Below are 144,179 nucleotides of genomic sequence, written 5' to 3'. Positions count from 1 at the left end.
GTCGTAGGCACTGCGGTGGCCTCGCGGAGGCAACGGTCTCTTTTCTTTGGCGGGAGCGACTCTAGTTCTTCCCGTGGGGCCTTCCCCTTCTCGGCGGCTGAAAACCTCCTCACCGTTCCCATGGATGCTTCGGCAAGATGGCGGGACGAAGAAGAAGAAGGAGCGAGCAGTAAGAAGATGAAGATGGGCTGGGGGCTCCGCCCCCTTCCCCATTTATAGCCAGAGGAAGACTAGTCAGCGGCCTCTCACGTTCCAAGCAATGATGGAGCGCTGCATGCACCAGGCAGTTGCCAAATTGGGCAGTTGCCGAGGCAACATGGGGAAGCGGACACGCTCGCATCCTGTCAAGCGCCACGTGTTAGCCTGGCTCGCAGGCGATTGGGGCCTGTGGCCCTTCACCCTTGCCCATTGGCTTCGAGCCAAGCCCGAGCGTGCCTTGGACCCGGGGGCTACTGTCAGCATTCTGGGAAGCAGGGTACCCAGACATGCCTACCTATGGCCCACGGGGTGGCTAGCTCGACAGCCTGGAATGACCCACCTTCAAGACCACCAAGACAAGACCCTCGCGAGGGGCCAAGCCTCGCGAGGCGGACGACACCAAGACCTCCCGAAGGAGCGGCCTCCCCAGGCTGTCTCCCAAGGAGCGGAGATTTCTATGCAGGTACCCAGCCTCGTGAGGCTATCATGATGCAAGCCATGATGACCAAGGCAGGCGGGCGCCAGCGGGCGCAGAGGAGGCAGTTTCCTCTTTGGTGCTAAGGAGGCAAGGACAGCGTGGGTTCTCGAGGACTCTGGCAAAGGTTTCCATTCCGGTGCAACGAGACCAAGACCGCCAGCACGGCAGGATGGATGTCATTGCCGAGCCCACCGTTGCGTCATGACCAGAAGCTTTGCAGTCGAAGACCACCTTTTGTTAGGATAAGATGTACTACTTGTCCCCTTTCAAATTGGCCACCATGGGATCCCTTCCCGCCTACGTTTTGGGAGAAGAGGACTGAGGCCATTATAAATATAGGTTAGCCACCACCGTAGAGGGGGTCGACTCATTCCTCACCCCTGGACCTCGCGAGGTTGTTCATCCCTTGTACTAGTTCATCCTTAGCCCCTCGTCAGGCCAATCCACCACAGAGCAGGAGTAGGGTCTTACACCGCAAGGTGGCCCTAACCTGGGTAAACTGCCGTGTTCGTCTTCTTCCTTGCTCATGAGAATCGGGCTAGGCTCTGGGGCGACGAGCTGGAACGCTGGATAGGTTGAGTTCTTCGCACACGCCCCAGATTTTGAACCTTTCTTGGGTCTGCGGAGCCCTGAATCTGACTTTTGGGGTGCCTGGTAGGGGCGTGTCGAAGTCCTTTTTCCATCGTTCGTTTCCCCTCCGTTTCGCCGCTACCATGGCCGACGCTCGCCGTGTCTGCGCCGAGCGCCGGGCCGCTCGTGTCGCCCAGACGGCACACGTGGGAAATGGCCCTCCTCGCCGCTCCACCTCCCCCGTGGCTAATGCCGCCACTGACCCCCCTGCTCGCGAGCAGCAGGATTCATCACTGCCACCTTCCGTGCGGCGTGATGGCTGCACCGTGACTCCATCACCCACTCCGGCCACGGCATTGTCCTCCCATGCTCGCCGTGGGCTGGCGAACGCGCAGGCTGCGCTGCTCATGGCGCGTAAGCTCCTGCGTTACCACCCCGCCAACGCCCTCTATGACGACTGGCTCGGCCGCATCGCTGAGCTCAACGCCGCAGGCGAGGCTCCTGCGCTGTCCCACTCGCTGCCTCCCCCACCATCCCTGGCGGGTGACGTGGCTCACGGCGTGCCTCCTCCTCCTCGGCGCAAGCTGACCCGGAGCCCAGGCGTGACACGCCCCCGCGCAACCCACTGCACGGGGCGCCAGCAAGAGATGAAGCAAGCTGCCAGGTGGTGCAGAGGTCACAGGCCGATGCGCGCGTGCTCCCAGCGCCTCAGCGCCAGCACCAAGACCTTGCGTCGTCAGAGCCCGTGGCGTGTGGGTGCCGGGACCGAGCTCCCGCAGTGCGCGCCGTGCCTGTGAGCGCGGTGGCCTGCAATGCCTTCACCCCGGAGCTGCGCCGTGTCGTGTGGCCCGGCAAGTTCAAGCCAGATCTGCCTCCATGCTATGATGGCACCCCGACCATGCAGAGTTCCTCTAACTTTACGCGCTGAGCATCGAAGCGGCGAGTGGTGCTGAGAAGGTTATGGCTAACTGGTTCTCCATGGCCCTCAAGGATGGCGCGCGCTCCTGGTTCCTGAACCTCCTAGAGGGGTCGATCTCCTCCCAGGACGAGCTTCGCGAGTGCTTCATCGCCAACTTCTAGGGCACTCGCGACCACACTCCTGCAGTAATCGACCTGCGGCGCATGAAGCAGCAGCTAGGTGAAAGTTTACACAAATACATCCAGCGCTTTATGAGTGTTCGCCTCAAGATCCCAAAGACGTCAGACGAGCCCATCATCTCGGCGTCCACGAATGGTGTCCCGGACATCAAGATGAAGGACGAGCTCGCCATCCACGAGGACCTATGTTCGGCCCTGGAGATGTTCAACCTGGTGGAGAAATGCGCAAGGGCTGAAGAAGGCCGCCTCTCCCTCCTTGACCTCCCGGAGCCCGATCCTTAAGACAAGAAGACCAAGGCCAAAGAAGCAAAGCATAAGGGCCCCACCATGTAGGCTGCAGAACCCGAGATGAAGCATGGCCATGACCACGATGAGCCTCCCAGGGGCAACCGCCCATTCTGTGTCTTCCACAACGTCCACAGCCACAATACCAACGACTGCCAGGAGCTCATGGCAATTCGGGACGGGCGCCTTGGCCGCCGCCCCGAGCGCAGTGACCGCGGCTACGGCCGTGGAGGAGGCGACGGTTGATAGAAGCGAAGGTGTACAGATGTTTCGATGAGATGGTGACTATCATTTTCTATGGGAGTCGACCTCGACGATCCGACTACGAACGTGCGAGACGTACCGCCTTAGCAATCGCTAAACCAACATTTGAGGGGTTATTGACCACACCGGAGCATGATCAACCTGACCACGAGGGTCCGTTTCCTATGAGCAAACAAAGAACAAGCAAGAAATTGAGATTGCAATCTGGATATTGCAAATATAAGAGGAAAGCTTTATTAATGAAGGTGGGGTTCTGTGCTGCCTTTGTCTGGTCGTTGAACACAAACAAAGTACGCGAAGTTGCAGCTATGGCGAACTTTTAATCTAAACAAAACCCAAAGTCTAAATGACACCCTAAGGGCTGTATATATGGAGGAAGAGGGGGGAATTTCGTGACCCTTGGAAGAGGGGTCCGGAACCAACCCTATCTCTTGTTTCCCCACACATACGGACTCTAAAACAACCTATCCTTATGTATTTCAAAATTACATGGGCCAGGCCCAAAAATAAGGTGGTGCAGCACCTATAATAGCATCTGGATGAAATTTATGAAGTGGCATCTTGTATATTTCGTCCAAGGCTTCATGCACTCATTATGGTGGCTTCAAAGTCCTGAAATCATCACTTGTAACTTCGATCTTGTTCCCATTGCGCATGCCATCATCTCCATGCTTGATCTTCCTGCAATGTTCATCCCTCTTGTCCAAGCTAGGCCCTTCATTTGTAAGCAAGACAAATGTATCCAATTTAAGCAGCATCATATTCTCATGAACATTAGAATCATTACCAAGAAATGAAAGTACCTGATAATTTAATTGGCGTGCGCGAGCTCTAGTAATTGGTCCAGTATGTATAGCAGTAGGGGCTGTGGGTGTAACAATGGTATTGATGTCCTCATCATCCTCCCCTTCTTGAAATGAAGTCGTCCTCGACGGAAGCTCATCTTCCTCACCCAAATAAGGCTTCAAATTTGCAATGTCAAAAGTGGGACAAACCCCAAAATCTGCAGGCAGCTCAAGTTTATATGCATTATCATTTATTTTCTCTAACACCTTAAAAGGACCATCAGCACATGGCATTAGCTTTGATTTGCGCAAATCCGGAAATCTATCCTTACGCAAATGTAACCAAACAAGATCTCCAGGTGCAAACACAACACGTTTTCTACCATTATCTCCAGCAAGTTTATATTTAGCATTCATACGCTAAATGTTCCCCTTAGTTATCTCATGCATTTTTAAGATCAATTCAGCATGTTGTTTAGCATCAAAATTGACCTTCTCTGAAGATGGAAGAGGCAACAAATCAATGGGTGCACGAGGAAGGAAACCATACACAATCTCAAAAGGGCACATCTTAGTAGTAGAATGCAATTAACGATTATAAGCAAATTCAATATGAGGCAAGCATTCTTCCCACATTTTCTTATTATTCTTCAAAACAGCCCTAAGCATAGTAGACAATCTTCTATTGACTACTTCAGTTTGTCCATCAGTTTGGGGTTGACAAGTAGTGCTAAAAAGTAGTTTAGTGCCCAACTTAGCCCATAAACATCTCCAAAAGTGGCTAAGAAATTTAGTATCACGATCTGAAACAATAGTATTGGACACCATGCAAGCCAATAATTTCACGACAGAACAAATCAGCAACATTAACAACATCATAGCTTTTATGACATGGTATAAAGTGTACCATTTTCGAGAATCTTTCCACGAGAACAAATAGGTTATCCCTCCCGTTCTTTGTTTGAGGTAAACCTAAAAAAAAGTCCATAGATATATCCTCCCAAGGAACACTAGGTACAGGCAAAGTCATATATAAACCATGAGGATTGAGTCGTGACTTAGCTTTTTGACATGTAGTGCCGCGAGCAACAGAACGCTCAACATCCCGTCTCATCTTTGGCCAAAAGAAATGTGTAGCAAGTATATCCTCCGTCTTCTTCACGCAAAAGTGTCCCATTAGTCCTCCTCCATGCGCCTCCTGCAACAACAAAAGAAGAACGGAGCTAGCTGGAATGCATAGCTTGTTAGCACGAAACACAAATCCATCACTAACGATGAACATGTTCCATGTTCGTCCTTCTTTACAATTCTACATTACATCTCTAAAATCAGCATCATGCACATATTGATCTTTGATGGTCTCCAAACCAAATATTTTAAAGTCAAGTTGTGAAAGCATAGTATAACGACGAGACAATGCATCAACAATAACATTTTCTTTACCCTTCTTGTGTTTAATGACATAAGGGAAAATCTCAATGAATTCAACCCATTTAGCATGTCTACGGTTCGGTTTTGCTTGACTTTTAATGTGTTTCGAAGATTCATGATCAGAATGTATAACAAATTCTTTAGGCCATGAATAGTGTTGCCATGTTTCTAAGGTCCGAACAAGAGCATATAATTATTTATCATAAGTAGAATAGTTCAGACTAGGCCCACTCAATTTTTCAAAAAAGTATGCAACAGGTTTGCCATCTTGTAATAACACACCTCGTAATCCAATTCCACTAGCATCACATTCAAGCTCAAAAGTCTTATTAAAATTAGCAAGTTGGAGTAAAGAAGCATGTGTCAACTTATCTTTCAACACCGTAAAACTTCAAAGTAAACTACCACAAATCGTCCAATGAAAGCACGTAAAACTTCGTTCGTTAGTATCATGAAAGTACTAGGTGCATTAGTTAACCCAAAAGGCATGACTAACCACTCATATAATCCAAACTTAGTTTTAAATGTTGTTTTCCATTCATCTCCCAATTTCATATGAATTTGATGGTATCCACTAGGTAAATCCACTTTGGAGAATATTGTAGAGCCACTCAACTCATCAAGCATACATCTAGCCTAGGAATAGGATGACGATAACGAATAGTAATATTATTAATGCCTCTACAATCAACACACATACGCAATGTACCATCCTTTTTCGGCACTAGTATGATAGGAATAGCACAAGGACTAAGAGATTCGCGTATATAACCTTGGTCAAGCAGCTCCTGTACTTCACGCATAATCTCCTTCGTCTCCTCTGGATTGGTACGGAATGGTGCACGGTTGGGTAGCGATGCACCGGGAATTAAGTCAATTTGATGCTCAATCCCTCGAATAGGTGGTAATCCCGGTGGCACGTCTTGTGGAAAGACGTCAGCGAACTCCTGCAAAATGTTAGTGACAATAGGAGGCAAAGAGGAAGGCATGTCCTCGAATGAAAATAATGCCTCTTTGCACACAAAAGCATAGCAAACAGATTTGCTGAAATCTAGCTCATCAATATCAGCTTTTGTGGCAAGTAAACATGCACTTTTCAATTTAATTTCAGAAGCAACACTCGATGGTTTATTATTAGGTTTCATTTGTTGCTCAAATTCTTTTGCCACAATCTGATTTTCACTCTTATTTTTTCTCCTGTTTTGCTTTATTAGCTCTATTAATATCATCTTTCAAAATGGAATTAGGAGTCATGGGAAGCAAAGTAATATGTTTATCCTGATGAACAAGAGTATACTGATTGTTTCTACCATGGTGTACAGAATTTTTATCAAATTTCCATGGTCTACCAAGTAATAAGGAACATGCTTGCATGGGTACCACATCACAATCAACATAATCAGCATATGTAGAGATACTAAAATGCACACGAATAGTTCGTGGTACCTTAACCTTGCCGCTGTTGTTGAACCATTGGATGTAGTATGGATGTGGATGTGGTCTTGTGGTGAGAGATAGCTTCTCCACCATCTCCTTGCTAGCCAAATTATTGCAGCTCCCTCCATCTATGATGACGCGAACAGAACATTCCTTCACAACACCCTTTGTATGGAACAAATTGTGCATCTGATTTTGTTCAGCTTGCGTGACCTACACACTCAAAGCACGTTGAGCAACTAAACTTTCATACATGTCAGCGTCGTCAGCAGCCATGAATTGCGTCTCATGATCAGAATCATCTCCACCGTGTTCTTCACTTGTAATAAGAGCCAAAGTCTCCTCATCATAGTCACTAGCGGACTCATACCCACCATCTTCAGTAGTAATCATCACACGCTTAGATGGGCATTCTCTCGAATAATGACCTCCATCGTTGCAACGACGACAAATAATATCATGTGTTTGCCCTGTTGATGCCATGGATAAAGAAGAGCTCTGTGCAGGCCCAGAAGGTGTGCTCTTGGCAGATAGTGGTGGTTGTGCCTGCTTTCTTGTATCACGGTTAGAGTTGGCGGATGAAGTAGGCGGTACGGTAGTAGGACGTGTGGAAGTAGAGGATGTACGTGGTGTCCATGATGAAGATCGACCTGCAGAAAAATTAGTTCACGCCAATGCCTGTCGATCCTGCACTTCACGTTCAGCTTTGCAAGCAAGATGGAATAAACGAGTGATATTATTATACTCCTTATACTCTAGAATGGTTTGAATATCTCTATTTAATCCATCCATAAAAGGTGCAAGCATAACTTTATTATCCTCAACAATACCAATCATGCCAGTTTGTAATTCCTGATAATATTCTTCTACAGAATTTTTTCCTTGTCTTAAGCGCTACAATTTTTGAAGTAATTCACGTTGATAATATGGTGGAACCCAACGAGTACGCATAGCAGTTTTCAAAGCAGCCCAAGTAGCTGGAATAGGATATAATCTACAATGTTCAGACCACCATACACATGCAAAACTAGTGAAAGCACAAACAGCAGCAGCCCATCTCTCCTGCGGATATTGTAAACATGTAAAATGTTGTTCAGTTTCTAACTCCCAAGTAAGACATATATCAGGAACATACCTACCCTCAAATGGTGGAATATTCAATTTTAGTTTAGGAATATGGTCATGATCTCGTACCTGACGTGGTGGTGCAAGCCTACCATTGCGATTATTTGCATGTGGACGACCTGGTGGTGGTGCTGGTGGTTGCACGTAGTTCTGATTTTGATCAAACGCATCCTCATAATCGCCCATGTAATCGTCCTCCTCCGCAGCAGCAGGATCCACAGAAACATCAACAACAGTAGCAGCGACACTAGAAGTTTGGCCATGCTCAAGAGGAACACGTCTCGCTCGGCGGAGGGCTGTTTCGCGACGTGGAGGTGGTTGTTGTTGTTGTTGTTCCAATGGTGCAGGAGAGGCCACTGATGGTTGTGGTAGACGCGCGAGTACAACAAACTTGGCGTCCAACTTGGTGTCAATTCTCTTCTCAATGTCATCAATCCTCTGCAATGCCTTTCCAAAGCTGGCCATCACGTCTTCCACCTATTGACCTAACATTTGCTGAAATTTATCATGAACTCTTTCTTCGTCATGTTCTCCCAATCAATCTCGTCGGCTTGTGATCCTGCCATGGTTAGCAGCAATAGAAACACACAAGAATATGATCCTACAGACTACTAGAAAGTGGCAGTGGTGGAGTGTCACAAATCCATCAAGCAAATCTCAATGTCTTACCAGTTCTTACCCAGCAGCAGGTGGTGATCGGCAACCGTTGTAGTTCTTACCCAGGGAGAGTCAAACGCATGACGTAGATGTATGTGGAGCTAGGATGGCTTATAATATCGTAGCAAAAAGATCAGCAATAATCAATTCAGAGATGCAAAGTTGAATAAACGCTCAACGACGGTACGGTGCTTGTCCTAGGCTAGATCATACTAGAGACGCGAGCCTAGAGCACTAACAAAATCACGGCGCGACACTTAAACAAGGGAAAAGCACACTCTGGAAAAAATTGCGCTCTTTTTTTTGCGCTCCTTTTTTTTGCAAAAAATCACTATAATGGCGAGTGTCTCAAAACTCTTCGCAAGTCAAAATAACAGGATGGGCACGAAATTTTTTGACTAATTTTTTCGGAAATCGGGGCAGCGACGACGAAAAAGTGCGACAGAAAATCATGATGGCGAGTGTCTCAAAATGCTCCTTGGGACCTAAAAACAGGATAGGGAAAAAATATTTTCGGTCGCCGAAATTTTGGCCTAAAAACTGCCCGGGGGTCTCCAAACTCTTTTTGTTCGAAACCTACTCAGGCAAGGAAACATGAATTGGAAAATAGATGGATCTTGAAAACAAACCTAATATGAAAAGAACTCGGATTGGTGGTAGGATATAGCAGCGGTGGTGGTATATGGTAGTGGTGGTGGTATATGGATACGGAGCGGTGGTGGTATATGGATACGGATCGGTGGTGGTATATGGTAGTGGTGGTGGTATATGGATACGGATCGGTGGTGGTATATGGATTCAGAGCGATGGCGGATAAGCGGTGATGGTAGATGGCAGGGGCGATGATGATGGTACAGCGGCGGCATGACAACTTATGACCAGAACTCGAAACTCTAAAAGACTAGACGTTAAGACCAGCAACTTGACAGGACGATGCAGCCGCAAATTCAACAAAGCAAAATACTGAAAAGACTATGCAAAGGCTCAGACTGGTTCGGATATGATGAGCCAACCCTAATTTTTTAGTGTGGCTTTTTCATGGACTGTAGGTATGAAGAACAAACTCAATCTAAACTACGGAAAACTGTAAAATCTCACCGAGCAACCTGGAAATCTGATACCACTTGATAGAAGCGAAGGTGTCCCGATGTTTCGATGAGATGGTAACTATCGTTTTCTGTGGGAGTCGACCTTGATGATCCGACTACGAACATGCGAGACGTCGCGCCTTAGCAATCGCTAAACCAACTTCCGAGTGGTTATTGACCACACCGGAGCACGATCAACCTGACCACGAGGGTCTGTTTCCTGCGAGCAAACGAAGAACAAGCAAGAAACTGAGATTACAATCTGGATATTGCGAATATAAGAGGAAAGCTTTATTAATGAAGATGGGTTTCTGTGACGCCTTTGTCTGGTCGTTGAACACAAACGAAGTACGCGAAGTTGTAGCTATAGTGAACTTTTAATCTAAACAAAACCCAAAGTCTAAACAACGCCCTAAGGGCTGTATATATGGAGGAAGAGGGGGGAATTTCGTGACCCTTGGAAGAGGGGTCCGAAACCAACCCTATCTCTTGTTTCCCCACACATACAGACTCTAAAACAACATATACTTATGTATTTCGAAATTACATGGGCCTGGCCCAAAAATAAGGTGATGCAGCACCTATAATAGCCTCTGGACGAAATTTATGAAGTGGCATCTTGTATATTTCGTCCAAGGCTTCATGCACTCATTATCGTGGCTTCAAAGTCCTGAAATCATCACTTGTAACTCTGTTCTTGTTCCTATTGCGCGTGCCATCATCTCCATGCTTGATCTTTCTCCAATGTTCATTACTCTTGTCCCAGCTAGGCCCTCCATTTGTAAGCAAGACAAATGTATCCAATTTAGGCAGCATCATATTCTCATGAACATTAGAATCATTACCAAGAAACGAAAGTACCTGATAATTTAATTGGCGTGCGCGAGCTCTAGTAATTGGTCTAGTATGTATAGCAGCAGGGGATGTGGGTGTGACAACGGTATTGATGTCCTCATCAACTGTGGAGGCCGCTGGGACAACCGCGACCCCTGTCAGGACTGGCTCGACGAGCCCCGCGAGGACTGCTGGCAAGGCCAGCCTCATGATGGCCCATGGCGGGACCAGCCTCCCGAGGACCACCCTCAAGGAAACACCGGCCTCCCTCCACTGCCGCCGCCAAGGAGAAATGACGATAACCCGCAAGACGATGGGGCTGGGGGCTTCCAAGAGCCTCACACGATCGCCTGCATCCTGGGTGGTGCTCAGGCTCCTGCCTCCCAGCACATCTTCAAGCAGTTCGCTCGTGAGGTGAACGCGGCCCTCCCCAAGCTTGATGCCTCGTGTCCCCTCAAGTGGTCCAAGAACGCTATTACCTTTGACTCCATGGGCCAGCTCAAGTGCTCAGCCGCCGCTGGCGCGCTCCCGATGCTCTGCACGCCAACCATCAGTAACGTCCTCGTTACCAAAACCTTCATCGACGGTGGCGCGGGGATCAATGTTCTCTCCATCGAGACGTTTGAGACGCTCCAGGTGCCCTATGACTAGCTCATCCCCACCAATCCCTTCTCATGAGTGACCGATGGCTCCACCATTCCCCTGGGGCAGGTGCGCCTCCGAGTCACCTTCGGCAAGCGTGACAACTACCACACCGAGCTCATCGACTTCGACATCGCCCACATTCGCCTCCCGTACAATGCCATAATCGGGTACCCGGCCCTCACCAAGTTCATGGCAGGAACTCACCATGGTTACAATATCCTCAAGATGCCAGGATGCGGCGGCATCATCATGGTCGCTTGTGAAGAAAATGATGTGGTGTGCTTGAGGGAGTCCTGGACTAAGGGGTCCTCGAGCGTCCGGCCTGTTATCCATGGGCCGGACTGATGGGCTATGAAGACATGAAGGCCGAAGACTGTACCCGTGTCCGGATTGGACTCTCCTTGGCATGGAAGGCATGGCGATCATCTATGAATATTCCTTCTTATGTAACCGACTCTATGTAACCCTAGATCCCCCCCCCCCCGGTGTCTATATAAACCGGAGGGTATAGTCCGGATAGGGGATATTCATTACCATAGTCATACAGGCTAGACTTCTAGGGTTTAGCCATTACGATCTCGTGGTAGCTCAACTCTTGTAATACTCATATTCATAAAGATCAATCAAGCAGGAAGTAGGGTATTACCTCCATAGAGAGGGCACGAACCTGGGTAAACATCAGTCCCCCGTCTCCTGTTACCATTGATCCTAGACGCACAGTTCGGGACCCCCTACCCGAGATCCGCCGGTTTTGACACCGACATTGGTGCTTTCATTGAGAGTTCCACTGTGTCGTCGACGAAAGGTTCGATGGCCCCTTCAATCGTCGATAGTAACGCCGTCCAAGGAGAAACCTTCCTCCCCGGACAGATCTTTGTGTTCGGCGACTTCGTACTGCGGGCCAACTCGCTTGGCCATCTATAAAAAAAATATTTGGACTATGGACCTGAATCTGTTCCAAATTTCATTCAAATGAAATTTGAATTATTTGGACTATAGACCTGAATATTTTTGAAGAAATTGGGTGTAGGTACTAAGGTCTTGCTGTGGAAATTTTGGTGAGGTCGGAAGGGTTAGAGAAAATGGAGTTCCTAGACTTTTAGCTTTAGACAAAAAACAAAAGTATTTAGCTATAAATAAAAAACAGTAGCTATGGCATTTAGCTATAAACAAAAAACAGAATTGTTTTTCTTTTCAAAAACTTGGTTAAACTAATTGTTGCTATGTAAACAAAAAACAAGATTGTTGTTATATGATATATGTCATTGATGTTCATTTGCATATTCCATTATTGTTGATTATACCTTTTCTTTTAAGTGGCCATGTTATATGCAAATTCCTCAATAGTGTTCGCTCATGTTATATCGTTTCATTGAAGTGGTTCGATTGTGCCCAAGTGGGTTTGTTGTTTCCAGGGAATGAAGCCGAGTGGCCTATGTTTTGCCGGAATGTTGATTCATTTCCGTTCTGGCAAATTTCAGGTTCTCGATTTGTCCACTTTTTAGCAAAAGTCATGCCAAAATTTTCCGTGAATTTCAGCATGACTTGTGCCACAAACTAGGACATATCGAGTGCCCGGGATTTGCTGCACCGGGAAGGAGTCAACGCTCCTGCAAAGCATAGGGCTTTTTATGTCATTATTCATTTTATTAGGTCTAGAATTAATTGACTAGATTTAATCGTAGGAAACATGGCTAGCAACGATGAAGGACAGGGTTCTGGTGACTGTGACAACGTCTACCTGGTGGCAGAAGAATTTTTTAGGGAAACCGACGATCAAGAGTTGATGTTGCTGGGTCCACCTATCACATCGGAGATTGAGACCGACATCGAGACCGGCGCTAAGACTGAGGTCGGCGCTGAGACTGAGACCGGCGCTGAGACTAGCGGAGCCAGTATAGAACCGAAAGCAAAGAGGCAACGGCTTCCTAACAAGCTCAGGACTACTAGACTGGTGGTCACAGAGGTGGACGACGGCAATTTTGAGCCAAACGTGCCTGAGGAAGCGCGCGCGTGCTACGACAATCAAATAGGCTGCATCATACGGACAACCGCCACCATCAACGATGAGAAACTAAAGAAGATAGATAGTATGAGGCCCTCCCTCCTAAAGAAGCTGCACCAGATATTCTTGTTCCTGGGCCGGAATGAAAAGGATTATAAAGATCCAGATAAGGACCCGGCAATGAAGAAGATAAACAAACACGCCATGACCATGTTTAGCGACGCGTTGGCCGCCTGGAAATCAAGGGTGAAATATTGGATCGTCAACAAAAAGGAACCCTACTCCGAGATTGTAAAGGATAATTCGACAATCACGGCAGAGCACTTCCAAATATTCAAGGCGGCTTGCGAGGCCGAAGCTGCCAAAAAAAGTCGAAGTACATGAAGGGGCTTCAACAGAGGAACATTGGGTGCCACCACCTCGGAAGTCGTGGTTACGGCGGGAAGAGGTCCATATGGGCCAAGGAGGACGCGGAAGCCGCGAGTCTGGGCATCCCAGACCCCTTGGCGGAGTTCACCGTCCCACAGGAGCATGACATCCTCAGGGCCTGGCACCATTGGGACCCAGTGAAGAAGGTTTTCGAGACGAACGCGGTCACGACGGAGTTCATGAGACTGCTGGTAATTTTAGTTTCTGATCAATTCGACTGCACGTTAGTCATATTTGTAAATGATCCTTGTGCCTTTTGTAGAGAGAGCAGCACAGGATTGCGGCCGAAAGCGACTCGCTGTCTGAGGCGTTGGCGAGGCCCAAGTGAGACACTCCATTCAACCGGGCGTTGAACATTTTGAAAGGACTCCCGGTGGAGACTCGACCGTCGTATGGGCGCGTGCACGGTGTCGGAGACGGCGCCACGTGGAAGAAGTACTACTGTGAGACCACGGAGGAGAGAAAGGAAAGACGGAGGTTAACTGAAGAAAACATTGACAAGAAGGTTGAGATTGCGGTTGAGAAGAAATCATCTGAGACAGTCACAACAGCGGTAGCTGCCGCAAAACAGGTGCTTGTAGATATGTCTACTACCTTGGTTTCGACCGTTTTCAATTGGAGCAGGCAAAATCCAGAAAAAATACAGTGGACTTTCCCCTTGCTGACTTCTTCAGGAGCAGCTCGACTAGCATTGCACCAGCACCTGCAGCTGCACCTGCTCCCGCACCGGCTCCCGCACCGGCTCCTGGAGTCTAGTTAGGGAAGATCACTCTAATTAGGGCATTTTGGGTACGATGAACTTTGTTATTTATGCTTATGATATGTTGCTTCTATTTTTGCCAAGTCTGTCTCTTTCTGTTGCTCAACTATATATGTTGCATATCATCGACTCATGTGACGATGCAGGTGTATAGATCATCGATGGCGAAGAAGTTCTACGCCAGGAGTATACGACGAGTGGCCGGAATGTCAGGCCTAGGTGTACCGGTTTCCGGTTCTGAGCGACAGCCAGTAGTTAGTTTAGGTTCACCCTAATGCGAGAGAGGGATACGAACTCATGTACTGCATAGTTTCTCTCTCACTCAAAGTGATAGATCTTCTCGTGTATATCATTGTTTAGATGGATGACGATGTAGTTGCAAGTAATCGAGACTTGTATCGCTATTTTCGAGATGATGACGAGAGACCACTTTGTGTTGGATGATGATTATGATGATGACATGATTTGATGAGACTATTTGTATGTATATGCTATGATTACATCTGTATGTGTATGATATGCTAAAGATTATTGTATAAAGCCTATTCAAATACAAAACAAATATGCAGAAAAAAAACAAAAACTAATAAAACTAGCAGTAGCGAGGGGAACAAAGTTAGCAGTAGCGCTCCCTTACCAGTAGCGCTTCCTGCTAAAAAGCGCTGCAGATATTAGCAGCAACGCTCTGCACTAAAGCGCGCTACTGCTAGCCATGTATAGCAGTAGCGTGGGACGACAGGCGCTACTGCTACACGTTAGCTGTAGCGCCTTATCAGTAGTGCGTCGTCCCGTGCTACTGATAGCCAAAATACCCGCGTTACTGCTAGGGTTTTCCCTAGTAGTGACTTAAGGACAGTATATATGGAGAGTAGGGGGAATTTCGTGGCCCCTTGTAGGAGGGATCCGAAACCAACCCTAACTTTGTTTCCCCACACATACAGACTCTGAAAACAGCCTATACTTAAGTATTTCGAAATTACAAGGGCCTGGCCCAAAAATAAGGTGGCACTGCACCTAAAATAAGGTATGGACGAAAGTTATGAAGGGCCATCTTGTATATTCATCCATGTCCTTGTAGGTCATGACGGAGGCTTCAAAGTTCTTAAATATGCACTAGAAACGCCATTCTGGATCCCTTCACACGCGCCTTCGTCTCCAGGCTTGATCCTGCTCCAGTGTTCATCCCTCTTGTTCATGCTAGGCCCTTCAATAGTAATCAACACAAATGTATCCAATTTAGGCAGCATCATATTCTCATGAACACTAGAATTGTCACCAAGAAACGGAAGTACCTGGTAATTCAATTGGCGTGCGCGAGCTCTAGTAAATGGTCCAATATATATAGCAGCAGGGCTGTTGGTGTAACAATGGTTTGATGTCCTCATCAGGGAGGTGGAGGCTGCCGGTTGGGGTGGAGCTAAAAACAAGGGAGGTGGTCGGATCGGCTGGGCGGCGGCGGCGTGTGAGCGGATGGATGGATGGGACAACCTAGGTCTAGGGTTAGACTGCTTAAATAGGTAGGGGAGCTAGGTGTTGGTTTATTTGGTCCCTTCGGTCATAATCGGACGGGCCGAGATAAATAGGTTAGGTAGTTCAAATAAGAAACGAAAGATGTTTTAGGGATGTCCAGAGATGATCCGAACCAATCGGTAACGACATAGCGGTTAGTGTTCGGGGCAGTTTCGGACGCGCGCGATGGGGTCTGACCAAAGGCCACGGAGACAAGTGAGTTTGATGGGCTCGGAGAAGAGAGAAGACAGCGGTTCGGTTGATATGAGAGGAGATCAACAGAGACAACGAAGAAGTGGCAACTACGAGCGGATGCAAGTTTTGAAAAGAATGACGACACAAAGTGTCGATGCAATGAAAATGATGCGATAATGAATGCAACAAAACAAATAAAACACACGACGACGACGAAAAACAAGAAAGGCGTTTGGAGTGTCGTCTTGGGCTGTTACATTTATGTCCTGACGAGATGTATAGCCACTAGCCCTCAAGGTATGTCTCAGTCTAAAACCCGAGATGCACCTGAAGGAAAAATAAAACCGGTGATCTAGTAGCCCCTGAGACTCAAGTCGATTCACGAAATCGGCCCGAGGATCAATTCTTTGCTTGGCAGTATACTTCAGGAACAAAAACACGGTGTATGTAGTCCTCGAGACTCAGGTTGGGTGCGGCCGACCAACCTAAGGATCTTAATCTCCTTGGAATCTATTTTTCACTTTGAATTTTCTGCATTGAGTAGGCAATGCAGTAGCCCCCGAGTCTTAATTTGGGCACGGGTGGTCGAATTAAGGATCGATGTCCGCTTGACAGAAAATTATGTTGTGTTTAACATAGACTTCTCGGAAAGAGAATAAATATCTCTTAAAGGAGATAGAGCTAGTGAAAGCCGAGCTATCCAAGGTCGGCCCCAAGGGGCTTAATAGATACAAAATCAATCCCAATAGGGAATTATGAGAGTGTTATGTTAGCTGCTCGGTCGTCTCACCGAGATTGTGCCCTTGACTCTTTAAAAGATGGGCTGCAGTAAATCGACTTGTACTCGCAATTTATGTGTAATGATTCTATGTATCCAAGTACTTTGCATCATTAATGCTCGGATCCGCATTGTATGAAACTTTGTTGACCGACCATCGGCTTCAACCTCCTTGGACAGTAGTCGGCACTAGTACGCGTCGGTGCTATACAAACAGTTTTTAACCCCTTTCCGTGACGACATTTGGAAGCGTCACCAAGTGAGTGTGGGCGATAGGGGGTCCTTCCCACGCGACCCAGAAATCGTCGGGGATAGCCCTCCCGGGACACCAAATGAGCTCGTGTGCGATCGGGCGAGGCATCGAAACCCAATCATTTCTGTAGGTATGTACATCCCACACGGTGAATCCCAGAAAAACATTTCCGTAGGTATGTACATCCCACATGGTGAATCCGAGAAAAACATTTCCGTAGGTATGTATATCATACACAGTCAATCCAAGGAATACGTTTCCATTATTATGTACATCCCACATAGTCAATCCAGGGAAAACTTTTCCATTCGTATGTATATCACACACAGTCAATCCAAGGAATACGTTTCCGTTCTTATGTACATCCCACACAGTCAATCCAGGGAAAACGTTTCCGTTTGTATGTACATCCCACATAGTTTTATGTGTAGGCTCGTATGTGAAAGGTGTAACTATCACACACGCTCTGCCTTGGTTAACTGTTTGCTTTTATCAACCACATCACACATGATTTGATGAAGAAAACTGTGTGGCATTGGGCTATACATCACAAGCGCTTTTACTGCTAGAACCGTTTGCAAAGTTCCATGACACATTTAGCAGGTTTATTAGTTTACAATTAATAATTCCAGTATTACGCAAATTCACATTTCATATCGAACAGCTGTTTGCCAATTTCATATCAGGCACATAAATATATTATAACATCACAGTACGATAGCTACATGAAAACAGCATAGTACAACATATAGCTAGTTCAACTTCATAGGAACAATATTAGAACAATATATTCATTTCCCTAATCGAGATCATCCAGGCTCGTCTTATCCACATCTGCTTTTAGTTCAGTAAGAACCTGTTTTGCACGGGCCAAATGGGAAAGTGCCTCCTCCTTCGCCAACACCATCTTAGCAAAGTCTGATTTTAAAAAAAAATCTGAGCTCATTCTCCACCTTTCACTTTTTATCCCGCATCTTCAAATATTCTTCACCGTTGACAACAGTTTCTCTAAGCCTACGTCTGTTCTCTTCCTCATACATGCTCTAGAGCTTCGCTAGGCACATCTTCAAAGACTGTGACCACTCTTGATCAACCCACTCCAAGTAAGAACACTTTGGTTCATCCTATAATATTTAAAACTAGATTATTAACAATTGTAGGGGAAATGGGTTTATAGAAACATAGAAAATCTACAATACTTATTTTGAAAAATGGAAGAAACATGTTAATTATGACATATCTTCTCAAAAAGATCAATGTGCAAATGAATTAATTGCTACTGAGACAACAACCAAATTCTGGAACATCGGAAGCTATAATTAACTACAACAACGCTACAAGTTCTTACTCATGTACAATAAATAACAAATTGAACATTTTATGAGGAAGGTAAATATAACTGCAATAGCATAGCGACAGTGTTTGGATGACAGCAAATTGATACTAACAAGTGTGTACATGCACAAATTTAGTAACATAGAACTAATAGCACTAAGGCCGTCCACTATGTATGCCAAAACTGGGGCAAAGACAACTGTTGCTACATCTCACACCTGTGCCCTACACTGGCGAGCCGATGCAGCGGAAAAAAATCAGGGACCCGAACTTCGGAGCACGTAGTTGCTCCAATGCCCAGGTCCTTCGTGCCATAGAGATTTAGTATTTTACTGCTTGGCTGCTCGGATGTGTGGACCAAAGTTGGCTGCACAAACTGCTAAAGCGGTGCCAAATAATTTTCTAATGGCACCACTGATGAGATGGCAACAATTTAAGATACTAGGTACAAACTGTGACACTGTCTTAGGATGCATTTGGTTGAAGGTGTCGTATGAATGGGTTGGGACCGTGACAGTGTCTGAATCACATCTAACGAATGATTTGTAACAACGGAAGAGGGTCTAACCTTCTCTGCACATGCCAGAAACTTCCTCCCACTGTCCACAGATTCAAACACAACTAGCTTCACGTAAGGAGATTGATGGTGACAACGAGCAGATAGATCTTCAGCCACCCCGCTCCATTTGTTGCCACTGATGGTCCTAAGGAGCTACAAGAGGAAGAAATGACTCAAATCAACCGCCGGCTAAAAATCCTTCATTCCAATTCATAGCCCGAGAGATAGAAGAGAGGCATACCCGGGTGGTGAAGGAGTCGTCGCTGGAGGAGGAACCGCTGGAGAGGTCTTTGAAGAAGACCATGGCGACCCCGGCGGTAGGATGTGAGACGGCGAGAGCGAGGAAGTGGCTATAGCTTAGGAAGGAAGGAAGGAGGAAACAGGGGAAATGTGACTTGTGGTCGGGGAGAAAAGGGGGTGGGGAAGGGTGGAGGGGGCGGGGGCGGGGGTAGATATTTTGGCGGTAGGCCAAAATTTTGGAAATGTGGAGGGAAACTTTGCGCGCGGTGCTGCCGGACCATTCACTTTGAGCGATTGTGTGCATCGCAAACAAATCTTCTGCTTTACGCGCATGGGATGAGTTTGATAATTCAAATTTTGGTGGAAATTTCCCCGTGTACGTCATTGCATAATTTAACATCGCTTGCTAATTTGGGCACACAAAAGAGCATACAGCAGACAGACCACACTTACTGAATTGAGCAATTTTAGTAATTAGACAGAGCCAGTTGACCTAAACATTGCTCTAACAAAATACCAGCATTAAAAACAAAGCCTAAGTACGCATAATTTTAAGAAATCCGTCGCAGCGCCGGCCTATGCATCGCCGGTGTGAGATGAGATGTCGATGACTTGTCCTGGCGACATGCCGCCGTTGGTGGACTCCGCGTCCCCCTTGCTGAAGTCGAGCACGTCCTCGTCCTCGGCGCCGCCCTGAAGGTTCTAGAACTCGTAGCAGTGGCTGCGCCAGAGCTCGCGTAGGTACTCCACCACCGATTCCTCGACGGGTAGACTCTTCTCTACCTCGACCTCAGCCATGCGCAACTCCTCCTCCCGGCGCTCGTCGATCTCCGCCGCCTCCTGCATCTCCAGCTCCCGCTCAGCGACCTCATGAGGAAGCAGGTACTCCATGGCCACCGCCGCCTTTTCGGACATGGGTTGCATGCTGGAGTTCGAGGTGGCCTGGAATATCTTGGCGTGTGCATCCTCGATCTTTGCATGGATGGCCTCAACCCAGGCCAGGGCGACATCGGCGGCAGGGACGGCAGCTCGAGCGCTCTCGGCGTTTGCAGCCGCTGTCGTAGCAGCAGCTGTAGCTGCAGCCGTCTCGGCTGCTGTAGCTGTCCTGTCGGCTGCCGCAGACGCCCTCTCGGCGGAAGCGGCCGTGCTCAATGTGGATGCGGCGGCACTCTCGACGTAGGCGACCATGCTCTCGGCGCAGGCGGCGGCACTCGGGGGGCGCGGCCATCGTACGGGCCTTCACGAAGCGTTTCCACGGCGTCATCTTTGCAAGAAGGGGGTGCGGGAATGGGGATCGGGATTCATTGATTCGGGGGTTGCCGGCACTGGAGCAAACGAGCCGGCGAAGCTTAAGGAGGGAGACTTAAATAGACCCAGATATTTTCATCGCAAACGGTTCCTAAAAAACAACTGTGTGTGATGTTGTAGATATTTTTTATTAGCTTTGAAAGATGAATTTGGAGTACAGTGGCAACGGATGGTATTTTAAATGTACGACAAATTTTGTAGTACTAATACAACTGTCATGTCAAATTTTGGAAAATTTCAGGGGTCATTTGACCTTTTAAGACATTTAAGTGATTTTCTAGCCATTTAATGACCGTAATTGAAATTTGAACTACATGTACATGCAACAGCTAACCATAACGGATTGAAAACTCATATTTTGTGTACTTGTGTGCAATTTAATTCCATGTGCAGTAAATTGGAAGGAATTTTCAAACATATTGGTCTAACGGCTATGACACAATTAAGCATGGAGTGACATGGCATTTTAATTTCAAAAAATTAAAAAAATATCAGAAACACATGAAATCTTGGTTGATGTAATGTCATGCCACCAAGATGATGTGGTAAATTTTTTGGCATGTTTGACGAAAGTTTGGACACACACCCCTCACAAACCGGAGCAACTCACTAGAAGGCTCGTGGTTCCGAGAGGGAGCAATGCACGTTTGATGACGAACGGGAGATAGCTTCCTCTTACGGCCTTCAATTTGTTTCTACGTTTAACGTGCGCTACTACAACTGTAATGAGATATTTTGGAAAATTCTAGGGGTCATTTGACCTTTTAAAGACATTTAAGTGATTTTCTAGCCATTTAATGACCGTAATTCAAATTTGAACTACATCTACATGTAACGGCTAACCATAACGGTCTGAAAAATCATATTTGTGTACTTGTCTGCGAGTTAATTCCATGTGCAGTAAATTAGAAGGAATTTTCAAACATATTTGTCTCACGACATGGACATATGCATTTGTATGCATGGAGTGACATGGCATTTTAATTCCAAAAAAATAAAAAAAATTAGAAACACATGAAACCTTGGTTGATGTAATGTCATGCCACCAAGATAATGTGGTAAAAAATTGGCATGTTTGACAAAAGTTTGGACACACACCCCTCACAAACCGGAGCAACTCACTAGAAGGCTCGTGGTTCCGAGAGGGAACAATGCATGTTTGATGACGAATGGGAGATAGCTTCCTCTTACGACCTTCATTTTTTTCTACGTTTAACGTGCACTACTACAACTGTAATGTTAAATTTTGGAAAATCCTAGGGGTCATTTGACCTTTTAAAGACATTTAAGTGATTTTCTAGCCATTTAATGACCGTAATTCAAATTTGAACTACATCTACATGCAACGGCTAACCATAAACGGTTTGAAAAATCATATTTGTGTACTTGTGTGCGAGTTAATTCCATGTGCAGTAAATTAGAAGGAATTTTCAAACATATTTGTATCACGACATGGACACATGCATATGTATGCATGGAGTGACATGGCATTTTAATTCCAAAAAATTAAAAAATATCAGAAACACATGAAACCTTGCTTGATGTAATGTCATGCCACCAAGATGATGTGGTAAATAAATTGGCATGTTTGACGAAAGTTTGGACACACACCCCTCACAAACCGGAGCGACTCACTAGAAGGCTCGTGGTTCTGAGAGAGAACAATGCATGTTTGACGACGAACGGGAGATAGCTTCCTCTTACGGCCTTTAATTTTTTCTACGTTTAACGTGCACTACTACAACTATAATGTGAACTTTTGGAAAATTCAAGGGGTCATTTGACCTTTTAAAGACATTTAAGTGATTTTCTAGCCATTTGATGACCGTAATTCAAATTTGAACTACATCTACATGCAACGCCTAACCATAATGGTTTCAAAAATCATATTTGTTTACTTGTGTGCGAGTTAATTCCATGTGCAGTAAATTAGAAGGAATTTGCAAACATGTTTGTCTCAAGACATGGACACATATACATGGCATTTTAATTCCAAAAATTAAAAAAAATCAGAAACACATGAAATCTTGCTTGATGTAATGTCATGCCACCAAGATGATGTGGTAAAAAAATTGGCATGTTTGACGAAAGTTTGGATACACCCCTCACAAACCGGAGCAACTCACTAGAAGGCTCGTAGTTCCGAAAGGGAACAATGCATGTTTGATGACGAACAGGAGATAGCTTCCTCTTATGGCCTTCAATTTTTTCTACGTCTAACGTGCACTACTACAACTATAATGTGAAATTTTGGAAAATTCTAGGGGTCATTTGACCTTTTATAGACATTTAAGTGATTTTCTAGCCACTTAATGACCGTAATTCAAATTTGAACTACATCTACATGCAACGCCTAACCATAACGGTTTGAAAAATCATATTTGTGTTCTTGTGTGCGAGTTAAGTCTATGTGCAGTAAATTAGAAGGAATTTTCAAACATATTGTTCGCACGACATGGACACATGCATACGTATGCATGGAGTTCCATGGCATTTTAATTCCAAAAAATTAAAAATGATCAGAAAAACATGAAACCTTGCTTGATGTAATGTCATGCCAGCAAGATGATGTGGTAAAAAATTGGCATGTGTGACGAAAGTTTGGACACACACCCCTCACAAACCGGAGCAACTCGCTAGAAGGCTCGTGGTTCCGAGAGGGAACAATGCATGTTTGATGACAAACAGGAGATAGCTTCCTCTTATGGACTTCAACATTTATTCTACGTTTAACGTGCACTACTAAAACTGTAATGCAAAAAATTGGAAAATTCTAGCGGTCATTTGACCTTTTAAAGACAATTAATTGATTTTCTAGCCATTTAATGACCGTAATTCAAATTTGAACTACATCTACATGCAACGCCAAACCATAACGGTTTAAAAAATCATATTTGTGTACTTGTGTGCGAGTTAATTCCATGTGTAGTAAATTAGAAGGAATTTTCAAACATATTGGTCTCACGGCATGGGCACATGCATGGAGTGTCATGGCATTTTAATTCCAAAAAATTAAAAAATGATCAGAAAAACATGAAACCTTGCTTGATTTAATGTCATGCCACCAAGATGATGTGGTAAAAAAATTGGCCTGTTTGATGAAAGTTTGGACACACACCGCTCACAAACCAGAGCAACTCACTAGAAGGTTCGTGGTTCCGAGAGGGAACAATGCATGTTTGATGACGAACGGGAGATAGCTTCCTCTTACGGCCTTCAAATTTTTTTTCTATGTTTAACGTGCACTAATACAACTGTCATGTGAAAATTTGGAAAATTTCAGGGGTCATTTGACCTTTTAAAGACATTTAAGTGATTTTCTAGACATTTAATGACCGTAATTCAAATTTGAACTACATCTACAGGCAACGCCTAACCATAACGGTTCGAAAGATCCTATTTTTGTGTACTTGTGTGCGAGTTAAAAAATCGTCGGACGATGTAAATATCTCGTGTTCAAAAAAGAAAATGTAAAGATCTGGCAAAACAACCGCCCCCCACACGATTGACACTCTATCTCGCGGCTCAAGGTTTGGTAGGTGAGTGGCGGGGATCATTAATCAGACACGGTTCTGTATTGGAAACCGTCAGCTATTATGTTCACACACGGATTTTGCTACGGGAATCGTGTGTAATTCAAACTACAGTACTCGTAAATTCCGGCGACCGGCGTGTGTACTGTCCCGGTCGATCAAGATTCCGGCCGCCAATAAATACTACCTTGCTCACGTCGTCCCGCCTGCATTCTCATCTACATCCTCCCTCGCTCGCCCTCTCTCTCTCTCTCAAATCTCTGACATGGCACCGCCGGTCTGCCCACGCGCCAATGAGGAGTCGCCGCCCCCCGAGGACGCTCACTCGAATAGCAGGGACGAGGACCCCTACGCGCCGCCGAACGAGGTTGCGCCGGACCCCCAACTTTGGATTGGTTTTGGGGCCAGTACAATCTTTGTCTATGGAAATCGCTGCAGCCGGCTAAGAAAGCCAGGCAAGTGGCGTTCAAGAAGGAGATGGCGGAGGAGGAAGCTAGGTACTAGGCGGCCTGTGAAGCCCGTGATGCCGCCTAGAAAAAGGAGGCGGCAGAGCTTTGGGGGTGAGGGAGTCCTGGACTAATGGGTCCTCGGGCGTCCGGCCTGTTATCCATGGGCCGGACTGGTGGGCTGTGAAGACATGAAGGCCGAAGACTGTACCCGTGTCCGGATTGGAATCTACTAGCATGGAAGGCAAGCTTGGCGACCGACTATGAAGATTCCTTCTTATGTAACCGACTCTATGTAAACCCTAGATCCCCCGGTGTCTATATAAACCGGAGGGGTTAGTCCGGAAAGGACATATACATTACCATAGTCATATAGGCTAGACTTCTAGGGTTTAGCCATTGCAATCTCGTGGTAGATCAACTCTTGTAATACTCATATTCATCAAGATCAATCAAGCAGGAAGTAGGGTATTACCTCCATAGAGAGGGGCCGAACCTGGGTAAACATCGTGTCCCCGTCTCATGTTACCATCGATCCTAGACGCACAGTTCAGGACCCCCTACCCGAGATCCGCCGGTTTTGACACCGACAGGGGGCGGGCGTGTCGTCGTGCCGAGGAGGTGTACGAAGATGGGTACTTCGCGAGGAAGATCATAGGCACTGGGCGCCTCGTCGCTGCGTGGAGGTGGGCCGATAAGCTCCAGCGTGCCACCGACGAGGAGCTCCGGTAGGCACCCAACGAAATGGCAAGATCGTTCGCGCGCGTCCACCAGCAAGAGGCAGATCGGTACGTCAAGCGTTGCGAGGCGGAGGAGGCGGAGTACTGCCTCCGCACTAGGAAGACGCCGCGCACCAGGGAGCTGCTGGCGAGGGGCTGCCGGAATACTGGCCCAGGAGGGATTATTAGTTTTACTATTGTTCGTTTTCAATTTTATGCATTTTACCTAGTAGTTAAGTATCATCATGTATATGTGATGATATTATATATATATATATTCTGTGATGAACTAATGAATAATTAATATTATATATATATTATGAATTTCATTTTCTATCTGTTTTTGTATACTAATTTGAATCTAGCTGTTATCATCCATATATACAGAATGGAAAGCATATATACACACATTGAAACAGAACATATAAGAATGGAAAACAGAGTACACACATTGAAACAGAGGAATAACAGAGCAATACTATGATTGCTGTGAATACATAGCTATCCACGTCGAAACGACTCAACAAAATAAAACGCGTCCATGAGACCCTGACCAGCAGCCCTGGCCTACGGTAGCTCTTGGCTTTGCCTGAACTCATGCAGGCGTTCGTCCAAGCGGTCGACACGCTCGCGGTATATCTAGAGCGCGATCTCGAGCTCCAAGTTGGCTATTTCATCGGAGATCACCAGCTCGAGGTGCGACGGCCATGTTCCTCTACTGCGCCCAGGTGGACACCTGGGCCAAGGAGGTGGTCGAGCCTACGGACCAACGCGTTGGCATCCAGCAGGCCGCGGACAAGGCAAACGGCGCCACCCATGCGAACGGTGCAGCGGGCGTCCGGTGCAAGTACGGCACGGCTGGCCTCTGGTGCAAGTACGGCGTTGAGGGCCTCTGCCCACTCCTGGCAAGGAATGGGGGTACTCACGGGACGTGTACCAAGCTGTGACGCCGTGTCGACAATAGGCAAGCGTCGATGGATCCGTTCTTGCTGTGCAGCACGCCGCGCCTCTCGCTCTACGGCGCTCCAACGGTCTCGCCGTGCGGCGAGCCGCAGCCTATCGGCGCGGACGCGCCTAGCTTGCTCTGCGGCGCACCATCGATCATGTTGTGCGGCGAGCTGCAGCCTGTCGGCGCTGACATGCCTATCTTGATCCGCGGCGCTCAAGCGCCATGTGCCAAAGGTCTGCTCAACCCTGGCGATGAAGCGCATCACGGCGTCGTCCATCGCGTTGCCGGGAAGCACCTCGGCCTCGACGGGCCGTGGCGCCTGCTCGTTTTTCTCGTCGACGAGGTTGATGGCAGAAGCGGTGCTTTGGTGGGTTGGCATGCTTGGAAAAGGTGGATGTGCTACAGGCTGCGCTTGTCGCCTCCGTGCGTCGCGTGCCATCTAGGTTTATGCGCAATATCGCTGGGTGGCGTGAAACAGGTGAGGAAATGGCGGGAAACGGTGGCATGTCCATAAAACATCATCAATTAATGGAAACTTAGCATAGAAGGAACATCGAGCTAGCACAAGAAGTAGATGATGATCAGATGAACACGGACCACACTAGGGAACCCGTCGGTGATGAATTCATCAATCACAAATGGTTGAATACTAGCAAGCGTTTGCCCACAACACACACGGCTTATTCCATCACAAACAGGTCGGATGGATCAACTGTATGCCACGTATCGCACATTGTCAAAAAGTAATGCGGTAGACCTTCTTTAACATGTGTTAAAAAATAAAAAAATAAAAAACAAGGACCTCGAGGTTAAATTAGCTCATGGGATGGGTCGTATCAGTCATTTAATTTGACAAATACAACCCATCTTATCAGTTAATTTAACATCAACACAACTTCCCATCCAGTCACCCATCTGATGGCTGCTCCAGCCTGAGCACACTTAACTTGAGAGCTCTCTTACATGAGCTACTGGTGGAACAGCTAGTCCTTGCTGATATAGGATGCCTCTTCGCATCCTTATGGCGTATCCGGATGACCGCTCGTCCCCCAATGGCCAATAGATGTTGTGTAGACAGAGCATATCACATACGTCTTATTAGAAGCAATCGTCTGTGTTATTATCGGTCTTCGCACACATTTCTAATTACAAACCTGTTTGCCGCGTATCACACACATCTTGTTATATTGAACCATTTCTGTTCTCTTGTCTCGACGCAAACAGTTCATCCGAGTGAACTGCATGTCGTATATAACACACACCTTGATCTGGCTGACCATTTCTTTTGTATTGCCTATTCACAAACAGTTCATCCGAGTGAACCGTATGCTGTATATCGCACACACCTTCATCTGGCTGCCCATTTCTTTTGTTCCTCCTCATCGCAAACAGTTAATTGAACTGAACCGTATGACCTGCATCGCACACGCAACTAAAATCTGAACCGTGTTTGATGCATCCTCCATCGCAAACGTTTTACACATTATTTGACGGTTTTTTACACCACTGTTTGCAATTATTGCATCGCACACAGTTTCGTCGAAGGTCTCTGATCGTAGTGTCGCGTTAGCAGCATCCTGCAGTAGTGCGGGGAGTGTTTCTCCTACTTTATAAAGCCTTTATGAGGGCAAAGATTTTTGGCAAACAAGGCAATACGGCCATACAGTTTTATAAACAAAGGTACACTTAGCACTAGTGGAGAAAGTGCTAGCCACAACATTCGTTGGTGGCGCGCCATTTTGAAAGAATGCCAGCACTAATTTTTTTAAATAGTAGTGGTGTCGAGCTATTTCGTACGACATAGGTATGCAGTTATTGCTGGCGTATGAATAATAGGGAACGCCACCTGTAAGTAGGTCCCAACGTTCTGCCATGTCCCAAGTTAGAGCTGGCCTGGCAAAAGTTCACTACGCCGGTACTAATAAGAATACCTATGGCGTGTCTTGGTAAGTGACGCCAGCAGTAGGTTTTGCGGGCCCATCAAATTTTTAGCCAACATAACATCGGCGTGGGCATTTCCTCAACACCAGGGATATAAAGTTTCTAATGGTGTTCCATAGTATGTCAACGCCAGTAATTACGTCGCAGCGCTATTCCCGTTTCACATATAGATATTTTCCTCTTCTTCCTCCCTCTTTCCTCTTCCTCCTCTCTCTCTCTTCTCTTATTCTTGAGAAAAAGACCAATTCTCTTGATTTCTTAAGTAGGTAGCTCATTAGCTAGTTCTAAGCTAGTTCACACACTCTCACTCACTAATTAAGATAGCTACTTCTCTCCCACTCAAACACACACACCTTGCATTAAAATTTTCACCACACCCCATTAATGGCGCCTCCAACGGTCGCCGCACCCCCACCCCCTCTCCCGCACGTTTGATGAGGTAAAAAGACCAAATTTCTCGTTAATTTATGTGCATATATCCGAGGAATTCGCATATGGATGGATATGTGATGGATGTGTACGTGTGTGTCATTAGTTGCTACCTAGAAGTTGCAGAATGCTCGTGAGTTATTGTTGTGCCGTGCGATATCGATGTTTCATTTTGCACGAATGTCTACAACTAGAGTTGCCAATGTTTGGGTGAAACGTTGATTCATTTCTGTTTCATCAAATTTCTGGCACTCATATGTCCCTTTTTTTAGCAAAGGTCATGCCTGAATTTTGTATGCCATCATTGCTAATATATATAATTATTTTAGTACTTTTACCTTTGCGGCGCTAGTTGATCGCCGCCTATCGAAGATTCAATATGGATCGGAATGTGAAGGGCTTTCTCAATTTCGTGGTGGCAAATATGATACAAAAGGGTGAACTGCAGGTATTATGTCCATGCTCGACATGCGAAAATGGAGTTTTGCACAACCCGTTCGATGGCAGTGTGCTGGCGCACTTGCTCCGTCGCGGTTTCGTCGAAGGTTATACACGGTGGAAAAAGCATGGTGAGGAAGACATTAGCAATGATGATGAAGGAGGAAACAATGATGCAGAAAACTTTGGTGATGAAGAAGAGCCGCCAGAACGAGGAAACAATGAACATGCGCATGGAGGAGGAAATGATGAAATGCCACCCAAACAAGAAGAGGATCATGAGACTGTCACACAGGATACATTCTTAACAAAGCCCGTCCAGATGGAAGCATCGTTGAGAGGGTTGTTAAACGACGTCGTACTGCATGATTCATTTGTGTACTTTTTTTTTCTATGTGTACCGTGTACATACGCGTACCTAAAATTAACCGTACCATATTTATGTTCATCGAACCACGAGAAGAATTTGTGTTGTTGTAAATATCTGTATTATGCATGTCGTCTCTCAAAATGCCATCCACAAATATGTGGCCGCCCCTATTTTAAAAACCTAGTGCTGGTGTTGGCAACGTCACCTGTGCCAGCACTAACAATGAACAGCTAGCTAGGCTTAATTACCCCTAAGAGTGAAAATGACCTCGTTTTCACTTTCTGCCCCCATCTCGCACCGCCGCCCTCACCCCCGCTCTGCCCTCCGTCGTCGCCCCCGCCTTGCCACCCGCCGCTGTTCCCCCCACCCCGCCCTGCCCTTCGCCCTCGCCCCCGCCTTGCCCTCCATCCTGCCACCGGCCGCCCGGCCCTCCCCCCGACCCCGCCTTGCCCCCCACTGTGCCAACGTTGTCCCGCCGCCGCCACCCCGTCCCCCCCACCGCCCCGTCGTTCCGCTGCACAACTCATATTGTCCGGCCTCCTCCGCCGGTGTCCCTAGCTCTCGGTTCGGACGGTATAAGACCTCCCGATCTACCAATTTATTTTCATGTAGATTTGTTCTAGCGTTCATATTATTGTGATGAAATGCACACATTATGTGTACCTGTGAATTGATGAAATGTATTACATGTGTGCAAATGTGTTTAATGTATATTTATATATATGTGATAATTGTGAATTCATCGACTTTTTCTGTGTGTGCTTATTTTACATATATGTGATATTACACGTTGCTCTCGGGAAGTGTCTAACGCCATGTTTCATTTTTGCAGGGAATGTCTACAGAGTTGCCATTGTTCTGGAGAAACGTAGATTTAGTTCCGTTTCGTCAAATTTCTGGCACTCAATATATATGTCTGGTTTTTAGCAAAGCTCATGCCGATTTTTTATGCTAATTTCAATTATATGAACGCAACACAAAATGGAAGAGTGCCCCTACTATTGCCACACTAGGGGAATGTGCGACGATCCTCACCTTGACAACAATAATGGCTTCTCCCTCACGCTTCAAGACAACAATAATGGCTTCTCCCTCATGGTATGATTTTGATCGCTTTCATATACACATTCTTCTTTCAACATATAATATGTATGTGTTACTATATATATTTCTTACTATGTTACCACCAAGTTCAAGAACAGAAGCTCCTTAGATGTGTTGTGCCTCACATGATGGATAACTACCATGACGAGATGCACGACTCGAAATTAATTAATGGAGCCAACTACTGAGAGACTATGAGTTCAAGATTGGAGCTCGGTGTGGATCTTTGTCCTACACCATGGACATGCAAGGGTTTCCTATTGTTCAAAATTTCCCTAAAGGAAAGGAGTACCGTGTTTGTAGTAACGATGGTTGAATGAACAAGATGTAATATCCACGCATGGTTCAGTTTAGTGTATTAGTGATCATGATCGATATACAGAACTACCTATATAGTGTGTGGTTAATATATGTACGCATGTGAATAAACGATGTGTGTGTATATATTAATGCAAATATCTTGTCAAAATCAATGTGGCACAAAGACGTGTTTATATAAATTCGTAATAAATGACGCTGCCATGGCAGCGATTTTCTGCTACCCTGGCAGCATTTTTTACAGCTTTCAAAAACCTAGTATTGGCGTCGTATAATGCGCGATGCCAGAGAAGATTTATCTAATTGCTGTCATTGCACTGTGTCACACGCCATAGCTATTTCTGATAATGTCGTCATGTGGGTAAATCCAATGCCATTAGTATACAGTTATATAAAGAAAACTTTCTCGTTTCACTTTGTCTCGCTTTCTCTAGAATCTCTAGAAAAAAGAATAGCTCTATCCTTTATTTAATATTTAATAATAAAATAATAAGAGACTATTAAATAAAAATGAGAATACTACTAAATTAGAACCTAATTAAGATAGTAGGACTAATCTATGCAGTATAATTAATGAGAAGTAATACTATAAAATAAAAATAGTATTGACGTAGGCTCCAGCGCCACCACTATTTTTAACACTGGCGCCATATTGGTAGCGTGGGGCTCCTACGCCAGCAATGTTGTTTTTGACACGCCATAGCTAGGCTTTTCTGCACTAGTAGAGAAACATCTTCTGGGAAAAATAGTTCCTTTATAAGTTCCTTTTCCCAGGCTATCATCTTGATCATGATCATGAAACCTAAACTCCAATCAATGTGGGAGGAAAATATTGAGGATTTAGTTCGGGGAAAGTTCCCGAACTCTGTGGTCTTTAGTGAACCTAAATTTTCACTTCCGTCATTGCTGACCAACTATATTCTTAAGATGGCTAGCTTTCGGCTTCACCCAGTCTGAGGTACTAACCCGGATGACCCGGAAGTAACAATCACAGAGGTGCTCCCTTTATCCCCTAGCCGAACTATCGGGAGCGTAGGGGTAAGAACAAGAGCTAGGCAACCCAGTTTGGCCAAAATCTTAAGTCAAATTTGATGCATATTTATGGCTTTATAACGATGATTATGGAAGGCAGCGCCTGTATACTAAATACAAACGCTGATGATATATGTTTATTTTGACACTGTTGCGACTGTTTATCATTTGAAAGTGGCCCATCGTCGGCTTCTGCCCCTTTGTAGATGCTACGCATGGTGTTTCCGCAGTAACAAGACAACCCTTAGCCGACGTCCCGGTGCCCGGAGGCGGTGGCGTTAGCGGAAATGAGGCAATCAGATATACGGGCTTTATAACTTTCACTTAGTCATAGGAGCTTAAATTTGGGAGGCCAGTTACTAGCCCCCGGTTAGTCTTCGGCGTCAGCCGAGGCCATTAACACTTCAGCCAATTTTATGAAAGGCCCATCGTTTAAGACCGGGTAACCTCTATCGATCTATAGTTTGACACAGTCATCGGATCGCTAACCAGTTTACACCCATTATGAAAGTCAATTTTCGGCTTTCTCCAGTGAGGCGCTTAACCATTCGAGCTGGAAGCATGATACGTCTCCAACGTATCTATAATTTTTGATTGTTCCATGCTATTATATTATCCTTCTAGGATGTTTTATATGCATTTATATGCTATTTTATATGATTTTGGGGACTAACCTATTAACCTAGAGCCCAGTGCCAGTTTCTGTTTTTTCCTTGTTTTTGAGTATCGCAGAAAAGGAAAATCAAACGGAGTCCAATTGACCTGAAACTTGACGGAGCTTATTTTTGGACCAGAAGAAGGCCATGGAGTAAAAGAGTTTGGCTAGAAGAGTCTCGGGCTACTCACGAGGGTGGGGGCGCGCCCACCCCCCCTGGGCGCGCCTCCCTGCCTCGTGGACAGCCCGGAGACCCCCCTGACTTGTTCCCGACGCCAAAACCTCTTATATATACAGAAACCCCCAGAACATAACCTAGATCGGGAGTTCCGCCGCCGCAAGCCTCTGTAGCCACCAAAAACCAATCGGGACCCTGTTCCGGCACCCTGCCGGAGGGGAGATCCCTCACCGGTGGCCATCTTCATCATCCCGGCGCTCTCCATAATGAGGAGGGAGTAGTTCACCCTCGGGGCTGAGGGTATGTACCAGTAGCTATGTGTTTGATCTCTCTCTCTCTCGTGTTCTTGATTTGGCACGATCTTGATGTATCGCGAGCTTTGCTGTTATAGTTGGATCTTATGATGTTTCTCCCCCTCTACTCTTGTAATGGATTGAGTTTTTCCTTTGAAGTTATCTTATCGGATTGAGTCTTTAAGGATTTGAGAACACTTGATGTATGTCTTGCATGTGCTTATCTGTGGTGACAATGGGATATTCACGTGATCTACTTGATGTATGTTTTGGTGATCAACTTGCGGGTTCCGTGACCTCGTGAACTTATGCATAGGGGTTAGCACACGTTTTCGTCTTGACTCTCCGGTAGAAACTTTGGGGCACTCTTTGAAGTACTTTGTGTTGGTTTGAATAGATGAATCTGAGATTGTGTGATGCATATCGTATAATCATACCCATGGATACTTGAGGTGACATTGGAGTATCTAGGTGACATTAGGGTTTTGGTTGATTTGTATCTTAAGGTGTTATTCTAGTACGAACTCTATGATAGATCAAACGGAAAGAATAGCTTCGTGTTATTTTACTACGGACTCTTGAATAGATCGATCAGAAAGAATAACTTTGAGGTGGTTTCGTACCCTACAATAATCTCTTCGTTTGTTCTCCGCTATTAGTGACTTTGGAGTGACTCTTTGTTGCATGTTGAGGGATAGTTATATGATCCAATTATGTTATTATTGTTGAGAGAACTTGCACTAGTGAAAGTATGAACCCTAGGCCTTGTTTCAACGCATTGCAATACCGTTTGTGCTCACTTTTATCATTAGTTACCTTGCTGTTTTTATATTTCCAGATTACAAAAACCTATATCTACCATCCATATTGCACTTGCATTACCATCTCTTCGCTGAACTAGTGCACCTATACAATTTACCATTGTATTGGGTGTGTTGGGGGCACGAGAGACTCTTTGTTATTTGGTTTCAGGGTTGTTTGAGAGAGACCATCTTCATCCTACGCCTCCCACGGATTGATAAACCTTAGGTCATCCACTTGAGGGAAATTTGCTACTGTCCTACAAACCTCTGCACTTGGAGGCCCAACAACGTCTACAAGAAGAAGGTTGTGTAGTAGACATCAAGCTCTTTTCTGGCGCCATTGTCGGGGAGGTGAGTGCTTGAAGGTATATCTTTAGATCTTGCAATCGAATCTTTTTGTTTCTTGTTTTATCACTAGTTTAGTCTATAAAAGAAAACTACAAAAAAATGAAATTAAGGGTGCCTCATATGCTTCATCTTTTTAATGTCTTTCGTGAAAATGATGGGAAGGAAAATTGTGCTCAAGTACTAGAAGAAGAATTACATAGAATGCTTGGCATAAAATATGTGAATGATGAGCATGATTGCAATGTTGTTAGTATGAATTCTTTGAATATCCATGATGCTAATGATATGCAAAGCCACAAGCTTGGGGATGCTATGTTTGATGAAGATGATATGTTTAGTCCCCCAAGTTTTGATGAGCAAATTTATTATGATGAAAGCATGCCTCCTATTTATGATGATCATTGTGATGACACGTATGCTATAAAGAATAAAGATAACCATGAAACTTGTCATCATGATTTTAATTTTCAATTGGATTATGCTTCACATGATAGTTATTTTGTTGAGTTTGCTCCCACTACTATTGATGAGAATAGATTGGCTTATGTGGAGAGTAATAGAAATTCTATGCAGGTAGATCATGAAAAGAATGCTTTATGTGATGGTTATATTGTTGAATTCGTTCATGATGTTACTAAAAATTATTATGAGAGAGGATCATATGCTTCTACATATTGCAATAATATCATGTTTCCTCTCTATGTGTTGAAAATCTTGAAGCTATGCTTGTTTTTCCTTCCTATGCTAGATGATTCTTGCTCCAATAAGTTGTTTGTTCACAAAATCCCTATGCATAGGAAGTGGGTTAGACTTAAATGTGCTAGTCATATTCTTCATGATGCTCCTGCTATGTTTCAACTCTTATCTTTTATGTGAGCATCATTGAAATCATCATGCCTAGCTAGGGGCGTTAAACGTTAGCGATTGTTGGGAGGCAACCCAATTTTATTTTTGTTCCTTGCTTTTTGTTCCTGTTTAGTAATAAATAAATTATCCAGCCTATGGTTAGATGTGGTTTTATATTTTAATTAGTGCTTGTGCCAAGTAAGACCGATAGGATCTTCTTGGACGATAATTATTTGATCTTGCTGAAAAAGACAGAAACTTTTTGCTCACGAAAACAATTGTTAAAAATCACCCGAAAGTAATAAAATACTGATTCCAATTGCAGTAGATCAATAATCAAATTATCTAGGTAGTCCTATTTTGGCTGATTTTTTTTGAGTTCTAGAAGTTTGCGTTTGATACAGATTACTACAGACTGTTCTATTTTTGACAGATTCTGTTTTCTATGTGTTGTTTGCTTATTTTGAGTAGTATCGTAGGGTATGAACCATAGAGAAGTTGGAATACAGTAGATATTGCACCAATATGAATTTAGAATGAGTTCACAACAGTACCTAAGTGGTGATTTATTTTCTTATACTAACGGAGCTTACGAGTTTTCTGTTAAGTCTTGTGTTGTGAAGTTTTCAAGTTTTGGGTAAAGATTCGATGGACTATGGAATAAGGAGTGGCAAGAGCCTAAGCTTGGGGATGCCCAAGGCACCCGAAGGTAATATTCAAGGACAACCAAGAGCCTAAGCTTGGGGATGCCCCGGATGGCATCCCCTCTTTCGTCTTCGTTCATCGGTAACTTTACTTGGAGCTATATTTTTATTCATCACATGATATGTGTTTTGCTTGGAGCGTCATTTATTTTCTTTTGTTTTGCTTGCTGTTTGAATAAAATATCAAGATCTGAAATTCTTAAATGTTAGAGAGTCTTCACATAGTTACAGAATTATTCAACTACTCATTGATCTTCACTTATATCTTTCGGAGTAGTTTGTCATTTGCTCTAGCGCTTCACTTATATCTTTTTAGAGCACGGCGGTGGTTTTATTTTGAAGAAATAGATGAACTCTCATGCTTCACTTATATTATTTTGAGAGTCTTAAACAGCATGGTAATTTGCTTAAGTTATGAATTTAGTCCTAATATGATGGGCATCCAAGAGGGATATAATAAAAACTTTCATATAAAGTGCATTGAATACTATGAGAAGTTTGATTCCTTATGATTGTTTTGAGATATGAAGATGGTGATATTAGAGTCATGTTAGTTAAGTAGTTGTGAATTTGAGAGATACTTGTGTTAAAGTTTGTGATTCCCGTAGCATGCACGTATGGTGAACCGTTATGTGATGAAGTCGGAGCATGATTTATTTATTGATTGTCTTCCTTATGAGTGGTGGTCGGGGACGAGCGATGGTATTTTCCTACCAATCTATCCCCCTAGGAGCATGCGCGTAGTACTTCGTTTCGATAACTAATAAATTTTTGCAATAAGTATGTGAGTTCTTTATGACTAATGTTGAGTCCATGGATTATACGCACTCTCACCCTTCCACCATTGCTAGCCTCTCTAATACCGCACACCTTTCGCCGGTATCATACACCCACCATATACCTTCCTCAAAACAGCCACCATACCTACCTATTATGGCATTTCCATAGCCATTCCGAGATATATTGCCATGCAACTTTCCACCGCTCCGTTTATTATGACACGCTTCATCATTGTCATATTGCTTTGCATGATCATGTAGTTGACATCGTATTTGTGGCAAAGCCACCATTCATAATTCTTTCATACATGTCACTCTTGATTCATTGCATATCACGGTACACCGCCGGAGGCATTCACATAGAGTCATATTTTGTTCTAAGTATTGAGTTGTAAGTAAATAAAAGTGTGATGATCATCATTATTAGAGCATTGTCCCATGTGAGGAAAGGATGATGGAGACTATGATTCCCCCACAAGTCCGGATGAGACTCCGGACGAAAAATAAAATAAATGAAAGAGGCCAAAGAAGCCCAAATTAAAAAAATAGAAAAAAAAGGCCATAAAAAAGGAGAAGGCCCAAAAAACAAAAAAATGAGAGAAAAAGAGAGAAGGGGCAATGCTACTATCCTTTTACCACACTTGTGCTTCAAAGTAGTACCACGATCTTCATGATAGAGAGTCTCCTATGTTGTCACTTTCATATGCTAGTGGGAATATTACATTATAGAACTTGGCTTGTATATTCCAATGATGGGCTTCCTCAAAATGTCCTAGGTCTTCGTGAGCAAGCGAGTTGGATGCACACCCACTTAGTTTCTTTTTGAGCTTTCATACACTTATAGCTTCTAGTGCATCCGTTGCATGGCAATCCCTACTCACTCACATTGATATCTACTGATGGGCATATCCACAGCCCGTTGATACGCCTAGTTGATGTGAGACTATCTTCTCCTTTTTGTCTTCTCCACAACCACCATTCTATTCCACCTATAGTGCTATGTCCATGGCTCACGCTCATGTATTGCGTGAAGATTGAAAAAGTTTAAGAACATCAAAAGTATGAAACAATTGCTTGGCTTGTCATCGGGGTTGTGCATGATTTAAATATTTTGTGTGATGAAGACAGAGCATAGCCAGACTATATGATTTTGTAGGGATAGCTTGCTTTGGCCATGTTATTTTGAAAAGACATGATTGCTTTGTTAGTATGCTTGAAGTATTATTGTTTTCATGTCAATATTAAACTTTTGTCTTGAATCTTATGGATCTGAATATTCTTGCACAATAGAGAAGACTACATTTATAAATATGTTAGGTAGCATTCCACATCAAAAATTCTGTTTTTATCATTTACCTACTCGAGGACGAGCAGGAATTAAGCTTGGGGATACTTGATACGTCTCCAACGTATCTATAATTTTTGATTGTTCCATGCTATTATATTATCCTTCTAGGATGTTTTATATGCATTTATATGTAATTTTATATGATTTTTAGGACTAACCTATTAATCTAGAGCCCAGTGCCAGTTTCTGTTTTTTCCTTGTTTTTGAGTATCGCAGAAAAGGAAAACCAAACGGAGTCCAATTGACCTGAAATTTGACGGAGCTTATTTTTGGACCAGAAGAAGGCCATGGAGTAAAAGAGTTGGCCCAGAAGAGTCCCGGGCTGCTCACGAGGGTGGGGGGCGCGCCCACCCCCTGGGCACGCCTCCCTGCCTCGTGGACAGCCCGGAGACCCCCTGACTTGTTCCCGCCGCCAAAACCTCTTATATATACAGAAACACCCAAAACATAACCTAGATCGGGAGTTCCGCCGCCGCAAGCCTCTGTAGCCACCAAAAACCAATCGGGACCCTGTTCCGGCACCCTGTCAGAGGGGGGTTCCCTCAGCTGTGGCCATCTTCATCATCCCGGCGCTCTCCATAACGAGGAGGGAGTAGTTCACCCTCGGGGCTGAGGGTATGTTTGTGCTCACTTTTATCACCCTAGGCCTTGTTTCAACGCATTGCAATACCGTTTGTGCTCACTTTTATCACTAGTTACCTTACTGTTTTTATATTTTCATATTACAAAAACCTATATCTACCATCCATATTGCACTTGCATTACCATCTCTTCGCCGAAACTAGTGCACCTATAAAATTTACCATTATATTGGGTGTATTGGGGACACAAGAGACTCTTTGTTATTTGGTTTCAGGGTTGTTTGAGAGAGACCATCTTCATCCTACGCCTCCCACGGATTGATAAACCTTAGGTCATCCACTTGAGGAAAATTTGCTACTGTCCTACAAACCTCTGCACTTGGAGGCCCAACAACGTCTACAAGAAGGTTACGTAGTAGATATCAAAGCACAATCGCAGTGGTTCTCCCTTTCCACACCTAGCAAAACAAAGAGCAACGTAGGAGACAAGCACAGGAGCCGGGCAACCCAACTATTGACCGAAGACACAATTCGAAACTGATGCATAAGCAATGTCCGAGAACGCTTTGCCGAGGACTCCATGGGTTACCTTGGTTTTTGGTGGGTTCGGCTCTATCACAGTGATCAGTTGTAGGTACAGTGGGGTTTTAACGCCCCATTCTGTGAGTGTCGTGTTCTCCAAAAGGACTAGGCGACAGCAACTATATTCGGCTAAAGCTAGGTAACACGATATTGGGTGATGAAAGCAGAAAATAAAACCTAAACTAACAAGGTTATTCCTGAAGATCACCGACTAAGAGAATGCGAACAAGCAAAAGAGAACAAGATTGTCTTCACTATATTTTTGGTGTTTTCCGTTTTACTTGAGAAATAAAAATGGTAACACAAGCAGACTTCAAATATAATATAAAAGCTAGGAAGTAAGAAAAGGTCTAGTGCAAGATTGTAAGACAGGAATAGAAATGGTTCATATCACTATCATGTATATCACAAGAAATTGAGACAACATAAAAGAAACCATATACTGGAACCTATCACAGGGACAAAGAATCAAACATGTTCATACATCTGACTTCACAATGAACAATTACAACACAAGATTCGCAACTAGTAAGTAACCTGAATGTAACAGACAAATAATGAATGGGTGATTCACATATATTGAAATAGTGTAAAACAGAGTACAATCTATCAAGTCTCCACTCTAATTGTTCACAGAAATTACACACACACACGCACGCACACGCACACACTCACTCACACACAAAGAGGGGGAGAGACAAAGAACAGCAACAGTTTGGAATTCAGAGAAGAAGTAGGGGCATCAGGGAGAGAGGAGCAGCAGCAGGTTCGTGGGAGAGGGAGCAGCAGCAGTTCGGTTCAGAGAGAAGCAGCAGCAAGAGGTGGAGGAGAGAAGGAGCAGCAGCAAGGGTTCAGGAAGAGCAACAACAAGATTAGGAGAAGAGGAGCAGCAGGAACGTGGAGTTAGGGAAGAGCAGCAGGGTCATGAGGGCTTAGAGAAGAGCTGCAGCAGAGGGAGGTTGAGGGCGAGCAGCAGTAGGTTGAAGAAGGAGAAGTAGCAAGCAGCGGAGGGAAGGAGAAGTAGTAGCAGAGATTGAGAGAGCAAGCAGCAGCAGGGGCGTGGGAAGAAGAAGCAGCCGCAGGTTGGCGATGGGGAAGAAGAGAGCAGCAGAGGTAAGGGGAGTCGCGCGGTGGCGCGCCGCCACGTCGGCCTGGCCGCGGCGGCGGCCGAGGTGGAGAAGGAGGCGGGAGAGAGAGAGATGTCCAGGCCCGAAGAGATCGAAGGGAGCCGCTAGGGATTTTGTTCCCCATCTAATCTGCCACTTTTGCACATTAGCCCTCTTCCTCTTCTTCTTTCTTCACAAGAAGATCCTCCCACTTCTTTAGCTTGCCCCTGGTAACTTCTTTTCTTCTCGCTCGGGTCCATCGCTTGATCATTTGTAGTAGAAGGATTTTGTGCCTTGTCGCACTTTTCTGCAAAATAAACACAATGACTAGTAAATGATTCATTATATGATTTTCATGCAAATATTCAACTAAACTTAGCAAGAATAGATGGGCATAACTCAACGAATGGTATAATTCAATGCCAAAATTATGTATATGAAATGTGCTTATCAAGTTCCCCCACACTTAAATCTTTACTTGTCCTCAAGTAAAGGAATATGACAAGAGCTAGATAGTGAATAGTGAGCTGACTAGAGAATGTCCAAGTGAAGTAGATCTCTAAACAGTGCATGCTTCAGACTTGGTTAGTGAAAATTAATGGTTAGGAGTGCTACAAAGCAATAGGACACTAGTAAACTCAATCAATTTAAACTTTTACAATGATAAAAGAAGATTAACAAGTTCAAATGCTGATTGTGCCAAAAGGTTCCTAAAGAGAGCATGATCCCAAGAGACACCTATTACTAGGAACATAACATTATGGTAGAACCACTTATTAAAATTGAAACTCGCTTGATAATATATTATCGATCTCACCAAAGGAACATACCACCGATCCCGAGAACATGGTATACACCTGCCTCGACCAATTGTTAGGTTTTTTTTAATTGTCTCCCCAAAGGAACATACCACCGATCCAGAGAACATGGTATACACCTGTTTCGACAATTACATTTTTATTATTAATTCATTACTGTCCAAGCTACCAGATTTCACATGCCACCGATCCAGGGAACATGACATGCTACTATAGGTAGACTAGACTTATATTCATTATTACATATTGAACAAAGGAATTACAATGGCATGAAACATAAGGAAGGAAACAAGAATCATCACTCATCCATGTCTGGTTCACATGCTACCGATCCAGAGAACATAGCATGCTAATCCATAGTGGTTAAGTGATTGCTCTGAATGGGAACACACTTGGCACAAATTCAGCATCTAACACTTGATGATCTAGGTGTATCAAAGTAAATGCAGAAAATGATGGAGCTTTCTAGTGTACTAGGGATTTGAGCACTCAAAACTAATAACTTTCACTAATTTCAGCAAAGCAAGCACTATGTAGATCACTAGTCTACAAGGCATTCACAATTCAGTTCACATATTCACATCAAGCACCATATGTCAAAGGTAAAATTTAGTGGGACATCATTTAAGAAATGGCTTAAGCAACTCAAATATCAAATGATTTCAGCATTATCAATGGATGATATATTCAGATTGGGGTCATGAAACAGCTCACCGGGCTTATATGATGTAGGTCTCGCACAATCACTCTTTGAACTGCAGCTCTTCTCCTTTTGCTTCCACTTGCAAGCTCCAGCTTCTCTCTTCTTCGTGTGTCCATTGCTTCCCCCCTTCACCATGCTCTGAATCCACCGGGGTCCCAAGGAATGTCACCTCGAACCTGGTCAGCATATATTGAATGGTGCACATGCAAAAACCTGAAAAAGAACTCACCAAAGAGACAATACAAGTGACAGGGTCGATGCCCTCTAAATCACCAATCGAATACCCAATTACATAAGCATAGCTATAAAGCACATGTTTAGGATGGTATAAATCAGTAAGCTCCATGCTAGCATAAGGATGATGTGAATCATTAACCTCCAGACTAGCATGAGAATGAGATGTTTCATTAAGCATAGGTCTAGCATGAGGAAAATAAGTGTCATCATCATAAATGAGAGAAATGCCAATAACATGGTATGTATGATCATGTCCAAGCAAACAGTTTTTCAAGTCTAGCTTAAGTGATTGCATCATGTAAAACAAGGTAGAATCTGATGGATAAGTCTATGTACTAAGGTCTTTGTGGGGCTGCAGCACATGGTCCTTGTGGCAGTTAGGATAGAATCCCTGGCCATCAAGGACTGGCAGTTAGGATAGCATCTTAGACTAGCATCTTAGACTGGCATCTTAGCAGCATCTTAGACTAGCATCTTAGACTGGCATCTTAGCAGCATCTTAGACTAGCATCTTAGCATATGCTTGGCTGGCTAGCAGCCTATAAGTATGTATCCCCAACCCCTCAGGTTGGCATGGCATTGTGTGAGAAATAAACCAACGAAAATTGTCCCAACTCTCCTAGTGTCATCCACAACTATGAAATGCTCAGACTGAAAGGTCTAACAAGTGGTATCAGAGCCAGGTTATCTTGTACCCTGAGCATTTCCTGCTTACCTCCCTCACCGGGAGCTGAGCAACCCAAGTCGGTAGCAGCAGTTGCTCCGTCTGCCTCTGGTTACCTCCCTCCCTCTGGACTGTCGAGCAGCGGCTCGGCAACAACAGCCTCTTCTTCACGCAACAGCCCCCCTGCAGCGAGCCATGTCTGCAGGTCGCTCTCAGCACACGGCTACCTCGAGCATGCGGCGCCAGCAGGAGGCCGAGCGCGCCGTGGCAGAGGAGCGTGAGCGAGCGGCTGTAGCAGCAGCTGCTGCGGCGGCAAGGGTGTCGAGGCTGGCTGCAGAGGAGCTGGCAGCAGCCAGAGCGGAGGTAGAAGCAGCCAGGGCGGAGGTAGAAGCAGCAGCAGCAGCAGCAGAAGCAGCCCGTGAGGCTACGGCGGATGCCAAGCCACTCCGCGGCGGCCCCGGCAGCTCCAGCAGCTCCGCGCCTGCGGATGACGGCGCCGACGCAGATCGCGCCAAAGTGGCGCAGGAGCGGACAGCGCAGTGGGCAGCCGAGCACGCCCGCGCTCCAGGTGGAGGCGCGCACCGCGACGGCGGCTGCAACGACCAGGACCGCGGCCTCCACGAGGTCCGGACTGTGGTCAGGGATGTTGGTCCCAGTGTTGGGTGGCCTACCCTCACTAAAACCAACTACGTCGAGTGGGCCGGGATCATGAAGGTCAGGCTCCAGGTGCGGCGCATGTGGGAGGCAGTCCAGGACAGCAACGTCGACCACCTAGAGGATCGACGGGCGCTGGACGCCCTCATCGCCACAGTCCCGCCCGAGATGCAGTTCTCGCTTTCCAACAAGCGGACTGCCAAGGAGGCTTGGGACGCCATCGCCGCAGCACGCATCGGCAGTGACCGTGCTCGCAAGTCCACTCTGCAGGCACTTCGTAAGGAGTGGGAGAGCCTGGCTTTCAAGCCAGGTGAGGACGTTGATGACTTTGCTCTCCGTCTCAACACTCTGCTGCACAAGATGGTGAAGTTTGGCGATGCCACCTACACCGAGGAGAGAGCTGTCGAGAAGCTTTTTCGGTGCATTCCCGAGAAGTACAAGCAGATGGCTCGCTCGATCGAGTCGTCGCTGGACCTCTCCACGATGACGATCGAGGAGGCGATAGGCCGTCTCAAGGTCGTCGACACCGATGAACCACAGCCTCCCTCGGGGCCCATCACCACCGGCGGGAAGCTGCTCCTAACTCGGGAGCAGTGGGATCCCAGCCTTGGTGACAGGAAGAAGGGGGAGCCTTCTTCCACGACGGGCGGCCGCAAGCGTGGCAAGCAGCATAAGACGCGAAGAGCCCCCCCCCCCCCCGCAGGGCACAAGGACGTGCCGAAGGTGACGCCCGCGGAGGCGCCAAGGACGGCGCCGCTGGCAAGCCCAAGCCGGCACAAGACAACAGTTGCCACAACTATGGCCGGTTTGGCCATTGGGCCAATGTGTCGGCAACCACGACAAGGCCAGGCTCACGTCGCACAGGCGAAGGAGGAAGAGACGGCTCTGTTCATGGCGCATGCAAGCATTGAGCTATCCTCAGCGACACCAGTCGCAAAAGCTCTCGTCCACCTCGACGAGCCAAAAGCGCACGCTCTTCTCGGCGATGGCTCCGGGAAGGACAAGACTACGGGGTGGTGCCTCGACACCGGCGCCACCCACCACATGACCGGTCGAAGGGAATTCTTCGCCGAGCTCGACTCCGATGCGCGAGGCTCCGTCAAGTTTGGGGATGCCTCCGCTGTGGAAATTAAGGGCGTCGGCTCCGTCATCTTCACCACCAAGGCGGGAGAGCACCGGCTGCTCACCGGTGTCTACTACATCCCCGCGCTAAGGAACTCCATCATCAGCTTGGGACAGCTGGATGAGAACGGCTCACGCGTGCTGATTGAGCATGGGGTCCTACGCATCTGGGATCGCCAGGGTCGCCTTCTCGCCAAGGTACCCAGAGGTGGAAATCGAGTTTACGTCCTTGATGTGCAGGTGGCACAACCGGTCTGTCTCGCTGTCCGTCGGGACGACGAGGCGTGGCAATGGCATGAGCGCTTTGGGCACCTTCATTTTGAGGCCCTGAAGCGTCTAAGTGCCAAGGAGATGGTGCGAGGCCTGCCATGCCTCGACCATGTGGAGCAGTTCTGCGACATCTGCGTGATGACGAAGCAAAGACGACTCCCCTTTCCCCAACAGGCGAGTTTTCGGGCCAAGGAGAGGCTGGAGCTCGTGCACGGAGACCTGTGCGGCCCGGTGACGCCAGCCACACCAGGAGGTCGACGCTACTTCCTGCTGCCCGTCGACGATCTCTCCCGTTACATGTGGGTGATGATCCTCGGCAGTAAGGGAGAGGCGGCGGACGCCATCAGGCGCGCGCAGGTTGGTGTGGAGGCGGAGAGCGGCCGCAAATTGCGCGTGTTGCGCACTGACAACGGCGGCGAATTCACGGCGGCTGAATTCGCGTCGTACTGCGCCGATGAGGGCATCCAGCGCCACTACTCCGCGCCGTACAGCCCGCAGCAAAACGGCGTCGTCGAGCGGCGCAACCAGACGGTTGTGGGGATGGCTCGAGCTCTCCTCAAGTAGAGAGGGATGCCGGCTGTCTTCTGGGGAGAGGCGGTGCTAACAGCCGTCTACATCCTAAACCGCTCGCCTACCAAGGCACTCGACGGCAGGACACCGTACGAGGCCTGGCATGGGCGGAAGCCGGCGGTCTCCCACTTGCGGGTCTTTGGCTGCCTTGCGTTCGCCAAGGAGCTCGGTCACATCGGCAAGCTCGACGACAGGAGCACTCCGGGAGTCTTCATCGGCTACGCGGAGGGCTCAAAGGCCTACCGCATCCTCAACCCAAAGACACAGCGTGTGCGCACGGCGCGAGACGTCGTGTTCAACGAAGGGCGAGGGTGGCAATGGGACAAGGCGGTGGACGACGGCTCGACGCCGACATACGACGACTTCATTGTCGAGTACGTCCACTTCAAAGAAGCCGGGGGAGCAACCAGCTCCTCGTCGCCGGGCACGCCTACCCCGGCCCCCAAAACCACATCGACTCCGGTGCCTGCTACGCCGACGGCACCACAACCGGCGACGCCGCACACTCCAGCCCCGGCAGTCACCACCCCGGGCTCATCGACATCGACACCAGCAAGAGCACGAGCGGGATCCTCTTCTTCCTCGGCAAGTATCTCGTGAGCTGGCAATCAGTCAAGCAGCAGGTGGTGGCCCTGTCCAGCTGTGAGGCTGAGTACATAGCGGCCTCCACCGCCTGCACTCAGGCACTCTGGCTCGCTCGACTGCTTGGTGATCTTGTTCAAGACACCAGAACGGTGCAGCTCCTGGTGGACAGCAAGTCCGCCCTGGCCCTGGCAAAGAACCCCGTTTTCCACGAACGGGGCAAGCACATCCGACTGAGGTACCACTTCATTCGCAGCTGTGTGGAAGAAGGGAGCATCGAGGCGAGCTACATCAACACCACGGACCAGCTCGCAGACCTGCTCACCAAGCCTCTTGGGAGGATCAAGTTCCTCGCACTCTGCTCCAGGATCGGGATGATTCAACCCTCCCACAAAACGACGTACAAGACTTAGGGGGAGGATGATGGATAAGTCTATGTACTAAGGTCTTTGTGGGGCTGCAGCACATGGTCCTTTGGCTGCAGCACATGGTCCTTGTGGCAGTTAGGATAGAATCCCTGGCCATCAAGGACTGGCAGTTAGGATAGCATCTTAGACTAGCATCTTAGACTGGCATCTTAGCAGCATCTTAGACTAGCATCTTAGCATATGCTTGGCTGGCTAGCAGCCTATAAGTATGTATCCCCAACCCCTCAGGTTGGAATGGCATTGTGTGAGAAATAAACCAACGAAAATTGTCCCAACTCTCCTAGTGTCATCCACAACTATGAAATGCTCAGACTGAAAGGTCTAACAGAATCAAACAAAACATAATGAGACATGTCATTAAGAGGATTGGATGAACCTGACACATCACACTCTTGTATGACAATAGGCAAATGAATCTCAGGTTCTTCATCTACAGCAGCTTCTTCTACTTCTTCGGAAGAGATAGACATTGGATCTTCAACTTGTTCATTTGTGTATTCGAGCTCTGGATCATCTTGTGCCTTGGCTTCGAGAATTTCTTCTTGGATCTGAAGTATCTCTTCCTCTGGACTCTCGCTATCTTGCTCAGCTGAATGTGAAGGTGTTGGAACCTCACATGTATCAAGGGATATCCCAGAAATTCTCAGCTCTAGCTGTGAAGAGATAGTGCTGCCAGCGTTGATGTTCTTCTCAATCTTCCTTACTTCTTCCACTAGCTCATTCCCACTCTTGATCTTCTTCATTTCATCTAGTATCACCGGCCTAATAGGATCATCCTCGGCACTCCAAGTGAACTCGAGACTCAAAAGTGCGAGCTTTTTCTATGTCATCGAACTCATCTTGAGTAGGCACTTGTGTTGAAGGTGTTGGTTGACCAAATGGAGGACCATTTAACTCCATTGGCAACATCTCCTGGTGTTGAGGTATATGAGTAGGAGGTGAATAAAATTGTGGTGGTACATAGTTGTGGCTCTCCTCATTGTACTTAATTCCCTGCATATGATTACTAGAAGCAAACGATGAGATCTCAAGGTTGTTGCTCCTATATGACATACTCTGGTTTTCAGCCACCCATATGAGTAATTGTTTTGGCATGAGCCATGCTGTTGAGCAAAGTTCATACCAAAACAATCTGGAGGGTGAGACTAACCACTCTGACATTCAGTGGGCGAATGGCCCTGAAATCCACAAATATGGCAGGTAGGAGCAACATAAGGATGGCCTCTAGAATAAGGATCATAAGAGCTAGGCCTATCCTCAAAAACTACTTCTCGCTGCCGAGCTAAATCATCTAATCGATGGGAAATCTTACTTATCAGTTCTTGAATACTTTCCGTGCTGTTTGGAGTGTTGCTCGCATAAGCATGATGATCTCAGTAGAATGCCATTTCCAAGAAGACAATTCAACCTACAAAATGAACAAGAAAAGAAAGAGAAGATAACTAGAACAGTGGTTAGGGGTAAGAGATATATCACAAATATATGGCACCAGATAGAAACAGAAGCAAAACCTAGTCTATAGCCTAACACGGTCGCACGACGCTAGTCCCCGGCAACGACGCCAAAATGATCAGTTGTAGGTACAATGGGGTTTTAACGCCCCATTCTGTGAGTGTCGTGTTCTCCACAGGGACTAGGCGACAGCAACTATATTCGGCTAAAGCTAGGTAACACGATATTGGGTGATGAAAGCGGAAAATAAAACCTAAACTAACAAGGTTATTCCTGAAGATCGCCGACTAAGAGAATGCGAACAAGCAAAAGAGAACAAGATTGTCTTCACTATATTTTAGGTGTTTTCTGTTTTACTTGAGAAATAAAAATGCTAACACAAGCAGACTTCAAATATAATATAAAAGCTAGAAAGTAAGAAAAGGTCTAATGCAAGATTGTAAGACAGGAACAGAAATGGTTCATATCACTATCATGTATATCACAAGAAATTGAGACAACATAAAAGAAACGCATATACTGGAACCTATCACAGGGACAAAGAATCAAACATGTTCATACATCTGACTTCACAATGAACAATTACAACACAAGATTCGCAACTAGTAACCTGAATGTAACAGACAAATAACGAACGGGCGATTCACATATATTGAAATAGTGTAAAACAGAGTACAATCTATCAAGTCTCCACTCTAATTGTTCACAGAAATTACACACACATACACACACACACGCACGCACACGCACACACTCACTCACACACAGAGAGGGGGAGAGACAAAGAACAACAACAGTTTGGAATTCAGAGAAGAAGTAGGGGCATCAGGGAGAGAGGAGCAGCAGCAGGTTCGTGGGAGAGGGAGCAGCAGCAGTTCGGTTCAGAGAGAAGCAGCAGCAAGAGGTGGAGGAGAGAAGGAGCAGCAGCAGGGGTTCAGGAAGAGCAACAACAAGATTAGGAGAAGAGGAGCAGCAAGAACGTGGAGTTAGTGAAGAGCAGCAGGGGCATGAGGGCTTAGAGAAGAGCTGCAGCAGAGGGAGGTTGAGGGCGAGCAGCAGCAGGTTGAAGAAGAAGGAGAAGCAGCAAGCAGCGGAGGGAAGGAGAAGTAGTAGCAGAGATTGAGAGAGCAAGCAGCAGCAGGGGCGTGGGAAGAAGAAGCAGCCGCAGGTTGGCGATGGGGAAGAAGAGCTGCAGCAGAGGTAAGGGGAGTCGCGCGGTGGCGCGCCGCCACGCCGGCCTGGCCGCGGCGGCGGCCGAGGTGGAGAAGGAGGCGGGGGAGAGAGAGAGATGTCCAGGCCCGAAGAGATCGAAGGGAGCCGCTAGGGATTTTGTTCCCCATCTGATCTGCCACTTTTGCACATTAGCCCTCTTCCTCTTCTTCTTTCTTCACAAGAAGATCCTCCCACTTCTTTAGCTTGCCCCTGGTAACTTCTTTCTTCTCGCTCGGGTCCATCACTTGATCATTTGTAGTAGAAGGATTTCGTGCCTTGTCGCACTTTTCTGCAAAATAAACACAATGACTAGTAAATGATTCATTATATGATTTTCATGCAAATATTCAACTAAACTTAGCAAGAATAGATGGACATAACTCAACGAATGGTATAATTCAATGCCAAAATTATATATATGAAATGTGCTTATCACGCAGCCCCCCGTTGATATTGCTAATGCTTCAAAAGGAGTCCGGCGTTGTCCTGCGAGACTTATGCTGGAGACACACAAATAGGTTAAAAGTGCCATAAGCTGAGAGAACCAAAAAACTCACAAAAAACTACGTCTAAATTAAATCAAGTATTTTTGTGCCAATACGAAATTGGTATTCAAGATAAATTTGTACTTCTGTCGTGCTTTAACATGACACATCTGATCTCTATACTTCAAGTAGGTCAACCTTCAGTTTCAACCTCCCCATCCCGAAGGCGGAGTGCCTCTCCCAGGCCAAACTAAACTCGAGCGGCTTTAGAGAGACCAGGCCATCTGGCTATTGACCGTACATTTGAGTCGAAAAAGGAGTGGTAGAAAAAGACTTTGCAACGACTAAGATGAAATACATTGATTATAAAATGGCTCGTATAAATTTAAGAGCCCCGATTAACTTGGGTAAAGAAATTTGTTTTTAACAAAAAACTTTTTGTTTTACACAAATATAATGCTTGGTCGAACCGAAAAGAAATTGAAAATTGAAAAAGTTGAGCATGAAAATAACTTTGCTGGTTAATGTGCTCGGTGTTGATGACGTAGTCCGAGCTTGTGTCGGGAGGAGGACCCCCCTTGAACTTTGACAGATCCGACATGGTCATCGACTTAATCGAGGTCCCAGCCCAAGCCCGTCCCGAGGTCCCAGCCCAAGCCCGTCCCGAGGTCACCAAGAAAGGAGGTCGGCACTCCGAAGTAGCGACACAACACGACCAATGTGGCGACGTGAAGCCCCCGGTCCAACCGAGGTGACGGAGTAGGTCGGCAAGGTGATGCCGAAGTCCAGGGCCGAGTCGGTTGATGAGGTGATTGCGAAGCCCTCGGTCCAGCCGAGGTAACGAAGCAAGTTGTTGAGCCGAGGTTGGAGTCCCCACGTCAGCCGAAGTGTCAAACTAGGTCGGCGAGGTGGATGTCGGTTTGAAGAGGTGACGGTGTGGCGATGCCAGCATAGGGCGGCTCGCTGAGGTGACAACATAATTTGGTCGACGGAGGTGAGGCGATGACGTCGGCACGTCGAGGTGACCCGAGAAGAAATTGATTACCTGCAAACATGATACGATGCAAGTAAGAAACAATAATAAGTAAAAGAAAAAATGCATGATTAATATATGTGAAGCGAGTAATTTAGTTGAGCGTCGAGGTCGGCTCGATGGTATGACGGCGTTGTGGCGCGGCGATGTCGACAAAAGTCGGCCGCTCTAGGTGACGGCGAGAGGCTAGCCAGACCGACACCCCACGCAAGTGTCGGTAAAACATCTCTGCAAAAATAATGCAGTGCAAAACAACAACAAAATATTCTATGTATAATAAATTTATGTGCTAAATGAATAGCTAGGAGAAACAAAATCTGTTTGATGACAAAGACTGTAGTAGACCGAAGCGAATAAAAGGAAAACAGTCTGTACGAAACTAGTATCAACCAATACCAAGAATACATTGGTCTTGACCTTTACGTGGAGTAGTAATACTTTAAATTACTAGAATCCACTTACCAAATCTACGGTACCGTGCTGTAAAACTAGTAGTCAATTAGGTTCGTAGTACACTATGTCTATGCACTTTTCAGTAAAAAGTAATATTAGTAATAATAAATTCTTTGCATAATTAAAATACATAAAGTAATATTAGTAGTATACTATGTGTCGGTTATAAAGCAAGGTTCATGTCTTCAGAAAATGATGTTGTTTCAAATTTTGTCATGTTTTTTCTAAAATGGACAGAATATTAAAATATTGTTCGTAATTTCGAAAATTGTTCACGTTTCCTAGAATAATTGGCAATCCATATTTTTTAAAAGTCCAAAAAATGTTTTAAATCCGACGTTGCACTATGTTCTTAAATATTCGCGCTGGCCATTGGTTTGAAGTAGGCGTTAGGGGCACATGGTCGGGTCTTTAAGGTCATGTATTGAAACGTTCAACACGTCGTTTTTTTAATTATTACGCATGCCTTGCAAACACAGGTTATTTCGGTGCCTGTCAATGAGCCGGCCCAGATGCGAACTGTTGTGTGTCGCACACGCTATTTGCCACAACTAGCATCATATAGTAGCTCCCGTGCAGCTGCCCTAAGAAAAGAAAAAAATATACGTCTAGATTTTGTTCCGTCCATTCCACACATAGTTTCCCAATTTTTTCGGTTATCCTTCGGGTGGGCTAAACTGGACCTACCACGTATTTTTTTTTCTGTCGGACGGACGAGCAGCATTATGATAGGAACAGTCCCATCTTGAAGTTTTATACTAAATCACAACCGTTTTTATATGTCTCTAAGTTGTCAGAAAATAAGGAGGTTGTGTGCAAATAAGGAAGTTGTCTCAGGAATTATGAGTAGAACATGGACTCCACAAATTATTGCCGGAGATAACTTGCACATGCCAATAAAAGACAATATGTTGTTGGCTATAATGAAAAAATTATGGGCACGTGCTAATAAAAGAGAATATGCTGATTTTGCTCTAATTAATATAGTTGAGAGAATAAACCCTGACAATAAAGGGACATTCATGCCTGGTTATGCATTGATTATGACAATGAAACATAATTTATGCGCTGCAATTAGTAATCCATCCGGTTACATCGTGATAGGAGAAAGTGGTCGAAGCAACCGTGCCTCGAAAGTTGCCGCGCAGCAACCAAATAAGGACGCAACCACAACTCTGAGACGGAGATGGACCCAGAGGGAAAAAAGGTACCAGTTGGGTGGTCGCCGCCATGCCGGCAAACCCCAACACTATCAAGATATCGCGGGCCAAACATGGCACATGAGAAGACCGCAACTCCTCCCTCTATCGCCTACCGCCGTGGAGACTGTTTTTTATGAATACACCAATTATCTCTCCCGCTGCTTCTTGCAAAAAAAATTATCTTCCAGTTGCAACGCATATGCATATGTGCTAGTAAATTATTAAAAAGATGTGGCCTGGACGCTGAGGTCGTTTTAATGGCACGACGACGCGTTGTGTTTGACCATGTGACATAGTTCAAATTCGGTTGACAGGCCGGGCTGCGGGCGCTGTGTCCTCGGGAGTACGGATGAAGCCGGCTAGCGAAAAGTAGTGGCAGCGGGCCGAGGGGTACTCTGACCATAGAAAAAAATCTACACCGAAAAATAATGTAGACCAGAAGGAAAAATATTTTGTGTGAAAATTAATATATATAATATAGGTAACTTAGAACAATAGGACCTGATGCTCCTGTTCGGACGACAAGGCATAGAAATCCAAGGTGAAAAGCCTGAATATGGGCCTGGTACCGCCTGGATGTGCAGCTCAGCGTGCATGCACAAGGGACCAGCGCGCCTGGCCTTCTCTGACTGTACGTACGCGTGTTCCTCGTCCGATTCCATCATTCGATCTCGCCTTGAACTTTGACTGTTTCTTGTCTGCCGCCGCTTTATGCATGCGCCGTTACCCAGCGTTCTTCCGTCTAATCTATCCAGTGTTGCACGTGCCTCTTGCCAATGTGAACGGACTCCATAAGAAATTTTGTCAAGCCCAAGCTAGCTAGACCATCACGTGAGCACAACAATGATCAAGGAAAGAATACTTAAGTAGTAATCTGGATGGAGATTAGTATATAGTCAAAAGGGCGATGTTCATCTATTAGGTATCGAGAAGCGTGCTAAAGTTGGCATAAGTACGAAAGTGCTATTATGCGCTCGAGCTCAGCTGCGCTCGGTATCCATACCGTTTCTATGCTTCGAGATCCCCAACAGACCACGTGAAAGTTCAGGCTTAATGAGGGCCGGCCACCTAATCATGGGCCCACTAGAACGCACGACACGAGCCATAATTGCAACGTCGTCAATGAGAGGTGGGACGGCTCAAACGTCTGCTAATGTCACGGGCCGTAAGGACGCATATTCTGGACTAACGTCGCATGGGCCATCCGGTAAATGCTGCTATGAAAATTAAATTTCCACATTAGAGTACTCCCCCAACGAACTTGACAACAGGCACATGTGCATCAAAATTTCGTTACTGTTAACAAGGCAAACACACGATCTGCTTGCAATCACAATGACTGCGTACATTTCAAAGCAAAACAAAAAAAATCAATTCATTCCAAGACATCCACATCACATACCAGGTCATCGGCATGAAAACTACTCCCTCCATTCCACAATGTAGTCTACAAAAATTTCTCCTTGTCACAGATTTTAATCGTCAGTACCTGTAGCCTACAACTCTTCAGCCTCCTAGTTGCATGCACAGTTCACCAGCCCTAGTGCAGTTGTTCCTCCTGTGCTCCTCCACCCTGCAATTCTTGCATCTTGCTGTTTGTGCGGCTGCTTCAAATGTCTCCTCTATCCGGGCAGGTGGTCCACTTTGTGCCCCTGTTTCTAACAGATAGTGCAAAATCTGGACCTCTTACTCAAATCTTCGTATGGCGTCTTCCGCCTGTTGGTTGTCGGTCATCCAATCTACTTCCTTTTAGCTGGGGGAAATAACCCTGCCATCTGAATTGTTGATTCTTTGCAGTTCTTCTAGAGCCGCTTAATTTGGACATCCTTGGTATATAAAATCTGACCTTCTTGCACAACCTCGTAATTCTGTTGCTGATATTGTTTTGGCTCTAATTAACATGAATCACCCACAAGTTTCGATCCCTAACATATTTACTTTCTTGTGGCGTTTATGGAAAGCAAGAAACGATACTCTGTTTTGCAGGAAAACCTCGTATCTGCATCAGGTTCATCAGGCTGCGCTTGCCATTGCATCAACTCAAATTATGCAGGACACCCAACAACACAATCCAGGAAGCCAACCTGCTCCTCCTGATGAGTCTTCTACCATGTTCCCTCAATGCCATGAAAATGTCCAGCAAGGCTGTACACTCAAGTCTGATCTAGCAATTGCAGGTACCAAGATTTTTCCTGAAGCTTCTTGGAAGAAAAAGAACATACCAGGTCAGGGGGATTCGATGGCGACTGGACAGATTCGATGACTCTGATGCCTCGCCTCTCGTCACTGAAGCTCTTGCACTTCAGTTTGCTGCAAAGGTTGCTTGTTGGCTTCAACTTCAGCGGATTACTTTCCTTACAGACAATCTTTCTTTGGCCAAGGTGGTTGCATCCAGAGATATCAACAGCCCCATCATTACTTGGAGATGCAGACAACCTATTAGCGAGTTCTTTCAAGACACTTCACAATTCCATTTTGCTGTTTACCACATCTCTAGGAATACTAATGGAATTGCTCACAACTGTGCTCATCAGGTACTCAACTCAAGAGTAGAACCTGTTTTCAATTGTACTCATTCTGCTCATACCAATGGCTCTTGCCCTGTTTTGCTCTCATTTCTCAATTTCCAGATACAGGGATATGTAATACATGTTGTACATTGCCTATGAGTTGAATCGAAATTTGGCGCTTCCTGGCGCCTTCCTTGTGTTAAAAAAAAGCACTGCTTTTGTTGTTACCACTGATTGCGTCTTCATCTGTGTTCATCCCATGCATTCCTGCAGAACATGCCATTTTAGAAGGAAAGTATTTCAAGTACCTGAAAGGCTGAAAGTGTTGAAAAGAGATATGATGGCAATTCTCCCTGAAGATTTTATCCCCATAGAGACATCATCTATTCCTCCCAAAAGCACAACTGTGCAATATGAGCTTTATGACTCTTGGGAAGATGAAATACTTTGGAGGAGACGAAATCAATAAGATGTCGAGAATGACCTCATGATGTGAATTTTTATTTCACCAATTCATAAGAATATTTATTTCACCACGATATGCATATTGCATATTGCATACTGTATATTGCATATTGCATACTGTATATTGCATATTTGATTCCTTTTTACAACATACAGCTAAGTGTCAAACAGAACCTTAAACTATCCAACCTTGTTTTAAAGTATTACTTTAGTCCACCTTTCCCTCTTCCGCCTTAATAGGTACTTTTCACTTTCTTTTGCTTCTGAATTGCAGAACAAAGTCGCTAGTACCCAGCGACATAAAGCAGCATGTCGTGGAATTGCTGCTTTGTCGACCGAAGTCATATGATAGCTCTGAGAGTCTCTTTCGTAAATGGATAAAATACTTATGGAACACCCTGATGGTTGTATGTTATGGAAACAATAACTATTTCAATGCCAAGGGGAATTCTCCAGATTCAAAGCATCTGATGTAGGGAAGTCTTACAAATACGCAGTACATGCTATATCTGCAGCTTGTGCCCAGCTATATCCCCCTCCCTCTTTTTGCATGAACTTATTGTAGCCATTATGATATCTTGTTCTGAATTTATCCACGGGGTACTCAAAATGCTGATCTGAACCAACAACTATAATTCAGCTTGAACTTGGTTTTATATTTGTAAATCTTTGCCGGATTGAAATAGTGGCAGTGCCAGAACTGGAGAAGATGGGGGCTCCTTAATGGTCTACATGGTTAGAAAGGATGAGGAGAGTCAACAAGATATGGTTATGAAGGAAAATCCTAAAGAACCTGAAGGTGTAAGCTGGAGCAGTTGGTTTGATTCCTTTGTAGAAAAGGCTAAAACGAACGAAGTGTCTAACAAATAATAGAACCATCAGTTGCTGATGGAATTGATCAAGAAGACTCTGATGCTGAAGTCGCACCTTCACAGGAGTCAGGATGATGTTGAATCTTGCTTAAAAAAGCTTGGCATTGGTCTATAGGACGAGTATAATAACAAAGTTAAAGATGCAAAAACATGGAATAGATGGTCCACGATGGAACTGTTTGAGGGACAATGAGCAATGTATGCCTCTTCATGAAAAGTCTGGTACTTCCCTTTCCCCCTTTTGTTGGTCGATAGACAATTGACTTTGTAGGTTTGTTTAGTTAACTCAACGCCTCACATTGGATGCTTTTTACACTAGGACCAAGTCATTCCGATGATGCTTCATCTGGAGAAGAGATTTGAGACTGTAAATTAGTTTATGTTCTATCTATCTCGAGAAGAGGCTCACTTTTCTTTGATATGCCTATCCATCGATTTCTATGTTGACAAAATTTCTAGAAGGTAAATTCTCTTAGTTCTATCCAGGCTGTGGCCATCCTCTTAATGTGAAAATAACTGAAGAGTATATTTATATTTCCTTATGAATTGTTTCTCAATCCTTAAATATAATATCTATCAAAAAAGATTGGATTGTATTATGAGGTACATGTTTGACACAATTGATGTTAAACCCCTAAAATATGTCGCCCGCAAAAATAAAAAATAAAATAAATAAAGTATGTATGGCCCCATTTCAATCCACGGGCAGTTAACTAGTACAAAGTGTAGAAATCATACACTTCGCCAGTGAGTCAAAACTCGTTCCTAGCGCTGGAACGACCACATTATTACCCGGATTATCTGCAAAAGGCCGGATCGTTTTCTCCAATGCCGACGTGCGGTTCGGACACGCGTTCTTCCTGGAGCAGCAGCACCAACTCGCACCCTGCACACCAACAACAGCCAGAGAAAATCCATATTTTGCATCAGGAGGGTACTCGACCATGTCTGTAACAGCCACAAATTTCTGAAAATCTTATTGGAAGTGCCGTATGAGATACAGGTAAATCGTAACTGCATGTATTAAGTATTAACATATGCTTAGTTATAGAAAGTGTTCCCTCCTGTATGTTTTCATCACTATGAACGCCCTGTTTAATAGCTCCTACGCATTGTTTTCAGACGCAGCACCCACAAAAATCCCCATGCGTGCTCCAGGGTTGTTTTGCAAATGCTAAGTTGGCGTTCCATCATACAGGACGGCCCTTGCAATCATGCTCAGACACCCCCCACAAACCTATATCCCCTGTTCCCTCTGTTAATGCAACCAAACTATCTTAAATCGACACCAAATTTAACAGGCGGCGGTTTGAAATCCAAAGAATCCTACACTGTCACCACCAAGCATACACACTAAAGCAGGCAGCACAATCTTGCAGATCAACTAACCGAATAGCAACCTGTAGATCTGTACAGCACCACCACTGAACAAAATGGGTTCAGATTCACACCTTTTTCCGCTAGCCCGGGGCCTGCGGGTTCACCGTTCAAGCCGACAGTCCAGACGCTGGTGGAGGATCCGCTCCCTCCGCCGCCATCCTCCCCTGCTGAGCGCAGATCTGGCCATCCACGCTCCCTGCTTCCACCATCGATTGCCGCTACTCCACCAGCTGCACTGGCACCGGGTATCTCAGTGGCTCCAGGGGGATTTCGCTGTCGTTAACCTCCTATAGCACTGTCGTCATGACGACGCACAAACCAAAAAGAGGATTAGTCGCTACAAGAATCCAATCAACGATTCGCACAAACACCCTCAAGCATCTTATAAACGGCCCCTCACCTGCGTATGGGCTGCATCAGGAATTCCATGGCCGCCACGAGGGCAGCTTACTCGGACTGGATCGTAGAAGTGGGTGTAGTGGATGGACGACGGCAGCTTCCTCCGCTGCTAGCTCTGTTCTTGGGGTGAGTGGATGGACTCGGCAGCTCCCACCGCTCGCTGTAGCAATTAACATCTACTGTACGTGGGCTGGACGGAAAAGGTACTTTCCCGAACCACGGAACAGGACGTCGGGCAGCTTCCAGGTCCACGGCTCAACTCCAGGAGCGTTACGGCGGCCGTCCGTCCTCCGTTACATGGCCCACCGCCCAGGTTCATTGTCACGCGTAACCATTCGCTTACTCGGATAACCTCCCGACCGCACTGGCCCGCAATATTGAATGCATCGTCTCGGATGAACGTAAACGTAGCGACCAGATAACGCGCTCACCTGCGCTCGAGCGCAGAAACTCCGCTTCCGCATTAGTACTTCCCTTGCAGTATTCCACGGATGCTTCGCTTGGCAAACGAATCGTCCCTACCGAAGTAGCAGACCAAAGATCTTTGGCGATCACCAACGGCCACGTACGGAACACTGCATAATTTTTCTTAAAGCCGATCTAGCTGGATTGCCCTTTTCTTTTTAATAATCTTCGCATTGATCCACGCAGCGAGGCTGCTGTTTGCACGTGCAACTTTCCAGGACCTTCACGGCTTGTGGGCCGCTTGGATCCAAGGTATCGTTGGATACGGCCGCCGCTGCTAAAAAAATTCCGGATCCCGGTCTGACTGCGAACAACGTAGCACAACAAGATAGCGGGGACTTTACAAAAGAGAAAATTTACACGAAATAGACCTGACTGAAAAAATAGCACCTGATCATCCCATCGATCTGTGACGATCACCCAGCAGTCTCTCAATGAAAGCACCAATGTCGGTTCTAATATCCAGCATATCTCGTAGTAGGGGTCCTAAGCTAGGCGTCTTTGAGCGATGGTAACATGGACACAAGATTTTACCCAGGTTCGGGCTCTCTCGAAGAGATAATGCCCTATGTCCTGCTTTTGATTGTATTCATATGGGTGTAATACAGAGTATATGTATCTAGCATGAGATTGTTCTAATGAATATCAGATCATCTATTGACTAGTCTGGCCTCGGTTTATATAATGTACCGGAGGCCTATAGGGTTTAGAAGAGTCCTCGGCTTGCGCGCCAAGTCTTATGGAATCTTCCTTATATGCGGCATGGGCTGCCCGAAGTGGGCCATGAGAGAACCGCCATGGGGGTCCTCGGCCCGATCCACCTGGTCGGGAGACGACGTGGTGAGTACCCCCTAGTCCAGGACACTGTCAGCAACATTGACTCCTTAGGGATGAGGAGGCCACCGCGCGTCGCTGGGCTCGTCTTCAAATTGATGTGAAGGCCGCCACGTGCCTCGGAGAGCCACGAGCACCACATGGTGGTACGGAGCGTGACGACGAACCCTCACCGACCTGCTCGCGATGGGCATCCACCAGCACCTAGAAATCATGCCCCTCCCAATACTCGCACCGACAATCAACGCAGTAGCGTGTCCATGTGTATGGGGCATCGAACTACTAGATTCGGCCTGCCTGATCATGGGCGAGGAATTGCTGCAAAAACTGGCTTGGGGCGTATACCGACTCCTTCGTCGCACGCGGCGTCAGACGCACCCGAAACACGATGATGCTCGCATCATGGCAAAAAAGCTGATGGCAGGGACCAGCGCCACTGGAATGTGCCCAACGCTCAGATGCCAGCTCGACTGTAAGCGCGTGTCTGGAAGTGCCATGATGCCGAAATGGGTGAGGTCCTCCGCCTCCCGGACGGTAAGGTTGTGCGGCGTCTCTCTTAATGCGGTTGCACGGCATCGCCAGCTGCTTCCGACCCGCCGCCATAGCACCACATTGCTTTGGATATGGAGGTGGAGGGCTAGGGTTTTGGACGTGAACGCGACAATGACGATGACTATGGAGGTGGAAGGACCGAGGGGGAGGATGGGGAGGTGGGTGGGCACCTCAGATATATGAGGAGGGGAAGGTGGGTGGGTGTCAATGGCCAGCGTTACGCCGCCATTGATGGGCGCCTCAGGAGCCGGCAAGACGCGTATGGCAGGCTCCAAGCCCCTGCGCATGAGGAAGGTGGGTAGGCGGTCCTCTTAATTAATGTTGACCGACCGGTGTAGGACGTGCGGCTGACTAGCGGGTCCGGGCTATTGACCTGACTGGCGATGCTAACTATACGACTCGTACGTAACATGTACATATTCAAGTGGCCGTGTGTTAATTTTTTTGCACCAATCATCATGCCCTTAATTACAAAGGGGTACGAAATTGTTGATGTGTTTAGGGGGTATACCGAAGCAAATGTGAGTTTCCTTTATTTGTTGATGAGGGGATAGAAGGGAGGGTAAGAAGACAATGATGTGGCTAGCTATTTATTATGTGCTATTAAAATCTATGCTCAACGTGTAAATGAGGTACTTTTGAAGGATGGGGGTAGTGAGACTTGTCAGGATCCTAGGTCCGACTGAGTTCGGGAACCTTCCGTCCCTTCAGTGACGGTGAGCATCTCGCCGACCGTGCCAGCTTGATTCCGGTGAATCCGGCCACATCACTCACCACAAGTCCACAACCTTGCTCTCTTCCCACTCCCCTTGCATCTGCATCCCCTTCCCGTAAACTTTATCTGCATATTGTTGTATTAAATTCAGTTCTAAGACCGATCCAAACCCAAAATCCTCTTCAGATTAGCGTGCTCACACCTGTCCCTCGGTCCTTTCCTTCATGTAGTGTTCTCCTTAGATTCACTTCCTTCCATTGCTCATTCCCACCCCTCAAAGCCTTTGCGTTACTAGGGGACATGATTGTAATCCATCGTACTCCCTTAGCTTGCCCTTGGCGGTGCTTGGTGGCGGTGGCAGGTGGTGTTCTGGAGGCAGTGATATGTGGTGCTTTGGAGGTGGCGGCAGGGAGACGCTGGTGTTAGGTGAAGAAGATGGGAGACCCAGAGGACAGATTCCAGACGTTGCGGCCATTAGAGGCGGAGAAGTTAGGCATCCAATTGGGGGCCGGAGCAGCAGCTCAAGCATATCCGAAAAGCTGCAGGTTATAGGGAAGCTTTTCTCGGAACGTCCAGCAAAAGTGGACATCCTAGCAGAGACACTGGGAACCTTTTGGTGCCCATTCTCGGGGGTTAAATGTAAGAGCTTGGGCATGAACAGATTCTTATTCATCTTCCTGGATGTAGTGATGAAGAAGAAGGCGCACATAGGGGGGGGCAAGAGTTTTAGGAAGGAGTTGCTCGTGATTGAAGATGGTAACACCCCCATGTATTATGCTACGATGATCCTTCATGATTATGCTAAGTCACCTTGCTGTGTAGTGCTTGATCATATTGGATTCATATCTCATTTCAAATTCCACCACTGAAATCAATTCAAATTTCAAGTGAAATTTTAAGTGGCACAAAAATTGCTGCAAAATAGTTCACCATTCAGCAAATATTCCATAACAATTATTTGTTAAGGAAAACAACATCAATTATTCGCATAATTGGCATCTAGCAATTAAAACAATGCCAAATCAGCATATTTAAATGCTATTACAATTATAAAAATTTCAAACAAATCCAGATCCCTCCCAATCTTTTTGTGGCAGTGCCAAATAATGTAATATATTTATATGGAAGTTTCACATTTTACAAAAAACATTTGCTATCGAAAGCAAAACAGAAATAAAAAAAGAAAACAACTACACCGTGCACTTCGGCCTGTTGGAGTAGTATAAGGCCCGACCCATCTAAGGCCTTCTCCTTCCTGGCCAAGGCGTGTCGTTCAGCCACGCGCCCTGTCCGCTCCTGTCGCCATGCCGACCATCCGATGGAACTCCTCGATGCATAAGTACCTCCCCGTCGCGGTGTATTGAAATATATTGCCCGCCTCCCTCTATCAGTTCGGACTTTTGGATGAGTTGGCTGGAGCATGAATTCAATATGGTATCCGAGCCAAGAGGTCTTGAGTTCAAGACCCTGCCAGTGCAGTATTAAATAAAAAACGATTCTGCGGCCTACATAGATCCCACGTCCAAGGACTAAAATAGTGTAGACGTGAGGAGGAGTGTTGAAATATATTGCCCGACTTTTGGATGAGTTGACTCTTGTTCACACTCTATTTTGATTTAGAGCTCGCCCGAACTCGTGGTTGCCATGGCCGTCGTCGTAGCCGCAGCCACCGTGCGCCTCGCCACCTGAGAAATATGTCCAGGAGGACCGCTACCTTTGCCTTCATCCATCCCGGGCATCAAATCAAGCGGGGCCGCCTCGTAGGCTCGCCATCGAGCTCATTTCCGTCACGTACATCACCGTCGTTCGTCATCGATTGCCGCAGCTCCGTTCCGTCCCCGGCCTACTTGAGCTCGCCTTCAGCACTGCAGTGAGCTCCTCCTCCATTCCCCCCTGCTTGCCCCCTCGATTCGTTGCCATAGCCTTCGTCCCGGAGCTCGCCCGAGATCGCGTGTACGCGTACGTGCGTGCGTGTGTACTGCTGCTGCTCCCGATGTTGCTGCTTAGCGCTGCTGCTCGCCGCGCTAATACTGCTAGGTGGTGCTGCTCGCTGCTGCTGTTTGCCTGTGATGCTCTAGCCGCTGCCGCTGCGTACTACCCCTGCAGGCCATGGCCATGGTCATGAGCATGGCCGTGTGTGGTGTGTGGTGTGCGGTGTGTGCTTTGTGCGTATGTGTGTGTATGGGGCCGGCCCTATTTAGTTTAGATTAGGTTAATTTAATTAATTAGTTAGTCTAATGTGCTATTGACATGTGGACCCTACTCATAATTAAAATGCTAAATTAAATTAAAAATAGCTAAGCCAATGAAATGCGGGACCCACCGCATTTTTCACTGTTGACATAGTCAACAGCTGACTGGGCAGTTGACTTTGACTCTGGTCCCACCTGTCAGTCAAACAGCCACATTAGTTGTGTACACACCCTAAGTACACTTAGCATTTAGTCATTTATTTTCGAAATAACAATATTCCAGAAATTCCAGAAATTGTTTAAAACTTTGAAAATTCATATAAACTAAACCGCAGCTCAGATGAAAAAAATTATATATGAAAACAATTCAAAAAAACAAGACAAATCCGAATATGCCATCCACATTGACGGTGTCCTGGATAAGGGGGTGCTAACCAGTCGACCCATTCTCCTCAGGTCGGGTCGGCAAGCCGCCATTCGTGATCAAGATGGACTCCAAAAACCGCACGTAGGAGGGGTGTTCAAGATTGCCTCCCCCGAAGACTTGACGTATACTCCAGGATCTTTGCCACCGCTAGCTCATAGCTACCGACCTTGTAACCCTAGATACCCTCCCTGGCGTGTATATAAGCCATAGGGTTTAGACCATAGAAGGGACATCAACACAAATCATTGACCTAGCCCTAGAGTTAGACCACACATTACGATATCGAGGTAGATCAACTCTGTACTTGATGCATCTTCATCAATATAAACAAGAGCAGGACGTAGGATTTTACCTCCATCGAGAGGGCCCGAACCTGGGTAAACATCGTCTCCTTCGTTCCTGTTACCCTTGATCCGAGATCCACAGCTCGGGACCCCCTACCCTAAGGTCTGCCAGTTTTGACACCGACACTAGTGCTTTCATTGGGAGTTCCACTATGCGATCAATGAAGAGATCGATGGGATCACCGATAAACGACCTCGAACTAGAAGGGCTCGCTCGCGCGCCCAAAGCTTCGATCACCAACACACCTCCACGTGAAGCCAAGGTGGAACATGACCCTTCTCTGGTCCCTACCGGGAACTCCCTCGAGCACAAGGGGCTGAAATACTTCCTAGAAAGTGAGTCAGACGGTCGCCTGCCGGAGACGACCGATGAGTCCGACCATCGGGCTAGTTCGGCCCACCCGACGACCACGAATCCAACACCGGACGAGGAGTACAGGGCCTCGAACCCACGATCTTTTGAGATCATAACTCGTCCGCTAATTTCCCACGCAGAGTATCACCCCGATAATTCTTGTCCACCCGACATCTGGGATCTGGCCTACGTGCAACAACTCCCCGATGAATCGATCAGGGAGTACTGGACTAGATTCCTGTTTGTCAAGGACAAGATATCGGATTATCTGGACCCCGACATAATCGCTGCTTTCCCACTGCGGATGGAAGCACAAGGGCATCTTGAATACCCTTGCTCGTCGATGCGCTCAAACACTCCTAGAATTATCTGAGCTAGTATCTCGGTTCTGCGCCATTGAAGACGCCTGGCTCACCGAGGAAAATACAGAATCAATATGTGAGGATTACCAGGGACATCCAGGACCAGTACCTCGGCATTGGTCTCGAAAATAGAACACTCCGGGTGATCGACCTCTAAAGAAGAAGAAATCTTCCAGTCACCCCGGGACCACCTTGGACAGCTTTCTAGACAAGCCATGTCCGATCCATGCTATCCTAATTAACTCTTGCCCAACCCACAGTCTTCGCGGCTGTTGGGTGTTGAGACAAGTAGCAAAAGGGGGGCCCGACGTCTTGAGAGGGGCCTCCTGCCATGCCAAATAAACTTCAGACGAGGATGGGGTCTTGATGATATACGAGACCTTTGTATCCAACAACCAACACAAACGGGCCCTACGAGAAATTAATTCCGTTCCGCAGGTGCCGGTTCGAGGTGCGTGGATAGACACACCGATCACCTTCGATCATAATGACCAGCTCAATTCAACCCCAATCAGGTGCCTCGCCGCTCTGGTCATCAACCCAATTGTAGGCAGCTGTCGGCTTGAGAAGGTCCTTACGGACGGAGGCAACAGCCTAAATTTAATATACGCAGACACTCTGGATAGGATGCATATTGATAAATCGCGCATAAAATAGAGTTGCACTACCTTTAAAGGTATATTCCCTGGGCAAGAAGCACGCTGGAGCAGAAAAATAACCATGGACGTGGTCTTTGGAACACAAGATAATTACCGTTCCAAGGAGATCACCTTCCATATTGCGCCTTTCAAGAGCGGATACCACGCCCTCCTCGGGCGGGACGCCTTCTATAAATTCAAGGCGGTACCCCATTACGGCTGCATGAAGCTTAAGATGCCTGGCCCAAAAGGGATCATCACCATCTCGAGCGACCCCGACAAAGAACTTAAAGCCGAAAATAAGACAGCATCGCTCGCCCTCGAGACCCTGTCCGAAGTCTTCGCGGAACCACGCTACGCGCTGAAGTCGACGAGGACGACATCATCCTTGACAAGTGACCTGTCACAGCCCTAGAAATTGCTTGTAATTAGTGGCATTGCATCCATGCATCGTGTCTAAATTCTGAAAGTTGAACTGAGGAAATTTGAAAGCCTCAAAAATTTAATTAAAAGAAGGGTAAAGAACCATGGAAATCTTATTCAGTGTCTCTAAAATGTTCCATTAAATGTTTTGAGAATTTTGGCAAGAATTATATTTCAAACAAAAATTTAGGAACATTGTTAAGGAATTATTTTGGGACATTGGATTTAAATCAATAACATATTTGAGTTGGATTTATTTCTGTTATATAAGTAATAAACTTCAAATATTTTTGTAAGTTTGCATGTGACCTTGAACTAGTTTCCTGAGCTCAGATAAAAATTTATAGAAAGTTTAAAAATGATTTGGTTTATAAATCAAATCAAAACAAAATGAAATAAATAGAAAAGAGAAACATAAATAAAACAAAGCAGAGAAACCTACTTGGCACTTTTGGCCCAGCACTGTGCAGCCCAGTCCAACGCCGCGCCAGTCATCTTCAACCTTTTGCCAGAAGGCACGAGGACGTGTGTCCCGCGTGCGCCGGCCACCTCCTTCTTACCTTATCATCACTAGAGGCATCCGACGACGCCACGCGACCCCCCAGAGCCGTCCGGCTCTCCATCTCTCTCCCTCGAGCTCTCCCCCTCGTCCGGCTCTCTCTTCCTCCTCTTCCCCGAGACGCCCAAGAGCTCACCGCCCATCGCCGCCGCCCCCACCGGCCACCCCACGCCCCGCCGACGTGCCCAGAAGCTCCGCCACTTCGTCCTCGACCCCCTCACCGAGGCATGCCCCATCGGAAAGCCCCCGAATGTCCTCACCGAGCTCGTCTTCAACCTCCTGATGATGAGATCGCCTCCACTGCCGCGCTCGCTTCGGATCTCCTCCGACCTCACCGTCTGCACTGCTACAATCTTCGTGAGCCACTCACCCAAACCCCATCTTCTACGCCGGAGACCGAATGGCGCCGCCGCCCGAGCTTCTCGCTGCCATGGCCACAGTCGCCACAACTCCCAACCGAGCACACCCACGTGCTCACCGCATCGCGCAAGTGTTGTAGGAGCCAAGCACGCCACCCCATGGCCACTGCAGCCCCGTTCCCAAGTGCGCCTGGACTCCGGCCGCCGCCGAGGTCGACGCCGCGCTCAACACCGGCCGCCTCAGCCCCCCACCTGCACAGGGAGATGCGGAGTACTCCCACCAACACGTACAACCCCTCCGCCGTCCTTTTGGTCGCCGGAGGGCAAAACCCGAGCCCTTCGCCGTGCCTGCTATCGCCGGCCACGAGCCGCCGGCGTGTTAGGCCCGGTTGACCAGGGGTTTGACCTCCCAGGGTCAATGATAGGTCGGGCCAGCCCCTGTTAAAAATAAGTTTAGTTTAAACCTAAACTTAATTAGGCACTGAGAGACCGACACGCGGGACCCACTAGTCAGTTTGACCTGGGCCGCCCCGTTGACTTGCTGATGTTAGCATGATGTCATGCTGACACAGTAAAATCATTTGCTGGATTTTGTTTAATTCTAAATAACCAGAAAAATCCAGAAAATGATTTAAACTTCAATAATTCATAGGAAGTCAACCGTAACTCCAAATGAAATAATTTACATATGAAAATTTATCAAGAAAATCCAAAAAATATGTTTATGGAATTTTCATGCATGTTTAAGAAACCTAAACCTATTGTTTAGGACAAAACTTGATAATGCCATTTTACCTTTCCGTTTTGGAGTTGGAAATGCTTTATATGCATGTTTTCCACTTCAATTTAGTTGTTGCTCAATGCATTAGATCAATTTAGTACTTTAACATGACATACCATGCATATGGATGTGCATATTTGCCATGAATTCAATGTTGTTCCTCTGTTTGCCTGTGTTTGTTCCCTCTCAGTGGACGTAGTTCCGACGATGAGTTTGATGACACTGATGAAGACACAATGCTATCTTCAGAAGTGCCAGGCAAGCAAACCCCTTTGAGCATTCTGATACAATCCCACTCTCTCGCTCCTACTCTCATTTACTGCATTAGGACAACAATGATTCAACTGTTACATGCTGCGGTAGTTGAACCACTTTCCTCTGCATGACCTGTCTTTGCCACAGTAAATAGTTGAAACCCACTAGCATGAGTAGGAGTTTTTGAGCCATGATGTGCCCACTCATTCATGCTTGCTTGTTATGCCTGCTATGCTTAGAGTCGTGTCAGGTCTGATTCATCTGGGATGGATTGGAATGGTGATGAACATGTCCTACTGTTTAGAGCTAAGTGCGTGAACATGATTTGGTAAAGGTGGTGAAGAGAGACCGTATTGGAGAACATGGTGGATTGTCTCGTTATACGGCTCACAGGAATTGAGTTCCGTGCTTATCAGAGCCTACCTTGCGGTTACACGGACATTTTTGGGTCAAGTGTGCGGGCAGGTGCGCATGGCGCGTGTGTCCGGGTGACACACGACATGGCGCAGTGTTCGGACCGGACGTAGATACATGATCCAAGAGGGAACGTTGCTGATGGGATGGGGACGGGTTCCTTTGAGTCATGGTTATAATATGATTTATTCGAATAGCCGCGTCCGCGGATATGGACTACTTGGAACGCTTACATTGTTCATAGGCAAGTTAAATGGATACTCTAAAATGTGCAAGATAAGCGAGACTGCTATGGATGGCCTTCTCGTAGGGAGACGGGAGCAGATCCATAGTGGTGTATTGATTTGGTGAATATGTGGACTCGTGTGCGCCACCTCAAAGGAAGTACTCGTAGTACAGGATAGCCACCGAGTCAAAGCTGGCTTGCTGCAGTTAAACTCCACCACCCCTTTGTTGATACTGATGCATATGTAGTTAGTTCTGATGTAAGTCTTGCGGAGTACATTTATACTCACATTTTCTTAATTTATGTTTTTTGCAGAGAGACTTCAGTCTCATTAGTAGTTCTACATGGACTTCGACGAGTAGCTTGTTACCTCAGCTATGATCTTTTACCCTTGGGAGGTTCTTATAGATAGACATGCTTTCTAGCCTTCTTTCTTTTTAGATGTCCGTACTCAGACGTGTTTATGCTTCCGCCTGTGCTTGTTGCTTGTATGACTTGAATGCTGGGTCATGAGACCCATGTTTGTAATATCTGGCTCCTCGGAGCCTATTGAATAAATACTTTGAGTCGTAGAGTTTTGTTGTGATGCCATGTTGTATTTACACATATCGAGCATATTGGGTGTATGTTTTTGAAATGCTTGGTATGTGTGGAGCCGACACCTAGTTGTTTATTCTTGGTAGCCTTCCTTATGGGGAAATGTCTCTAGTGCTTCCACTGAGCCATGGTAGTTCACTGCTGCTCCGGAACACTTAGGTTGGCCGGCATGTATCCTTCTTTGTTCCTGTGTCTGTCCCTTCGGGGAAATGTCACGCATTGTTCCTTGAAGTCCTTGTAGCTTGCTACGACTTGGGTTCATATGTTGATGACCGACACGTTCATTGTTGGGTTATGTATGCCTGTCCCTATAAGTTTGTGCCACCTTGGGTTTACTACTAGTCATGTCGGCCCGGGTTCTCTGTCATATGGATGCTAGCGACACAATCATATACGTGAGCCAAAAGGCACAAATGGTCCCGGCCAAGGTAAGGCTGCAGCCGTGGGAATACCGTGCGTGAGGCCGCAAAGTGATATGATTTGTTACCATGTAGATCGTTGTGACATAGGATCAGGGTCCCGACATGACCGAAATCTTCTTCATTTAAACTAGTCGACGAAATAGTCAAATTTCAGGTGCACCCAATGAACCCCGCCAAAACGTGTCTGTAGGAGGAAACCTGGATCCAGAAATCACCGAGGCCTTGCGCTCCTTCCTCAAGGAAAATTGGGACATATTCGCCTCGCATCCTTCCGACATGCCAGGGTTACCCCGCAGGCTCGCCGAGCACAGCTTTAACATACTAAAGGGCTAAGCCTGTCAAACAGACACTTCAATGTTTTTCTGAGCCCAAACGTCAAGCGATGGGCGAAGAGCTGGCTAAACTATTGGAGATCGGGTTCATCCAAGATATAAAACATCCCGACTAACTGGCCAACTTGGTCATGGTGCCGAAGAAGGATAGGTCCTGGTGACTATGAGTCGACTTGAAAGACCTCAATAAAGCATGCCCCAATGACTCCTTCCCCTACCCCATATTGACCAGATTGTAGACGCCACGGCAGGCCATGATGTGTTATGCTTCCTGGACGCCAATTTGGGCTACCAGAAAAAAAAGATGCAGGAATCTAACCAAGCGGCCACCGCCTTCATTACACCCTACAGGCCATTCTGCTTCAACATGACGCCCTTCGGACTAAAGAACACCGGTGCCACCTACCAACGCATGATTCAAACATGCTTGGAGAAACATATTGGAAAAACCGCCGAGGCCTATGTCGACGACATGGTTGTCAAAACCAAACGTGTCGAACAGTTGGTGGAAAACCTCCAGGATATGTTTGCCAGCTTACGGGAATATCAAATAAAACTTAATCCAGAGAAATGTGTCTTCGGAGTCCCAGCTGGCAAACTCCTCGGCTTCATCAGGTCTAGCCGAGGAATCTGATGTCTGCTAGAACTACGTCGGTATTTCCCCAAAGAGGAAGGGATGATGCAGCACAGCAACGGTAGGTATTTCCCTCAGTGATGAGACCAAGGTTATCGAACCAGTAGGAGAACCAAGCAACACTACGTAAACAACACCTGCACACGAATAACAAATACTCGCAACCCGACTTGTTAAATGGGTTGTCAATCCCTTTCGGGTAACGACGCCAGAAATTGACAAAAGGACGGGATAAAGTTGTAAGAGATTGAATAAATAGATCGCAAATAAGATAAAGTGCAACAAGGTATTTTTGCATTTTTGGTTTAATAGATCTGAAAATAAAAACAAATAAAAATAGATCGCGAAGGCAAATAAAATAAAGAAGAGACCCGGGGGCCGTAGATTTCACTAGTGGCTTCTCTTGAGAAAAATAGCAAACGATGGGTAAACGAATTACTGTTGGGCAATTGATAGAACTTCAAATAATCATGACGATATCCAGGCAATGATCATTATATAGGCATCACGTCCAAGATTAGTAGACTGACTCCTGCCTGCATCTACTACTATTACTCCACACATCGACCACTATCCAGCATCCATCTAGTGTATTAAGTTCATGGAGAAATGGAGTAATCCAATAAGAACGATGACATGATGTAGACAAGATCTATTTATGTAGAAATAGACCCCATCTTGTTATCCTTAATAGCAACGATACATACGTGTCGGTTCCCCTTCTGTCACTGGGATCAAGCAGCGTAAGATCGAACCCATTACAAAGCACCTCTTCTCCATTGCAAGATAAATAGATCAAGTTGGCCAAACAAAACCCAAATATCGGAGAAGAAATACGAGGCTATAAGCAATCATGCATATAAGAGATCAAACAAGACTCAAATAAATTTCATGGATAAGAACATAGGTCTGATCATAAACTCAAAGTTCATCGGATCGCAACAAACACACCGCAAAAAGAGTTACATCATATGGATCTCCAAGAGACCATTGTATTGAGAATCAAAAGAGAGAGAGGAAGCCATCTAGCCACTAACTACGGACCTGTAGGTCTACAAAGAACTACTCACGCATCATCGAAGAGGCACCAATGGGCATGATGAACCCCTCCATGATGGTGTCTAGATTGGATCTGGTGGTTCTGGAACTTGCGGCGGCTGGAATTGATTTTCGTCGACTCCCCTATGGTTTCTGGAATATTGGGGCATTTATAGAGCAAAGAGGCGGTGCGGGAGGCCACCGAGGTGGGCACAACCCACTAGGGCGCCCCTGGGCCTCCAGGCGCGCCCTGGTGTCTTGTGCTTACCTCGGGATCCCTCTTCGGTACTTCTTTGGCCCACTGGATGTCTTCTGGTCCAAAAAAATCCACAAAAAGTTTTGCTGCATTTGGACTCCGTTTGGTATTGATTTCCTGCAATGTAAAAAACATGCAGAAAACAACAGCTGGCAATGGGCACTATGTCAATAGGTTAGTACCAAAAAATGATATAAAATGACTATAAAATGATTGTAAAACATCCAAGAATGATAATATAACAGCATGGAACAATAAAAAAATTATAGATACGTTGGAGACATATCAGAATCGAAGCCATCCCGGCCAAAATTCAAGCCCTGGACCGTTGGAGGTCTCTAGTGAGCTCAAACATGTACAAAAATTAGCTGGCTGTGTGGCGGCCTTGAGTCGCTTCATATCACGACTCAGCGAGAAGGCCCTACCCTTGCACAAGCTATTAAAGCAAACAAAACATTTAAATGGACTGAAGAGGCAACAACGGCCCTGGAAGACATTAAAGCTCTCCTCGCCACAAATCCAATCCTGGCAGCACCAGGAATATGTGAACCGATGATACTATACATCTCGGCCACAAATCAGGTAGTTAGCGCAGTTCTCATGGTCGAGCAAGACATGGAGGGCCATAAAGTCTAGGTTCAGCGACCCGTCTACTATGCCTCTGAAGTCTTAACACCGTGAAAATCATGGTATCCTCACTATCAAAAGATAGCCTATCCTGTCTTCATGGCATCCCGGAAACTTCGGCACTACTTTCAGGAGTGTTCCGTAATCGTGGCATCTGAGGTCACGTTAAGTGACATAATTAATAACAGGGATGCAACAAGGCATATAGCCAAGGGGGCCATAGGGCTCCTACCTTTCGAAATCATTTACAAACCACGTCGGGCCATTAAATCCCAGGTGCTGGCCAACTTTCTGGCCGAATAGACAGAGGCCGAGCTCCCCCAGGAGTAGAACATTTACTCGCATTGAACCATGTATCTTGATGGTTCTAACATGCTCGTTGGCCTAGGGGCCAGTGTCGTGCTCACATCACCCACAGGGGGACAACACCCGATATGTGATACAAATCATGTACACCGACTCCAACAATGCGGCAGAATACGAAGCCCTATTACACGGTCTCCGGATAGTAGTCTCCATGGATGTTAAACGCATGGAGGTCCAGGTGATTCCAACCTCTCCATCTCACAAGTCAACGGTGATTTTGATGCCAAAGACCCAAAGATGACCGCTTACCGGAACGCCATAATACACTACAAAAAATACACTTCCGTGATGATACATGTTCGTCACAGTAGCTCATGTTTTTTGTCATGCATGTACATCCATGACGATTTTATGACAGAATCAAGATAGTCACACATGTGCTGTCATAGTAAAAAACATGCAGAAAACAACAGCTGGCAATGGGCACTATGTCAATAGGTTAGTACCAAAAAATGATATAAAATGACTATAAAATGATTGTCAAACATCCAAGAATGATAATATAACAGCATGGAACAATAAAAAAATTATAGATACGTTGGAGACATATCAGAATCGAAGCCATCCCGGCCAAAATTCAAGCCCTGGACCGTTGGAGGTCTCTAGTGAGCTCAAACATGTACAAAAATTAGCGGGCTGTGTGGCGGCCTTGAGTCGCTTCATATCACGACTTAAGGAGAAGGCCCTACCCTTGCACAAGCTATTAAAGCAAACAAAACATTTAAATGGACTGAAGAGGCAACAACGGCCCTGGAAGACATTAAAGCTCTCCTCGCCACAAATCCAATCCTGGCAGCACCAGGAATATGTGAACCGATGATACTATACATCTCGGCCACAAATCAGGTAGTTAGCGCAGTTCTCATGGTCGAGCGAGACATGGAGGGCCACAAAGTCCAGGTTCAGCGACCCGTCTACTATGCCTCTGAAGTCTTAACACCGTGAAAATCATGGTATCCTCACTATCAAAAGATAGCCTATCCTGTCTTCATGGCATCCCGGAAACTTCGGCACTACTTTCAGGAGTGTTCCGTAATCGTGGCATCTGAGGTCACGTTAAGTGACATAATTAATAACAGGGATGCAACAGGGCATATAGCCAAGGGGGCCATAGGGCTCCTACCTTTCGAAATCATTTACAAACCATGTCGGGCCATTAAATCCCAGGTTCTGGCCAACTTTCTGGCCGAATAGACGGAGGCCGAGCTCCCCCAGGAGTAGAACATTTACTCGCATTGAACCATGTATCTTGATGGTTCTAACATGCTCGTTGGCCTAGGGGCCAGTGTCGTGCTCACATCACCCACAGGGGGACAACACCCGATATGTGATACAAATCATGTACACCGACTCCAACAATGCGGCAGAATACGAAGCCCTATTACACGGTCTCCGGATAGTAGTCTCCATGGATGTTAAACGCATGGAGGTCCAGGTGATTCCAACCTCTCCATCTCACAAGTCAACGGTGATTTTGATGCCAAAGACCCAAAGATGACCGCTTACCGGAACGCCATAATACACTACAAAAAATACACTTCCGTGATGATACATGTTCGTCACAGTAGCTCATGTTTTTTGTCATGCATGTACATCCATGCCGATTTTATGACAGAATCAAGATAGTCACACATGTGCTGTCATAGAAGTGTTCCATGACATTACCAAAATTATCATCTCGGAAGTGTCTACTTCCATGATGATAAATCACGCGTGATAGAAGTACTTTTGTCAAGGGTAACTAACACGTGGCATCCACTGTAACGGGTCGCCGTTAAGCTATCGGGTTTCGGTTTGGATCCGATAACCCATTAACAGTCCAGACCAATTGGGGTTTTCCACTTGTAAAATTCTCAATGGCCAGGGAAACCACGTGTCAGCTCACTGTTGGGACAGATGTCATCCACTCATTGGACCGGAGGCGCCTATGATACGTCGACATGTGGCACGGCCCAACAGAGGCCCATTCCGGTGAAAAGGTTGGCCCGTTTGGCTTGGTCAAAAGGTAGCGGGCCGGCCCACGGAAAGCCTATTAACGGCCTGTTCGCATATAGCCCATTTACAGCCCGCTAACTCACGGCCCATTATGGCCTATCCGAATTAGGCGCAGTAACGTCATCTGGGCCATCCAATATGATTCCAGCTCGTTGTAACTTCCTGCCCATGACGTCTTTCGACCCATACGAGGCCCTTTGTAACTCTAGGCCCATTAAAGGCCCAAGGTGAAATTAGCCCATAATGAACAGTGTATCGCTTTATACCCATTAACAGCCCATTATTTTGTTGGCTGTCTCCAGCCTGTGTTACCTTTTGGCCTTCTAAGGGCCCATTTATTCTTGGGCTCATTTCCGGAATTTGGTTAATTACGGTCGGTTACTGGCCTGTTCCGCTTGTGGGCCAAATTTAGCCTGTGGTTACAGTCGGCCTGTTTGTGGCCCGTTAACCTGTTGGGTTGTTTTCATAGCGTCATCAAATACGGCTTATTAACGGCCCGTTATGGTCGGGCCATAAACAGACGATTTCCACTCTAGCCCGTTTACGGCCCATTTGCGGACCGTTATTGGTCCACGAATGTTACGACCCATGTTTAGCCAAACAATTATTCGGCTTGTAGAAGGCCCATTGATTACACGACCCGTAGAAGGCCCATGGATCCTACGGCCCATAGGAGGCCCATGGTCACTACATCAGGTAGCTGGACCATGGTTACAACGGTGCGTGTGTTGCCATGGTTATTGTGGCCTAGTTATAAAAATAGGTTATTGTGCCCACTAGAAAAACATGAAAAAAGAACTGCAGTGACTACAAGCAAACAACTAAACAAGACAATAAGGAAATAAATAAGCAAGCAACTAACGCTAGGCTATTACGGCTATTACACATATTACATCCACTAGGCATCAAAGTTCGCCACCAGTACGAATATAGGGAACAAAGCAGCATATTACATACACTGGTCGTCTAAATTGGCCACCAGTGCAAATAAACAGGGCAACAAAACAAGTCCATAACCGAAACAACTTCAGAAGAGCTCAAGAAACATTATCCTGGGTATCCACCATGATGGCAATAAGCTTACCAAGCTTATTAGCTTTCTCCTGTTTGGCACTAAAATCCTCTAACGCTTGCTATTGCACCAGAAAGTATGCATCTGAATTCTCCAGGGACTGCCGCAGTCCTTCGGCTTCTTATCGCATCACAGCTGATCGATGTCTTTCAGCTTGTAGTTGAGAATCGAGAAACTGAACTAATTTAAACAGTGAGTTCGAATGGCTTGCGCCAGCGATAGTGGCCAGTAACTCGAACACTACACCAAGACAGGACTTTGGGGTTGTCTCACTATCTTCAAGATAGTTTTCCTTAGCTGTTTTATCAGCTTTGTTGGAGACCAACAAGGATGTCTCACTATCCTAAACCTTATCTGCATTACTTCCTTTAAAATTGCTTAATAAGGCATTCTTCCCCAATATCCTGTCAGTATTCTAAAAGAAGAAACAAGCAGACACATAACAGGTTTAGCATGTAGTATATGAAACTCATTTCCGTGAACCAATTCATTAGTAAGGTCGACAGGATTAAACTACCAAGTCTTCTGTTTCCATGTAGTACATAATAAAAGCATCAAACAAACATATATCTATGTCCTATGGTCACTGCATTGTCTTGCCAAATCAAAATAGAGACACTGTTCAAATCATATCAGTTCAAGATAAAGCAGCATTGAAAGAATACAAAGCTTGGGAAACTAAACGGCAAAACAAGATTTCAGATGGGTACCATGGGTCTACATGTACAACAACACTATTGGCTCCGTTGTGATGCTAGTAATGTGCATGATATGAGAAGTCAAATGTATACACAATTGAAATTGAAATCAACAGAGCTATTTATAAGAGCAAACCTATTAAAGAAACATGCTTAAACATACCTATTGTGCCATTGGATTTTCGATTGGATCCTTCAATTTGAAATTAAGTTTGTATGAGTAAATACAGTAATACAAGAGCAAAGCAGTATGCACGATAGCAATGGAATCTTAAATGAGAACATTTGCTCTTCAGGTTTAAGTACTTGTTCTACACAAACAGAGTACAGTAAGACGTAGGCATATAGTACTTAAAAATAAAAAATGTGCTCATAGACCTTACCACATTCTTGGTTCGGGACCAGTACAAGACAAGGCGCTCCCAGTCACTGTCCCGTAAATGGGTGTTAGGAGAACGTAAGGGAATTTGATGAGTTTCTTTGCCAGTGAAGTACATTTTCTTCAGGTAATTCCGATACTGCCACCAAGCATTCTTGAAGATAGCAGAGGTATTAGCACAGGTTACCTCATCCTGGGTTTCCAAATCGGTCCTTCTCTATAGAGGAAAATGGGAAAATTTGCTGTATTATAACCATCATGGAGGTAGAATGTGTGGGACAAGGCAAAGTAATTTCCATGAATAACATTACTTGCACATAACTCTTGGACGAACACCTGCAACTGGCATTTTCCTTCATCTTTAGTATAATATTTCCATGATGGGAAGATACACACATAGGATTTAACAACATCAAATGCGATAGATGCTAAACTATGAATGGTTGGTTGTGCTTCCTCCACAGGAATAGGTGTACTAACTAGTGGAGTTGGGGTTCATCGTGGTAGTACTGGCGCTTTAGGCACTGGAGCTGCCTTACTAACTGCTCTTGTTTGGGAGCTCTATGGTGGAGATGGTGCTATGTCAACGGGAACTGGGTTACTATCTGTTGGGGTTGGGGTTAGATTGGGTGAACCTGGTTCTCTGTCTATCGCAGTAGGGGTACAATCTGCGAGAGTCTGGGTTATGTGTGGTAGGGCTGGTTCTCGTGCATGTACAACCGGGGTGCTATCTCCACCAAGAGGTAGCACTGTATTATTTGAAGACCGTGTTTTAACTCTGCTAGATACTGCCATCACCCGCTCCAATTCAAATGGTGATAAACAGGAAACATAGTTGAATGTACAGACCTTGTATGAGAGACAGATACAATAAATAGTGTGGAAAAAAGAGGGCATGAAATAGTTGACATGTATATTATTTAACTAAAAAGGATAGCATGACATAATTTCACATATATGATGTCTATCTAAACTGGATAGCATAGCATGACATAATTCAAAGATATGATGACTAACTAAACAGGATGGCATGAGATAATTATATGATATCTTTAGTAAACATGTTCGCATGAGATAACTCACATACATGTTATCTAAGTAATCAGGATCGCGTGATTTAATTCACATATTTGATTTATATACTAAGCAGAGGGCATTCACATATATGATGTCTAAACTAAGAACATGGTGTTGAATATTGTGTATATGATGTCTAAACTATGCAATGCAAGACACCATATGCATGTATGAGCAGTATAACCGTGCCAATTTAGAGCATACACCTCGTGGGGGAATAGGACTAGTCATCTATCTTTGAATCCATCTCTGAGGATCTATCGGGACCCAGCAAGAGATCTGCTTCGACAGGTAGCACTGTCTGCTCTGAAGACCTTGTTTTCACTCCAGATTGTTTCCATCACCCACTCAAACGGCTGATTCACAGGAAGAGTAGTTTAATGTACAAACATTGTCGACAAAATGGAAATGTAATGAAGAAAGGATTGGCAAGATATCATTCAAATATATGATGCCTGGTTAAATAGGATGGCATTGCATATTTCACATATATTATGGCTGGCTAAAAGAGATGAGACTGCATAATTCTCATATATGATATAGAAACAAAACAGTTGGCATTACAGAACATGTCTAAACTAAGCATATGACATATATGATGTCGATAGTAGGCACTGTAAGCAAGGTAGTCAGAGTCGGGATTCGGAGTCGGATCGATTTTCCTTAGACAAAATCAAGTCGTAGAATCGAGTCGGGGAATCGAGGATTCTACTAGATTTACTAAAATAAGATATTTCGTATCCACACCAAAAATTTATATAGGTTCTATATAGTTTTAACACTAAATATAGAGCAAAAAACATACACATCAATGTTAGTTGTATTCCACTTCTTTTCATGGCTAGCCTACTATCAAGCTTGCGTGTATGGAACATATATGAGAGAAAAATATATAGAACATTTAAATCTTCAAGGCACAATTTTTTTACTTAGGAGGTTCTTTAGAGTACTTGAATAGCTGATAACTTGTATAGCTGACCTATAGTGTTCAACCTTGAATGGTCTTGCTATCCTTCCCTGATCAATCTTGACGCATCTTGCTTCCCATGCCAATTCTATTCGTCGACAAGCCTGATCCTCAGTTTTGATCTAGGGTTTCTCAGAGCTAGATCAAAGGTGTCGACGGCTGAGCATTTGGGCTTGGGAGGGGAATAAAGGACCAGTGGCATGTGAAAAGGGGTTTGGATGATGGCACACTATTCTTCTACAACTAAACGAACAACTTAGATAAATTAGTAGAATCAGACATAGTCCATAGCAAACTCGAGATTTTACAGTTTTGTCTAGGATTCTATGATTTGGATCGTGACTCAACATGGATTCTACAAGATCCAGATTCATAGTGGGACTTGGATCGACATGCTTTCGTAGGGTCGTGAAGTCGTAGGATTCTAGGGGTCGAGTCGGGATTCTGACTACCTTGACTGTAAGGCAACATATGCAGGATATGGCCAACATCATCATGCCAAGTTAGAGCAAACACCTTGGGGGTAAATAGGAGTGGTCAGCTACATCTGAATCCGCCTCAGAATAGATATCTTCCTCTGAATTACACTTTGGAGAGGGGGGGTTGCCATTGAAACCACCATGGAGCGATGTCTGCATTACATTGTATTGCCGCGCAAAACTCTTCTCTTATTCTCTACATGTTTAGCATGACCGTGTACAATATCTGACATGCATACGAAAAAATATAGTTAGATTATGTAAGGAGAGCATGCAGAAATCTAGAGTGATGGTAACAACCAGTGGATGGATCCAAAAAATAATGATAGCAGGCTGATGATAGCTTTAATTTAATAAAAAGACAGATGATGATTTCTTTACTAATTGTTTCCCACCCAAGATGAACAACATAGGCATACCCCAGGTGAACCAGATAATTGACAGAGATACTATTCATTGTTGCCTTGATATGAGCCCGACAAGTAATTTTAAAACTCAAGTTTGAACATTAATTTGGACATGACTTGGAGTCTAAGAGGTGAACATGACAATAAAGTAGCAGGTAATATTAAGCAATCCATAACATAAGCAGAAACAAAAGAGTGCGACCTCTCTTGTGGACCCGTGTACTCCTCAGGTTCATCTGCTGAGTCGATGATGGTGATGCAGTTGCGGTGGGTGCCGGCAGTAGGGAAGGAGATCTGATGCGGTGAAAGACGGTCAGGAGTCGTGATGTCTCGTTTTGTGGATGCTTATGTCAAAGGAGCAGCTCAAGTGAGGTGGACGACGTCACGGCAGGAGCAGGACAAACCACATAAAGTTTTCTTCGACACCTATCTGTAACCGAAGTAATTCTGTAAGGGCTCCTTTGGCTTGCATGATTCTAAAAACGTAGGGATAAGAAAAACACCAGAAGAGCATTTGTAAACATAGGATTTCTGTCAACTTGGGTGTTTGGTTCACAGGAATTGGAAGAGCAGAGGAATGCAAAGAAACATGGCCAAATTAAAGTAAAACCATATGAAAGTGTGTACAGTTAGAATGTTATTCTGCCATTAATGCACTTAGTCTTGTTTTCATGCATATGATTTTGAAAAGTAGGTCCAGGTGGATGTTTTTCTCCATTCATTTCGACGAAATGCATGAATAATTGAATAGTAGAGTGCCATAGGAAAATTTCCAATTGCTATGTTTCCTTCACTTTTTCCTTGGAACCAAAATAGCCCTAATGGATCGAGATGAATGTAGAGTAATAAGTGATGCGACAAGTGTACAACCTCTTTGGCGTAGCCGTGTCGACCTCAGTATCATTGGGTTGGTCACTGAAGAAGTTGCGGCAGAGGTGGCTATCGGAGGTGTGGAGGAAGATCTGAGGCGTCTGTAGACATTGTCCAGGGCACTGCCCTGCTGTGATGGATGGTTCCATCATTAGAGCAGCTCCGGCGAGTCATAATACATCGAGGCTAATGCAGTACAAGACATACATTGTTAATCTCAAGTGGGATTCTAATAGCATCTCCAATAGATGATGTAAAATACATTACCAAAAAGTGATAGACGTAAAATTTACATCACAAAAAAACACCTGACTACAACAGATGAGGGAAAAACTGTTGGCTCTTAACTTAACTATCGAAACTGAAATTTACTATGGAATCTGAATGTTTCTATCAAAACTGAACGCACTGGTAGCACAGAGGCACTTCACATGTAGTTTAGGCCACTCGAGCACTAGTAGTAGAGAAACAGTGATCTAAATCAGCAGGCGATCGACGGGTAACACAGTAGCAGATAACAGACGGAGCAACAGCGCCTAGGGGAGTAGCGCGAACTAGAGCCAGAGCAACAACTTGTGTAGCTGTAGCAGCCCGTGTACCAGCACCAGCAGCGCGAGCGAGAGCAAGAGCAGAGCAGCAACACGAGCGAGGGGGAGAGCAGAGCAGCAGCGCGTGCGAGCAAGAGACGGAGCGGCAGCAACGCGAGTGAGCGAGCGTGAGCCGGAGCAGCAGCAGCACGAGCGAGCAAGCGATAGCCGGAGCAGCAGCAGTAGATCCGGCTGGTATGGACGCCGCTGCCGAAGGAGCCTCGCACTAGGAGAGAGCCGTTGTGGAGATGTCGCCCGCGGCACCGGCTTCGAGGTAGCCGCGCCATGGGGGTGCGGGATCGAGAACCTTTGAAGCCGGGAGGTCGAGTTAAGGAGAAGGTGCAATGTGACGAGTGTACAACCTCTTTGGTGGTGCCGAGGATGCTGCGGCTTTGGTGTAGCGGGTTAAGTCGGCGCTCTGGGGATGGATCAGCCACGATAGACGAGGCGATCATCGGAGCAGCTGCTTGGAGGTGGAGGACGGGGCAGCTGAACCGGTGGGACGACGAGATCGACGACGAATCCTCATCCGGGGAGGTGGATGAGGGACGTCGAGCTGTTGCGGTGGACGGCGTCATCGGGGCAGAGGCTCCGGCTGGGCAGCAGTGGGGTGGCGGATAGAGGAGGGTGGGGTTTCGCGGCTGGAGCAGAGAGGTTATGGCGGCCTGGGATTTCAAATGGCGAAAAGGAGGTGATGGGAGGGGGCATGACTTAGGGACGTGCTTGTCCAAAATGTAGGGTGTTTTACAAAAGTACCCCCACCAATTTGAACTAGCGGCCCTTTCGGCTCAGGGTTAGAAGGGGGATTTCACATGTCGGGATTTGGCAGCTGGAGGGAGTTTTTGCGTGTGTTGTAATTTCGGGATAGCAAGGCTCGGGTTGTGAAGCCGCGGGTTTTGGGAGCACGATATCTGAATTTTTAGGATAACAAGGCGCGGGTTGAATTTTAGGGACAATGTAACACCCCGCATGTAACTTGCCATATTTGTTACTCCGACTCTTGCCATTTCCGGCTATGTGATATGTTTTTCCCTCCGTTGTCGGGTTTTGTCTTTTGTTTTGTATTTTGTCATGTCATGCTTTTTCATATCATGTCATCATGTGCATTGCATTTGCATACGTGTTCGTCTCATGCATTCGAGCATTTTCCCCGTTGTCCGTTTTCCAATCCGGCGCTCCTATCTCCTCCGGTGCACCCCTCTTGTTTTCTTTCGTGTGCGTGTGTCAAACTTTCTCGGAATGGACCGAGGCTTGTCAAGTGGTCTTAATATACCACCCGGAGACTACCGGTCAAGTTTCGTTCCATTCGGAGGTCGTTTGGTACTCCAACGGTTAACCGGGCATCCGCAAAGTCCATTTGAGTGTCCAGCAAAAACCCCTCCAAAACCAGCCCAAAACCCACCAAACTCTCTTCCATGCTCTAGGTCGTTCGATCACGATCGTGTGGGCGAAAACCGCACCTCATTTGGAGTCTCCTATCTCCCTCTACCTATTTATAAGTGGGCATCCCGAAAAACGAAATCACAGACGAACCCTAACCCTCTCCCTCCGCGCTGCGCCGGACGCGTCCGCTCCGGCCTCCCACCGCGCCGGCCCGCGAGCCCGCCGCGGGCCCGCCGGCCCGCATCGCCGCCGCCCGCGCCGCGTGCGCCCGCCGCCGCCTCGCCTCCCGCGCCGGGCACCGCCGCCGGCCCGCACCGCCGCCGCCGCCGGCCCCGCCGTGCCCCGCCCGCCGGCGACCGGTCCCTCCCCGCCGGCGCCGCCCTCCTCCGCCCTCCTTCGCGGCCTCCCTCTCCTCCTTCGGTGCCCGCTCCGGCCGAGCCCAGCCCGAGCCGGCGAGCTCCTGTAGCAGTTGCTCGATCCAGATCCGATCGAACCACCCTACGTTGACTCTTTCTCGCGCCCGTTTTTTTTCCTCCAAGTCTGGAAAATTCTCAGCATGTGCTCCTGTTCGAGATGCGATAACTTCTTGCATGTAGCTCCGATTCACGCGTATAATATGTCAAATTGTTCGCCTCGTGATGCTCTTCATTTTGTTCATTTGCACCATGTTTATTAGAGGTCATATTGATGCCCAAATCTTCATTGGAAGAGGGCTAGTTGCTGTTATTCTCTGGTTCTTATCAGAACTTGGAGATTTGTCATTTTTGTATCATTTATTCTGTGCATATTTTGAGCATGAGCTCTACATGTGTTTTGAAGTATGACATGCCATCTTTCTAGTGGTATAGTCCATGTATTTTTGTGATCTCTGTGGTGACTAGCACAAGCATGCAAAGTAGGCCCTGTAATAATTCTGATTTCAGGGACAGTGATTTCTCTCAAGTCCTAGTCTGCTGTAATTTTGTTGCCATGTAAACTTGATGCTACAGAGAGATCCATGCATATTTTGGAGATGTTCAGTAAGGATGTTTTGTAGCTATAGTTGTAATGGATCCATTCCTGCAATTGTTTGCAATTTTAGAGTACCATAGCATGACTCAATCTTGCTCTACTTTTGCTATAAAATATTTCTGGCAGATTCTTAACATGAGATGCATTTTTGCCAAGCTTATTGTAGTTGATCCATACATGCTATGCAATTGTTCTTGCCATGGATAGCTTCATAAACATGCCATCTTGCTGTAGGTATGCTTGGTTTGTCATGCATTGCTCTGTAGTGAGTGCATCAAGCTCACAAAGAGGCCTACATATTAATATTTCTGCCATGCTCTGTTTTCTGCTAAGTCTGAAACCTGATAACGAAACTTGCTATGTTTACATGCTTGCCATCATATCTTCTGGCCCTTTTTGGCTTATGGTCAGTAAGGAACTTTTGTCATGTGCATTTAGTAGAACACTACCATGCCTTGTTTTGCTATGTTAATTTATTGTAGCATGTTGATGTCGTGCTCTGAACATTGCTACCTGATGCTGATTTCTGCCATGTCCAGTTTTTCACTAAGTCTGTGAACCTGTAATCTTTTGCACTTTTGCCATGCTTGTTTGAGCTTGATATGTTGTGAACTAGCCGTAGCTCAGTGTTCATCTTTTGTCAAGCATCTCCTGTAGATTACTGCCATGTGCTTTGTTGCTATGTTGGGGTGCTGTAGCATTGTTACTTGTTGCATTTTAAGTGCTATCTTGCTGTTTATCGCAGATTAGTGTCATTCTTGTTTTGCTTGCCATTTGCAAACCGTGCATCCGATTCCGGTGATCTTTATATCGATTTCGACCGAAATCATCTCATCTTTCCAGTGGCATGCTTGGTTTGCCAAGTTACTGCCATGTTCATCATTTTCCTTCCGGAGCACGCATATGCATCGCATATCATATCTTGCATATCATACATGTTTTGCATCATGTTGCTTGCGCATTTCTCGTTGTTGATTGTGGTTCCGTTTGTTTGTGTTCTTGTCTTGGGTAGAGCCGGGAGACGAGTTCGTGAACGAGGAACCTGTCGAGTACGCTTACGAGGATCAAGCTTTCGACAACTCTGAGAATCTTGCAGGCAAGATGACCACCCCTCGAAATCACTTCTATCTTTGCTATGCTAGTTGTTCGCTCTATTGCCATGCTCCGCTACCTATCACTTGCTATATCATGTCTCCTATTTTAGCCATGTCAGCCCTAACCATCCTTTCCTAGCAAACCGTTGTTTGGCTATGTTACCGCTTTTGCTCAGCCCCTCTTATAGCGTTGCTAGTTGCAGGTGAAGTTGAAGTTTGTTCCATGTCGGAACATGGATATGTTGGGATATCACAATATCTCTTATTTAATTAATGCATCTATATATTTTGGTAAAGGGTGGAAGGCTCGGCCTTATGCCTGGTGTTTTGTTCCACTCTTGCCGCCCTAGTTACTGTTATACCGGGATTATGTTCCTTGAGTTTGCGTTCCTTACGCGGTCGGGTGATTTATGGGACCCCCTTGACAGTTCGCCTTGAATAAAACTCCTCCAGCAAGGCCCAACCTTGGTTTTACCATTTGCGACCTATACCTTTTTCCCCCGGGTTTTCTAGAGCCCGAGGGTCATCTTTATTTTAAACCCCCGGGCCAGTGTTCCTCTGAGTGCTGGTCCAAACTAGAGCCACTTGCAGCGCCACCTTGGGGAAACTCGAGGATTGGTTTTAGCTGTACGTAGTGTTCATCCGGTGTGCCCTGAGAACGAGATATGTGCAGCTCCTATCGGGATTTGTCGGCACATTCGGGCGGCTTTGCTGGTCTTGTTTTACCATTGTCGAGATGTCTTGTAAACCGGGATTCCGAGACTGATCGGGTCTTTCCGGGAGAAGGTTTATCCTTCGTTGACCGTGAGAGCTTATGATGGGCTAAGTTGGGACACCCCTGCAGGGTATTATCTTTCGAAAGCCGTGCCCGCGGTTATGAGGCAGATGGGAATTTGTTAATGTCCGGTTGTAGATAACTTGTCACTTGACCCAATTAAAATACACCAAGTGCGTGTGTAGCCGTGATGGTCTCTTCTCGGCGGAGTCCGGGAAGTGAACACGGTCTGTGTTATGTATGACGTAAGTAGGTGTTCAGGACCTCTTCTTGGTCATTGCTAGATGACGTCCGTTCCTTTGCTTCTCTTCTCGCTCTCATTTGCGCAAGTTAGCCACCATATATGCTTTTGCCGCTGCAGCTCCACCTCTTGCACCTCCTTGTCCTATAAGCTTAAATAGTCTTGATCTCGCGGGTGTGAGATTGCTGAGTCCCCGTGACTCACAGATACTTCCAAAACAGTTGCAGGTGCCGACGATGCCAGTGCAGATGATGGCGTCGATCTCAAGTGGGAGTTCGACGAGGAACGTGGTCGTTACTATGTGTCTTTTCCTGATGATCAGTAGTGGAGCCCAGTTGGGACGATCGGGGATCTAGCATTTGGGGTTGTCTTATTTTCATCTGGATTTTGACCGTAGTCGGTCTATATGATTGTATTTTGGATGATGTATGAATGATATTTATGTATTGTGTGAAGTGGCGATTGTAAGCCAACTCTTTATCCCATTCTTGTTCATTACATGGGATTGTGTGAAGATGACCCTTCTTGCGACAAAACCACTATGCGGTTATGCCTCTAAGTCGTGCCTCGACACGTGGGAGATATAGCCGCATCGTGGGCGTTACAAGTTGGTAATCAGAGCCATCCCCGACTTAGGAGCCCCCTGCTTGATCGAATCGCTGGCGTTGTTGAGTCTAGAACAAAAATGTTTTGAGTCTTAGGATTATATATATCGGAGAGTAGGATTCTTTTTACTCCTCAGTCCCTTCGTCGCTCTGGTGAGGTCTCCTGACGTAGAAGTTTTGACTATTCTCTCCTCAAATTTCACTAAAATTTTTTTAGGATCACGCGGGTATCTTGGAATCGTTCCGATCGATTTGTGACGAGAACATTGTTCTTGGTGCCTCCTGTCATTTAGGGGTTGTGGCAGTGTCCCGGGGAGTTGAGCTCCGAGGTGTTGTCGTCACAATTTTATCGTTGCAGTTCTGGAATACCTGAGTTTCGCCGACATCGAAATCTCTTTTATGCAGTTGTTGGTGAGATCACCTCGACGCCACCCAGTACTGGGGCGGGAGTTCGGGAGTATTGCCATAACTTGTATAACGGATGTTTTTCGAAGGTTGAGGTAAACGATTTCCGAAGGTTTCTTGGTTATGTGTTGACGGATGGATACAGCTGGATCTAGGGATTGCTAGTTTGGGTGATATATATTTGTGTCCCCTGTATCCCCTACACCAGATTGCATAACCAGAAAGTTTCGGGAGTTTATAAGTGGGAATTCAAGTAGCCTTAGGATATCTTTCCGACAGACGCATGATATGAGATTGGGGTTCGACGTCTAGTGGTCCGCCTGTATACGGTTGATTTTACAGTGGTCTCGTTGTGTCTTAAAGAGTCCATGGCTTTGCCGACTCGGGGACGCTTCGTATGTCATGTGCACAGCCTTGTACATGATGGTGCTGTACGATTGAGCCCGTGTGGGCCCCACCACGAAAACTTCGGACGAAATATCTATCATATGTTTGTTCCGGCTTATTCTGCAAGCCAATACTTTGTTTTATTTTGTATTGTGGTATTCGAGTTTCTTCGAATTCATATGTTCATTCCATATCTTTTTCAAGTGGCTTCTCAACTTATGGAAGTGTGATGATTTACTACGGAATTCATTCGTTCATCTTCGTTCGAATGTTTATTGTGAAGACTATATGTTGCAATTTCTATCCGTTGATTCTACTTATCTTTTGTCTATCAAGATGCTAACGGATGTCACCCTCTTCAGGATGGCTCCGCCAACGCGTCAGAATCCGGATCGCAATGAAGGGAGTCAAGCGAACCCTCCGCCACCACCTCCACCTCCGGAGGCATGGCAAGCAATCATGGCAGCCACCAACGCCAATGCTCAGATGATTCTGCAACTCTTGCAAGAACGTACTCAAGGGCAAGGCAATCAAGGCAATCAAGGTCAAGGCAACAATCAGTTTCACTTTGCCACTCTCAACCAGTTTCTCGCAAATCAGCCCAAGTCTTTCAGCTACTGTGCCGAGGCCACGGATGCCGATGATTGGCTCGTGGACATCAACAAGCATTTTGAATGTAGCAATGTCAGGCCTGAGGACTTTGTCAAGTTCGCTTCTTTCCAGCTCAAGGACCAAGCTGCTGATTGGTTTCAACAATACAAAGATTCCAGAGGAGGTCGTGTGATCACTTGGACTGACTTCTGTCGGGACTTCAAAGCGCACCACATTCCACAAAGTGTTGTTGAGAGCAAGCGTGAGGAGTTCCGCAATCTCAAGCAAGGAAACATGTCTGTGTATCAATACAACATTCAGTTTCAGAAACTTGCTCGCTTCGCTAAACAAGACGTTCCTGATGAGAAGAGTATGATCTATCACTTCAGAGGTGGCCTTAAAGAGGATCTGCAGTTAGCTCTCGTTCTTGTTGAGCCTACTCAGTTTGATCAATTCTACAATATGGCACTGAAGCAAGAGGCTGCTCAGCTCAAGTGTGAGGCTTCTAAGAAGAGAGTCAGGGACGCAGTTCAGTCTTCTTCTTCCTCACTTGTGACAGCTAAGCAACAGAAGTTCTGGTTGCCTCCTCCTCCTCCGTTTCGTCAGCCTTACCAGCAGAAGAACAAAGGTGGCCATGGTTCTTCAAACTCTTCCAACTCTGGCTATCAGAACAAGTCTCAGAATCAAGCTCCCAAGTCCAATGCTCCTTATCACCGTCCACTCTCAGAGGTGACTTGCAACAAATGTCAGCAGAAAGGTCACTATGCTAACAAGTGCTTCAACCAGAGGCGTCTTCCTCCTCCTCCTCCTGTCAGATCTTCCAGCAATGCAGTGGTCAAGCATAATCCAAAGTTTGCAAAGGTGAACATGATGAATGCAGCTCAAGCGGAGGAATCTACTGATGTGATAATGGGTAATCTTCCTGTTAATGATATTCCTGCAAAAGTTCTTTTTGATACTGGTGCATCTCTTTCTTTCATTTCAAGACCTTTTGTTGCCAAGCATGAATTTGTGACGGAAAAGATCCCTATCCCGTTGAAGATTGTGTCTCCGGGCAAGCAAATGACTTCTAATAATTGTGTCCCGGATGTTTCCATCAAGATAGGCGACTACAAATTTCAGTCTTCTCCAATTGTTCTTGGTGACTCGGATATTGATCTTATTCTCGGGATGGACTGGCTTACTAAGCACAAGGCTCAACTTGATTGTGCTGCCAGAGAAATTCAATTGACACACTCGTCTGAGGATGTGATTATTTTTGCCACTCGTGATGAAACCATTCGGTTTTTCTCTCTCAATGAGAAGGGCGAATTGGATGCCATCTCTCAAATTCCAGTCGTTTGCGAGTATCAAGATGTCTTTCCAGAAGAGCTTCCGGGTATGCCTCCGCACCGGCCAGTTGAGTTCGTTATCGAACTAGAGCCTGGTACTGTACCCGTTTGCAAGCGTCCATACAAGCTTGGACCAAACGAGCTGAAGGAATTAAAGAAGCAGCTCGATGAACAAGAACGTCTGGGTTTGATCAGACCGAGTTCTTCTCCATGGGGTTGTGGTGTTCTTTTTGTCAAGAAGAAGGATGGCACGGACCGACTTTGTGTCGACTACCGTCCATTGAACAAGAAGACAATCAAGAACAAGTATCCACTTCCCAACATCAATGAGCTATTTGAGCAACTCAAAGGTGCTAAAGTATTCTCGAAGCTTGACCTTCGTATGGGTTATCATCAGATTCGCATTCGTGAAGAAGATATTCCCAAGACAGCATTCAGAACAAGCTTTGGTTCTTATGAATATACTGTCGTGTCTTTCGGCCTTGTCAATGCTCCTCCGGTGTTCTCTCGGATGATGAATTTCATCTTCAACCCCTATACCAATGAATTCGTTCTGGTGTATCTCGATGATATCTTGGTCTTCTCCAAGAATAAGCAGGATCATGCCAAACATTTGCGATTGGTGCTCGACAAGCTCAGAGAGTATCAATTCTATGCGAAGTTCTCTAAATGTGAGTTTTGGCTCGATGAAGTTCTTTTCCTTGGTCACATCATCTCTGCCAAGGGCATCGCTGTTAACCCCGAGAAGGTGTCCGCAGTTCTGGATTGGGAACCTCCTCAAAATGTCAAGCAGCTCCGCAGTTTTCTGGGTCTTGCAAGCTATTGCCGAAGATTCGTTGAGAATTTCTCCAAGATTGCAAAGCCTCTTTCCAACCTCCTACAGAAGCATGTGAAGTATGTCTGGTCTCCTGAGTGTGATGTTGCTTTCAACACTCTCAAAGAGAAACTAGTCACAGCTCCTGTCTTGACTCCTCCTGATGAATCCAAGCCGTATGAAGTTTTCTGTGATGCTTCTCTCCAAGGTCTCGGTGCTGTGTTAATGCAAGAGAAGAAAGTTGTGGCCTATACCTCTCGGCAGTTGAAGCCCAACGAGAAGAACTACCCCACTCACGATCTTGAGTTGGCGGCAGTTGTCCATGCGTTGATTACGTGGAGACATCTCTTGTTGGGAAGACAAGTGGACATTTTCACTGATCACAAGAGTCTCAAGTATATCTTCACTCAGCCCAACCTCAACCTCAGGCAGACTCGATGGGTCGAAATGATTCAAGAGTACAATCCGAGTATCGAATATACTCCAGGCAAGGCCAATGTCATTGCAGATGCTTTAAGCAGGAAGGCTTATTGCAACAGCTTAATTCTCAAGCCTTTCCAACCGGATCTTTGTGAAGCTTTCCGCAAGCTGAATCTCCAAGTTGTTCCTCAAGGCGTTCTTGCCAACCTCATAGTATCTCCTACTTTGGAAGATCAAATTCGTGAGGCACAACTCCTTGATGCCATGGTGAAGAAGGTGAAACGTGGTATCGACAAGGGTCTTTCCAAATACAAGTGCTATCGCATTGATGACAGAGACACTTTGTTCTTCGAGGACCGGATTGTGGTTCCGAAAGGTGATCTAAGGAAAGTCATAATGAACGAGGCGCACAATTCTCTCCTTTCCATTCATCCTGGAAGTACGAAGATGTATCATGACCTCAAGCAGTCGTATTGGTGGACTCGAATGAAGCGAGAAATTGCTCAATTCGTGAATGAATGTGATGTCTGCCGAAGAGTGAAAGCAGAACACCAACGACCAGCTGGTCTCCTCCAACCTCTTGCTATCCCAGAATGGAAGTTTGATCATATCGAAATGGACTTCGTGACTGGATTTCCAAAGTCCAAGCGCGGAAATGACGCTATCTTCGTTGTCATCGACAAGCTCTCTAAAGTGGCTCATTTCCTTCCTATCAAAGAATCCATCACAGCAGCTCAGCTGGCAGAGCTCTACACCTCCAGAATTGTCTCCTTGCACGGCATTCCACAATTGATTTCTTCAGATCGTGGAAGCATCTTCACCTCTAAGTTCTGGGACTCCTTCCAGAAGGCCATGGGCACAAACATTCGCTTCAGCACAGCTTTTCACCCTCAAACTAGTGGCCAAGTCGAGCGAGTCAATCAAATTCTTGAAGATATGCTCAGGGCTTGTGTCATTTCCTTTGGCATGAAATGGGAAGATTGTCTTCCTTATGCTGAATTCTCCTACAACAACAGCTTCCAAGCGAGTTCGGGCAAGGCCCCATTCGAGATTCTCTATGGCAGAAAGTGCCGTACCCCTCTTAATTGGTCAGAGACTGGTGAACGCCAACTTCTTGGCAATGACTTAATCACTGAAGCTGAAGAAATGTGTAAAGTCATCCGTGATAATCTCAAAGCCGCGCAATCGCGTCAGAAGAGCTACTATGATAGTAAGCATCGTGATTTGGCTTTCGAGATCGGAGACCATGTCTACCTCCGCGTCTCTCCAATGAAAGGCACTCGTCGCTTCGGTATCAAAGGGAAGCTTGCCCCTAGATACGTGGGTCCTTTCAAGATCATTGGCAAAAGAGGCGACCTCGCCTATCAACTTGAGCTTCCTTCCAACTTCGCGAACGTGCACGATGTGTTCCACGTGTCACAGCTCCGCAAGTGCTTCAAGACGCCTGAGCGCACTATCGACTTCGAAGAGATTGACCTCCAAGAAGATTTGTCTTATCATGAGCACCCAGTTGCTATTTCTTGAAGAAACTGAGCGCAAGACTCGCAACAAGTCTATCAAATTCCTGAAAGTGAAGTGGTCGCACCATTCCGACCGGGAAGCCACCTGGGAACGCGAGGACCATCTCCGTTCCGAATATCCGGAGTTCTTTCAGTCCTAGATCTCGGGACGAGATCCTCTCGTAGTGGTGGAGTGTTGTAACACCCCGCATGTAACTTGCCATATTTGTAACTCCGACTCTTGCCATTTCCGGCTATGTGATATGTTTTTCCCTCCGTTGTCGGGTTTTGTCTTTCGTTTTGTATTTTGTCATGTCATGCATTTTCATATCATGTCATCATGTGCATTGCATTTGCATACGTGTTCGTCTCATGCATTCGAGCATTTTCCCCGTTGTCCGTTTTCCAATCCGGCGCTCCTATCTCCTCCGGTGCACCCCTCTTGTTTTCTTTCGTGTGCATGTGTCAAACTTTCTCGGAATGGACCGAGGCTTGTCAAGTGGTCTTAATATACCACCCGGAGACTACCGGTCAAGTTTCGTTCCATTCGGAGGTCGTTTGGTACTCCAACGGTTAACCGGGCATCCGCAAAGTCCATTTGAGTGTCCAGCAAAAACCCCCTCCAAAACCAGCCCAAAACCCACCAAACTCTCTTCCATGCTCTAGGTCGTTCGATCACGATCGTGTGGGCGAAAACCGCACCTCATTTGGAGTCTCCTATCTCCCTCTACCTATTTATAAGTGGGCATCCCGAAAAACGAAATCACAGACGAACCCTAACCCTCTCCCTCCGCGCCGCGCCGGACGCGTCCGCTCCGGCCGGACAACGTCCGCCCGCCTCCGGCCTCCCACCGCGCCGGCCCGCGAGCCCGCCGCGGGCCCGCCGGCCCGCATCGCCGCCGCCCGCGCCGCGCGCGCCCGCCGCCGCCTCGCCTCCCGCGCCGGGCGCCGCTGGCCCCGCCCGCCTCCGCGGCCTCCCTCTCCTCCTCCGGTGCCCGCTCCGGCCGAGCCCAGCCCGAGCCGGCGAGCTCCTGTAGCAGTTGCTCGATCCAGATCCGATCGAACCACCGTACGTTGACTCTTTCTCGCGCCCGTTTTTTTTCTCTAAGTCTGGAAAATTCTCAGCATGTGTTCCTGTTCGAGATGCGATAACTTCTTGCATGTAGCTCCGATTCACGTGTATAATATGTCAAATTGTTCGTCTCGTGATGCTCTTCATTTTGTTCAATTGCACCATGTTCATTAGAGGTCATATTGATGCCCAAATCTTCTGGTCATGTTTACATGCTTATGTTTACCTGATAACGAAACTTGCTATGTTTACATGCTTGCCATCATATCTTCTGGTCCTTTTTGGCTTATGGTCAGTAAGGGACTTTTGTCATGTGAATTTAGTAGAACACTACCATGCCTTGTTTTGCTATGTTAAGTTCCTGTAGCATGTTGATTTCGTGCTCTGAACATTGCTACCTGATGCTGATTTCTGCCATGTCCAGTTTTTCACCAAGTCTGTGAACTTGTAATCTTTTGCACTTTTGCCATGCTTGTTTGAGCTTGATATGTTGTGAACTAGCCATAGCTCAGTGTTCATCTTTTGTCAAGCATCTCCTGTAGATTACTGCCATGTGCTTTGTTGCTATGTTGGGGTGCTGTAGCATTGCTACTTGTTGCATTTTAGGTGCTATCTTGCTGTTTATCGCAGTTTAGTGTCATTCTTGTTTTGCTTGCCATTTGCAAACCGTGCATCCGATTCCGGTGATCTTTATATCGATTTCGACCGAAATCATCTCATCTTTCCAGTGGCATACTTGGTTTGCCAAGTTACTGCCATTTTCATCATTTTCCTTCCGGAGCACGCATATGCATCGCAAATCATATCTTGCATATCATACATGTCTTGCATCATGTTGCTTGTGCATTTCTCGTTGTTGATTGTGGTTCCGTTTGTTTGTGTTCTTGTCTTGGGTAGAGCCGGGAGACGAGTTCGTGAACGAGGAACCTGTCGAGTACGCTTACGAGGATCAAGCTTTCGACAACTCTGAGAATCTTGCAGGCAAGATGACCACCCCTCGAAATCACTTCTATCTTTGCTATGCTAGTTGTTCGCTCTATTGCCATGCTCCGCTACCTATCACTTGCTATATCATGTCTCCTATTTTAGCCATGTCAGCCCCTAACCATCCTTTCCTAGCAAACCGTTGTTTGGCTATGTTACCGCTTTTGCTCAGCCCCTCTTATAGCGTTGCTAGTTGAAGGTGAAGTTGAAGTTTGTTCCATGTCGGAACATGGATATGTTGGGATATCACAATATCTCTTATTTAATTAATGCATCTATATATTTTGGTAAAGGGTGGAAGGCTCGGCCTTATGCCTGGTGTTTTGTTCCACTCTTGCCGCCCTAGTTACTGTTATACCGGGATTATGTTCCTTGAGTTTGCGTTCCTTACGCGGTCGGGTGATTTATGGGACCCCCTTGACAGTTCGCCATGAATAAAACTCCTCCAGCAAGGCCCAACCTTGGTTTTACCATTTGCGACCTATACCTTTTTCCCCCGGGTTTTCTAGAGCCCGAGGGTCATCTTTATTTTAAACCCCGGGCCAGTGTTCCTCTGAGTGCTGGTCCAAACTAGAGCCACTTGCAGCGCCACCTTGGGGAAACTCGAGGATTGGTTTTAGCTGTACGTAGTGTTCATCCGGTGTGCCCTGAGAACGAGATATGTGCAGCTCCTATCGGGATTTGTCGGCACATTCGGGCGGCTTTGCTGGTCTTGTTTTACCATTGTCGAGATGTCTTGTAAACCGGGATTCCGAGACTGATCGGGTCTTTCCGGGAGAAGGTTTATCCTTCGTTGACCGTGAGAGCTTATGATGGGCTAAGTTGGGACACCCCTGCAGGGTAATATCTTTCGAAAGCCGTGCCCGCGGTTATGAGGCAGATGGGAATTTGTTAATGTCCGGTTATAGATAACTTGTCACTTGACCCAATTAAAATACACCAAGTGCGCGTGTAGCCATGATGGTCTCTTCTCGGCGGAGTCCGGGAAGTGAACACGGTCTGTGTTATGTATGACGTAAGTAGGTGTTCAGGACCTCTTCTTGGTCATTGCTAGATGACGTCCGTTCCTTTGCTTCTCTTCTCGCTCTCATTTGCGCAAGCTAGCCACCATATATGCTTTTGCCGCTGCAGCTTCACCTCTTGCACCCTTCTTGTCCTATAAGCTTAAATAGTATTGATCTCGCGGGTGTGAGATTGCTGAGTCCCCGTGACTCACAGATACTTCCAACAACAGTTGCAGGTGCCGACGATGCCAGTGCAGACGATGGCGTCGATCTCAAGTGGGAGTTCGACGAGGAACGTGGTCGTTACTATGTGTCTTTTCCTGATGATCAGTAGTGGAGCCCAGTTGGGACGATCAGGGATCTAGCATTTGGGGTTGTCTTATTTTCATCTGGATTTTTGCCGTAGTCGGTCTATATGATTGTATTTTGGATGATGTATGAATGATATTTATGTATTGTGTGAAGTGGCGATTGTAAGCCAACTCCTTATCCCATTCTTGTTCATTACATGGGATTGTGTGAAGATGACCCTTCTTGCGACAAAACCACTATGCGGTTATGCCTCTAAGTCGTGCCTCGACACGTGGGAGATATAGCCGCATCGTGGGCGTTACAGACAAGCCTAATGTTTAATATTGTACGTAAGAAATCAATTTGCACTTCCCTCAATGAAAAATGATAAAATAAAACTATTCGCACCACACAAAGAGAGAGTCTTGTCCCGTTTTACTATACAAATGCTATTCAAAGCTACGAATCCATGTTATGTACAATTAATTTTTTTTGTTGGCTGTATAATGCATGTAACCTTCTCATACAAACATTTTAGTGGATTCCAAATGTCTAGTACCGCTGCAATTCGAACTAAATTTGAATTTGTTTCTCTTCTTGAATAAGAATCTAAACAATCATGATTGTTGCCAAGTTAAACCATCATTCGTATATTATCTTAACAACACACCACATGATTACTATAGAGATAGATATGAATTATGTGTACTATATGAACTCGAATTCAAAATTTTGCATACACTTGATGTTGATTCCAAATAATAGTACATTTGATGTACTAACTAGATCTTCATAATCTAAACCATGTTTCATACGTACACTGTGTTTATCACACAAAGTATAGTGCCCCGCCCCTACATTATGAAAAGTATTTAGCCCTGAGCTGCAAAAGCCACACATTATCACAAATTAAAATAAATGTTCTATATATTATATGTAGTATAACATGTTCATAACCACACCATGTGTATCACCATTATATATATATATACTCATTAATGCATGCGTCGGTTTAAAACACTATGATATCTTCTTCAAATATCGAAATCCACTTTTATAATGAATTATGTTCTCTATTCGTCTTTTACACCCACACAATCCTCTTATCTTTGTAGCTAGCACTAACTTTCTCTCGTGCATGCACACACTCGCCTCCCTCAGCATTCTCTAGCTCCATCATGCACATTCATCATTTCACTTTAGGTCGTTCACCCATGGTGTGTGTAGACCCCCAGCTCCTTCTTTCTGACACACACCGATCGATATACCTCTCTAGCCTGGTGTGCCTACCACAAACACGAGCTTTCCCTCTTCTCTTCTCACCGTCCATGCCTCACTCCCGCCCCTCTTTTCATCGATCTCATACTCGCACACTCCTTCCCCTTGATATAGTAGGCCTCTTGCACCACCTCCTAGCTGCATCCCTCTCTCTCTCTCTCTATCCTTCTCTCCGGGCCTTATTTGCTTCTAACACATACATGCATGTATACCGATCGATCTCCCTACATATACCTAGGTCGACTATAACTCTTTTTTCCCACGCATCGATCGACGTACCTCACAAGTTATGTCTCTCCCTTTATCTAACAAAGGACGATTGATCTTCCTATGTAGTTACGTCTGCTTACCACAACCATATCATCCCCCCTCATCATTCGTGCATGCCTTCTGACCCGTCTCTCACACGGACGTGCACAGACACGCAATCATCCCCTCTCTTATTGATATTGTAGGCGTGCCCTCCGTTTTTCTAGCAGGCCTCTCCCACCATTTGTGAGAAGCAACTCCACCACCAACCCCTCCGACACTCTAGCTCTGTCTCTCTCCCAACCTTATTCCTCTCCTAAACATATTCATGGATGTCGATCGATCTCCCTCAATATATAAGGTAGGTCTGTCTCCTCCTCCACACATATACCAGCCATTCTACCTCTATAGTTAGGTCTCTTCCCCCCCACCCACACACACACACCGATAGTCGAACATTGTAGGTAGCTATCCATGCCATAGAGACAAACTACACCTGTCCCCTCTCACGTTCCAGTAGGCCAGCCACCCTATATCTTTGACGTGGGCACACACAAATTCGATGGCACTCTTTATCGATTGCGCACGCGCGCGCGCACACACACACACACACACTTCATACCTCTCTTTGATTCTATGGATACCTCCACTCTCTTCTCGTGGACCGCTCCCTCTATATATGATATATCCAGGCCTCTGTTTCACACACATTGCATATGCTACATATTTTGTTTGAGATATCATCGACAGATATTCCCTGTCTATCTCTCACGCACCCCCCCAAAATAACACTCACGAACCCACACACTATCTCTCTCTAGGTTTGTATCTCTCTCACACAAACGAACATAGGTGGTGTACGTACAAGAAGAGAATAGGTGCACGTACTCACGCTTTGTGCCCAGCCACACCCGCGCGGGTAGACGGTGGAGCTCATTTCTGTACGAAATGGCAGCCCACGTGCTAATTTGAGTGCATGTAGCGGTTGTTTACGTACGGAGGTCGTGTACCACGCGTGCACGAAACAAAGTTTGAATTGATGCGTTGGCGCGTTATTTTAAATAAAGTTATATTGCTCAATGGCATGTAGATAAAATGTAAAACGATTTTTATGAAGAAAAAAGTAGTCTGCTCCACTATATATAATGGAGCCTGCCTGCCGGGGTTTGTCTCTCTTCAGAGTATCTCACACAAGGCGGCAGCGGCCTCTCTCTCTCTCACCATTGGTCACTGATCCGGCCGCATCCCGTCTGCCGACAGAAAGGGGGTGTGTGCATTGTTTCTCCGTTCAATGGCGCCGAGGCAGCACGTCCCGATCTGTGGTACCCTCCGTTCTCTGTGACCAAGATGTACTCCGTCTGTCGATGTATATATAGGGCCTAAAGTGTTTTTCGAGACTAACTGACATGCAAGTTGCTCAAAGCGTACCGTCAATTTCGTATGTGAAAGGATCTTCGAATGATATAATTTTCAAATTATATAAAACCTTATCAATAGTCAAAGGCAACCTCGAAGAATACATTACTAATCGCAACGCATGGATGAAGGGCTAATCGCAATGCATGCATGCGTGAGGAGTACTGCAACACTAAACAAGAATGTTTTACATGCATTGGTTAATTATATCTTAATCATGGCACTAAACAATTTAATGCACAAAACAAGAACGGTAGACGGGATTAGCAGAGAGCAAAGCGCCTTTTTAGCGGGGATTTTCATCATTCTATGAAGGTGCAAAACCAAGTGTTACTACTACACCAAACAAGTTCAAAATGAGAAACTGGACCCACTCACGGCACGACAAGCCTGTCTCATTTAGTCCGTCGGTCAAAGCGCTTCCTCTTCTTTGCATAACAATAGAGTTCAGTAATTTTTTTAGAATGCTCTTGGCATGTCGCTAACCGACCTCAGTAGACGGCAAAATCACCAGTCCACCGCACTTTGAGAGAGATGAGGAGCGGGAAGCCATACGAGCTGGTGGATTACTAGAGCTAGGTGTCGCACGGAGGTGAAGAAATATGGTGATAGTGTGAGGTGTGCCATGTCTCTACTCTTATAAAAAACAAAGTTGGCGATGATGGTGTGCCTGCCATCCTGCAATATAGGTCGTCCGATTTTTATCTGATGGATGGAAACTATGGCAATTTTGCAAAAAGATACCCACACCCCTCTCCACATTTGCAAACAAGGCCTTCCCTCGTTCATCGTTTTCTCCCACAAGATAAACTACTCATACAAATGCATCTTGATGTTCCGTGCAACACATGTGCATCTTGCTAGTATGATGTAAACTACATTGGGCTGCCGTGTTTCGGAGGTCTACTAGATGTGGAGAAGACTGGGTTGATTTTATATCGCTGAATATATAAAATATATTAAGAGTCCAGAACGCTCCACCGAGGTTCCTTGCTCCTTCGCGGTCGTCGGAAAGCGTTCTTCTTCATTTTGCCATCACGTGGGACATCCAGCATCCAGGTCCACGGGCTATGCAAGAAAATGGAGTAAGTAGTAGGAGACTCACCAACGGTCACGAACGTAGGTGGCGTACGTGCATGAATCACCCGGAAGGAAAGGAATACGTGCATGACGAGAGGAGGTGCAGGCACCGACGCAGGTACTCTGCCTCTTTCGTACTCACGCGCGGGTTCACGGTGAGCTCGGTTCTGTACGAAGAGGCAGCTCACGTGATAATTTGGCAAGCATAGTAGTTGTCAGTGGTGGGTTGGGAACCAGGCGTGAACGAATGAAATTTTGACCATGATGCAGTGGGGCGTTATTTATAATTTAAAAATGAAGTTATTCTATTCGATGGCACGTACGCAACATTATTTTGTTCAATGGAACGTGAATCGTGCACGCACTCAATGATGGAACAAGGGATGGTACTCCCTCTGTCTACATGTAGTCATCTTATGAAAACCAAACAACCAGCCTTAGACTTTCAAACACAAAATGCAGTGGTCAGTCCATTACATGCATTGCTATTAATTAGCAAATAAGCATTGAAATCTCTCGTTTTCCCCTTTGCCTTGGTCACGGTACACAACCTATAACTTATACACCTAGACGGAGGGATTAGCCATGGACATGGTCGGCCCTTTTTAAAGAGAGTACTACATTCCTCAGAATCTCTAAGACCAAGGCAAAAATAACTCTAGGCAGTTACAGAAAGTAATCGGTTCCGCCTACATAGCTGGGTATGGGAAAGAGAGAAAGACCCCTCAAATCGGGCATGCATTGGCTGCTTATATTAATTAATATGGTTGCATGCAGCCCCGTCTCTCTCCTTCTTGCATGTAGTCTTGACCGTCACGCTTGCATGCAGTCTCTTCTTTCTCGGTAAGTTAATTCACCCAATGAGTAAACTCAATGCCAACAGAGCCAAGCAAAAAAGCAGGGTCTTACTTTCGGCCGGCCTAATAATTGCGGACTACTCTCCGTGGCCCTCCATCGTTCGGAGTGTAAATAGTTAAGCTAATGACATGTGGGTCCACCACAAGAGGGCCCATATGTCAGTAATGGAAGAGAGAGATGCATCGGCATATTTGCGGAAGTGTGCTCCACTGGCAAACATGATGGCAGTACAGGGCAAGGATGATTTAGTAACACCAACACGCTGGCTCAGCTTATTAATTAAGTGTCCCATCTGCTGCAGCGTGTATTGTCACTTCACCGACTAGGTGAATAAGTACTCTCTGACTGAGATGGGGAATAAGTATTTCTCTCTAATTGAGATGGGGAATAATGGATCGCCAAGACTTCCTATCTACTGTATCCCTATGCCTCTACTCTCATCATGTCCAACAACAAGAACCATTGGCCAAGGCACCAGGTGCCAATTATGTAGGAGTACTACTAGTACTAGTAGCTACTCCCTCCTTCCGGTTTTTATATGGAGGTCAATAAAAAATAATCAACCAAGGTAGTAGTCAATGATGAGTGCCCAAAGATTTTTTTTCCAAAAGTAGCACTCAATAATGGGATCGTTTTCCTCAAGAAAATCATGTTTAAGAACATATTAATCGGAATGCATGCGTGCATGAGTGAAGAACAAAAGACCAGAACTTTTACATGCATCGGTGAGTTTTCTCTTAATTCTTGAATGCAATGTTTTAATGAAGCTTGAAATATGAACATGTCCATGGGAGGGAGTAGAAGACTCATGCATGCATGCGACACTCACACATACACATGCACGCACGCAACACTCACGCATCCATGCGGCACACAACACACGACGCAACACACACGCTCACACTCAAGTGCTCAACCTACTCCCTCCGTCCATGAAAGACTGTACATATAGAGAATTACACATTGACCAAGAGGAACGGAGCTCCACATCATTTAGAGCAAGTACTAGGATTCTCAAAACGCAGGAATAGGAAAAAAAGGAGTAATAACACTGAGTGTTTGATGCCACATGAGAAAGAAAGGAAGTGAAAAAAAGTTCGACGAATTCTAGATTTCCACCAGATGGTTGACCATGTATTTCTTTTGAAAAAAATAAATTCGGCGTAATATTTCTGAAAATTAATTTTAAAAATGTATTATTTAAAAAAAGTAGCTAGGATTCAATCCTATGAATCAAACGACTAATGTACTAAGGTCCACGGTCAAGGCGGCACAGGGCGGACACGACTTCTCACCACGTTCTCCATTGAAGTGGCGCGCTGGCCGAGGGCGCCGCCCGCTGCACGCCCAGCTGAACGAGCCTTCTCAGAGCATTTAACTGCCTACATTAATCCTGCACGGAATCCGAGAAACATACTCCACGTGGAAACCGGTTATTTTATGTAAATCTAATGAAATCTGGCCATGTTGGCATGAATTTGTTTACGTACAATCTGAGTGCATTGCTCCAGTGGTCATTACACGTGAGCCAGTCAATCCGCACCCTTCCGTGCTCCATTTTGTCTTGCGTTACTTCGTCCGTCCAGCACGCTGACAAGTGGGCCCCATGCTCATTTATGCCAACGTGGTAGTCAATTATTTTGCCAGAGTCAGCTATCACACCCTTCCGGTGCCACGTCAACGAATCCACTAGAAACAAGTATAGACTTGTTCGGTTCAACCGCCTCGCTAGGTGTTTGGAAAGGAATTGGCCGGTGCGAGGCGGTTCTATAGGTGGGTAGGCGGCAAAAAAGGGGAAAACACGGGAAGTAGCTAGACAAGGGAGGGAAGCTTCTACATTCGCGGGGTACGTGGCATTGGCCATTGGGCGGCAACAGGCGGTCATCCGGGTGGGCCATAAATACGAAGAGGCATCCTATATCAGCAAAGACCAGCTTCCCTACCGATAGCTCATCTAACAGAACTCCAAGTTAATTGTGTTGAGGCTGGAGTAGTCATCCGATGGGTGACCGGATGGGAAGTGGGCTCGATATTAACTAGTTGGATGGGTCACTGTAAAGGTTTAATTAAACCTTTACAATGCTCCGTCCTATTAGTTGAACCTCGGGGTCTTTGATTTGTAATTTTCGACAATTTTTATTTTTTGAACACATGTTAATCGAAGGTCTATCACGTTACTTTATGGCATGTTTCTAAAAATGTGCTACGACCTCTATCAACTTATAAGTCATGTCTGTCAAATTAAACCTCGAGGTACTTGTTCTCAAATTAACCTCTGGGCCTTGCAGGAGTGCTACAATGGGTCGGCGTCAATTGCAAGATGAGCCACCAAGCTAGCAGTGGAGTTTCCAACATGTTCAAAGTGCACGCAACATTGAGTAGAAAGAAGGATGCCCAGGAAATTAATGCGTGCTTAGGGAGGCCCTTTGCTCAAAGAGCAAGTACTCTTTCTGTTATACCATAACTAGGTGTCGCACGGGCTATCAGGGAGAGGAGCGAGAAGCGACGGGCTGCTGGATATACTATAACTAGGTGTCGCACGGATGCCGAGGAATATGGTGAGTGCGTGAAGTGGGCCATGTATGATGTGTTTCAGACTCTTTCGGTTAAATGTGGAGAGATTTGGTTGATTTTATATCGCTGAATAATATAAAATATTATGAGTGCACACGCTCCATCGCGAGGTTCCTTGCTCCTTCTCGGTCGTCGGGAATCTATGTTCTTCCACTCTTTTGTTTTAGATGTGAGCTTTGTTCATCCTTTTGCCAACACGCGGGACATCTAGCATCAAGGTGGATGTGTCATGCAAGAAAATTGAGATTAGCAGTGCGTAAGTGAGTCGTGCACTTCCATTGCACGTACTACGCAATAATTTTTCTCCTCGATGGCACCTGAATCGTGTATGTAGACGGAGCACGGGATGGTAGCCATGGACATGGTCGGCCCTTTTTGGAGAGAGTACTAAATAACTTTGATGTGTCCCGTCAACTGGCAGAATGACGAGAAGCTTGCCTGCTATGCCCTCTCCCTCGCCCACGCGCGCGCGATGGCTCGCATGACGAGGAGAAGCTTTGCTTACAATCATAGTGGGCTTTATACAAGCGGTGGACGTGCAACAGTCATTCGGTGTCAGATTGGCAGAAGTATATATAATGTAGTACTTAACATCATCATTGTTCGACTTCCGGAAGAGGCGAAGAGCCAAGCACATGGTCACCTACTCACAGTATAATCGGCCGTGTTTGCATGAATTTTATAACGTACAGTCTGAGTGGATTGCTCTAGCGGCCATCACACGTGAGCCAATCGATTCGTACCCTTCCGCGCTCCATTTTGTCTTTGTGTTCCATCCTCCGGCCAGCACGCTGACAAGTGAGCCCCATGCTCATGTATGCCAATGTGGTAGGGAATTATTTTGTCAGAGTCAGCTATCACACCCTTCCGGTGCCACGTCAACGTATCCACTAGAAATAAGTCTAGACTTGTTCGGTTCAACCGCCTCCCTAGGTGTTTGGAGAGGAATTGGCCGGCGGGAGGCGTTTCTATAGGTGGACAGGCGGCAAAAAACAAGGGAAAATGCACGAACCAGCTACGCAAGGGAGGGAAGTTTCTACATTCGCGGGGGACGTGGCATTGACCATTGGGCGGCAACAGGCGGTCATCCGGGTACGCAATAAAGGACGCAAAGAGGCATCCTACAGCAGCAAGGACTAGCTTCCCTACCGATAGCACATCTAACAGAACTCCCAAGTTAACTGTGCTGAGACTGGAGTAGTCATAAGATGGGTGACCGGATGGGAAGTGGCCTCGATGTTAAATTAACTTATTTGATAGATCACTATAAACACTTAATTGCCTTGAATGTATATAGTGCTCTATCCTATTAATTGAATTAACCTCAAGGTCCTTGTTTTGTTATTTTTGACATTTTTTGTTTTTTGAACACGTTGATTGGCTTGAAGCAGGTCTATCTCGTTACTTTTTGATATTTTTTGTTTTTGAACACATGTTGATTGGCTTGAATGAAGGTCTATCCCGTTACTTTACGACATGTTTCCAAAACATGGACCTCGAGGTTAATTGAACTAATAGGACGGAGCACTACATACATTGAAGGCAATTAAATGTTTTCCAAAAAAAGTGATATGATTTCTGTCAAACTTATATTCATGTATGTCAAATTAACCTATGTGTACATGTTCTCAAATTAACCTCCGTTGCTTGCAGGAGTGCTGCAATGTGTCAGCATCAATTGCAAGATGAGCCATTTTTTAACACATAATAATCTAAGGTCTATCGCGTTACTTTACGACATGTATCAAAAAAAGTGATATGACTTCTGTCAACTTATAAGTCATGTATGTCAAATTAACCTCTGTGTACTTGTTCTCAAATTAACCTCTAGACCTTGCAGGAGTGCTGCAATGCGCCAGCTTCAATTACAAGATGAGCCAGCAAGCTAGCAGTGGAGTTGCCAACATGCTCAAAGTGCACGCAACATTGAGTAGAAAGAAGCATGCCCAGGAAATTAATGTGGGCTTAGGGAGGCCATTTGCTCAAAGAGCAATTATAATAAGTACAGTCAGCTGGATATAAGGAAGACGGGCGAGAAGCGATACAGGTTGCTGGATATACTATAACTAGGTGTCGCACGGAGGCCAAGGAACATGGTGAATGTGTGAGGTGGGCGATGTATGATGTGTTTCGGCGTTGCACGTCAATTATCATACAGAAACATATACCTAATTAAAATACACATGCCAAACCTATAGATGTTTTTCCCAATGATATAGAGATGTTGTTACACCTTATTACACATTTTTTATTATTTAATTGCAGGTAACATTACAACCAACTTACGAAAATAATGGTAACCGGTTTTACGTGTTGGTAATGGTATTATCATTGGACTGTCATGTAGGATAAATGATGAGGGGGATGAGAGAGACCATAAGAAAATGCATGTCTTCTCTTGATTAATAGATGATCTCTTACCAACATTATGTCTGACCAAATATTTAGAAATATCGCGTTATCAAAGATAAGACTAAAAATAACCCACTACAACATATTTGATGTCTCCTCTAGATTACGTGACAGCCTTAAGATAAAACTGTCTTATCAAGCACTGTGCATGCTCTAAATAGTAATAAATTAACATTTGGGTAGTCGAGAATAACATGTGAGATTATGAATATATCTTTTTGCAAATATATCAGAACAAAATGTTCATTTTTTTTGCTGGTAGAGAAGAATGTTCAATGTGACTGATTAGCTTCATGCTGGACTACTTTAATTTAAAAACGAACCACGTGTTTTCTTTGGTAACACAAAATTAGGAACTAAATGGAGATTGGACACCATGTCCTACCACGTACGTAAGTGCAGCAACCAAGATTTATTCACGTACAGGGTAGGCTTGTACTCCCTATAAGAGTGTTTAGATCACTAAAGTAGTGATCTAAAACTCTTATATTAGTTTATGGAGGGAGTACTTCTTAAAGAAAAGTAAATAAAAGAGATGGGCAAGCTGACTACGACAGCATGTGAAGTTGTGAACCCACATGTTGCATGAGCGCGTGTAACATCCCAATTTTCAATTTGGATGTTGTCATCATATGCATATCATATTTTATTGCATTTTGGTTGTGATCCTAGACATCTTAATCAACTCAAGAACCCAAGGAGAGAGTTGGAGGTTTCACATATTTTCATATTTGAATTTTCTCAAATTTGAAAAGCGGATCAATTTGGTTTTAATCTTTTTCTCTTCGAATATTTCTAATATAAAAAATAAAAGAGAGAAGATAATATGACTTCTTCAAAAAGAGAGAAATATTTGGAGGAAATTTTTTAAAATCAAATAGTTATTTTATTTGAGATTTTATTCGAATTAGGAAAATATGCATTATTTTAAAATTGCATTTTTAGGCCAGGAAAAATGTTCACTTTGTTCTAAATATTTTATTTAGAGGGTGAAAATTGTTTGTGGCATTTTTAGAATTTTTTTATTTTATGAGGATTTTTTCTTCGGCGGAATTTATTAAAAAAAAGTTTCCGCCCGACTGGGCCGCCGCCGCCTTCCCAGCGCGGGAGCCGCGCCGCAGCTGGACTCCCGGTCCGAGCCGGACTCCGCCTCGCCGCCGCCTTTGCCCCTCCTCCAAGCTGCCCCCCTCTTTATATACCGCCGTCGCCGCCCCTCTCCTCCCCACCAAGCCGCGCTGCAGCCGCCGCCTCCCACCGCAGCCGCCGCCGCACCGCGCCGCCGGCCCGCCTCGCCGTTGCCCGCACCGCCGCCGCCACCCGTCGAACTCGCCGGATCTCGCCGCCGTCGGTTTTTTATTGAACCGGTAAAACCAACAAATCCGTCGCCCTTTTTTTTCGTTAGATCGATTAAGTTTTTTTTTTCCGGTTTCGTTAATTAGCGAACGTTCACCCGAACGTCACTGTTAGCAAACTCGATTCGCCCGTTTGTCCCTGATAGCGAACATTCGTTCGATAGACTTTTTCTTTTATTTTATTTTCGGCAAGGGACCTATTATCCGTGATTATTTTTATCGCAGGTTAGCCCCTAATCTTCAAACCCTCGCAACTTCTTGCTCGTTTGTCCAAATCCAGCAACGCCAAAATCCTCGTCTCAGATCTCTCTTTCCAGTTAATCAACTTGAACATGGTTTTGACAATTTAAAATTTGGTTTCAAGCAGATTTGGGTTTGAATTTCTTTTGATCGTGGTTTGAGTTTCGTAGCTCCGATTCAATTGATTCTTTTTGCGAACCGAAGCACTTCATTTCAACTTTCAGTTTGGGTCTTTTTATTTGAGTTTTACCCTTGCATCTATGCTTCTGTCACAACCGGATTTTGGGATATAAATTCCCAGAAAAACGGCCTGTGTGCTCACCAGCCCCAGGATTACTGTTAGCTGATGAGGTACCAACTTGATACAAGAAAATCCAAACAAGTACAAAAATATGTAGTACAAGACCATTGTGGCCTAGGAGTACAACATTTGGTTTCTAATGGTAGAGGGCGGAAGCGGTTGGATACATCTGCGTCTAAGGGACTCCATTTCCCACAAGAACAGCTGACCAGGATAACTCCTATCTTCGCGAGGCTGCAAATGTCAACACGTAGGTTCCGAGGTTGACACCGCGATGCTTATCTCCAAGCAAGGGATCTGGCCAAGACAATAGCCAGGGACAAGCCAGTGAGTACGTTTGAATGTACTCGCAAACATTAGGAACACGGGTATAATATAACAAACAAAGCTCCGGATTATTATGTGATCACGCGTTTGTCACGAAATGTACGAAAAACCAAGATGCACACATGTGGGTGAAATAAACGAATATAAAGTACTGGGTGCCAAGCGAGGGTCTGAATGACTCCTCGAGAGGAAACTGCAAGAATAGTAATACTGGTGCCAAACGAGGGTCTGAATGACTCCTTGAGAGGAAACTGCAAGAATAATAATGCCGCAGTCGGGCGTCGGGGCGACACCACATAAAGGGCTTTTTTTAAAAGGTAAATGAACAACAAGCATGCCGCAGTCGGGCGTCTGAGCGATGCCACAGAAAGGGCTTATAAGAGAATAATCACAGTGAATATCCAGGAGGTAGAACCATCCCAGGGATACTCAAAAAAAATACATAATGCAAATGGTTAGTCCAAAATAAAGAAGATCACAATCCATATGTGCCACAATCATAAATAATTTTTAGTTCAGTCGTTTCTCCATCCGAAAACCGATAATTTAGTCAAGCCGTATCTCCATCCGAATACCGTTACTAGATCCAGTTAACTCGTGTCTCCATCCGAATACCGTTACTGAGTTCTAGTTAAATCGTTCTCCATCCGAATACCGTTACTAGATTTCAACTCAGACTGTGGTCCTTACTCAAGAACATGACTATCCAACAGGATATATCCTCTGCAGAGGGAGTACCATTTTCCACGAGTAACGGGTTTACTTAGTCCCTCGGGACTAATTCCGTCTACGGTCTTTTAATTGAAAACACGCCTGACCTGCACACACCAGCTTAACTCACCGGTGTCTGGAATCACCCACGACACCTGCCAAGCAAAACTCTAAGTGGGGAGGCTACAACCTCGACGTAGCATGGGATCACAAATTTATACGCGCGCTACTAAGGGGAGCTACCCCCCTCGGCTCCAACCGGAAACACCCATGCCCCCTGACCAAGTGGCATGCCTACCGGAGGCCTCCGGTATCTTCCACTATGGCCTCTCTGTACGGTGTGTGCTTTGGTAAGGGGTTGACAACTTACTGAACCATACCCTGTCCCCTGCAGGGACAAGTGGTGGTACCAACAAATAAGGAAGCTATTGATCAAGACTCGGTCTACAACCGACTCAGGTGGTCCAAGTATCCTCCAACAATATTACCACTTAGTGAAATAAATCACCACTCCTCAAGCCTCACCATGCCATGCCGGACATACTCGTCTCGACGAGGGACTAGGGACAAGCTCGTGTCTACCCAAGACCACGACTCTCCCGGCTTCCTACCGGTATGCATGAGGAGCTCACGAGGATGATCCAAATCACTAGTGTATCCATTGCTGACCACAAAACAACTCCAAAGTGTACTCATGCACGAGACTATATCGATACATAAAGCTATCACATACTCCAAGTCAAAAGGTGTTGTGATCGTATCAAAACACCACAACAAAATATTATGCCAGAGTTCAGAAATGCTTGCCTTCCAGAGTATGCAAAGGATGCACTTATTGGAAGCTTTCCTTTTCCTCCAAAAAATCCTATTTTGCAAAATACACAAATAACAAATATTACAAACACAGTACCAAAAGTTGTCTCAAATATTTTTGAAATAAATCTTAAAATAAACTAGATGAAATTTGAGAGAGGTAGGAAAAAGAATCAACTCTTTTGGAGTTTTATTTTAAAAGTTATAGCCAGTCAAAGTTTGGTCAAATCTCTGTTTTTAAATAAAACCAGAAAAGAAAACGATTCAGAAGGAATACGCTTTCGCAGTCAGAGGAAGACGTACGCGGGGTTTGCGCCTTCACTAAACAGAGAGAGCGGCCGCGCGGGTCACTGACAGTGGGTCCAGAGGGCCCACTGGTCAGGTTTGACTGGTCTCCCTCCTCCCTCCTTTCTTGTGCCCGACGGTGGCGGGGCTTCGGCGATCGCCGTCGACGAACGGCAGCGTCTCACGGGCATCCAAGGGTGGGGATGGAACGGCCAGACCGAGGCGGTCCTCTGGGTGGTTGTTGGGTCGTCGGAGGTGGAAGGAGTCGCCGGCGGCGAGCTCCGCGGCGGAGAGGGCTACGGTGGCGAAGTGACTTTTGTGCTCCGGTGGCCTCCGACCAAAGTTGGGTAGCTGGGCAGCTCCGCAAGGACCAGAGGGAGCTACTGGTGGCGTTGGTTGGGCGAAAGGGTGGCTGGTTGCGATGAATCGCACCGGAGCTTAGCGGCGGCCGAACTGGCCGGAGTTGAGGAGGATGGCCACTACGGGTCGATCCACTGCTTGGGAGGCTCTACGGGGAGGGTCTTATGTCGTCTGAAGCCTTGAACGAGCTCGGGGACCCTTTATATAGGCGCTCGAGGCTGGCTCCCGCGGTGGCCGAAGATAAGATCGCCGGCGACCACTTTTCTGTAGTTGCAGGGCATCGTGGCGGCGACGAAAGCGTGCCGACGAGCGGGAGGATAAGCACGGCCTATGCTCTGGGGCAGCTGGCGTGCGCTGGCGGTTTGGGCGGCGCCGTCCGCGGCAGAATCCGCTGCCGACGCCGGCGTGCTGCCAAGGGGGCTCTGCGGCGGCGCTGCAGGGTGCCAGGGAGAGCTTGGAGTGTACTGGAGAGGGGGCGAGTGCATGGCGTGGTTCGGCAGGCGAGCAGGGGTCAGAGATGGGACGCGACGAGGGCGGCAGAGCGGCGTGTCGGCTCAGTGCGCGCGCGTGCAAAACGTGCGCTCTGGGCGCGCCCAGAGCACGCACGGCAGGTGTTCGGCGCAATGCCAGCGCGCTCTAGAGAGCTTGGGTGAGGCTGGCAAAGAACAGGACAAGGGTAGGGGTGGCTAGGAGCTCAGTGGACAAGGTGGTTGGGGCTGGGGTACAAGTCCACAATGCAAACCAGAGAGCTTGCCAAAAATTGTTCCTGCACACAGGGTGCTCGACAGAATGCCATGGTCACCTAGGCAACTCTTGGGGTGGCCAAACTCTCCAGATCCTAGTCTCTTTAGGAGCTCAAGAAGGTGGTAAAGTTTGTTTGGCAAAAACAGAAAGTTGATAGTGCAAGAATTTGAGAAAACCAGTTTTGGGCAGAAACTAAAGGCTATCATTGCATGCACCAAAAATATGCCAATGGGTCCAATCTCCTGGATTTAAGAGTTTGGTAGGGAGGACTATAGGTAGGAAAAAGCTCAAGGATATTAGAGCAAAATAAAAAGGGGTTGCAGTACAAATCACCAAACTGGACCAGAATGGAAATGAAGATGATTCACTCAAATTTTTCAAAGAACATCACTGGGTTTTTGCTTGAAGATGAATTGTATGCATCCACTGACATCTCCAAACACTTGGAAGAATTTTTAAAGAAATATTTAAATGGGTTGTAGTGCAAAAGTGCCTACTGGACCAGATTGGAAAAGTTGGTGTAGGGCTCAAAATCTCCAATGGCCAGAAGGTATTTTTGCATAAAAGTGATGTGGAAACATCACATGACATCCCCAAATTTTGGTGGAAATTTTAAATGCATTTGTCAAAAGGTTGCAGTGCAAAACAGGCTCCAAATGCAAAAGAAATCATTTTAAAGGAAGAAAGCTTTGAGGAAATAAATCTTGCAAATTTAATCCACTGATAAAGAATTGTTTTATAAAGAGAGTATTCAAGTCCAATAATACTTTGAAGGTTTTTCCCACTAGAGGCAAAAATCCAAAATCACAAAAGGTAAAACTTGACAAATGGAAAAGTTTTATTTCCTGGCAACATTTTAATAAATAAAACAAGGCCAAAATTTTGGGGTGTCACAACACTACCCCCCTTAAGAAAAATCTCGTCCTCGAGATTTGTTAAAAGTTGTTTTGAACAAGAATTGTTTTGAAATAAATTTGTTTTTATCAAAGAAATCCTTCAATTGCACAAAAACAAAACGGCTACAGTGAGAGGGCAATAAGTGGTGTAAAACCACAGTGTGGTACACTGGCGTAGTGTGGAAAAATCCACGGTTAGGGAAAACGAGATATTTCTACGCGGATACAGTAATTTAGAATAAATTCTAAATTACTAAAATACGCTGGTCGCACCCGAGAGCACAGTGCTCTCTTTGGCTGACAGGTGGACCCAGGGCCCACTGTCGGCCTCTTCTCCTACCTCTGGCTCTCTCTTCTCTCTCGCGCGCTCTCCCGCGCTTCCTCCACCGGCGATGCCTAGCTCGTAGGGCATCGAGGCCGTACCGTGGTAGTGCGCGGCGTGCTAGCTGCCGGTGCAGCGTGCACTCACCTCGCGGGCCAGGGCGCTGTCGGCACTGCTCGCGGACTCGCCTCCGAACACCGGCGGTCGAGCGACGAGTGGCGCTGGTGGACCTCGCCCACCGTACACCGATCTCGGGCTATAAAACGATCGCGGTGCTCCTCTCTTCTTCCTCACACCTGGCCTCGCTTCTACTCCTCCTTCCTTCTCCTCCATTGCTGCTAGCAGGAGCTCGAGCCGAGGCTCTAATGGCGGAGGCAATGCCGGACTGGTATGTGGTCCTGGTGTGTGGAGGCTTGGCGGTGCTGCTGGGGTTCTCCGTGCTCCTGTGCGCGATGATCCTGGATGATCGTCGTGATGCTGCCGCACGAGTGTTAGCTCTTCGCGGTGGCGGCGATCACGTGGATTAGGCGCGGCCTCGGGGCTGACTGCTGTCGGAGTGCTGGGGCAGCTCGCGCTCGAACGAACACTCACTAATCTCTCTTACTGAGACTGTGGTGTCCTCGAGTGTGGTTAGATAGGCGCAAAAATGTGCTCAAGGATTTGTAATAGTGCTCGAGGTCGAGTGGTTGCTGCTGGGGGTCTGCCGTTACGATGCTGCGCGAATAAAAAATCTATGTCGTGAAAATATATACGCAGCAGTGACCCGGGGAAAGAAATCTCCTCGAAAACATATTGCGAGAGAAAAATAATTAAAACAAAACTAACAGCAGTAAAACTGCTCACACAACAGGGACTAAAGAAAATCGGATCCATCGCACAAATATTTTACGAACATGCTGCACACATAAATACAAGTACTGGGACAATAAATACATCGGAGGCGTTTACAAAGAAAACGGTAAAAAGACAGGGTCCTGAGAAAACGCCTCTGGCACTGGGGCACACTCCTCTTCTATCGGGGGAAGCGGGTTGACCAGTCGATGAATGCGCCCTTCTTGGTCAGGCCTCAGTGGTCTGCCAATAGCGATCCGAGGATTTAAATCAGCGAGGCTCTGGAGATAGCCCATTACTCGCTGAGTTAAACGCTCCTGGGCAATAACGTACTGGGCAAGGTTGGCCAGTACCGGATCTCTCTCAATGCGCCCACCGGGAAAAGATGCAACTTCTCCGGGTGCTGCACGACTCGGAAAATAATAGTATCCTCGTTCGCTGGCATAGGGTACTGCGAATCGAAGACGAGTGAGCGCCTCGTACGCAGCAGCTTCTATAGCCATATGCGGAGTCGGCATGGATTTCCCCACGAAGGAGACTTCCGTGGGATCTTGGTTTGGGTATGCGGGAGGGATGTGCACCACTGCCCAATATTTTGAGGTGGATGGAGTGATCCTCGATTTGAGCAACTCGTACTGGGGTGGACGGGTGGCACTCATAGTACTGTAGGTAAAGTCCCACAATAATTTGACAAAACTGCCCGGGGTTGCGTCTAGGGTTCTCAGATAAATACTGGGGGTCGACATGTCAAGGAATGGCTGTGGGTGCTGCGCACAAAGGTGAGGGGTGCTCGGCAAGGTCACGAAGTGTCCTTTATATAGCACCGGGGCTGGGTTATCTACCGGGGTGAGGGGTAACTGGCTGCCGATCCTGTACTCGGGTCAAAGCCACAGATATACACATCACATAAAGGTGACGCATTACTGTGGGTGCCGTCGGGGTTGGTCTTGGTAGCCGCGCCCGAAATTTAAAAACGCAACTGTACGCCGACGTACACATGCACAGCTACTACTCCAACAATAAGGGTGCTCAAGCAGACAGCATGCAACAAAAGCGATACAAGGCCACACATTACAAAGCGTAGGAAAACTAAGGCTCGATACAACTTTGAGCGACTTAGTCTACTTCGTTAATGTCTAAGTGGGCTGGCCTTGCGGACGCCGATGCTTCTCCACGGTTCTCACCGTCGGGATTTGCTGGCTGAGGCTGAGGTGCTGCAGGGTCGGGGAAATGGTGATGACCATCGCGGGGGTTGTTGGCCACAATCCCGTTGGAATGGGTTCCCAAAAGGCGACGAAGCGCTTCTGGGGTCACCAAAGCACTCTGGTTGAGGGCTGGTGCAGACCTCAAGGGATCGATCGGGTGTTCGAACAGCACGACTGGGTTGTCGGTGTCGGGCTCCGCTTCTCTTCTCGCCGGGGCTTGGCGAACCAGCTCTCCACGAGCTACGATCAGATCGAGGGTGACCTGATCGAACAGTTGCTCTAGTGCGCTTACATAGCGCACCAGATGCAACAGCGCAGGATCCGTCTCGTGGTCTCCGTTGGCAACCTGGGGCGGCCTACCATACCCGTCACGACTGGGGTAGTAGTAGAACGAGCGACAGTTAACTCTGGGCGACAGGTGCCGGAGTTGAACTATAGCTTCGCGGGCTGCCAGTTGGATGGCTTGTGGCTCAAAGGAAGTTGTCCTTCCATTGAACCTGTAGGGGCGTTCTGGCGACAGACCCCTACCGTAGATGTGCACAGTGGCCCAGTACTGACGGCTCTCACCATACATGGGTCCCTGGTACACAACATACTCAGGAGGCTCTTCTAACGCATAGGCACGGCGGGTGAGGTTTGCGAGCACGGTCACAAAACCTCCAAGGTTGGTCGCTGTGGTCTCATTGTGAACAATGGGACCAGGCATCATGGCTTGGGTTGGGAGAAAGAGGCTGTGCTGTGCTGTGTTGAGGCTAGCGTGCCCTTTTTATAGGGAAAGGGGACGGAGTCTTCCTCCGCACGCTTGCGATAGAGACGGGTTGGGTGTCGGTCACTGGCGCGTGATCGACGGGCTAGGCTGATAGGTTGGGCACAGTCCGCCGAAAAGGGCGTCGGGTCACTGTGGGGCTATCTTACGCGGGAAGCTTGACCGGGGTTAAGCTAAGGTCTGATGGTTTGGTTAACCTAGGTTTATTGACCTGGCTAAGATAGGATTAGCCAATGGTCAGCCTGGCTCTGATACCAAGTCTGTCACGACCGGATTTTGAGATATAAATTCCCAGAAAAATGGCCTGTGTGCTCACCAGCCCCAGGATTACTGTTAGCTGATGAGGTACCAACTTGATACAAGAAAATCCAAACAAGTACAAAAATATGTAGTACAAGACCATTGTGGCCTAGGAGTACAACATTTGGTTTCTAATGGTAGAGGGCGGAAGCGGTTGGATACATCTGCGTCTATGGGACTCCATTTCCCACAAGAACAGCTGACCAGGATAACTCCTATCTTCGCGAGGCTGCAAATGTCAACACGTAGGTTCCGAGGTTGACACCGCGATGCTTATCTCCAAGCAAGGAATCTGGCCAAGACAATAGCCAGGGACAAGCCAGTGAGTACGTTTGAATGTACTCGCAAACATTAAGAACACGGGTATAATATATCAAACATGCTCCGGATTATTATGTGATCACACGTCTGTCACGAAATGTACGAAAAACCAAGATGCACACATGTGGGTGAAATAAACGAATATAAAGTACTGGGTGCCAAGCGAGGGTCTGAATGACTCCTCGAGAGGAAACTGCAAGAATAGTAATACTGGTGCCAAACGAGGGTCTGAATGACTCCTCGAGAGGAAACTGCAAGAATAATAATGCCGCAGTCGGGCGTCGAGGCGACACCACATAAAGGGCTTTTTTAAAAAGGTAAATGAACAACAAGCATGCCGCAGTCGGGCGTCTGAGCGACGCCATAGAAAGGGCTTATAAGAGAATAATCACAGTGAATATCCAGGAGGTAGAACCATCCCAGGGATACTCAAAAAAAATACATAATGCAAATAGTTAGTCCAAAATAAAGAAGATCACAATCCATATGTGCCACAATCATAAATAATTTTTAGTTCAGTCGTTTCTCCATCCGAAAACCGATAATTTAGTCAAGCCGTATCTCCATCCGAATACCGTTACTACGATCCAGTTAGCCGTGTCTCCATCCGAATACCGTTACTGAGTTCTAGTTAAATCGTTCTCCATCCGAATACTGTTACTAGATTTAACTCAGACTGTGGTCCTTACTCAAGAACATGACTATCCACCAGGATATGTCCTCTGCAGAGGGAGTACCATTTTCCACAAGTAACGGGTTTACTTAGTCCCTCGGGACTAATTCCGTCTACGGTCTTTTAATTGAAAACACACCTGACCTGCACACACCAGCTTAACTCACCGGTGTCTGGAATCACCCACGACACCTGCCAAGCAAAACTCTAAGTGGGGAGGCTACAACCTCGACGTAGCATGGGATCACAAAATTTATAACGCGCGCATACTAGGGGAGCTACCCCCCTCGGCTCCAACCGGAAACACCCATGCCCCCGGACCAGGTGGCATGCCTACCGGTGGCCTCCGGTATCTTCCACCATGGCCTCTCTGTACGGTGTGTGCTTTGGTAAGGGGTTGACAACTTACTGAACCATACCCTGTCCCCTGCAGGGACAAGTGGTGGTACCAACAAAAAAGGAAGCTATTGATCAAGACTCGGTCTACAACCGACTCAGGTGGTCCAAGAATCCTCCAACAATATTACCACTAGTGAAATAAAACACCACTCATCAAGCCTCACCATGCCATGCCGGACATACTCGTCTTGACGAGGGACTAGGGACAAGCTCGTGTCTACCCAAGACCACGACTCTCCCGGCTTCCTACCGGTATGCATGAGGAGCTCACGAGGATGATCCAAAACACTAGTGTATCCATTGCTGACCACAAAACAACTCCAAAGTGTACTCATGCACGAGACTATATCGATACATAAAGCTATCACATACTCCAAGTCAAAAGGTGTTGTGATCGTATCAAAACACCACAACAAAATATTATGCCAGAGTTCAGAAATGCTTGCCTTCAAGAGTATGCAAAGGATGCACTTATTGGAAGCTTTCCTTTTCCTCCAAAAATCCTATTTTGCAAAATACACAAATAACAAATATTACAAACACAGTACCAAAAGTTGTCTCAAATATTTTTGAAATAAATCTTAAAATAAACTAGATGAAATTTGAGAGAGGTAGGAAAAAGAATCAACTCTTTTGGAGTTTTATTTTAAAAGTTATAGCCAGTCAAAGTTTGGTCAAATCTCTGTTTTTAAATAAAACCAGAAAAGAAAACGATTCAGAAGGAATACGCTTTCGCAGCAGAGGAAGCGTACCGGGGTTTGCGCCTTCACTAAAACAGAGGGAGCGGCCGCGCGGGTCACTGACAGTGGGTCCAGAGGGCCCACTAGTCAGGTTTGACTGGTCTCCCTCTCCCTCCTTTCTCTGTGCCCGAACGGTGGCGGGGCTCCGGCGATCGCCGTCGACGAATGGCAGCGTCTCACGGGCATCCAAGGGTGGGGATGGAACGGCCAGACCGAGGCAGTCCTCTGGGTGGTTGTTGCGTCGTCGGAGGTGGAAGGAGTCGCCGGCGGGGAGCTCCGCGGCGGAGAGGGCTACAGTGGCGAAGTGACTTTTGTGCTCCGGTGGCCTCCGACCGAAGTTGGGTAGCTGGGCAGCTCCGCAAGGACCAGAGGGAGCTACTGGTGGCGTTGGTTGGGCGAAAGGGTGGTTGGTTGCGACGAATCGCACCGGAGCTTAGCGGCGGCCGAACTGGCCGGAGTTGAGGAGGATGGCCACTACGGGTCGATCCACTGCTTGGGAGGCTCTACGGGGAGGGTCTGATGTCGTCTGAAGCCTTGAACGAGCTCGGGGACCCTTTATATAGGCGCTCGAGGCTGGCTCCCGTGGTGGCCGAAGATAAGATCGCCGGCGACCACTTTCCTGTAGTTGCAGGGCATCGTGGCGGCGACGAAAGCGTGCCGACGAGCGGGAGGATAGGCACAACCTGTGCTCTGGGGCAGCTGGCGTGCGCTGGCGGTTTGGGCGGCGCCGTCCGCGGAAGAATCCGCTGCCGACGCCGGCGTGCTGCCAAGGGGGCTCTGCGGCGGCGCTGCAGGGTGCCAGGGAGAGCTTGGAGTGTACTGGAGAGGGGGCGAGTGCATGGCGTGGTTCGGCAGGCGAGGAGGGGTCAGAGATGGGACGCGACGAGGGCGGCAGAGCGGCGTGTCGGCTCAGTGCGCGCGCGTGCAAAACATGCGCTCTGGGCGCGCCCAGAGCACGCACGGCAGGTGTTCGACGCAATGCCAGCGCGCTCTAGAGAGCTTGGGTGAGGCTGGCAAAGAACATGACAAGGGTAGGGGTGGCTAGGAGCTGAGTGGACAAGGTGGTTGGGGCTGGGGTACAAGTCCACAATGCAAACGAGAGAGCTTGCCAAAAAAAATTCCTGCACACAGGGTGCTCGACAGAATGCCATGGTCACCTAGGCAACTCTTGGGGTGGCCAAACTCTCCAGATCCTAGTCTCTTTAGGAGCTCAAGAAGGTGGTAAAGTTTGTTTGGCAAAAACAGAAAGTTGATAGTGCAAGAATTTGAGAAAACCAGTTTTGGGCAGAAACTAAAGGCTATCATTGCATGCACCAAAAATATGCCAATGGGTCCAATCTCCTGGATTTAAGAGTTTGGTAGGGAGGACTATAGGTAGGAAAAAGCTCAAGGATATTAGAGCAAAATAAAAAGGGGTTGCAGTACAAATCACCAAACTGGACCAGAATGGAAATGAAGATGATTCACTCAAATTTTTCAAAGAACATCACTGGGTTTTTGCTTGAAGATGAATTGTATGCATCCACTGACATCTCCAAACACTTGGAAGAATTTTTAAAGAAATATTCAAATGGGTTGTAGTGCAAAAGTGCCTACTGGACCAGATTGGAAAAGTTGGTGTAGGGCTCAAAATCTCCAATGGCCAGAAGGTATTTTTGCATAAAAGTGATGTGGAAACATCACATGACCTCCCCAAATTTTGGTGGAATTTTTAAATGCATTTGTCAAAAGGTTGCAGTGCAAAACAGGCTCCAAATGCAAAAGAAATCATTTTAAAGGAAGAAAGCTTTGAGGAAATAAATCTTGCAACATTTGAATCCACTGATAAATAATTGTTTTATAAAAGAGAGTATTCAAGTCCAATAATACTTTTGAAGGTTTTTCCCACTAGAGGCAAAAATCCAGAATCACAAAAGGTAAAACTTGACAATTGGATAAAGTTTTATTTCCTGGCAACATTTTAATAAATAAAATAAGGCCAAAATTTTGGGGTGTCACAGCTTCAGTGCTTATGTATGCTATTGTTTGTTTGCGATAGAATTTCCGGAGTGCGAAGCGTGCTACTACGAGTCTCTAGGGTTTGTAGATCGTCAGCAAGGCAAATAACACTTTGATCATACCCCTTTATTACCCAGTTTTTCTGCATTAGTTTCAACCCTCAAACATTGCATTAGTAGGATCTGATTAACATGTGGGTATTGGGAAGTAGTTGATGAGGTAGAACCTATTGTCCTTTATGAAAACCTTGGGAGTTACCTCTACGTTATGCTTATACTGCTATGCTATGCTCGTAGACGTGGTTTGGTTGAGTGTATCCATGACAGATGTGAGAGTTGTTAAATAATGGTTAACTTAAGGTGGATACTTTAATACACATCTGGGTGGATTGGTTGAGGCACCCTGGAGCACCCACTGGTTGTCTGGGCACCTGGAGCAATCCAGCGCTGTCCTGGGATATCCCGGAGTACTCGTGTGATCATCCTATGGTTCGCCACCCAGGCTCAAAGGGATCATAAGATTATTCATGCTAGAAACTTCCGTGTGCGCCACAAGCCATTATGGGCTCTGGCATAGTTGAGTAAGTTGTGGGAATCCTTACCATGATGGGCTAGCAGATGTAGGGGATTGTAGGTGTACCGACCTATCTATCGGTTAAGGGGACCTCTTTGGAAAGACCGTGTCTCGGTCATCCGTTTCTCAAACATCATGCAGTGCGAGAAATACAACGGAGGAGATCGAGTCTTATGGGGAAAAGTGCGCAAACCTCTACAGAGTGTACAAACTAATCATGGTTAGTCGTGTCCCCGGTTATGGACATCTTGAGTATCTGGTTCTTGAATGATTGGTTTGATCTCATCACTCTTAATTAATTTTGTTGGGCTGTTAATTAGTGTTAATCAGGATTGAGTTGGAGGAACCTTCTCAATATCTTATCAACCAATTTGATAGATTATTTAAAATATATTCCTTTTTAGTAGGGAAAATTTGGCTTTACGCAAAAATGTTAACCATAGAGCCTCCACCAGCCATATATGCATGTAGATATAGTTGTTATCTTGTTCATTGCTCTACAGTGTTATTTTGCCAGCATATTCCGTGTGCTGACCCATTTCAGGCTGCAACGTATTATGTTGCAGACTTTTCAGACAAAGAGTAAGGTGCGCTAGGTCGTTGTCATGCACTCAGCTATGCCGTTGGAGTTGATGGACTCATTTACCTTCGATGCTTCCGCAGTTATCTTATTTAGATGGCCTTAAGCCATATTATTGTAATAAGTTCTCTTTTGAGACATTCGATGTAATAAGTGTGTGATTGCACTCTGTTATAAATCCTTCAAGTACTGTGTGTGTCAACATTACCGATCCAGTGATGACACTTATACACAGAGATTTGACCATCTGAGGTCGGATCACTACAAGATGGTATCAGAGCACAGGCTGACTGTAGGACGCGACCACTAAGATAAGCCATAGGTCACTCTTCTCTACTCATTTCTGAGTCTCCTCCATTTTCCACTCTATAGATGGTGCACCCAAGGAACAAGTTTGCTCAACCGGATGAAGACATACCATTTGGACGACACTTGAAGGAAGTCACTAGGTACCTGAACATCGGGATACCAAGCTTCACCGGGACCTACACCGCCACTTTACCAGAAGAGGAGCGTTGGATGATTCGAGTTCATGTTCTAGGAAGGACATTCACACCAGTCACTGAGCCCATAGAGGTTTCCTTTGATGCACCAACCTGGAGTCTAGGAAAGTGCATGGCAGCCCACATCGCCGTGGGACGCATCGGCGACGTCTACAACAAGTATCTTAAGGACACCATCTACCAGATATGTGGGCGCCGAGATGAGCAATGGGAGATGATCAGCACCAGGAGGGACAAGTCCATTGCAGCCTTCATACAGGAGTTAAACCAGCACATTCATCGCGAGGAGAACCAAATGTGCGCCAACATGATAGATCTAAAGAAGGTGATGACCAGGAACATGGAGCTTGAAGAGGAACTCAAGTCTACACGCGATGGATATGAGGAGGAAATTGTAGTGTTACTGGAGAAGAATGAAGACCTGAAGAAGAAGCTAGGAGTATTCATGGGAGACCCCGCGCTAGGAGGTGATGACCATCCCGAGGAGTACATCATCATCGACGACAGCGACTCCGACCCCGACAGTAGTGATGATGATTACGAAGACGAAGCTGGAGCGGATATCATGGAGTCTTCCACCGATCAAAATTTCTAGTCGACCACCATTTTATCAGTAGTTTTCTCCCATGTATATAGTAGTAGTCCGAGTATTTTGTAACGGTAGTTTAGATCGATTGTATGCCCTTGTTTGAATTGAGTGGTGTGATATGAATGTGTTTGTCTCATGTGCATATGGGTAGTGATTTCTCCTTAGACCTCACTCTATTCTAAATCTCTTCCCTCTAAACCCATCAGATGCCTCCGAGACGTGACCCCGGATTTATCTTCCCATTGGAGCTCACTCAGTTGATCCAGCAGCAGAATGCCTTGATGCAGTTGCTAGTCCAGAACCAAGGCAACAATAACAACAACAACAATAACAACCCACCGCCACCACCTCCAGTTGACAACTTAGCCCGTTTTCTGAGGTTGAATCCGCCGGTGTTTTCCAGTAGCACCGAGCCGATTGTTGCTGATGACTGGCTACTCATGATTGGAAGGGAGTTGACCACCGCTGGTTGCACAGATGCCGAGAAGGTGCGCTTTGCCGCACACCAACTGGATGGACCCGCAGCCTCATGGTGGGAGAATTACACAGCCACTTTCCCTATAGCCAATGTCACTTGAGATCAGTTTCAGCAAGCATTTCGCACTGCACATGTCTCAACTGGAGCAATGAGCATGAAGAAGCGTGAGTTCCGCAACTTACGCCAAGGAAATCGTACTGTGGGGCAGTACGTGGATGAGTTCAGCAAGTTAGCTCGCTATGCCCCAGACGATGTGGCCACAGATGCCGCGAAGCAGGAGAAGTTTATGGAAGGGCTGAATGATGAGCTGAGTATGCAGCTGATGGTGGCAACATTTACAAACTACCAGGAGTTGGTAGACAGGGCTCTTATGATTGAAGGGAAGCAGCAGTAGATATAGAGCCGAAAAAGGAAGTATGGACAAGGGAAGTATAATTCTGGAGCTCAGCAGAAGCCTCGTTTTACCCCAAACCCGGGAGGATATACCCATAACCATGGAGGCCACACTCACAATGGAGGAGGTTCGCATAACAATAGTGGCCCTAGAAATGGGAATGGGAATGGAGGAAGCAGCAGCCAGAACCGTTCCAACTCCTCTACACCCGCCAAGAAGGATCTAAGTCACATTACTTGTTTCAAGTGCGGGAAGACTGGACACTACGCCACCGAATGCCCCGAAGCAAAGAATAAAAACGGCAATGGAAGCTCTGGGAAGAAGCCCGACCCTTTCAACAGGGGACAGGTGAACCACGTTAACATGGAGGAGGTTGAAGAGCAGCCAGATGCAGTTATATGTAAGTTTTTGATTGAGTCATTTACTGCAATCGTTCTTTTTGATACTGGTGCATCGCATTCATACATATCAAGGGGGTTTGTGGATAAGTATAAGTTGCCCACCAAAGTTCTTAAGACACCTATGTTAGTAAGCTCGCTAGGAGCTGAGTATATGAGAAGCAGAGGATGTTTTCAGATGCCATTGACCATAGGTAGGCATGTCTTCCCCTCAGACCTAATAATTTTGGAGTCACAAGGATTGGATGTGATACTGGGCATGGATTGGCTATCGATGTACGGAGGAAACATCGACTGCGCCAGTAATTCAATTCTGCTCACCACCCTAGAGGGTAGACGGATTAAGTATGTGTCTCGGCATGCGCCGAGAATGTCCCAAGTAAACACGCTTTCAGGAGTTGTTCAGGAGGAAGTGCCTGTTGTGAAGGATTACCCGGACGTATTTCCAGAGGAATTACCAGGCATGCCGCCCGATCGAGATATAGAGTTTTTGATAGAGCTGTTGCCAGGCACCGGACCAATATCAAAGAGGCCATACCGGATGCCCGCAAATGATCTGGGGGAAATTAAGAAGCAGATTAAGGAGTTATTGGAGAAAGGTTACATTCGACCAAGTTCATCACCGTGGGGAGCCCCATTGCTCTTGGTTGAGAAGAAGTATGGATCGTTGAGGATGGTTGTTGATTATCGTGCTTTGAATGAAGTGACGATCAAGAACAAGTACCCACTACCGATGATCAATGCTTTATTTGACCAGCTGCAAGGAGCTAAAGTATTCTCCAAGATCGATCTGCGATCAGGATACCACCAGCTGAAGATCCGAGAGCAGGATATACCTAAGACAGCTTTTACCACAAGGTACGGGCTATATGAGTACACGGTAATGTCATTTGGATTGACTAATGCCCCTGCCTATTTCATGAGTATGATGAATAAGGTGTTCATGGAGTTCTTGGATAAGTTTGTTGTGGTGTTCATTGATGATATTTGGTATACTCGAAGGATGAAGAGGAGCACAAGGAGCATTTGCGTTTAGTTCTCGAGAAGCTCAGGGAACATCAGCTATATGCCAAGTTCAGCAAATGTGAGTTTCTGTTGAAGGAAGTTGGATTTCTTGGACATGTTATATCAGGAGAAGGTATAGCAGTGGACCCTACCAAGGTTCAGTCAGTCACTAAGTGGTTGGCACCCACCTCAGTTGGAGAGATCCGCAGTTTTCTAGGACTCGTAGGATATTACCAGAGATTCATTGAGAATTTTTCCAAGATTGCGAGGCCTATGACGGAGTTGTTGAAGAAGGACACCAAGTTCAAATGGACAGAAGATTGTGAGGCCAGTTTTCAGGTGTTGAAGAAACGTTTGGTTACAGCACTAGTGCTAATTCTTCCGGATATACGCAAGGATTTCCAAGTGTATTGCGATGCTTCTCGCCAAGGACTTGGAGGTGTACTTATGCAGGACGGAAGAGTTGTTTCATATGCCTCACGACAGCTTCGACCGCATGAGTTGAATTATGCCACACATGATTTGGAGTTAGCAGCCGTAGTACATGCGCTCAAGACCTGGAGACATTTTCTTATTGGAAACTGTTGTGATGTGTACACGGATCACAAGAGTTTGAAGTACATTTTCACTCAGAAGGAGCTGAATCTCAGGCAAAGGAGATGGTTGGAGCTTATAAAGGATTATGACCAGGAAAGGCCAACGTCGTAGCAGACGCTTTGAGCCGGAAGAGTTATGTCAATACCCTCATAAGCGGAGGTTTACCGCAGGAGTTAGTTGACGATCTCACGGAACATCGTTTGGAGATAGTTCCAAGAGGTTTTGTTGCAGCTATGGAGGTTCAGTCAACATTATTGGGAAAGATTCGAGAAGCTCAGAAGGATGACAAAGAAATTGCTGAGATAAAGGAGAAGATGAGCAAAGGAAAAGCCAAGGGTTTTCATGAGGATGAGCACGACTTTATGGTTCGAGGATCGTGTATATGTACCCAATAATGCAGAGATCAGAAAGTTAATACTTCACGAGGCCCATGACTCGCCCTACTCAATACACCCCAGAAACACCAAGATGTATTTGGATTTGAGGGGCGTTTCTGGTGGACAGGTATGAGGAAGGATATTGCTGAGTATGTAGCCGTATGTGATGTATGTCAGAGAGTGAAGGTAGAACATCAGAAGCCAGTAGGATTACTGCAGCCTATGCCGATACCCGAATGGAAGTGGGACAAGCTTGGCATGGATTTCATTACTGGATTACCCAGGACCCGGTCAGGTTATGATTCTATCTGGGTAGTAGTCGATCGTTTGACCAAAGTGGCTCACTTTATCCCCATGAAAACCACCTATACGAGTGCGAAGTTTGCCAAGATATATATATGAACAGGATCGTATGTCTGCATGGAGTTCCGAGGACCATCGTATCAGATAGAGGAACATAGTTTACTTCAAAGTTTTGGAATCAGTGGCACCAGACTTTGGGTACCAGGCTAGAGTTTATTATAGCCTTTCATCCGCAGACAGATGGACAGACCGAGAGAGTCAATCAGATTCTGGAGGACATGTTGAGAGCTTGTGCATTAGATTATGGATCCAGTTGGGATGAAAATTTGCCCTACGCAGAGTTCTCATACAACAACAGTTACCAAGCTAGTTTGAAGATGGCACCTTTCGAAGCTTTGTATGGGAGAAGGTGCATGACACCGTTGATGTGGGATGAAGTTGGAGACCGTCAGTTGTTTGGACCGGATCTAATTAAGGAGTCAGAAGAGAAGGTTAAGTTAATTCGAGATGGACTGAAGGTAGCTCAGTCCAGGCAGAAAAGTTATACAGACTCCAAACGCAAGGAGGTGGTCTATGAAATCGGAGACAGAGCGTGTCTGCGTGTGTCACCGCTCCGAGGAGTTAAACGATTTGGAGTCAAGGGAAAGTTAGCCCCGAGATTTGTAGGACCATACCGAGTTTTGGAACGAATGGGAGAAGTGGCCTACAAGTTGGAGTTACTCGAAGGACTGTCAGGAGTTCATGATGTGTTTCACGTTTCCCAGTTGAAGAAGTGCCATGCAGAGATGGCCGATATTCCTCTAAGGGATACAGTGCCCCTGGAAGCAATTCAGTTGGATAGTGATCTGACTTACGAGGAGAAACCCATCAAGATTCTCGAGTTTGCCAGCCGAGTTACCCTCAGTAAGGTTAGCAAGTTTTGCAAATTTCAGTGGAGCCGCCATACCGAGGACGAAGCCACCTGGGAAAGAGAAGAAGACCTACAGAAAGACCACCCACACCTATTTTCTAGCCAACCCGAATCTCGAGGGTGAGATTCATCTTAAGGGGGGTAGGTTTGTAACATCCCAATTTTCAATTTGGATGTTATACATAGGTCATCATATGCATATCATATTTTATTTGCATTTTGATTGTGATCCTAGAAATCTTAAGCAACTCAAGGACCCAAGGAGAGAGTTGGAGGTTTAACATATTTCCATATTTGAATTTTCTCAAATTTGAAAAGAGGATCAATTTGGTTTTAATCTTTCTCTCTCCGAATATTTCTAATATCAAAAATAAAAGGGAGAAGATAATATGACTTCTTCAAAAAAAGAGGAATATTTGGAGGAATTTTTTTAAAATCAAATAGTTATTTTATTTGGATTTTATTTGAGATTTTATTCGAATTAGAAAAAACATGCATTATTTTAAAATTGCATTTTAGGCCAGGAAAAATGTTCACTTTGTTCTAAATATTTTAATAAGACGGTGAAAATTGTTTTTGGCATTTTTAGAATTTTTTTATTTTATTAGGATTTTTTTTCTACGGCGGAATTTATTTTAAAAAAAGTTTCCGCCCGCTGGGCCAAAGGCCCAGCCGAGGCGGGCCGCCGCCGCCTTCCCCGCGCGGGAGCCGCGCCGCCGCCGGACTCCCTGTCCGAGCCGGACTCTGCCTCCCCGCCTCCTTTGCCCCTCCTCCAAGCCGCCCCCTCTTTATATACCGCCGCCGCCGCCCCTCTCCTCCCCACCAAACCGCGCCGCAGCCGCCGCCTCCCACAGCAGCCGCCGCTGCCGCACATCGCCGCCGCTGCTTGCTGCCGCCACCGCCGCTTGCCGCCGCCGTTGCGCCGCCGCCGCCACCCATCGGACTCGCCGGATCTCGCCGCCGCCGGTTTTTTTATTGAACCGGTAAAACCAACAAAACCGTCGCCCCGTTTTTTTCGTTAGATCGATTCAGTTTTTTTTCCGGTTTCGCTAATTAGCGAACGTTCACCTGAACGTCACTGTTAGCGAACTCGATTCACCCGTTTGTCCCTAATAGCGAACGTTCGTTCGATAGTCTTTTTCTTTTATTTTATTTTCGGCCAGGGACCTATCCGTGATTATTTTTATCGCAGGTTAGCCCCTGATCTTCAAACCCTCGCAACTTCTTGCTCGTTTGTCCAAATCCAGCAACGCCAAAATCCTCGTCTCAGATCTCTCTTTCCAGTTAATCAACTTGAACATGGTTTTGACAATTTAAAATTTGGTTTCAAGCAGATTTGGGTTCGAATTTCTTTTGATCGTAGTTTGAGTTTCGTAGCTCCGATTCAATTGATTCTTTTTGCGAATCGAAGCACTTCATTTGAACTTTCAGTTTGGGTCTTTTTATTTGAGTTTTACCCTTGCATCTATGCTTCAGTGCTTATGTATGCTATTGTTTGTTTGCGATAGAATTTCCGGAGTGCGAAGCGTGCTACTACGAGTCTCTAGGGTTTGTAGATCGTTAGCAAGGCAAATAACACTTTGATCATACCCCTTTATTACCCAGTTTTTCTGCATTAGTTTCAACCCTCAAACATTGCATTAGTAGGATCTGATTAACATGTGGGTATTGGGAAGTAGTTGATGAGGTAGAACCTATTGTCCTTTATGAAAACCTTGGGAGTTACCTCTACATTATGCTTATACTGCTATGCTATGCTCGTAGACGTGGTTTGGTTGAGTGTATCCATGACAGATGTGAGAGTTGTTAAATAATGGTTAACTTAAGGTGGATACTTTAATACACATCTGGGTGGATTGGTTGAGGCACCCTGGAGCACCCACTGGTCGTCTGGGCACCTGGAGCAATCCAGCGCTGTCCTGGGATATCCCGGAGTACCCGTGTGATCATCCTATGGTTCGCCACCCAGGCTCAAAGGGATCATAAGATTATTCATGCTAGAAACTTCCGTGTGCGCCACAAGCCATTATGGGCTTTGGCATAGTTGAGTAAGTTGTGGGAATCCTTTCCATGATGGGCTAGCAGATGTAGGGGATTGTAGGTGTACCGACCTATCTATCGGTTAAGGGGACCTCTTTGGAAATACTGTGTATCGGTCATCCGTTTCTCAAACATCATGCAGTGCGAGAAATACAACGGAGGAGATCGAGTCTTATGGGGAAAAGTGCGCAAACCTCTACAGAGTGTACAAACTAATCATGGTTAGTCGTGTCCCCGGTTATGGACATCTTGAGTATCTGGTTCTTGAATTATTGGTTTGATCTCATCACTCTTAATTAATTTTGTTGGGCTGTTAATTACTGTTAATCAGGATTGAGTTGGAGGAACCTTCTCAATATCTTATCAACCAATTTGATAGATTATTTAAAATATATTCCTTTGCAGTAGGGAAAAATTGGCTTTACGCAAAAATGTTAACCATAGAGCCTCCACCAGCCATATATGCATGTAGATATAGTTGTTATCCTGTTCATTGCTCTACAGTGTTATTTTGCCAGCATATTCCGTGTGCTGACCCGTTTCAGGCTGCAACGTATTATGTTGCAGACTTTTCAGACGAAGAGTAAGGTGCGCTAGGTCGTTGTCATGCACTCAGCTATGCCGTTGGAGTTGATGGACTCATTTACCTTCGATGCTTCGCAGTTATCTTATTTAGATGGCCTTAAGCCATATTATTGTAATAAGTTCTCTTTTGAGACATTCGATGTAATAAGTGTGTGATTGCACTCTATTATAAATCCTTCAAGTACTGTGTGTGTCAGCATTACCGATCCAGGGATGACACTTATGCACAAAGATTTGACCATCTGAGGTCGGATCGCTACAGCACGTGTCCTGCAAGTTTCTACGACAACATGTCCGGGATGGTTCACCAGATGGCACGGTAGTTTCTGCGTTGCAGCAGGATGTGCAAGGTGGCAACAATCTGAGTGGTAACGAGTTGATCCAATGGCTGGTTTTGTTTGGATTTTCCATCTATGACCATTGGATAGAGTGAATAAATGGCTTACATTCAAAGTTATTCTCACACTATAGAATGGTACAGGAATGTGGAGATATATAATATATCCCGTGAGGTTCCTTGATCCTTCTCGGTCGTTGGGAATCTTTGTTCTTCCACTTTTTTGGCGTGAGCTTTGTTCATCCTTTTGCCAACACGCGGGACATCTAGCATCAAGGTCTAGTGCGTAAGTGAGTCATCCACTTCAATGGCACGTACTACGCAATAATTTTTCTCCTCGATGGCATATGAATCGTGTATGTAGACGGATGGTAGCTCACAACACGAGGATAAGCTTTTTCTTGCAATTATAGTGGGCTTTATACAAGCAGTGGACGTGCAGCAGTCATTCGGTGTCATATTGCCGATAGTATATATACTGTAGTACTTACAATCATCATTGTCCGACTTCCGGAAGAGGCGAAGAGCCAAGCACACGGTCACCTACTAACCTTAAGTTGGGCCACCTTTTTAGAGCATGGTTAATTAATATAGGAAGCTCTTGCAGCAGCACATCATTTAGAGCAAGTACTATCTCCGTTTATTTTCTTTCATTCATAGGAACTTAAAATGCAGGAATAGGAAAAATAAAGGATTGGAGTGGCATCTCCACTTCAATCCCATAGCATTAACACTGTGTTTAACACAGGACAAGGAAAGGAAGTGAAAAAAGTTGGAGTGGATGCTAGATTGCCAATTAACACATGATTTCATAGAAAAAATTCCTATAGCATTCTATCCTATGAATCAAACGACCAATGTAGCAAAATTATGAGGGAGTCTCTCCAACAGTGTTCCTCGGCTCACACCTGGCATCAGGGGGTCGAACTTGGAGTCATTCATCTGGTACACGTGGCAATGGCATCTCAGATCTGGACACAAGGTGACGTACACCGTCAAGGTCCATTAAGGATAATGTTGTGCTCAAAGTCGGACGTAAATGATCAAGGTCCACTGTCGAGGGGGTCAGGGCAGACACAACCTCTGAGGCTGGTCATAGTGGGAGTAACATAGGTAGTAACATAGATGCCATAAAAGAAAAAATGGTGAGGTGGCAAGTAGCTAATGAGGAGAGAGGCAAACAGAGTAACATGATATGTTACCATCACTTAGTGCTTCCCAATGCAAAATGGGTCTATAAGTTACTACCTACGTCCTGGTTTATAGGTCACCTTTGTAGCTTGTGCCAAATTTTGACCAAAGATTTAGCTAACAAAATGTTAATGCATGTCAAAAATAAATATCATTGGATTCGTATTTGAACATAGTTTTCAATGATATAATTTTTGGTAACATGCATGAACATTTTTTTAGTTCAATCTATAGTCAAAATTTGACATAATATATAATAGGGACCAATAAACCGGACAGAGGTACCCTCCACTGCGTCCGAGGGCGCCGCCGATTGCACTCCGAGCTGTACCCGCCTCCTCGCCGCATTCAAACACCTACATTTAAACCCATGTGGAATGCCAGAAACCTAATCTCGCCACATGTCCGCTCAGGAGCGGGACGCTAGCCAAGCTCCTCCTTCCACCATTTTCTCCAACCTTTCGGCGGCATCCGACAAGCAGGAAGAGCAGTTCTCCGGAATAAAAGCCGTCTGGCTGGCCTGCCGAGCCCGGTAGTTACGAGCGAGGTAGGTCGCTGCTCCACCTACCTCGCCTAGCCCGACGGAGCCAGTTGCTGCCCTAAGCCAGTGCGTGGTTCCGCAGCTGGCCGCTCCAATCCAGCTCGAGGACGAGTGCCGAGTTGCTCCACGCTGGCTTGTTGGGGAGCACGGCGGCACGGGCATCATCGATGCCCTCGACGCCCGCATTGTACAGCGCCTCCAGTGCTTGCGACTGCGCCATCTGTTGTCGACGCGCGCGTAGCCGCGCCATGCAGGCGGAGAAAGAAGTTGCCGCGGATGACGACGAGGTGATGCAGCTATGCGGATGTCGACGGGGTGACGGCCAGCACGTCCCCGCCCGCCGTCATCATCGAGAAGTAGAACACGAGAGCCCGCCGCCGATTGTATCCCATGAAGGCCATCGCCGAGGCGATGCCGGCGGAAACAGCCGGTGTCTTGCACGATTCTTCTTCAGCCGGATGCTGGAGGACAAAGAGATCGGTTGGCGACCATTTAGATTAGGTATATTAATTCTACCTTTATGTCCGGACTAGCACAGCTTATTTAATGTAAATGTAATGAAATCCGTCATGTTTATATGAAATCCGACCGTGTTTGCACGAATTTGCGTCTATGTTTGCGCTCTCGGGCGAGCACTGTCCGTTGCTGGAGTGGGACGACAGACTCCGTCTCTGACAACCCCGCAAAGTGCGTCACCACCTTTGTGATGGCCAGGACGCAGCGAAAGAACGACATCCTTCATTAAGCAGGTGATGGCCATTACTGCGCGCTCGTCTAGACGACTCGATAGCTCATGAAGCAGCACCAACAACATGCCTTGTGTGCCTAGTACTGCATTGCAGTCATAGTTGCTGCATCCGCGACTCGGGTTGCAGTTACAGGTGAGCACGGCGATGCTGCGTGGCCATCCATCAATAGTGGCTAGTATGAGGATGACATCGCCATTTACATCCTATTTGTACTAAAAATCATGAATGAAGAGTATAAACATGTTTATGTACAACCTAAGTGGATTGCTCTAGTGGTCATCGCACGTGTAGTGTCATGCAAAGCTTCATTTATTAGGTTATAGAGTCATTTTGTTTTGGTATGTGTGATGTTACTCATTGTCGGTGCAACAAACTCCAGGTGTGTTGCCCAGGCTGTACAGAGGCTTAAGAGCAAGGTTACAACGTCCAAGACCGGACCAAGCAGAAGAGATCAGCTCTTTGAGAAATCAAGGAGCAGATCAAGAACACCAAGAGCAAGATAAAGGAGCAAGATACCACTAAGGAAAAACCTCCATTTCCGGGCAGGCGAGCCTAGCGAGCTCGAGGTTGCCCTGAAGACAAGTCCCAAGACTGCCCTTGCAGGCCTGCCGGGCACGATAAGGGCGGACTACCCCGCCAAGACTCCACCGCTCCACCTCACAGCAACGCAAGTCACCTATCGGTGCGGTGTCGATCCCCCAAGTGACTAAGTGGTTGTTATTTGGCACGTGGCAGCCACTTTCGAAGGAAGTCGCCCCCATATGGCACCCATCCAGAGATATGTCATGCAGACATGCGAGAAGGTGGCCGAACGGCCCGGCAAGGCTTGTCGGGCTGCGCTGCGATGTGACACTAAGCGATGCATTTAATGCACCTTGTCCTGTCTGCAGAGTTAGGTATGATAGCACTGCTTGCTATCTAATCAGTACACAAATAACTGATTTGCCATTGTGGTGACCCCTTTATCTACAAAAGGAGGGCCGTGGCAACCTTAGAAAGGATTCAGACCCTTGTACACTCATACGCGCGTAGCTACTCTCACCCCGAGGCAACCTTGCTGGCCTAGAGCGCTGCGTCTCCACCACGGTCCTCTCATCAATCGACCAAAGCAGGAGTAGGGTTTTACGCCTCGCAGCGGGCCGAACCTAGGTAAAAACTGTCTGTGTGATCGCTGTCACGCTGCTCTGCGCCCTCCGTCTTTTTCCAATGTGCTCTTTCCCCAGCCGAACCACAAAGGGGCCGATGGCCCAATAGGTGGTCGTGTTTTCCCACGACATCTTTGGCGTGGCCGGTAGGGGGAAGCGCTTGTGTGAACCCGAGAGAGTATGCAGTGCGTCATCTTCATCGTCGTTTTCTTCATTGATGGCTTCATCATCCATGGCGCCTAAGAAGAAGCCCGGTGCTGCAGCTCACCCGTCCACCTCGAAGGCCCCGTCGGACGCGGCCGCCGATGCCGTGGGGGCTATGGGGACACACAGGGACGTGGACGCTGCGGGGGACCTGGTCGGCGCAGGCGGCATCACCACCACCTCCCCTGTGACCGAAGCGGGAGTAGGAGGCATCGGGGAAGGATAGTGCCACCAGCATCCCAGCGGCCACGCTCCACAAGGTGCGGGTGGAGAGATCATTCTGTCCACGCCTCTTCGGCCTACTGAAGGACACAACCACAACGATGGCGCTCGCTCTGGGGTGAACCGCAACCCTCCGGCCGCCCCCGCTACGGGCACGGCCGTAGGGCATGCGCCAACCCCGGGACGAGCTGACCAAACCGATGCGCCGGACGGAGCCGTCGATCCCCAAGCACACCCACCTCATCACCACGCCACCCTGGTGATTGGCTCATGACGACATGAACACGACGCTACCACTACCGGCACCGTCAGAAGCCAGGGGACGTTACGGTCTATGTCGTCATCCATGTCGAGCATTGCTTCGGAGGCCATGGCGCAAGGCCAACTCCTATTTAGATTCCCGCCGTCAGTCGATCAGATGGATGAGTGGAGAGCCACCATTCAGAACCTGATTGGTTTCACCGAGGCGGGAGGATCATAGCGAGTAGGACCGTCACGGCCTCCACAGGCGGCGACAATGACCCGAGCCACTAGTCGTGCTGAAGGGGCCACCCCCACGGTGCGATCCCCTCCGCGACAGCCAGCACAGGGGCCACAGCCACAGCCACGCGACCAAGAACCCGACGACGTGTCGATTGCTTCATCCGACCCTCGAGCACGTCGAGACCAGCGGCGAGTCCTGGAAGATGGGCAGAGGGAAGACGCACACGTCACCATCAAATGACGCCGCTAAACCCGCCGCCAGTCCGACATGCGCAATGGCCCCGACGTCAACGAGCCCACACCCGGCGAAGGTGGGTACCTACCTTTCGAGGTTGGGTGCCCTGCCTTCACTTGCAAGCTGCGGCAAGTCGTTCGCCATCTGCTCGTACATTCAAGCCAGAAATACCAGAGAAGTACGATGGGAGACTGAACCCGACAGAGTTCTTGAGCATCTACACCATTGTTGTTCAAGCTGTCAGGGGGAAGAGACGAGAAGGTATTCGCCATTTTCTTCCCTTTGGCACTTAAGCCAAATATGAGGTCTTGGCTGATGCACCTACCGGAGAACTCCATCTCGACCTGGGCTGACATGTGCAATGAGTTTGTTGGCGCCTTCATGGGCAGACATCAAGAACCAGGGTGACCTAGCGACTTGCAGCTCCTCCCGCAGAAGGAAGGAGAAAGTCTGCGGAAGTACATGTAGAGGTTCAACCGAGTGCACAGGAACATTCCAGACATCCACCCGGCAGTAGTGATAGCTGCATTCCAGTCCAACGTGCGCAACCGCCGGATACGTTCCAAATGAACGTTCGGTTGCCCAAGACCGTGAATGAGCTGTACACTCTGGTGGATAAGTGTGCTCGGGTAGAAGAGGGGAGGCGACTCCCCAGTGAAGAAGATGGCTTCGCCATTGACTCAGAGGACGACGACGATGACGCCACCAACCACAAGAAGAAGAACAAGAAGCGCAAGAAGAAGCGCAAGGATAAAGCAGTGATGACCGTTGAAGGATCGAGCACACCTAGTACTGGCAAGAAGGCCAAGACCGAGGCTCCCGGCAAGGAAGCTGTCGTGTGCACTGATTGCCGAGAAGTCGCGGCTGCCGAGAAGGATGGGAAGGGTGATGGGCCGTACTGCAAGATCCATCGGACCAAGGGCCACGATCTTCAGGACTGTCATCTAGTTGAGCAACTCGTCAAGAAGCAGAGGTTGAGTACGAGAAGCGTGATAAGGAGAAAGACCAAGATGGCATTGGCGGGAAGGGCCGAGGCAGCAGAGCTGGTCGCCCCGGCAAGGCTCCTCTGTATCAAGGGAAACCCGCCAGAGGTTGCGAGAAGAAGGATTGCGATGACGAGAGTGATGAAGGAGATGAAGAGGAAACCAGTGAGTAGGAGTTCCAAAAAGCCACTGACGCCCTATGCATTGACGGGGGTGCATCTTTGCACTCCTCTCACTGCCAGCTTAAATAGTGGGCGCGTGAAGTCAATGTCGTGGAGCCAGCGATAGATTCTGAGAAGCCACTCAAGTGGTCCCACACGCCTATCATCTTTGACGAAGAGGATCACCCTGACCGCACCACCGCGGTAGGATGTTTGCCGTTGTTGGTTTCACCAACAATCTGCAGCCTCAAGGTCACAAAGATGTTGGTTGACGGTGGGGCCGGGTTGAATCTGATTTCTCCAAAGGTCATCGGCAAACTCCAGATAGTATATGAAGAGCTCAAGGTTACGAGTTCCAAGGGATCAACCCCGGCAGGAGTCGTCCTAAGGGGAAGATCACACCGCTGGTGACGTTCGGGGGAGAGTTAACCTACCGGACCGAGAAGATCGTATTTGATGTGGTCGACCTCCCCCTGCCGTACAATGGAATCCTTGGTCATGCAGCCCTGGACAAATTCATGGCGGTATCCCACTATGCCTACAACACTCTGAAGATGCCAGGGCCAATGGGCGTCACTTCCATTCCATCGGACAAGAAAGACGCAATCATATGCGTGGACAAGATGTACCGGGAAGCAGTCACTCCAGAGGCTGCAGAAACCACTGCTCCTCCCAAGGAAAGCAAGAAAAAGAAGAAAGCTAGCAAGGATGCCAACAAGGAATCCGGGAAGCATACCTCTCCGGAGTGCGCTGCGCCTGTTGATGACTTGCCGGAGAGTTCCATAGCAAGAGATCCAAGGCTGCTGCACCCGCTGTGAAGAAGGTCCCGACAGGGCTGGCTAGCGCTGATGGTACCTTTACCATCAGTGCCACCCTCAACAACAAATAGGAAAGCGTGCTCGTTGCCTTCCTGCGGGAGAATGTCGATGTGTTTGCTTGGCAACCATCTGACATCCCCAGTGTTCCCAGGGAGGTAATCGAGCACCACCTTGCTGTCTGCCCACATGCCCGACCCGTCAAACAGAAGGTCCGTGATGAGGACACCAATACCATTGTTACACCCACAGGCCCTACTGGTACATATACTGGACCAATTACTAGTCGCGCATGCCAATTAAATTATTAGGTACTTCCGTTTCTTGGTAATGATTCTAATGTTCATGAGAATATGATGCTGCCTAAATTGGATACATTTGTTTTGCTTACAAATGTAGGGCCTGTCATGGATAAGAGGGATGAACATTGGAGCAAGACCAAGCATGGAGATGATGGCATGCGCAAGGGGAACAAGAACGGAGTTACAAGTGATGATTTCATGACTTTGAAGCCACCATAATGAGTGCATGAAGCATTGGGAGAAATATACAAGATGCCACTTCATAAATTTCGTCCAGAGGCTATTCTAGGTGCTGCGTCACCTTATTATTGGGCCAGGCCCATGTAATTTCGAAATACTTAAGTATAGGCTATTTTTGGAGTCTGTATATGTGGGGAAACAAGAGTTAGGGTGGGTTTCGGACCCCTCCTCCAAGGGCCCCGAAATTCCCCCCTCTTCCTCCATATATACAACCCTTAGGGCGTCGTTTAGACTTTGGGTTTTGTTTAGATTAAAAGTTCGCCATAGCTACAACTTCGCATACTTCGTTTGTGTTCAACGACCAGACCAAGACGTCACAGAACCCCACCTTGATCAATAAAGCTTTCATATTATATTCGCAATATCCAGATTGCAATCTCAGTTTCTTGCTTGTGCTCGTTTGCTTGCAGGAAATAGACCCTCGTGGTGAGGTTGATCGTGCTCCGGCATGGTCAATTACCTCTCCGAGTAGGTTTAGCGATTGCTAAGGCACGACGTCCTCCCACGTTCGTAGTCGGATCGTCAAAGTCTATTCCACCGAAATGATAATCACCTTATCATCCAAAGACGAGACACCTTTGCCTCTATCAAGTGGTATCAGAGCCAGGTTGCTCGGTGAGATTTTACAGTTTTTGATAGTTTAGATCGTGTATGTTCTTCATACCTACAATCCACGAAAGAGCCAAAAAAATTAGGGTTAGTTCATCATATCCAAACCAATCTGAACCTTTGCATAATCTTTTTAGGGTTTTGCTTTGTGAAATTTGCGGTTGCATCGTCATGTCTAGTTGCTGGTCTTAGCGTCTAGTCCTTTAGAGTTTCGAGTTCTGTCACAGCTTATCACTTCGCCACCGCACCTTCTTCATCGCTTCTACCATATACCACCACCGCTGCCATATCCCACCAACGCTGCCATATACCACCACCGCTGCCATATCCCACCACCGCAGCGATATACCACCACCGCTGCCATATTATACCACCGCTGCCATATCCTACCACTATATATCCACCACCAATCCGAGTTCTTTTCATATTAGGTTTGTTTTCGAGATCCATCTTTTTTCCGATTCGTGTTTCCTTGCCTGAGTAGGTTTTGGAAAAAAAGTCTGGAGACCCCCGGGCAATTTTTAGGCCAAAATTTTGGCTGGCGAAAATATTTTTTCCCTATCCTGTTTTTAGGCTTTTCTGAGTCTTTTGAGACACTCGCCATCATAGTGATTTTGTGTCGCACTTTTTCGTCATCGCTGCCCTGATTTCCGAAACAAAAATTAGTCAAAAAAATTGCGTGCCTATCGTGTCAATTTGACTTGGGAAGAGTTTTGAGACACTCGCCATTATAGTGATTTTTCGCAAAAAAAGAGGAGCAAAAAATAAAATTCCAGAGTGGGCTTTTCCCTTGTTTCTGTGCCGCGCCGTGATTTTGTTAGTGTTCTAGGATCGCGTCTCTAGTACGGTCTAGCCTAGGACTAGCACAGTACAGTCGTTGATCGTTTATTCAACTTTGCATCTCTGAATTGATTATTGCTGAACCTTTTTGCTACCATATTATAAGCCTTCCCAGCTCCACATACATCTACGTCGTGCATTTGACTCTCCCTGGTAATCGCTCTATCCAAGCTTTGAGAGTTTTGACTACAACGGTTGCCAACCACCACCTACTGCTTGGTAAGAACTGGTAAGAATTTGAGATTCGCTTGATGGATCTGTGACTTTCCACAACACCACAGCGACATCCTAGTAGTCTATAAGATCATATTCTTGTGTTTTTCTCTTGCTGCTAACCATGGCAGGATCACAAGCCGACGAGATTGACTGGGAGAACATGACGAACAAAGAGTTACATGATAAGTGTCAGCAAATGATGAGTGGACAGGTGGAAGATGTGCTAAAAATATTTGAAGAGGCCATGGAGAAGATATATGGCATTGAGAAGGCGTTCGAAACAAAGCTCGATAACAAGTTCAGTGAATTGCTCGCGTCTTCCACAACCACCGCCCGATGCACCTGTCGCACCTCTACAGCAACAACAACAACAATGTCGCCTTCCAAATCAAGTGGGACGAGCACAATGCATTCCCCCTGAGCCTGGTCAAAATTCTGGTGCCGCTGTACCTACTGCTGATGCTTCTGTAGCTCATGCTGCTATTGCAGAGGTGGAGGACCATTACGAGGATGAGGTTGATCAAAATCAGAACTACGTGCAACAACCAGCACCACCACCACCAGGTCGTCCTCATGCATATCATCGCAATGATAGGGCTGCACCACTACCTGAGGTACGATATCATAACCATCTTCCTAAACTAAAATTTAATATTCCACCATTTGTGGGTAGATATGTTCCATATATATATCTTACTTGGGAGTTAGAAATTGAACAACAGTTTACATGTTTACAATCTCCTGAGGAGAGACGTGTTCCTGCTGCTGTTTGTGCTTTCACTAGTTTTGCATGTGTTTGGTGGTCTGAACATTGTAGATCATATCCCATTCCAGCTACTTGGGCTGCTTTGACAACTGCTATGTGTACTCGTTGGGTTCCACCTTATTATCAACGTGAATTACTTCAAAAATTGCAGTGCTTAAGACAAGGAAAAAATTCTGTAGACGAATATTATCAGGAATTACAAACTGGCATGATTAGATGTGGTATTGTTGAGGAGAATGAAGCTATGCTTGCACGTTTTATGGGTGGCTTAAATAGAGAGATTCAGACCATTCTAGAGTATAATAATATCACTCATTTATTCCATCTTGCTTGTAAAGATGAACGTGAAGTGCATGATCGATAGGCATTGGCGCAAACTAACTTTTCTGCAGGCTGACCTTCATCATGGATACCGCGTGCATCCTCTACTTCCACACATTCTACTGCACCGACACCTCCATTAGCTGCCACCTCTAGCCGTGAAACAAGGAAGCAGGCACAACCACCACTATCTGCCAAGAGCACACTTATCGGGCTTGCACAGAGTTCTTCTTCTTCCATGGCATCAACAGGGCACACAAGTGATATTATTTGTCGCCGTTGTAAGGGACGAGGTCATTATGCGAGAGAATGCAAATCTCAGTGTGTGATGATTGCTACTGAGGATGGTGGGTATGAGTCCGCTAGTGACTATGATGAGGAGACTTTGGCTCTCATTACACGTGAAGAACACGATGGAGATGATTCTGAACATGAGACACAATACATGGCTCCTAAAGATGCTGACATGTATGAATGTTTAGTTGCTCAACGTGTTTTGAGTGTGCAGGTCAAACAAGCTGAGCAAAATCAGAGGCATACTTTGTTCCATACAAAGGGAGTTGTGAAGGAACGTTCTGTTCGCGTCATCATAGATGGAGGGAGTTGCAACAACTTGGCTAGCATGGAGATGGTGGAGAAGCTATCTCTCACCACAAGACCACATCCACATCCTTACTACATCCAATGGTTCAACAACAGCATCAAGGTTAAGGTAACACATACTGTTCGTGTGCATTTTAGTATCTCTACATATGCTGATTATGTTGATTGTGATGTGGTACCCATGCAAGAATGTTCCTTATTACTTGGTAGGCCATGGCAATTTGATAAAAATTCTGTACACCATGGCAATTTGGTAAGCATGTTCGCTGGTTTCAATAGGCGTTTTGTGAGAGATTTCAGCACCATTGCTGCACCTCTCAATGAGCTTACAAAGAAGGATGTGCCTTTTGTTTGGGGTACCGCACAGGAAGAAGCCTTCACGGTATTGAAAGATAAGTTGACACATGATCCTTTACTCCAACTTCCTGGTTTTAATAAGACTATTCAGCTTGAATGTGATGCTAGTGGAATTGGATTAGGAGGTGTGTTATTACAAGATGGCAAACATGTTGCATACTTTTCTGAAAAACCGAGTGGGCCTAGTCTAAAATATTCTACTTACGATAAAGAATTACATGCTCTTGTTCGGACCTTAGAAACATGGCAACATTATTTATGGCCCAAAGAATTTGTTATACATTTTGATCATGAATCTTTGAAACAAATTAGAAGTCAAGCAAAACTGAACCGTAGACATGCTAAATGGGTTGAATTCATTGAGACTTTCCCTTATGTCATTAAAAACAAGAAGGGTAAAGAAATGTTATTGCTGATGCATTGTCTCGCCATTATACTATGCTTTCGCAACTTGACTTTAGAATATTTGGTTTGGAGACGATCAAAGATCAATATGTGCATGATGCTGAATTTAAAGATGTATTGCAGAATTTTAAGGAAGGGAGAAGATGGAACAAGTTCGTCATTAATGGTGGATTTGTGTTTCGCGCTAACAAGCTATGTATTCCAGCTAGCTCCGTTCGTCTTTTGTTGTTGCAGGAGGCGCATGGAGGTGGATTAATGGGACACATTGGCGTGAAGAAGACGGAGGATATTCTTGCTACACATTTCTTTTGGCCAAAGATGAGACGGGATGTTGAGCCTTTTGTTGCTCGCTGCATTACATGTCAAAAAGCTAAGTCACGACTCAATCCTCATGGTTTATATATGCCTTTGCTTGTACCTAGTGTTCCTTGGGAGGATATCTATGGACTTTGTTTTAGGGTTACCTCGAACAAAGAAGGGGAGGGATAGCATATTTGTTGTCGTGAATAGGTTCTCGAAAATGGCACACTTTATACCATGTCATAAAAGCGATGATACTGTTAATGTTGCTGATTTGTTCTTTCGTGAAATTATTCGCTTGCATGGTGTGCCAAATACTATTTGTTTCAGATCGTGATACTAAATTTCTTAGCCACTTCTGATGATGTTTATGGGCTAAGTTGGGGACTAAACTGCTTTTTAGTACTACATGTCACCCCCAAACTGATGGACAAACTAAAGTAGTCAATAGAACATTGTCTACTATGCTTAGGGCTGTTTTGAAGAATAACAAGAAAATGTGGAAAGAATGCTTGCCTCATATTGAATTTTCTTATAATCATTCATTGCATTCTACTACTAAGATGTGCCCTTTTGAAATTGTGTATGGTTTCCTTCCTCGTGCACCTATTGATTTGTTGCCTCTTCCATCTTCGGAGAAGGTTAATTTTGATGCTAAACAACGTGCTGAACTGATCTTAAAAATGCATGACTTAACTAAGGAGAACATTGAGCGTATGAATGCTAAATATGAACTTGCTGGAGATAAGGGTAGAAAACGTGTTGTCTTTGCACCTGGAGATCTTGTTTGGTTACATTTGCGTAAGGATAGATTTCTTGATTTGTGCAAATCAAAGCTAATGCCACGTGCTGATGGTACATTTAAGGTGTTAGAGAAAATAAATGATAATGCATATAAACTTGAGCTGCCAGCAGATTTTTGGGTTAGTCCCACTTTTAACGTTGCAGATTTGAAGCCTTATTTGGGTGAGGAAGATGAGCTTCTGTCGAGGACGACTTCATTTCAAGAAGGGGTGGATGATGAGGACATCAATACCATTGTTACACCCACAGGCCCTACTGCTACATATACTGGACCAATTACTAGAGCTCGCGCACGCCAATTAAATTATTAGGTATTTTCGTTTCTTGGTAATGATTCTAATGTTCATGAGAATATGATGCTGCCTAAATTGGATACATTTGTCTTGCTTACAAATGAAGGGCCTGGCATGGATAAGAGGGATGAACACTGGAGCAAGACCAAGCATGGAGATGATGGCATGCACAAGGGGAACAAGAACGGAGCTACAAGTGATGATTTCATGACTTTGAAGCCACCATAATTAGTGCATGAAGCCTTGGACGTAATATAAAAGATGCCACTTCATAAATTTCGTCCAGAGGCTAGTCTAGGTGCTGCATCACCTTATTATTGGTCCAGGCCCATGTAATTTCGAAATACTTAAGTATAGACTGTTTTTGGAGTCCGTATGTGTGGGGAAACAAGAGTTAGGGTGGGTTTCGGACCCCTTCTCCAAGGGCCACGAAATTCCCCCCTCTTCCTCCATATATACAGCCATTAGGGCGTCGTTTAGACTTTGGGTTTTGTTTAGATTAAAAGTTCGCCATAGCTGCAACTTCGCGTACTTCGTTTGTGTTCAACGACCAGACCAAGACATCACAGAACCACACCTTGACCAATAAAGCTTTCATCTTATATTCGCAATATCCAGATTGCAATCTCAGTTTCTTGCTTGTTCTTCATTTGCTTGCAGGAAATAGACCCTTGTGGTGAGGTTGATCGTGCTCCGGCGTGGTCAATAACCTCTCTGAGTTGGTTTAGCGATTGCTAAGGCACGACGTCCTCGCACGTTCGTAGTCGGATCGTCAAAGTCTACTCCACCAAAACGATAATCACCTTCTCATCGAAAGACGTGACACCTTTGCCTCTATCAGTCTGGAAGCAAGCTTTGGAGCGGCAGTAGTTTATTGCCAAGGAGATCAAGAAACTTTAGGCAGCTAGTTTGGTCAAAGGGGTATTACATCCAACGTGGTTAGCAAATCCAGTGGTGGTGCGCAAGGCTAATGGGAAATGGAGGCTTTGCATAGATTTCACAGATCTGAACAAAGCATGCCCGAAGGACCCATTCCCCTTGCTGCACATCGACCAGATTGTGGATTCCACCTCCGGGTGTGACCTACTTTCCTTCCTGGATGCCTACTCTGAATACCACCAGATCTTCATGTCCAAGGAAGACGAAGAGAACACTGCGTTCATAACCCCATGGGGCACGTACTGCTTCATATGAATGCCCTTCGGGCTAAAGAGCGCCATATCCACTTTTGCGAGAGCAGTACAGATTGGCTTTGAGTCCCAGCTACACATAAATATTGAAGCCTACATGTATGATATAGTGGTCAAGACTAAGGACAGATTGAGTCTCATTCAAGACTTGGAAGAGACCTTTGCAAATCTGCATAAGATCAACTTGAAGCTGAACCTGGAGAAGTGTGTTTTTGGCATTCCTTCCGGCAAGCTACTTGGCTTCTTCATGTCCCATTGGGGGATAGAGGCCAACCCCGACAAGATCAAGGCTATCGAGCAGATTCAAGTACCCAAGACAGTTAAAGACATGAGACGTTTGACTGGATGTGTTGCGGCGCTGAGCAGGTTCATTTCCAAGTCTGCCGAGCGCGCCCTACCGTTCTTCAAAATCTTGAAGAAGGCGGGGCCCATGGAGTGGACCGCGGAGGCGGACGCTGTGCTACAAGATTTGAAGACCTACCTTTCCGCTGTCCCCACCTTAGTTGCTCCTAAACCACAAGAGCCGTTGCTGCTATATTTAGCAGCGACTAATCAAGTGGTTAGCGCAGCACTGGTGGCACGGCGGGAGGTAAATGAAGCAGCAGCCACTACCGCCATCCCCTCTGGATAGGAAAGTGAACCCGTCTTGGCAAAGTCGGATGTAGTTCGAGATAAGAAAGAGTAGGGCAGCGGAGGCAGTTCCAAGGCCGCGGCAAGGAAGAAGGTGGTGCAGCGCCCAGTGTAAATCGTAAGCTCCCTGCTGCAGGGGGCTAGGTTGAGGTACTCTGGCGTGCAAAAGTTGATTTTTGGCCTCATCATGGCCTCAAGGAAACTGCACCACTATTTCTGAGCCCACGAGATCACGGTTGTCCCCCGCTTCCCCTTGCAATACATACTCCGAAACCCTGAGGCCACTGGCAGGATTGTGGAATGGGCTTTGGAGTTGTCCAGCTTTGGTTTGAAGTTTGAAAGCACGTCAACTATTCAGAGCAGAGCACTGGTAGAGTTCATTGGAGAGTGGATGCCTACCCCTGATGAAGAAGTGCCGGAGACAGTCACCCCCGGCAAGGAAGCGCCCCAAGAATGGATCATGTACTTTGATGGTGCCTTCTCCCTACAAGGTGCAGGAGCTGGCGTGCTTCTCGTTGCTCCCACTTGGGAGCACCTCAAGTACATCGTTCGAATGCATTTTCCCCGGGAGAAGGCTACCAACAACACTGCAGAGTATGAATGGCTCCTTGCCGGGCTCAGAATTGCAACATAACTGGGAATCAAGAAGCTGATCATCCGTGGAGATTCACAACTTGTGGTGAGACATGTAAACAAGGATTGTCAAAGCCCATTGATGGAGGCTTACGTTGAGGAAGTGAGAAAGTTGGAGGAGCACTTTGACGGATTGCAAACAGAGCACGTTCCACATGTGGAAAACAGCATTGCTGATCATCTATCAAAGTGCACTGCACAAAAGCTCCCTGTGGACCAGGGACTTTTGTTCTCCATCTGACTCAACCTTCTGTATCCCCGGGAACAATGGCCAGGAAAAGGAGGAAACTGGACTCCGACAAGCCTCTCCCGGCAGAGCTTCCCGAAGCCCCCGTCAGAGAGCTTGGCGAGAACAACACCCCTTCGATCGGTGAGCTGCACCCTCCCGCCAAACTACCAATCCTTGCGGTTGAGGCATGCTCTCCCATGAATGAGGAGGTGCCGCTGGTCCTCGTTGCCTAGCCTCAGGCTCCAACTTGGGCGTGGCACATTGTCCATTTCCTCCAAACAGGAGAACTTCCCGAAGAGCAAGAAGAAGCTGAAAGAGTAGCCCGGAGGGCCAATATGTATCAGTTCGTTGATGACACGCTATACAGAAGAAGGCCCAACGGTGTGAAATTGAAATGCATTTGTCGGAAAGAAGGAAAGGAACTGCTGGCAGAGATACACAAGGGTATGTGCGGCTCCCACATCGGATCATGGGCCTTGGTTGGGAAAGCTTTCCACCAAGGTTTATACTGGCCCACAACCCTCCAAGACGCAATCGAGCAAGTCACCAAGTGTGAAGCCTGCCAGTTGCATTCCAAGAATATCCATCAGCCTGCCCGAGCTCTCCAAACGATCCCTTTGTCATGGCCATTTTCGGTCTAGGGGCTCGACATCTTGGGCCCCTTCCCCCGTGCTACCCGGGGCTTTGAATTCTTGTTCATTGCAATCAACAAGTTTACAAAGTGTCCGTAAGTCGAGGCTGTGAGGAAGGTGACTGCACAGTCAGCTATCAACTTCTTGAAAGGATTAGTGTGCCGCTTCGGGGTCCCTGCCCAATCATCACCGACAATGGCACCCAATTCACAAGCCGCGCCTTCATGCAATATGTTCATGCCCTGGAAAGCAAGATCTCATTTTCCTTTGTTGCCCATCCAAGGAGCAACGGACAAGCTGAGAGGGCGAACGCCGAAGTGCTGCAAGGACTCAAGACAACAACATTCGATAAGCTGCAGAAGTGTGGCAGGCGATGGATCGAAGAGCTGCCGGTGGTTCTTTGGTCCCTCCGTATGACACCAAATCGAGTTACCGGGCAGACTCCCTTCTCCCTAGTCTATGGGGTTGAAGCAGTTATCCCCACGGGACTCATATATGGATCCTCGAGTACTTGCTTACAATGAAGTAGTGCAAGGACAGCACCAGCGTGACGACATTGTGCTACTTGAGGAGAACCGTCTCTGGGCTGCTACGTGTGCTGCACGCTACCAGCAAGCCCTGCGTTGCTATCACAGCCGCAAGATTCATGCCTGGAGTTTTGAGGAAGGCGACCTTGTCCTTAGGCGCGTTTAGTCCGCCAAGGATACAAACAAGATGACGCCGAAGTGGGAAGGCCCTTACCAGGTAGTACGAGTCACCAGACTCAGCGCAGTCTGTCTGGAGACCGAAGATGGCATTCAGTTACAAAACTCACGGAACATTGAGCATCTCTGTAAGTTCTACCCATAAGGCATGGCTGTCGGGCCCTGCCAGACAGCCACCCTTTTGTACAAGCTTTGCCGAAGTTGCATGTAACCCTTTCTACAAAGCCAGGCATAGACCCTGAGCAATAGAGGAATAAACGAAGTGCTGGGGGCCAAAGAAGATTGCATGCATTCATAAGCATATCATGAGCATAGCATGATCATGTAGATAAGATCACATGAGGCACTATTTTCATCTACACTAAG

This window comes from Triticum aestivum, chromosome 2D, assembly GCF_018294505.1.
Source record: "Triticum aestivum cultivar Chinese Spring chromosome 2D, IWGSC CS RefSeq v2.1, whole genome shotgun sequence".
Lineage (NCBI taxonomy): Eukaryota > Viridiplantae > Streptophyta > Magnoliopsida > Poales > Poaceae > Triticum > Triticum aestivum.
Note: the sequence above shows the minus strand (reverse complement) of the source record.